The sequence below is a fragment of the Zalophus californianus genome, chromosome 8 (assembly GCF_009762305.2).
Source record: "Zalophus californianus isolate mZalCal1 chromosome 8, mZalCal1.pri.v2, whole genome shotgun sequence".
Taxonomy (NCBI): Eukaryota; Metazoa; Chordata; class Mammalia; order Carnivora; family Otariidae; genus Zalophus; species Zalophus californianus.
The window spans coordinates 31,326,520-31,470,698 of NC_045602.1; the positions used below are offsets into that span (position 1 = coordinate 31,326,520).

The following is a 144,179-nucleotide window of genomic DNA, read 5'->3' on the forward strand; positions in this document are numbered from 1 at the left end:
AGAAGGTTCCTGAGCAGTCTCCTCCCCCAGATACACCAAATGTACAGCTACGTCTGGAGCAATTCTCTCTGAGAGAAATCCAGAAACTAGCTGAATGACTCCTACACACCATGTGACAGAAAATGCCCACATCAAAATGGGTGGGAGAGACTGGGACACACACTCACCATAAACCCCAACCCTGGCACATTGCCATAGAATCAGGGGGATCCTCAACTCCTCGCTTCTCCCCGAGGGAGGAGAGGAAAGGACTTGGACCCCACATCTGGTGCCACAACTTTCAAGGTTCCCACCGGAAAGATGGGCCCCCAGCCACCAATGAAAAGTCAATGGTGCTTGCATTCATGACACCCATAGGATTCTAGAAAACAAAGAAGCGGTTCTTCACAGGCACGTGAGCACTCGCTGAGGTTGTCAGCTCAGAGCCCAGCCCAGAGGGAGCAGGCAGAAAAGCCCATTTCCCAGTCTTTCCCTGCAAGGGGATTGATTGCCTACCGTACAACCGACTATCTGAGGGTCCAGTTTCTAATCTGCACGCATCTCTCACATCTCTCAGGGCCAGCTGCAACCCTCCCTGGAACCCAGGGAAGCCAGTGGGCACTTCCTCCACCTTCTCCCTCCGCTCATCCCAACTGTAGCAACCAGATCACCAGCATCTCTCTGGGATGAGACTGTACACATGCCTGGTGCCCTGCCTTTGTGGCTGCCATTCAGGGATACTGTGTTGTACCATTATAATTTGCTAAGAGAGTTGAACTGAAGGGTTCTCACCAAAAAAGAAAAACAAAAAGGGAATATGTGAGATGCCTGATTTGCTAACTCATCTGATGGTGGGAATCCTCTTGCAATGTATAGCAAAGATCAGATTGTATTTTTCTTTTTTTTTTGGATTTAGGATTTTATTTTATTATTATTATTATTATGTTATGTTAATCACCATACATTACATCATTAGTTTTTGATGTAGTGTGCCACGATTCATTGCGTATAACACCCAGTGCTCCATGCAGTACGTGCCCTCCCTAATACCCATCCCCGGGCTAACCCATCCCCCCTCCCCCCTCCCCTCTAGAACCCTCAGTTTGTTTCTCAGAGTCCATAGTCTCTCATGGTTCGTTTCCCCCTCTGATTCCCCCCCATTCTTCCCTTCCTTCTCCTAATGTCCTCCATACTATTCCTTATGTTCCACGAATAATAATTGGCTTTCTCTGCTGGATTTATTTCACTTAGCAGATTGTATATTTTTTTAAAAGATTGCAGGTCTGTTTATTAATTATACCTCAATAAAGTTGAAAAAATAAAATAAATAAAATAAAAACAAATACAGTTTAAGCTTACTGAAACCTCAACTCTAATTATGTCCTCCACCCCTTTTTCTGTTCATGTTCCGCAGAAGTATCTACTGGCCTGAATTTTTGGATTTGTAATTACCTGGCTTTTCTTTGTAGTTTTTATTGTGGATGATGGTGTACTTAAAACATATATGCATGTTGTTTAGATCTGCAGGTCAACCTTTAGCATGTTTTCCACCAAATCCCAACTGATCTCCTGGCTGATTTTTCCACCTCTTTATTTATCCTATTGCCATTCTACATACTTCTTCTTCTTCTTCTTTTAAGGTTTATTTATTTGAGAGAAAGAGAGAGCGTGTGTGCAAGGGGCAAAGGGAGAGTGAGAGAGATAATCCTCAAACAGAAACCCCCCATGGTGGGGCTCAATCCAAGGACCCTGAGATCATGACAGCTGAAATCAAGAGCTGGACGCTTAACTGACTGAGCCATCCAGGCGCCCTGATTCTATGTACTTCTTTTCTTTAGTCTCTGATCAGGTCACATCAGTGCTCAACAACCTTCAAGGACTGCCCCCTTCTCCTCTGAATCAATTCCCTTCCCAACCTTGATATGCTGAGCTTTGCCAAGTCACGTAATTTCTCTGAGCCTCAGTTTCTTAATCTGTAAAACAGGAATGAAAATAAAATTGCAGAGTTGTTCCAAAGACCCAATGAGCCAATTATGTAAAGTGCAGCCCTGGGGCCTGTAGCCTGTAGGAGTGTGATACACTGGAATTAATTTTTTTATTTTTATTACACCTCCCTGAGCTATTCTTTTTTTTTTTAATGATTATTACTCCTCTCTGAACTTTTCCCCAAGCCATTGTACAGAGCCCTGCACATAGTGAACACTCAGGAAATGGTTGTTGAACGTGAAAGAAACCGGTCTCAGGCAACTCACACACAAGCTGATCATGCCCAGGGTGGGGACGCCTCTATTTATGGGTCAAACTCCAACAGCAGGTTGGTTTTGCCTACTCCGAAAGGAAGGAGAACGTTGACAGTTGCTCTTGCTAAGCAGCATAAATAAGATGTTATGAATCTTTAAAACATTTTCAGTAGCAGTGTGTGGGTATGAGGTTGGGCTGGACTGCTCCCCGAGCTGGCTTTTGTCAAGCCTTAGTTGGCTGCCCTCAGAGCAGAGCTGCCGTGTTGGGGAAGACCGCAAGATTAGCTTCTGCCCCGGCCCAAGGGAGGGAACCCATTCCTCTGATGTGCACAGTTGCCTCAGGGCCTGGAATCCATTCTTTGCTCAGTTGCCAAAGGACTATTTTAGATCCTGTCGAGTTGGCCGGAGTCCCTGGTACACCCATGTCTCTGTGTGTGAACTGCTGTCACTTGCCTCTTCCCCTCGGGATTTTCAAAGAGGTTGGAAGAAATTAATGGCTATAAATGACGGAGGCCCTCTAGTTATGATTTTATTTATGCATAATTTTGACAGGTCGTCTCCTTATTAAGAAATGGGATGTCTTCTATCGTTTGAGGAAAAATTGTTCTCATTAATCTGAGAAGTGGTACTATTCATGTTGCTGGAGTAGAGGACATATAAATCAGTCTTAGCAAAAATACATCCCAAGAGGCCTGTGGTCCCTACAGAACCACTCATCTTTAATTTGGTTTGTTTCCCCAGTAAGTCCTCAGCCCGGCCTCTCCATTAGCACTGCCCTATTTTTAGACTTGCAAGGGAAGGTTACTGTTTGTTCTCGAAGGAGGGCCATATTTTAAAAACTATGCACATACTGGAAAACAGAGAAACTTGCATACACGTGCAATTATTTGAACTTAACTGTGTATGAATGTATTTCTATACATCCTAGCAGCCAAACAGAATCATGTTCTGTGAAGAAAAAAAAAAAGAATAGTGTTCTGTGATAAGAAATGTATATTAACTACTCAAAAAATGATTAAAGTTTATCTGTCTTCTATCTTGAGTAGCACAGAATAACTTACCAACTGTCAATGGTTATGCTAACATTTACTTTAGCAAAGAGATAATTACAAAGGTTGAAAGTTCTATTGAACCCATCAGATTGTCCACACATCAGCCGGGTTTCATCCAAACCAGTTTATAATCTAAAACAGGGAAGTCTTTACTTTAGGCGTAACCAAGGTCATGACCTTTTGTTTTTTTGTTCTTAGGAAGGTTCTGTGTCCTGAGTGACCCCAACCAAGTTTCACTTGTCTCTGAACTTTTGAATGCGGCTCTGCTGCTAATGTCAGCAGGGTGAAGGTAAGAGCGGACTGATGGTTCTAGTTGCAGTTGATACCGGTGGAAAATGTCTCTGTGGAGACAAATAGGGCCTCTCGTGGGTGGGTTACAGCCCAGAGGAGTTGTGAACTACATTTGTATGGCCAATTCCTAGGGTCCTGAAGTAGTCTCCATTTTTGTGTATTTTGCTGGAAAGTCAAGTAACTCACAAAATAACCCTTTTCTCAGAGATCTTACTTTGTGATTTGACATTGAAAATACAGATACATTGGATGGTTTGAAACTTCTTGATGACTTCTGTGAAAAAGCAATCAAATATCACTCAGATGTACCTCAGCATACACAAGCACGTAAATAGTTGCGTGCCCAGCAATATCTTTTTCCCACTGGCGCTCAGCTCTGAGGTGCTTTGTCTTAATTTCAGATAGAACCTCACTGGGCAGTGGCTTCTACCACTGAGGCTTTGCCCTGCCCACACTTGGAATTATTAAGTAAATAATTGCCTATAGCAACTGGACAACTTCCTCTCTAAAAAAAAACATGGTTTTAAAACAATTCTTTTGTGTGCCTACAAATCCTGTGTGAAATAATAACTCATACTCACCCATTCCGTAATCTTCAGCCTCCTTGAAGCCTACCTAGAACACCCACATAGGTTTGCTATGCAAGCACGGGAAGTTTCAGGTTTGAACTCTCATGCTTTCGGCCAAATCTTACTTTCCAGAACGGGCAGGTGGCGGTTCCAACCTTCCCCTTTTCATCCTTGCTCCATTCATCCGTTCACCTGACATTTATCAAGAGGCTCTTGTTTGCTGGATGCCACACTGGGCTTTATCAACCTCAAAACGGAAAAGACTCTCGATGGAGAAAGTGAAAGCAAGTCATTGCCACAGAATCACATCAGGTGCTCGGAGTAGGGACTGACCACCTTGCCTGAAGGATCAAAGAATGTTTCACAAGGCGGTAATATTTGAGCTCAATCCCGCAATAGTTTGCCAAGCAAAAGAGAAGGAGAGAAGGACTTTGAAGTTAAAAAAATATCAGCATGAAAATGCAGGGGTAATATGGGGAGTATTTCGTGGCACAAGATGAGGAGTGACACATACGCACACACATGTATAATCCAATGCCCACTATATGCCAAGCACTGTGCCGAGTGCATTTGTACGCATTATCTCTTTAATTACATGACAACGCAATGAGCTAGGAAATCGTAAATCCCCATTTTACCAATGTTATTGTGGTTACCTTACAGATGAGGCTCCACTTACCCAAGGTCCTAGAGCTCATCAGGTGTCACTAACACCATAGCTTTTGCTCTTAGTGACAGTACAAGCAGGTTCAGACAAGGTCATAAGGGTCCTTCCAAGCCATATAAGGACTTTGGTCTTTATCCTGTTGGCAACCGGCCACCACTGATGCGTTTTCAATAGGGCAACAAAGTCCTGTGGCTAAGTTTCAGAAAGATAATGACACAGCAGGAATGTGGAGGAAGGGGAGGCAGGGAAAGAGTCCCCAGACAGGGAAACCAATTAGGAAGGCATGCCAATGGTCTAGGTAAGGGCTAGTGGAAACTTGAACGAAGGCGGGAATGAGAGAGTGGCAAAGGTGGAGCTGACAGATCATCCCGAAATAAAAGAGAAAGGACAAATGTAGAGTGCTGGGTGGCCAGGGTTACCAGATTCCTTGTTGCAAGCCCCAGAACCTAGGTATTCGATCTGGTTTAAGAAGAAAATGAATTCACTAAATGATAGGAGAGAGCTGATGGAGTCTTTGGGAGGGCCAGAGAATCAGATTTGCAAGTTTTGCAGTTAAGAGGGGCACCTGAATTGCATCAGACTCCTCTCACAGAGACCCTGCTCTCCCGCCACCACTGGCCTTAAGGACTTAGGCATCTAGGTATTGGATTCCTGTTGCTGCCCTAACAAATCGCCATACACGTAGTAGTCCAAGATGACACAGATTTATTCTCTTACAGTTCTGGAAGTCAGAAGTCCAAAGTGGATCTCACTGGGCTTAAATCAAGGTGCCTGCATCCCTTGGCTTATGGCACCATCCTCTATCTTCAAAGCCAGCAGAACAGTACCCTCAAATCTGTCTCTCTGATTTCTGCTTCTATCACTGCATCTCTTCCCTCACTCAGCTTTTGTCATCACATGGCTTTCTCTGACTCTGACCCTCCTGCCTCCCCCTTACAAGGACTCTACAGAGTACATCAGTTCCACCCAGATAACCAAGGATAACTCCCCATCTCAAGGTCCTGAGCTCTATTGCATCTGCCACATGGGTCCCGTATTCATATTCAGGCTCCAAAGATTTGGACGTGGACATCCTTGGAAGGCCATTATCCTGCCTTCCGTAGTAGTTCATCTTTCGATTTCTGGTCTCTACCAGAGGACTTCATAAGCCCTGTCTGTGAAAGGCTGGAAATCACTGCACCTACCCTTACTAGAATGCGTCAGTGCAGTCCTTTTCCCCATCTGTAGCTGGACAATCATGGTCTCATGTGGTTGTATGTGATCAGAGGGGTCTGGATCACATGCCCAAACCTTAGCTGCAGGGGAGGCTTACAAAGCAAGCCTCTAACTTCCTCCTTAGGGATAACCAGGCTCCTAAAAGCAGGTGTTCCAAAGTTGCTGGGTGGTCAAAAATATGGCAGACATCGACTAAGCCCAGTCAGGCCTCAGGCTGTGGCATGGGTCCGGTTGCCAGTATCACACAGAAGAGGAGCATTTGCAAACTGGAACCAGGACAGCAGGGTTGGTGAGGGAGCCTGACACCATGACTCAGGAGTATTTGTAGACTTGGGGTCATACGGATAATCCTGAAAGGCATGTGTGACTGGGGTTTCCTAATGGTGAAGGAAGGGCTTGCACAGGGAAAAGAGATTGGACTTGTGTGTCTCCAAAAGCCTAGGACTACGGATTGATACAGTGGCAGCCTGTCCTGCCTCTCAACCGGCATGCTCCAGAGACAGATGGGTTACCCCAACAGGCAATGGGTTTGCTGCTACTTAAAGTTTTGAGGCAGAAACAAGATGACAAGATATTGGGGCACAAAGAGGGGATTCAAATATCAGATGAGAATTGAGCTAGATGACTTCTAAGTTTTCACCATTTTGTTCTTACCCAATAACCCAGTTATTGGGGGTTACTAAGGGTCAAATCACAGTTTTACATGGAAGTAGTGTTTTTAAGAAGAAAATGTTTGATTTTTAAACTCTTGCCCTTATATTTAATTTTCTGATTCCCGATTCCTCATTTTTTTTTTTTTAACAGTAAGTAACATTTTAAAACAGTATAGCCTGTTCCCACTCTGACTCCAAAGTCTGGTTTTTATCTCAGGCCTGCTGCCGTGTTGGAGGACTTGACGTGCCTTTTGTGTTCTGTAATGTCTTCATCTGAACAACAGGCCTGGAAAGGTTGATCCCCCAGTGCTGATGCCAAACGTTGACTGGATAGAAGTTGATGAATGTACATAGGAACTAAGTGGTTCCAATCTGCTTTCTTTTTCTATGTATGCAATTCCCTGTAGCATTCCTAGGTTGGTAGAGAAGCCCTGGTCAGCTGCCCCAGTTTATCGCCTCCATGGAGAGATGGTGGTGGCAGGCAACGGGCTGAGAGTGAGGGCCATGCTTCTTTCCAAGTGGCTCACGGGGCCACACATGGACACCCACCCACAAAGTGTGTTTTGGAAAGTTACTTCACAAAACTGAATCTAAAGTCGGGAACTGCCCACGTTTCTAAGCTACAAGTCAAGATGTTTTTGCTTGGATTTAACTTAACCTTCTTTTGTCCTAATCCAAACCCCACATTGCTTAATATGCCACAGATTTCCTGAGGGACCGTTAGTAGGAGGCCCTTTTTTTTAAATGGTAAAAGCAACTTCTGTCCATCTTCAAAACACCATAATGGATAGTTTTGCAGATGACATGCTTCAGTTTCTGAATCTGTCATGGACCTAGTGTGCAAAGAGTGGGGTGTGTGTGTGTGTGTGTGTGTGTGTGTGTGTGTGTGTGTGATGGTGATGAGAATAGAGAATGGGGATATAGGAAGCAGCAAAAATTTAAAAAAAATTCTTAGTGCTTTGTTGATCTTCTTCTACCAACCATCACCCCAAGTAACAAAAATTATGTGGTATATCTACAGGCATTTTTTCCCCTTTATTCTTAGAAAGCATTCCTTTTGGATTGCTTTGTTTCAGTCCTGAGCAGGCGGCTGTGCTTCACCAGAACAGAGGAATCTTCATGAGCAGGTGTTGCAATCAAATAAAATTTACAATAAAAGACACTCTGGCAGATAGTCACAATATAGATAATACTTGCCTGCACAGTGATTAGCTAGAAATGCTAAGCAGCGATTCTCATAAATGACTGTAATTAGTAATCCTTTAACACAGCTAAACCAGCTCTCACTGTCTCTTCTTAGCAGGTCTCTAGAATCTATAAATAGAATATAGGAAGCGTTCCTTCGACATTATGTGCAGCCCAATTCTCCCTCAAGAGAGCTCCCTTCCTTTCCTCTTTCTCACCGCCCCCAACACCCTTTCTCCCTCCTCCCTCAACCCATCCCTCTCCTGTGCACAGTCCAGCCCAGAAACGACTTTCACTATCATTTTCTCTCTTTCTCTTTAAAAGAGAAAACAGTTGCATCTCACCCTCCTCCCCTCCACCAAATGCTGGAGTTCCATATGTCTTTGGTGTCCTTGTCAGGGAAAAAGCTGTTTTCCTCCTTCTGTGTAGGGGAAAAACCCAGTTCTACCCTACTAATGTTTCTTCCCTGTGTGTCTCTTTGACTTTAACACAGAGAACATTTCTGGTCACCAAATGTGTGAAGGTTTTTCCCCCCACACCAAACAATTTGTGACATCAGCTGGGTGTCCTGCAATGTAACTCAGTTCTGATACTCTCTACCTACAAATGTGGTTTCTAGCCACATCAGGCTAGACTGGCTTGCTTTTGCTTTTGGGGGAGGAGGAACAGGCCAGAAGAGAGGGCCAGGAGCATCTCCCACCAAAAGGAGGAATGGTAACAACTAGACTGTTTAACCTTTATGACTGCCAACACTTTCAGTATAGTATCTGATATTCAGTCAACGCATATTAATGGAAGGCCCCCTCTCTGCAGTCACCATTCCGGACTTGGGGGATGTAGAGAGGAAAGGGCAAAGTCCCTGACCTAGTGAGGCTTCTATTCTAGCAGAAGAGATAGGCAATAGACAAATAAACATAGAGTAGAAAGCCAGCTAATGCAAGAGATATCTGTCATCCTTTTTTAGCCACCCAGAATCTGAAACTCCATCTTATATCTGGACATTCTGTACTTTATGGAATCCTGGGATGCAGAGCCCATGGCCCACTACATAGAAAGAGAAATCTCCAGATGGTAGTTTGACCAGGCTCCCTTGTAGAATGAGCCAAGACCCATGGTCAAGGCTTGGCCAATCAGACATACCAGCCCATACTTTGGGTCAGGAGCCAGTGATTCAAGGACACGGGGCCGCAGAACATCCTCGCTGGTGGTGGCCGCGTCTGCAGCAGGAGGAAGGTTGCAGTGGGTACAGCAGAGCTGGTGTCTGGTGACATGCCCTTTGGCAGCGGGGCAATAGGGTTCTCACCAAGCGGTGTGGTTTACTCATTGCTCTTGGCTATGAACCACTCAGCCTTCCTATCCGTTCCTTGATCTTCTGTCTGTTAACAAATCCCTCTTCTCCTTCAACTAGCTTTCACCTAAGGACAGGTAACTCTTAACGCAGGGAGTCATAAGTACAGTGACTAAAACAAAGGCAGATGAGGACCTGGAGAGTGATGGGAAGCTATTTTACTTAAGGGGTCAAATGAGCCTCTCTCTGCACTTTTTTTTTTTTTGAAAGATTTTATTTATTTATTTATTTATTTATTTGACAGAGAGAGACACAGCAAGAGAGGGAACACAAGCAGGGAGAGTGGGAGAGGGAGAAGCAGGCTTCCCGCTGAGTAGGGAGCCTGATGCATGTGGGGCAGGGAGCCCAACGCATGCGGGGCAGGGAACCCGATGCATGCGGGGCAGGAAGGCCGATGTGGGGCTCCATCCCAGGACCCTGGAATCGTGACCTGAGCCGAAGGCAGACGCTTAACCAACTGAGCCATCCAGGCAGCCCGCCTCCCTCTGCACTTTTAAGAGCAAAGCCATGCAAAGAACTGGGGAAAGAGAACCCCAGAGAGCAAACAACAGTGCAAAGGTGAGGCAGTAACAAGGCCATGAGTCTGAGGAATGCCAAGAAGGTCAGCGTGGCTAGAACAGAGATACGAGCTGAAGTCAGAAGGCCACACTGGGGCCAGAGCTGGTGAAGCTGGCTAGGCCATGCACGGAGTTTGAATTTTATTCCATGTGTGAGGGAAGCCCCTGAGAGTTTCGAGCAAGGGGTGACATGTTCCGGTAGTTAAAAAGATCAGTCTGTCTGCCCTACAGAGAATTGCCTATAGGAGCACAAGAATGGAAGCAAAAAGACAGAGACTGTTGAGGTGGTCCAGGGGCGAGGTGGTGTGGCTCGGTCTCCTTCAAGCCTAGGGTGTTCGAGGGTGGTGGGGCAAGGTCAGGAAAGGGAGACATTTTGAAGGTGGAGCTGACAGGCTGTGGATTAGATACAGACTATGAAGGAAAGAGAGGAGTCAAGGATGACTGCAAGGTTTTGGGACTGAGCCACTTACTGAGGTGGGGAAGATTATGGGAAAGGCCAGCTGGAGCACAGGGCGGGTGGGAACAAGAGCTCAGCTTTGTGTTCTGTAATGTCATGTGTAATGCGGGGTCTCTTTAATTCTGGATGAGCTATAGTTCCATTTCACCAGTCCCCTGTTGTTCATCATTTGGGTTGTTTCCAGAATTTTCCCCATATCAAAATTCTGTTCTATCAAAGCTTTTTAAAATGAGTATGATTATACTTCTAGAAGTGAAATTTCTGGGTCAAAGGCTGGCTTAGGGTTTTTGATACATATTGTCAAGGTGTCCTCAGGAAAATCACAGCTAGTTACATGCTACCAGCAACACCTAGGTATGCTCGTTCCTTCACATCTTATCAATGCCAACAATATTTTAGAAAAAGGTTATAACTGGACAAGGCATAAATCACATTTTACTGCTCTAATTTCTACTTCTTTGATGGCTAATGAGGCCAAACATTTTTAATAGACTTATGGATTACTTCTTCTTTTGTGAATCATTTGCCCTTTGCAATCTTTAATTGGAATTCTACTTTTTTTCTTTATTTGTAAGAGCTGTTTATATATTAGAGATAGGAAAATTTGATTTGTCATTTACTTGGAAACTGTTTTCCTGATTTGTCATTTGCTTTTAAATGTAGTTTATGTTTAATTTTCAAAATGTACATGTCACATCTCTTTGAGAAGTTGATTCTGAGGTATTTTACATTTGAAACAAATTATGTCATATATGGCACCTTTGTTGTTATATTTTGAATCTTTAAAACTAGTGCAAGGTATTAATATATGCATATTTATTTTCTGACTGACTCTTACCTGATCTCTCTTTCATACTATTTTCTTTTAGTTTCTCTTTGGTTTGCGGTATTGACAATCATATCATCTTACAAATAATAATTTTCATCCTCTTTCGTTCTACCCTCTCCCCTCATTTTATTTAATTGGCTAGAACCTCCTCATCATTGTCAAAACAGCATCAAGATGGCTGCCTCCTTCCATTCTTTCTGACCTTTAACACGAAGGCCCCTGTTTTTTCACTATTGCACATGGTGTCAACTATTGGGTCTACATTAAGGTTCTGTTTCTCATTACAGGTAGTCTTCTAAAAAAGAGAGAGCTCCGCTTTAGATCCAGTTAGTGTGGAACACCTAGTAGGCACCCTGGTGGGACGCAGAGTCAGCAGTTCTCTGTAAGACTCTTGATTCCTCAGGACACAGAGAGAACTGATGGCCGGAAAACTCAGTGTGCTCATCCCAAAGTGAGTGTGGCTGTCGCCCTCAGGACAGGTCTGGGGGACCCGCAGGGAAGAGATGACAAAGAGGAAGTGGATCCAGCAAGGGGACTTCGAGAAAACAGGAAGAAAACCCAGACTGCGATATCCCAGAAGCCGAGAAAAGAAAAAGATTCACAACGACGCTAGGGGATTTCGGGGGATGCTCGTAACCAGCTGGTAAAGGGCCCGAGGCTCAGAGAGCCTGGGCCACTCTGTTTCGGGGCTCGTTTCAGAGGCCCTGACTCCAGAACATGCTTCAGTCTGCACGGGGCAGGCAGCAGGGTGGCCACACACCGTGCCCGCCCCCTTTCTCTCTGAAAAGAGCCTTTGTAACTTCTTTAAGAAGGAAACACCTCCGTCAGGGGAGGAACATTATTTGCTTCCTGTTAGAACAGACTCTTACTTAGGATCAAGTTCCATGCCAGCCCCATGCCCACAGGGAGCAATGAAGGAAAGAGGGGGAAGGGCCCTCTGGGGGGTGGGTGGTTTAGCAGGAAAGGTTCTGGAGAGATCAGAGCAGGGGGTGCTGGAGGCCCCCAAACCCAGCCTCTCTCAACCAGAAATTCTCCCCTTTCCCCCACCAGTCCGAACTCTTGAAAAGCCCGGGAAGTGTCATAAACGCTTAGTGGGCACTTAGTGGGTCGGTTCGTTTGACCCTTAGATGCCTGCCAGCCCTTTCCAGGGAAGGTCAAAGCCAATCAATCTTTCACACCTTCAGCAGCTCTTCACTGAGCACCTACTTTGTGCTGGGCCCTGTGCCAGGCATGAGGACACAGCAGGACAAAAGACAGACTCATGTCATATCCCCCAGGGACCTCCGGGTCTAGTGGGAGGAAATGACCACAGAACCAGCTCTCTAATCACAAATTCTGGAAGGTTCTAGGGAATATTCCCAGGGTGGGGAGTAAGATGGAGACCAGGCAGGGAGTCCTGTGTGAGGAAGTGATAGAATCTGTAAAAGCAAGAAGAATCTGCCCCCTGTGCTTTTAGAAGCCAGCCAGACACTGTTTGGCCTCGGCCAGGATGCTTTATGTCCCCAAAGCCCAGATCAAATAGTGGGGGATGGAGACGGGGCACTTACTCCTGGCAGGAATTGAGAAGCTGAATCTAGCTGCCTGGAGTCCCTGGTGTGGAGGATGTTTCTTTCTAGGGAAAGCAGCTTGAGGCCCAGGAACCAGTGCCAGGAGACACGCAGGGCTCCTGAAGCAGAAATGATAATACCTACCATCATCCACAGATATTTGTGAACCTTTTGTTAAAAGAAGAACAGAGGGGGAGCACCTGGGTGGCTCAGTCGGTTAAGCGTCTGACTCTAGATTTCAGCTCTGGTTGTGATCTCAGCATCATGAGATGGAGGCCCCCATCATGCTCTCTTGTGCACTCTCTCAAATAAATAAAAAAATCGTTTTAAAAAAAAAGGAACAAAGGGTACTATGGTAATTTTATTTGTAATGTTTTGAGGAACCTCCATACTATTTTCCATAATGGCCGCGCTAATTTACATCCCTCCCAGCTGTGCACACGGGTCCCTTTTCTCCACATCCTTGCCAACACCTGCTATCTTTTCTCTTTTTGATAATAGCTACCATGACAGGTGTGAGGTGATATCTTCTTGTGGTTTTTATTTGCATTTCTCTGATGATTAAAGACGCCGAGAATCTGTTAGCGATTTGAATTTCTTCTTTCGAGAAGTGTCTATTTTTTTATATGTCAAAGATGTTTCAATAAGCTATTAAACACACACACACACACACACACACACACACACAAACAGGAGAAGAGCAGAGGGAATGTCTATGCCTCTTTGAAAGTCAAGGGAGAAATCCCACATAGGCTTCTGTAGGGCTATGATCTTGTCTGCAGCTGAAGTAGACCCCTGCTTAGACTGTACCCCACAAACGTGCATCCCACAGACACACACACCTGCAGCCTCCACACATGGGCACATGCACACCTGCAGATGGGAAAGACAGTGAAAATGGGGAGGAAAGTATAAGCTACACCAATGAACTGATATCCTTTGGATTCAGGGTTCTTTTATTTAATTTTCTGGATAGCTGAATATTAACCTAAACATTCCATTTATGGTTGAAAATACCTTAGTCCCTCATCTTCCATGAATCTAATACACCGAAGGTTACTAAGTTGTTCATCGACCAATAAGGAAATCGAAGACTCAAGTCTTTTATTCTGAATTTCAGTGTCACTGTGTGAAGATTGTGCCTATAGGAGGTTGGGTTGAAGGCATGGAAAACATCAATGAAGGCTTATTTGGATATTGGACGTGATCATTCTCAAGGCGTTTACTGGCTTCTATCCAGGCAACTGTCCTGTGAATTAAGTAAGAACTATTTCCGTTTTCAAGATGAGGAAATTTATGTCCCAAAATGTTAACATGCCTGAGAGTCATATAATTAAATTGTCTTGTTTTGTTTTTCATCTTGACCACTGTATTCCTCTGTACTGTCTTCAGCACTCTGGAAGTCATATAAATATATACACATTTATATATATATATTTTAACTGCATTCATACTTATCTTAATATTCATGTCTCCCCAAAATTATGGTGCAGAAAATAAAATCTGACAAGTAACTCTAAGTTTATTGTTTGTCTGGATAATTAAATTTTAGTATATTTTGTTTTAATCCTGTTAATGAAATTTTGCAAGTAGCCAAGGAGATTTCCTCTAGAGTCCCAAATTAAACACACATGGATCACATATACATCTAGCTCAGTTACATGGCAGTTCCAAATTCTTAATTTTAACCTTTCGTTGGAATGAAAATCTTCCTTTTTTTTTTAATATGTCTTTCAGGTTTTGTTTGTTGTTTTGTTTTAATGGCTAAGGGGGGGTTGTGTATGGCCACATCTTGGTCTCGTTTGACAACCATCAGCGCCATCTACTGTCAAGAAATAAAATCACAAAGCATTGCAACAACTTGTCCACGAAAATTAGGGGTCAATGTAGTACGGGAAAGACAATTTTGTACCCGTGGTGACTTAACTAATATAAATTCTGGTACACACATTTTTATTTTAGATCATGAATTCCTTAAGCAGCTTATAGAAAGAACCAGATGAAATTAAAATATAATTATTTATGTAATGCTTAAGAGGACTAACTTTGGAAGAGGAAAAAAATGGGCTCTCAGCTAAACCACTTAGTAGATATATGGCTACCTTTACCCTCAGATTTTCATCTATAAAATATGGATAATTATAAGGTCCTTCTGTTGATAAAGTGATGTATGTAAACTTACCCCAGAGCTAGCAGAAGGAGGTATCTTTGTTCTATGACATTTATGAGCACATGCTAAGTATCAGATTGTGCGAGGAATTCTTCACAGCAATTCCATGAGAGGGAGAGCTTCTGAGATAGCGGACACCATACCCAGGATTATACAGCTAAGTGAGAACCAGGTTTAAACCCAATTTTTCGTCTGGTTCTAAAGCTGTTCTCATACCTGTCAACTCACAAAACATGGCTCTGAATTCCCTTCTGGTATATTTCTGTGGAGGTTCACTCTAGGGGCCAGAATGTATTGATACGGGCCCCATGCTTTGGGGTCTGATGCATGTATTTCATCGCATAGATGTGCCAAGTTCACCTGACTGTGCTATACATACGTATATTTAAGAAACTAATTTCAGGGGCGCCTGGGTGGCTCAGATGGTTGGTTAATCGTCTGCCTTCGGCTCAGGTCATGATCCCAGGGTCCTGGTATTGAGCCCCACATCTGGTTCCCTGCTCAGTGGGGGCACCTGGTATCGAGCCCCGCATCCGGTCCCCTGCTCAGTCTTCTTCTCCCTCTCCCTCTGCCTCTTCCCTTGCTTGTGCTCTCTTTGTCTCTCTTTCTCTCAAATGAATAAATAAAATCTTTTAAAAAAGAAAGAAATTTCAGGAAGACTCTTAGAGAGTTTGACACGTAACCCTGACCATAACACAGGGTGAAAAGGATGATAAGCATGCAGGTGCACGTGTCCCTGTAGCAACAGACCTCTCAGTTACTATTATCTTACTGTGTTACCAAAGTTTTTTTTTACTGAACCTCCTTCTTCCTGGGATAAAATTCCTCAAGGGCAGAACTCACACTTGTTAAATGAACGAATGGGTGGATGAAAAATGGTAACACATTATTTCTCCTAGGACAAAGAGATGATGCCTCCACAAGGTCTTTGAGGACAGAGCCCTTACGTTCTACCCCCTCCGGCAACAGCGACCATTCATTTAGTTTATCGGCTTGAACTGAGTTGTCCTTACTGACAAACCACAGTAAAGTGCCATTCCCCCTTTTTGATAACGAAGTCCAGAGAGACTTTCTTTTAATTCGAATGTCATCTGTAGGGAAAGTGAGAGGATTTTACTGAGATTCCAACATACCAACAATTAGAAACTGATAAAATGCATATATGAATCACAAAATGGTGTTGCTAAAGTTGTTTTTAAACCTAAGGGTGTTCTGCCACTCGTGTGTTAAAAAAAGAAGTAACCTACCACCCAGAAACGCTTTGAGGACTGAGTGAGCTGACACGTGCAGAGCATCTGGGACAGTGCTTACTCGCTTTATCCTTTCACCTACAAGTGCATTTCCTGAGCTCCTACTATGCGCCTGATGGATGGTGTTTGGGGCACTGCTGGTAGAAAGTAAACAAAACAGATAAAGTCCTCCCCTCACGAAGCTGACATGTGAGTTGGGAAGAAGGGGGCAGGGGGCGGGGAGGAAGGCAAGCAGGGATTCTGACTAATAAGCAAATGAATAGCGCTATGGAACAAAGCCAAGGGGACAGGAAACGGGCGTGCTGGGAGGGGTTGCTTCAGGTAGAACAGCCATGTAAGGGCCTCTCAGAGCTGTGACACTTGAGCCAAGAGCTGATGAAGTGAGAGTGCAGCACAATGATATCTGGGGAAAAGCATTTCAGAGAGGACAGGAAGATGAAGGCTCCCCTGGGATGGAAGTATGCCTGGCTCAGTAAATACCAGGAGGCTTGTTCCTTCACACCTCTGCTTCCACACCTGAGCCCTTTGGTTTTCCTGATGTGGCTCCTGTGATGCCATTGATTGAAGGTGCATTAAGTATTGGCCACGTCTGTGTAGGGACACCATCGACACAGACCTGGCCCTCGCGGTGTAGCCTCCAAGGCTATAGAGAAAAGTGGCCAATGTGAAGCTCTCTGTGGCAAGACCCTTCCTGCTTCATGACTATGTGATGTTGTAAAGGATGACTGGGCTTCCAGGCTAGACCTCAGGACCCTACTTAACATCTAAAGTGGATGAAATGTGGGGCATTTGTAATAGAATCCAGTGGAAAACAACTCTGTTAGCAGCGCATAACACAATGTTCTAAATTCCATTTCAGCTCTGACGGTCTATAATTCTATGATATATAAAAAGAGCAAAGGGAAAATTCATTACCTGTACTAAGGGTTGAGTGAGTCTTTGTGGGTTGACCTGGAGACCCACAAACACTTAAAACATTCTCTCTACAGAAAAAGGAGTCCTGGGTTTCAAATGCTAGGCTTACAGACATTCCACACACAGACCATTCATGAATCGGAGACTCCCCCCCACGGGGTGGGTGAGAGTGTCCCTGGTGGCAATGGGCAGGAAGAGGTTCAAGAACAAAGCCCAGAACCACGGTAGCTGCAGCATTAGGGGGAAACACTCCTTATGACAGAGACCCCAGATATAGAGTCCTCAGAGGGCAGCCAGCCACAGTGTGACGTGGTCACTGGTGTCACCACGGAAGACCGGCAAAACGGGGTCTGCAGAGTACATGGCAAAAACTCTGGCCAACTGACGGGGCTCTGTACAGAAGTCTAAAAATGATACTGTGCTTTTCTCTCTACGTTCTGGGGGTACGTGTCCTTTTTCCCTGGGCAGCCTGAGGTATCATCTGTCTCTAGGATTAAGATTGTTACAGCAGAAACGCAAAGTGGGAAAAACATCTGATATTTTGAATAATAGCTTTAGTTACTCAAAATAGGATTTTGTAGCAACACACTAAGCTTAAAACCCAGGCTTAATTCAGAGAGAGAGAGAAAGTTGTTCCACATTCTTTTATCTCCTTCTTTGACATATGAAAACCCGTATAGACCATAAAAGTCCACATAGGAAATAAAAAAGAGGTGAAAGTCTTTCTCTCTAGACCCAGGCACCGGTAGAAAAGGGGAAGAAGCTGATCGATTAGGTTAGACAAGCTGCTTCATCCTCGCTTGGTACCAAGAAACTGGCACCAGTGACGGTGAATCAGTTCGCTGCTTTATTCATCAGGAAAATCTTCAAAATCCTTCAAAATTTGGCTGAACTACACAATGTGCTTACTGATATAGTAAAAATGGAATGACATTGAGGCCAGTATGTTCAGTCCAAATCATTGTCTTTATTATGTTTTTCTATGGAGGCTGATCCATACCAAAAACAACTGTTTCTTGATGAGGCATGATGGCAGTCGAGGGGAAAAACTCTTATCGACTCCGGAATGTTTGAAATGTGCCAGGAGCTCGTAATGTTTCTGCAAGGTAAGAAACCACATTAGTTAGTCCCAGCTTTTGTAGATGTGAACTGGACAACCAACTTGCTTATTTGTTTGACATCTTCAATATTTTTAACAATCGTCGCACTTCCATGCAAAGAAGGAAGACAGCAAGTTCTTCAAGGTTAGATAGGATCAAAGGGCACATGCACAAGTTAGGAGATTTGGATCACAGTTTCTTCCTACTGTGGTGACAATAATTATAAGTGAGGTAGATGATGATCCTGATATGGCCCACCAAAGAAAAGTTAACACACATTATGTGTTCGGTAGAATGTTTTGAATTTTTCTACTGAGAAGAGGCTCACACATAGGAAATCCATGGATACAGACTCCATTTCTGTCATCAGAGAGCTTTTAATTATTCCACAGTTATGAAGAAAGAAAATACTAGAATTTTTTCATTTTTAATTAAATGTATTCATATTTAATATTCAAGGTATCAGTAGAAGGTAAATATAATTCATAAATAAATACACATATACTGGGGATATGGGCTCCAACAGTTTTTGCTGATTGGGATGTACATTCCATAACGTTTGGAGCCCACTGGATTACAAGATAAAAATATCAGGATATTTTAGCTTGATGCAATTAAAGATTTGATTTCTTTACTTCCCCCTTGTACTGATTCCTTGTGGTTATGTCCTGCCACAGATGTGTATCTATATAGAAAGAGAATGTTGAAGATACGGACCCAATATTTCTAGACCAGTGAGTGACCATGATTTCTTACGCTGAGGTAGTGAAGTGCTTTCTGATTATGATTTAGTTTGCCATGTAGCTTAATGACAGGGGCAATAGGTAAAGAGTCCAGTCCATTGAAAACCCAGTTGCTGACATTTTGCTGTTTACTTCAGTCTCCTGAAGCTAGTCTCCAACCTGTGTTAGTTAATCTCTCAGAGCTGGAGGAATCAAGCCTTCCTTGTGGGGATCCTGGAATCCTGTCCATGAGAGATCCTGCATGATCTGCCAGCCCCCCAAAGGCCGCCTTTTAAACGGGTGGTTTCCAAACTGTGCTCCCAGGGCCCTGCCCTCCCCCAATATTCTCCATCCTACCCCCCCTCCCCCCACACACACACACATAGACCGTTCTGCCTTAATCTATTGCATATTTTCAGCTTTGGCATAAGGTTTGCTCCTAAGAAAAGTTGGAAAACTACTACTGCCTTACCCACCTGCTATCATTTGTAACTGCTCTCAGTGCTGAGTTCCCTGGTTTCACCTAATTTCACCTGTAAATCTACAGACACATCTTTTCTTCAAGGAGCATGTCTTTACCAGGCTCCATTTGTTTGTCTTCATTTCAGACTGGGGCTCCCTGCTGTGGGTGCTCCTGGCCGAATGCTCCTCCCCTCTCCGGGCTCAGCTCCTTAGGAATTCCTGGAAGCCCTCAGACAGCACCGCTGTCTCCTCCCACCTGTAGCCTCCCTAAAGCCAGAGGCTCTCTGGTCCTCCAAAGCTCCTGTAGTATCTAGCCCACTCTACCCAGTAGCTGCTTCACGAACTTGTTGTGTTGCTGTGAATTACTGATGAAGGAACAAGAAGAAGTGTTAGGAAATCAAATCAAAGGCACCAGTAACAAGACTTCAGCTGATTAGATAAAGGGTTGTCCCAGCATAGCATCTGTTTCCTGGTTGCCACAGAAACCAGGCGCTCTGCAGTCTTCCATGTTTTTGAAGCCCAGAAGATTGAGGACAATTGGCTGGAGAGAATGTAGCAAAGAGACCATTGCTGGGAAAGTGACCTGGCCTAGTCACTCAGTTTGCTCATGGGTGAAGCCAGGGGGATGGACTAGATGATGTCTTAATCCCTGGACTGGTATTCAGCCTGTGTGTCCCTGTAAGATATTCCAGGCCTTAATTGAAATACTTTCCTACTGGTGGGTAGATGGCTGCTCGCATACTTCCCTGAAGGGCTCCCCTGCCACCTCACTCTCCAGACACTTCTGTCCTTTCTCATTCCTCCCGGATCTCCCAGATAGGGCAACAAAGGGCTAAAGCCTGACTCAGCAGGGGACTGCCAGACCCAACCCAACCCTGTAGACTTGGTAAGTCCCTGACATGCCCACCCTGCTCAGGCCCCCACCATAATCGGCAATCCAGCCTCCTTGAGTCCACAATGGAATATGGGGGTGGCCCTCTTTGGAGGGTTTGGCTGGATGGGAAGATGAAGAGTTGCTGAGGCCCGAAATTACCCAGCTGGCTGCGCAGACTGTGTCTCCATCTCTGCACCCGTGTGCTGCTCAGGCAAGGCCTGCGAAAGCAGGAAAAGGCACGATCCACAGGGACAGGCTTGCAGTCAGCAGCCGAGGAGAGGCGAACACATCTGAGCTGGACGATCCATGGCTCAGTGGATGTTCCTCTCTGAGGGCTGAGTTTAAGCTGCTCGCTCACATGTCTTTAGTTGACCCAGGCCGTGGCCAATGCATCTCAAACTCAAGGCTACGATTGGAGATAAAGGTAAGGTTTGTATCAAAATTCAAGCTGCAGGAAGGGATTTGAAGCTCAAGTCCACAGAAATGTACCTGAAGACTCAGAGAATTAACTAGATCCACTTTTCCTTGCTTTTACATTCTCTTTGGTACTTGTACTGAAGGCTGAACCCTGACTTGATATCTTAGTGTTGGGGTACAATGCTTTGCAGTCTGCACAGGACTCTCATGGGCACAACTGTATTCACTTCTCACAACAACCACACACTGGGCAGTAATAATTATTACTCACTTTACAAACAAGGAAACCAAAGAATCTCAGAGAGCTGCAATAACCTGCCCGCACTCCTTCTGAAGTCAGACCCTCAGACTTTAAATCCAATGTTTCCTATTATATTATGTTGTTTCTTAAAGTCCTTTGAACAAAGACAGGGCCCTCTTAGGGGGAAGCAGCCCTGTGAAGCTTAGTGATGTCTGTTCATTTCTTTCTCTCTTTTTTAAGATTTTTATTTACTTATTTGTCAAAGAAAGAGAGAGAACAAGCACAAGCAGGGGGAGTAGCAGGCAGAGGGAGAAGCAGACTCCCTGCTGAGCAGGGAACCCGGTATGGGACTCGAACCCAGGACCCTAGGATCATGACCTAAGCCAAAAGCAGATGCTTAACCCACTGGGCCACCCAGGCATCCCTGTCTGTTTCTTTCTGAGACAGCTAGATGAGGTGGAATTTGCAAAGAAATGTAAGACAGAGTCTCAGGCGCTTGCTGTCTTGTCGGTAAAATGATACATAGACGCATGAAACGCCTAATAAAACACACAGGAACCCATCCTTCTTTTGTTGTTAAGAACTTACTGATTTCTCAATGGGTAAGTACAGTTCATTGCAATGTTGCCTTTTCTTTTTTTTTTTTTTTTAAGATTTTATTTATTTATTCATGAGAGAGTGAGAGAGAGGCAGAGGGAGAAGCAGGCTCCCAAGGAGCAGGGAGCCCGATGCGGGGCTCGATCCCAGGACCCTGGGATCATGACCTGAGCCGAAGGCAGACGCCTAACCATCTGTTGCCTTTTCAACAGCAAGGGAAATAAACACAAAACCCAGCAGTAGAAATTCACTCGTTGGATGTGTACCCTTGAGCAAGAAGAAAGAAGAAGAGGACAGTTTTAGTTCACGGGGAAGATTTCCCAGGAGTCGGAAAGAATGCAGAAGAACAGCGCACTCTGATGGAAGCCTGCTGGGAGAGGCGACAAATTCGGGCGACACAATTTTGCTCAGCCTGCTAAGGGAAGGAATGAGGAGAAGCCTTCAGACATTCTCACATTTGTCCTCGCTTGTCTGGGTTTTCTGTGTGGATTTTCTTCTGTGGAGGAAGAAACTGAATAACTTTTCATGTAGTTACCTGGTTTTATGACTGCTTTGCCTGCCATATGTGTCAGGAGGTGAAGACATTTCTGTTCTTTCCGTGGCTGGCAGGTGAATTCCTCTTCACGGGAGGCCCATCCTCGTTGGGGAAATACTCAATGGGGCCACTCAGAGCAGATCAGTCTGGGGCGGGTTTGGGGGGACTGGTGCTGAGGCCACAAGGCCACTGGGGATGGGCGGGCAGTGCAAGGAGAAGGGGTTGTCTGCTCCCCATGGAGGGAGGGAGGTGGAGTTAGGAAATGGGTGAGCAGGAGGAGACGAGAAGATATGGGAGATGTCACGGTGTGGGGTGTGGCATCCGATGACCCCTTTGACTCCTCCCTGACACTATTAACTTCTAGAGATAATTGAATAGAAGGACTAGTTACAGAAGCCTCCAAGGGTCTGAGTTTCCAGGTTGAGAAGGAGATAAAACAGAGCACCATTTGTGAATGTAGGAGCTCAGCCTAAATCCCCAAAGCACAGGTGGTCCTAGCTGACAGCTGGGTTCCATAGTTCATCCCTTTAAGACATTTTTTTTTTAAATATCTAAACCAGTACACATTGTATGTTTTGCTAGTGTTCAAATTTGGGGTGAGCTGGTACCAGGTATCTTTTTGGTTCTCCTCAACTCAAGGCACCATGATTCTTTTTATGCTCTAAATTGCCATTTCTGAAACTCTGGTCTTTGAAGGCCCTCCAGGCGGTCTGTGGTTGCCCAAATGCAATGAGTAGGTTTTGTTCGAAGAGTATGTTCTGCTAGAGATTTGAACTCTCCATAAAAAAGGGTACAGAAATAGATATTTGATGATTATAACCACAAAGACGGTCACATGCTAAGCAGACACTTCAAATGGCATGGTTGTGGTGGTGGTGGGGTGCGTGTGTGTGTGCGTGTGTGTGTGTGTGTTCCGTGGTTGCAAGCAGAAGTTTTGAGGTGGGTGGTCCAAGGGATTCTTGCAGTGTGGTTCAGAGTCTAAAATCTCACTTGGGATGAAGTGAAGCCAAACACTTACAAGACACCAAGAAATCAAACCACTTTGTTTGAGAATCTTTAAAATCGGGATTTGAAACTGATACTTCAACTGAGAAAATATCTTGACCCTAAACCGTTGCAATTTCATTTCTGACCATAATGGAGGGATATCTTGGCCACATAACCCTCGTATCCAATTTTATTTCTAGTAGTACAAGTAGCTACTCTGCTTTGAAGTTTAGTGCTGAGCCATATTTTAGGGGATGGTTTGGGAAGATACTGGTTAGGAAATCCATCCTCAGAAAAGGTCTTTTCAAAACCTTCATTAATCTTTATCATCATCCCTATCTTCTAACTTGATTTAAAAAAAAAAAAAATAGTATGCTACCCATGGGCTCAAAACGCTGGCAAGACTGCAGACCATTCAGATAGCAAGAACTGGGGGCAGTAGAGTTTTCTTTAATCCCCAGATCATAAAAAGCAGACAAGGGTGATGAAAGAAAAAACACGGAGGACACCTTCAACAAAACGAGGTGAAAAGGAATTCCCAGGATTCCATAGGTTCAGGATATGGCTGGGTGTGCCAAAACGTGAGACAGCAGCAAGCCTGAGAGAGGACAGAAAAATTGGAAAGATCTATGAGCCAGAGGATCTATAAATTACCAGACTAACTCAGCCCTGAAAGAAGAGAGCCATGCTAGGAGAACCTCGGTGAGCAAATTGAAAATCATCCAGTAAAAAAGGCCCTGGTCAGTAAGATGGCAGCTGGGCTGTGTGGCTGTGGTGGCCTGGATCACAACCCCGTGGACACACCCATGTTCTAGTCCCTGGAACCTGTGAATGTGTTTCCTTACGTGGCAAGAGGGACTTAGTAACTGTAATTAAGTTAAGGATCTTGAGATGGGGAGGTTATCCCAGGCTATCCAGGTGGGCGCAATATAATCACAAGGGTCCTTATAGGAGGAAGGCAGAGGGATCATAGTCAGAAAGGCGATATGACAACAGAAACAGAGGTTGGAGCGACACATTTTAAAGATGGAGGAAGGGACCACAAGCCAAGAAAGCAGGTCACCTCTGGAGGCTGGAAAATGTAAAGAAGTAGACTCTCCCTCAGAGTCTCTAGAGGGAGTGGGGCACCCCCAATACCCCGATTTTAACCATGTGGAACGTATTTTGGATTTCTGACCTCAAGAATTGCAATCTACTAAGTTGGCATTTTTAGCCACCGAGTTTAGCAGTAATAGAAAACTAATACAGTAGAAACCACATCTCCCAGAATCCCCTTTCCTGTGTGTCACAGTTAGAAGCTGGCCAAAAGACAAACTCGGACAAGATGTGGGAAGTGGGAGTAAGCAAAGCAAGAACCATTTCTCTCCGACAGTCTTTGTGATAAGGTGCCCTGTAGGGTCCATCCAGGTCGGCCTCTCTCCCCTGTGCTAGGTGTCTAGCTCCTCCAGATGACAGGAAGAGCCACGGCAGCCCCAGGCCCCCCATCATATGCTTGGCTGCGAACCCACAGAAGCCATAGCTACACGGAGGCAAGAGCTTCCTAGAGATCCCCCCTACAAGTTTCCCTTCGTAGTCCTACTTCAGCATGTACATCTGGCTTTTCGGATTCTGTTGCATTCTCCTACGTATCCCGTAAGACCAGAGCCTTGAGAGGACTAGTTCAATAATGCTGGTGTTTCTCTAAGTGATTCTACCATTTGCTCTGCGATGAATGGATTTTTCTATTGTCCCACAACCTCAACAACACTTAATACGGGCTGATTCATTTTGAACAATCCATAAGCTATGTGCTGATATCTCCTTGTGGCTTTACTTTGCATTTCTCTGATAACTAATGAGGTTGGGCATCTTTCCGTATTTTTAGCGGCCTTCTGGATCCCCTTGTTTCTGAAGCACGTCTGACTTTTGCCCATTTTTCTACCAGGTTGTCTCCCCTTTCCTTACTGATTCATGATTCTTTGTATAGTCTGGATATTAGCTTTATCAGTCTTCTGTATTGCAAACATCTTATCCCAGGATGTGGCTTGCCTTTTCACTATCTTTAAAAGATTTATCAGTCTTTTTTGTGTGTGTGTGTGGTTAGTGCTTATTATGCATGCTAAAACCCAGCAATTCTACTTCTGGATGTATGCCCTAGAAAAACTCTTGCACAATTCTCCAGGTACAGGAATATTCACAGAAATGTAGAGGGAGAAACCTAGAAGCTCTGTAAGTGTCCATCGAAAGGAGTTGGGGGGTGGCTGGCTGGCTCAGTCAGTAGAGCATGTGACTCTTGATCTGCGGGTGGTGAGTTTAAGCCCCACACTAGGGGTAGGGTTTACTTGAACAAAAACAAGAGAGAGAGAGGCAAGGAATCCAGGTGGGCATGTCCCTACACAGTAATGAACTACGAACCCATGTGTCCATATAGATTTGTCTCAAAAGCCTACAGTTAACTGAAAAAAAAAAATTTCTTTTATTAAAAATTTAAAATCAGCCCATTATTATTTGGGGATTAAAAAGAATACCAGAAACCCAGAGGTGTTAAGCTCTAAAGAGAAGGAAGGGGGCGATTCCTACAAACCTCAGGATCATGGTTACCTCTGGAGGGAGGGGATGCGAGGTGAGACCCGCACTCAGGGGCTTCTAAGGGGCTGGCGACACTCTACGTTTCAACCTAGCAGGTGTGGGCACAGCTCTTCCCTTTATTCTTCTTCGTTGAAATGAACATATGTTTTAGATAGTCATTGTTACGCGATCTATTTTCCCAATAAAACATTTGAACGGGTAGATTCTCCGACAATCATATTTGTCGTCCTGGGTTAAGGTCGCTGAAGACAAGAGAAGATTCAGAATAGTTTAGAATGCCAGCTGTGGAGCTGTCTCATCAGAGTCAGGCGGCCTGGGGTTAAAACTACAGTCTGCCACCCCCCCCCCCGCCCCCCCCCGCTACTGAATCAGAATGTCCCGCGAAGGTTTGGGAGCACCCAGTCCCCCACCGTACTCAGCCTTAGGAGTGGCTCCTTACTGCCCTCTCGTGGCCAGTTTTCCCACCCAAACTGAGCACAGTAAACCAGCCCAGATGGGCAAGGGTGCAAACTCTGTCTTGGGATCAGTGGTCTGTCCAGGCTTGGTGGCAGCTCTAAGGACTTGTACAATTGAACTAGATGCCAAAACACAGTATCTGGGGCCCACCAGCTTGTCTAGTATTTCTTTCTGAAGTCCTAGTGCTCTAGCCCGGCTTACTTGCCTATAACGTAATCCATGCTCCTCCTCACAGAGATGATCTCATGGACCCAAAGACTCCTCCTACCTGCTCCAGACCCTCTTGAGGCTTGGTTCTCCCTGCCCGTGGAGATGCCCAACTCTGTATCCTGCCTCCCCACCTGGACTCACCATCTGCACACGCCTGCCCAAATTACTGGGTCTCCTTTTCTGCCTGAACAAACATCTGGTCTAACTAGACCCCTCCCTGATCCTGGGCTCTCCTGCACCCTTCTCTCCTGCCTTGGCTTCCACAAGGCCAGAGCTATTAAGAGGGAAAGAATCAAAAGCCACAGAGAAATGCAGCCCTGAGGCAGATGAATGCTCTGAGGCTGCTTGAACTCGGTGTCTTGCTACTTCGTCTTCCCCACCCTTCTCTTCCTCAATCGGTCTGAGTTTCTGATTCCTGACGTGAAGCTTGGAACGGGCAGGTTCGTTCAGAAACATCATAGAATTGGTGTCGCTCAAAGGAAGAGCCTGGACCAGACCCCAGGGGCAGAATCCAAGGGTGTAGAGTCCCCGCTCACTTTGCCCCATCTCTGTCCCCAGATTAGACCCCTTTAGGATCCTGAGTTTTCTGTACATGCTTATCGACCCCTCTTGAGTGAATAAGTTCTTGCTTCATCCCCAGGAGCTAATAACCTGCCCAATGGAAGGTGGTGTAATATAATAATTAAAAATGAATTTAGAATAGGAATTGGATTGTAATCTCTGCCTGCTTATATGCTTGGTAGTCTTAGGACATTGTTTTAACATTTCTAAACCTCGATTTCCTCCCCTGTATAATGAGGATAATAATATTTAACTCGAAGTTTGTTGTGATTATCGAATGAGACAGCATGAAAAAAAATGCTTATCACATTTCGTACACATGGAAGTACTTAAAAAATATATTTGTTATTATTTATTATGAAGTCCAGGCCTGTTAAGACTCAATGGGCTGTATTTTAGGGGCAGAGTCGTTTGGAGCCCTCGGAAGCATCCGTTGCCCAAAGGCTCCTCTTGGAACAGCCTGGAAGAGGGTCCAGTGTGACTCCATCCTTCCTGTTTTCTCCAAACCCCATCAGGGCCCTGGCCCAGGAGCCGGATTCGAACCCTCAGCCCAGGGATCACCTGCTCTTCCTGTCTGTTAGTCAGGTAGGCCACAACCCTGCTCCATCGGGAGAGGGAGCCCTCTTTCTGTGTGCTCTCCCTCTGGACTGCTCCTTCCCCTTCTGGCCTTCGCCTCACCAACACTTTGACCAGATACAGTTTTTCCCACATCCATCTGTTGTCACTCAGAGTCTGGGGACTAAGGCTTCCGGGTCCAGAGAACACTGTGCTTCCTAATCCGGTGTCACATCGTTACAAGCTTTGGATGCAACAGTTGACTCCCTCAAAGCAGCTCTTCAAAGCACCCCAGGGGAAGAAAACAAACAAACAAAAAAGCAAAAAACATGTGATGTGCTTGATAACGCTCAGCTGTGAAGCCCTCTGCGTGCGCCCACGTCAGCACGCCTAGCCGACCTCCGCTCCGACCCTCCACCCCGCCTTGCTCACTCAGTGCTCTCTTCCTCCTGCCCTCCCAGCCAAATCTCTGGGGTGAGGAGCACGGAGCCTCCCTGGGCTGCTCCTACTTGAAGGTGGCAGTCCAGGCCTGTGAGATGGCCCATTCCTAGGGATGACGGAATTGACCAGAATGCACACCCGAAGCAGCCTCCACCTGGCTCACTGGGGATATTTCCTTAAGTCATCCCTCTGTTCTCTAGGACACAGAGCCTGGCGTGTTATTGAGAACACCGTGAGCACACTCGCCTCGCTTCTAACCACAAAATAAACTCCTTGTTCGTTGTTAGACCTAGAGGACACCAGAACCCTCATAGCAACTATGTGACCTGAGTTATGGGTCCAACTCTGCACTTACCGGCTAGATGACCCTGCTAAGTTATTTTCCCCTCTCTGGGTTCATCTGACAGATGAAGGGGGTGGGCTGGTTGGTCTCAGAGGCCTCTTCCAGCTCTGATGGGTCACTAGCAGGTTCACCAAGGCACAAGATAGTCACACCTGCTCTTTCTGGAGCACTGTCCTTCCAAGAAGCTCCAGGCATTCGGACGGAGGGGTCTGTCCACTTTGGTCCTCCATACAACTTCAAGGCTAGGTCCTTGACTCATCAATGACATCGATCCTTTAAGGTGACTTGCTTGAAGCCACAAAGTAAATCAATGTCAGAGGCAGAACAGCCTCTCAGCTCTCCCTCCCAGCTTTACTCCATCAAGCCAGCCCAAGACAATAACAGGCCCTGCCAGTACCACCCTCAGAAAAATTCCTCCTAGCTCTACATCCATGCAAAAACTTCTTTCTAACTTAAATTTTAACCTTCAGGATGGTGTGTTACTTAACATAGATGATCATCATGCAAAACTCTTCCTTTAACCTGCATGAAAGAATATTTAGAAATTGTGAAACTATATCCATCAGCTTTTTCTTTACATGCTTTGTCCTTTAAAACACAAGAACTTCAGTTTCAATACACAGCCCCCACGCCACTCAGGGCCTGGCGGGTGCTGATTCGTGGGGAGACTCGGTATTTGTTTCAGAAGCTGAATGCTTTATAGGCACAGCTCCCTGGCACAAAACCCCACACTGACTCAGCAGAGGATTGAATCCCCACAGACCAGTCAGGCTCCCAGGAGGAAAATCACTGAAAGCAAACATTTTTTTCCCCCAGGGCAACATTATCTTATCTCTGACTTTGTTCCCTTATCTAAGAGGAGAGGATCGAATTCTTCCTGCTTTCCCAGAGCCCTGTTTGCGCTGTTGGAAGCAAGGCTGATTTCTAATTTCCCTCTATGATAATTGCAACTGGCACGAAACTGTGTTAAGGGAAAGTAGGGATTTGGAAAATCTCATGGTCAGGAAGTCTCTCTTTAGATATCTGTGCTTTATTGTGTCACCATTATTTTTATGAATAGGCTGGCTTGTCCCAGAAAGTTCTGCGACCTCACCCAGGTAGGAGAGTGGGCAAGAGTTTCTGAAACCCCTAGGGATGGAGGTGGGGAGCAGAGCGCTGGGAGGGCCAGAGAACAGAAAAAGCTTATGGTTGGGACCCAAAAGAAACAAAATGCTAGACCTTGAAACCAAAGGCCAGGGACACCAGCAGCTGAAGGCAGAGCCTGAACCCAAGGACGGAGTGGAGGTCGGGGTTGGAGCTGGGGGCGGGGGGGTGGGGGTGCGGAAACAAGCTCTCTGGCATGAGAAGCGAATGGCCACACTGGCAAGGTGCCAGGATGATACATGAGCCTCCCCAAGAGCTTAGCGCACCCTCAGGGAGAAGGAGAGAAGGGGCATCAGGGTGGAAGATTCCCAGACTTAAAATCTAGAAGTAGCTGAGTTACCTTGAGTAGGTGATTTTGGTCTCTTCCATTGCATTGCTAGCCAGGATGAAAAGATCCTCCACTGAGTTCAGTTACAGATTAGTAGAGCAAGTTGACATTTCTGCATGTTTGAATCTTACAACTGAAAGTCTTATCTGCTCTACTAGCAATATGTTGTTTTACTAAAGGATGTCATCTCTATAAGAATGCACTGACTCCCTAACTCCCACAGTTTGTGAAGGTAAAAGCCAGAATCTTTTTTTTCTTTTTTTAAAGTGCCATTAGACATGGAGCACCTCCTCAAATGTTTCATGTCCAACCGGAAATTTGTTTATACGTATACAAAGGAAAAACAGTAAAAGCTGGTTTTGTATGAATACAGATGTGATTTATACAAAACACAGCTCCTTCTTGATCTGCTATATTTTTAGACCTCTGTTAATTATGTTTTTGGCAACATAATATGTTGGAACACATTCTCCTTTTCCACACAGTCATTGCTCCTTCAAGTGCGAAAGCACGTGAGCAGGAGAGCAGGCTCATGATCAGGCGCCCTGTTCCCTAAAGTGAGTTAACTGGCCAGTATTACTCTCAGGAGATAGGAAATATCTGGGCCTGAGCTATTCTAATACGAAGCCAGGTTTAGAAATCTGACTCACTTGTATTGAAACATCTAAATAGAGACGCCAGATCTGTTCATGAAGCACTTTTGTGGGTGTTTGCTCACCCACAGGTTTCTTTGCACAATAGCCTTCCTATTCTGGCTGTTTGACAGAGTCTACCTGCTACAGCAGAGGTGCAAATGACAGTTACTTGTTTTTCTAAAACAGCTCCCTTTCACGATGGCATGGGTATGAGCAGCTGTGGCCATGGAGACATAAGGAATATCTGCGGGAAATTTTCCTTAATCATAAAAAGAAAGAGATGCAGGAGGATAGCCTTCTTCTTCCCTCCGGCCTTTAGAAGCCCTTGTGAGAGGGTATGATTCCTGGAGCTGTGGCAGCCGTCTTGCAACGTGAGGATGCAGGCCTAGGATGAAAGTCAATATGCTGTGGGTTGCAGCCTGGAAATATGGGAAGTGTCTGGCTCCTAATGATACTGTTGAGACGCTGACTCAGTTAGGCCTACAGACTTTTTGAGATGTGAGATAAGAAAAACCTTAAACGTTTAAGACATGTCAAGTTGGTTTTCTATTACTTGCAGCCAAGCAAGACATTAAAAGTCATAGGAAAGAGAACTAATTTCCATAAGCTGTGAAAATAGAATAAAAATATTTTAGTCTGTGCTCTAATTTTCCTGCTGTGATTCTCTGGGTTTAGTGTTAGAGTCTTCTTCCCCTTCCGCTCCATCCCATCCTCCAGAGGTAAATGCTTCATTCTCTCTGGGGGTCCACAAGCCCGACTCCCAGCTCCCCTGTCCTCTCAGTACCAAACCCCTCAGTGCCTTGCCTCCCATTCTGGATCTGTTCCTGCTAGGGGTTTCTCCGGCGCTCTGTTTGCAGTGCTTTTAGATGGCTCTTGCATAGTACCACGACAAACCAAATAAATGACTTCCTTATTATCCTGGATATTTGGATATTGTAAACACACATGAGCACAGAGTGGAGAGCTTCTCTACTATTTTTTGTGACCCCATCACCACCTAGATTTTCATTCTTTGTTTTCTTCTTCCTTCCACAACTCTTAAAGATATTCCCTGTGTATTCCCTTTAATGATCTAATTGATGATCTCAAAAAGTAGTCTAATAAGTGCCTTAAGCCATAGTGTACAGGATAAACAAAAAGTATCAAGAGGCATAGTCCCTTTGAGTTGGAATCCTGAGAATGGTAACCAATGTGGGCCATTTTTTATCCTTTCTTATCTTTGTGCTCTCTCTCTCTTTCTCTTTTTCTCACTCACAGGAGAAAGTGCAAGAAGAACCTCTAATGAAGCACTCGATTTCCCAAATCTGAATTTCATTTGGTTTCTTTTGCATAAAATACCAAAAATGAATAAAGAACAGATTTAACAGTGGTTCCTCCAGTATAAGGCTGCCTGACCTCATTTTTACTTTAGAAATTCAGCAGATCACCATCCCTACTTCTACAAGCAAAGTTTCTCAAAGGGTGGTCCATGCGACATCAAGTCAGAATAATATTTTGAAATGCAAATTCCTGGGCCCCATCTCAGAGCTAAGAATCTGAAGTCTTGGTGGTCGGAGAATCTATTAAAGAAGCAAGCAACCCAGATGATGTATATGCACATAAATATCCCAATCTTTCAGTTTACCATTTTAATTATAAATGCTACCTAAAAGATTTAGTGGGCTTTGCAAAGCAGAAACCAGTGACAGTAAACCTTGTTGAAGTATACGTATATTTAGAAAGAATTATAAACACTGGATAGTATAATCCTGATGAGAAAAGTAGGTTGATAAACAGAGTTAGCTTTAGGCAAAATTTAGGTCTTTGAGGTGAGGTCAAAAAATTCCATTTAATTTTGGAAACTTGAGTTCTCCTTTCTCAGCTTCCCTCCAATTCCATATTCCATGACCAAATGGGCCTTTCTCTTCTGTAACCTACCTTACCTGGCATTAACCAATTAAAAAAAAATTTTTTTAAACAATCACGTAGGCTGGTTACATATGTGTAAACTTGTCAAAACTTCAGGTTGAAAAGTAAAGAATTCAGATGCCAAGGCATTTTAATTTACCCATCAATCTATTTATTCATTCAAGATATATATTAGCGAATGTCAAGTTTTGAGGGTAGAAAATGAATAAGACATGGCCCATGGTTTTAAGAAAAATTATCTAAACTTAGAAATTAAGAACTCACATCACATTCTTTTGATGTTTGGGCATTGCTTAACAAGACTGCCCGCGGAGTATTTAATTCTTTAGAAAAATGTACGCGTGTTTGACTGGCTACTCACTGTTAATTAAGGGCTTAGATTCCATGATGTGACATGTAACTTCCAGACCTACCGGCACCTGGTGAGGGCGGGAGGGGGGCGTGAATATATTAAACATCTTACAACAAATAATTCTCTAGTGCCAAAAGTCAAAGTCGGCGGGACTGAAGTTGGAAAACCCTGTTCCAAAGAGCCTCAAAGGCAATAATTTGGGAAATCAGGAGACCTTTGTCCCCTTCGTGAGAGCAGTTTGAGTGGTTTCTGCCCTGGGCTGATAAATGGTTGGGGAAGCAGGAAGTGAAGACTTTCAGTGGGAAATTTTCTCTTAGAGTTTCTGGTAGTGTCTGGTGTGAGATAAGGGAGAAACACCAGAGGGGAGGCAGGGTTAAGAAGCTTTCTTAGGAAGGATAATCGGTGGAAGTATTTAAAAATATTTGGATCAATTGAAATTTTCATTTTTCCTTTAGACATTTGATGCCTTTGAAGCCCTAACCTAAGCCACAGTGGCAATGATAGCATGTTGTTGAAAGATCCTTACAGTTTTTACACGTTAAAAAGGGTAGAAAATAATGCTACTTATTTTTGGTCATGTCTTCACAACCGCAAATATTTAGCAAAAGAAAAGAATAGAAGTGCCTTTATGTTGAAAGTTGGATTCTCATAATTAATTATTTTTTTGAAATTACTGTCGCTCTGTAAAGTTGTATTGCATTTTTCTATGTGAATATCTACATGATTAAAATTAGTTTAACAGTCTTTCATTTATTAAATACAGACACCGCTTGAGTTATACTTCTTATACCATGAGTGACTAGCCAGTCATTACGTCTAGAAGGAAAGTTCCTCCTAGTGTCCTTCTGTTTGAGAAATGTGAGTTTTCCATTACAGAGAGAGAGAGAGAGAGAGAGAAAGAGAGTGTAAATGTCATTACAGTTGGAATTGTCTTTATTATTATTTATTTATTTATTTATTTTATTTTTTTAAGGAGCATGGAACAGTTGTTTTTTCTCAGTTGAGAAATCAAAGAGCCCTGTGGCTAAACGGATAGTTCTTTCCTTGCTAGAAAACTCAGCAGAGGCTGTGGTTGGAGGTAAGATGAATTTTTTTTTTTTTTAATTAGTTGGTAAGCAGATGCCATAGCTGGGAGATGGGGTCTCTCTTTTCATTGGACAGCTATTAGCTGCTGCAACCAGCAGGCACAAGTCCACTTTTTTTTTCCCCTAAGCGGAAACAGCTAAGGCCGTAGCTATAGATGGGTGATATCCTGAAATCAACAGTTCTGAGAATCCAGCTGAAACCATATAGTATGTTTTCGTATAGATTATGAAGCATTTTATGGGATTACCTAGAAAACAAACCACAATTTATAGCATGATTTTCATAAGATATATTCCAGGTTCCAAACAAACTATAATTATTTTGGATCCTAATACCTATGGGTTAGTCACTTGCTTTATGAGGCAAGCTTTCTTCTAAAATCATTACAGTGGTGAGTTTCAATTTCCTTCTTTTTCTAGATTCACTTTTCTATGTGTCTTAAGTATGATGATGGGAGTATAATTTTTATAAAATGGAAAAGGTTTTAACAATGGTTGGTGAATTAATGTGTCTCTATTGGGACGCAAGAGTGGATTCTTCCTATAGATTTATTTGCATACAAGAGGCTGTCTCGACTGAACAATTTTTTGAAAGAGATCTGCTGCTAAGTAGAAAATAACTTGTCTTTCTATAGTCTGAGGATAGTGGGTCTGGGAAACTGCTAACCTAAATTTTCTCCAGCAGAACCTTGTACAAAATTGACTTACTACCCAAGTTCAAAATGAAATCTTTTGTTCTACTTATGTATAATTGAAACTATCCCGGTATTTTAACTAATTTGTACATACATGTATTGTAACAATATTTTGCCTAACTGATGAACATTTGACTTTATTTTGAACCTGCCACAAGGAAACTGACCTTGGCTTGTGAAGTTGACATACAAATCATCAAGAATGTCCCTGAACATTTTCTCTCAAGATGAAGAAAACATGCAGAAGGGAGGGGCAAGATTCCTCTTTACTGTGAATCTGTTGAGTTCCATTTTCGAGTGTATCCAAGGGCTGTGCTTTGAACAGGCTGCCTACAGGAAACCAGAGTAAGAATGTGACTTAGAAAGCCTTCTGCAATTACTGAAGAAATTTCATTCCTATCTTCAAGTGTCCCAGAAAAACTGCTGATCATCAAGCAAGGTTGGTATCAATCAGGCAAAGTATATGCCTTTCTGAAAATGACTGTTTCTTCACTGAACAAAAACTTAATTTTTCTAGCCAAACAGGAAGTTTCTAATAAGAATTCCATATTTCAATTATGTCATCATATTTTTAATAAATGGTTTCAACATTGGATTGCTAAGTAGTATTACATAAATATTGTTGCTAATTTTTCTTTCCTATGTAGTTTTCTAAGATACCATTTAAGTTTTATTCGGCACAGGAATACTGGATCAACTATTTTATTGTATTTAAGTGATTAATAGTTTATTCACTAATTACTTAGTCTTGTGGAAACAGTTAATAAACTTACTTCTATGCCTTTTCCAAAGAAAGCATTTTTCCCTCAGAGGGTCCAATTTAGTCATAGTAATTTCAGAGTAATTTCATAATTTGGGGGGTAATTTTCTTGTGTTCTGGGGGTCCCCTAGAAGTAAAAATGCCCCCCAAACACCCCACTTGCATTAGACACAGTGTTATTTTTCCTCTTTTCCCCACGTCTATTCCTAGCCTAACCTGAACATGCTAGATCCACCATAATTCTGTATGTACCCTGTGGCTTACAGATAATGGTTAACCCCTCGAGAGATGCTCCCCATGGGGTAGAGTGCTCTGACCTGGATATTCAGGCCCTCTTGTAAGAGGAGCAGTGAAGGCTGAACCCCATTATTAACTGACTTGGGAGATGCAGACAGGACAATATCACCTGCAGACTTCTGGGATGTGCTTATGAGAGGTGTTCTGATGAGCCTCCTTCGAATGTTCTATCAGGCATCAGGATGGCCGGCCTCACAGGGTGTGGTTGAGAGGAAAGGCTTGTAGTCAAGGCTAGGTTTGATTATTGCTTCTAAAACTGACTATGTGACTGGGGCCAAGTTTCTTCACCTCGGCAAGCCTCCGCTTCCTTACCCGAAACATTACTTGTCTCACTGGACTGCTGGGACAATGGAATAAGATGATTCACATCTGAAGAAGGAAGCAGGAATGGAGTGAGTGTAAGACGCAATCAGTACTTTTGCCATGGCCATTGTTCCTGTTGGCTCTCCTCTGGTCTCCAGGTCTGATCTGGGAAACTTGGAGCTTCAGTCATGCTGACTGGCTCCTCCATGTTGCTCTTTGTGCAGCCAGCCATGGACCTCTCTCCCTCTTCATGGTGGGTGTGTTCTTAATTTTAAAATAATGTCTTCAGTTATTTAGCAACAAAATACTTCCTTGACCCCGGCCTGGAGAAGAAGGTAGGTGTTGCTGTTTTGAGGTAGGAGTTGGTGGTGACATGGTGGCACTTATTATATTTACAGCTCAACCTACAGTTCACAGAAATTCAGGTTGTAAATTAGAAGACTCCAAGAGCAAAAATATAATAGATTAGAATGTAAATGGCACTGTCTGACCATCACCAATTCCTGAGCCTTAAAGTAAAATCCAGATCAAATTTCTAAGACAAAAGAAGAGTATAGCTTCTCAAGCGAAATGGAGGCAAAACCCTTGATTGCCTTCTAACTAAACAGTTTCTTCACCCTTAATGGTCTGTTCCCTGAGTAAGTTGATAGGTGATAAAAAGATCTGGAAATAATTATACAAGGAAATATAAGAATAGTTAACTATAGAGTAGATTGATAACTGTTACAGGACTAAAACCAATTGGTCATTCAATTGCTTCCTGGAAACAAAACCACTTAGATAAAACCCAAGAAATAAAAAAATAAAACAAAACAAAAAAACCCCTGATAAACCCATAACACACGCTTTACCACAGGAAGGACTACGAAGTTCTTAATGCTTTTCTCTTGACTATACATATCACTTTCAAAAATTTTTTTTTCAAAATATTTATTTAACACTGAATGTGTGCACTGCGCCAGGCACTGGGGATACCAAGATAGATACTTCCTTGCCTTGAAGAGGGTCCCAATCTCAAGGACCCGATAGTCACTGACGAAGTAGTAATAACACAGTGTACAAGAGAGAGGTGTCTGCAAGGCAGCAGGGAGGGGTTTTGTGTTTGTTCAATCCTTATCTTTCCACAAAAGTTTTGATGGGGGCATGGATGGATACATATTTTGGGGAGGAGAAAAATGTACAGAGCAGCTTCTCAAGGGAAACAGGTTAAACTGGATGAATTGGTTTTGACAAGCGGTAAACAGTAGGGCATTCCAGGCACAGACAGCATCCTGAAGAGCACACAGAGATGGAAAATCTGTGGCTTATGGAAAGATGATAAGGCAGTTTGGCTATAGCTGAAGTATAGGATGATGCCTGGTAGGGAAAAGCTGGAGAAGCAGGTGAGGGCAAACTGTGAAGGGCCAGATCATTGTAGCACTGTGCTAGTTGTGACGGAGAAAAGTGTCTTAATCAGTTCCAGCTGCTATAACAAATTACCATAGGCTGGGCGGCTTAAATGACACTTATTTCTCACAGCCCTGGAGGCTGGAAATCCAAGATCATGGTGCCAGGGTGGTTGGGTTCTGGTAAGTGTCCCTTTCCAGGTTGCAGACAGCTGGCTTCTCAATGTATCCTCACATGGGGTAGAAAAAGACAGCTCTGGCCTCTTAGTCTTCTTTTAAGAGCAAGAATCCTATTCACAGGGCTCCAACCTTGTAACCAAATTATCTGCCAAAGGCCCCGCCTCCAAATCGAATCACTTTGGGGATTAGGGTTTAAATATATGAACTTTGGAGGAACACAAACATTTGTCTATGGCAAACAGAAACTTTGAAACTCCTAACGGTTGCTTCCCACACCCCCCTTTAGTAGTTCCTTTGACGCTACACTCGAGTAAGGGTGGGGGAGTCATTTCTTCTTTTTTAGGTTATCCCTACAACAGTACCTGGCAAGGATTGCTCCTCTCTGGGCTGTTTAGTTTTAACTTTACCAAACGTCAATGGCTACCACTATCTCAGTTTCTACCTCTCAGATAATTTTTACTGAGCAAGGAAAAGAATCAACGATACTGGAGGCAGGGAGAGGGACCAGTGTTATGTAGGCTACAGGAGTCCGGCTATTTTACCCTACTTCCTGGACTTGAAGAACAAGTCAGTACCAGCTGCCATCTTCCTTCTGGAGCAAAGAGTTGGTAAGGCCTTGTTCTCAGCTCACACTCCCTATTTTTATTGAGGGTCTCTTCTGTGCTGTGCACTGAGGACATAGCAGTGAACAACTCAGTGGGCTGCTTCTGGAAAAGCTTAAATCGCAAGGTGCTTTAAGCTTCTTTTAAGTATTATAGAAGAGACAGTATCCAAATCGTATTTGTATCCAAATCTTATTTAAAAAAACAAAAACAAAAACCCCTACGATCACCCTGCATAACAGGTTTATAGTATATTGTATTCTGGTTAAACAAAACAAATATTAGTATTATATGGTAATATCCTTGCAAACCATAAAATGAGAGTCGAAGTGGTTTTTGGAATGGAGTGCTCTTCTACCTAGTTTGAAATCTTAGAAGTGTTAGCCTGCTGTCTTCCAAAATATAACTTTGTTTTAATAAAATGACTGTCGCTATGGCTAGGCTTAATTCTTTAATGCAGCTTGCTTAAAACTCAAAAACCACCTTATAGTCTCAAGGATCCTAGAGAATCCCCATCAGTAAATAGAATTGTATAGATGATAAAATAAGCTTTTTAATTTCTCATAAAGATTTTTTTTTATATATATAAATAGGTGTGATCCGTTTTTAATTCCATTCAGTACGTTGGTGGGTGATTTAGTAATCAAGACTAAGTTCTCTGCAAGCCTAAATTTAAAGCTCCAAGTGGGGGCAATACAGAGAGGAGTGTGTTGTTTTTGTTTGGCAGAGTTTGTTTTCATCGTACAACCCACAGAAAGTGAAGTTGGGTAAAATCTCTTATGTTAGGGATCTGAGAAGCCTGTGGTTTTCAGCTAAAGGCAACTCAGAATGGTGGGGGTATGAAGAGGTTAGGGATTTGTCATTAAAACGTGAGTTAAGGTTAAGAAACGTGGTTTCGGACACGATTAGTTATTAGTGTAAGAAGCCTGCGCCACCCTGTAGTGCAGATCAAACTTCAAGGCTGTGCCTAGGAGGGGGAACAAAGAAGGGTATACAGGGCGAGGGGTGAGTCTGGGCGCGGGAAAGAGCCAGGACCGGGGCCCCGGGGGAGACGGGCTTGAAGGGACGGCGGCATCCCGGCAACAATATGCGGTGCGGGCCGAGGCGCCGGCGGAGCGCATTCGCCTTCTGGAAGAGGTGCGCTGGGCGCCGGCCCGGGTAAGTCGAACCCCCCGCGGGAAGAGGCGGGAGCCGTAGGGCGAGCGGCCGCGAGCTCCTCCCCCGGCGCCTCCGCTCTCTGGGTCAGGACACGGCGGGCCGCGGGGCCGGACGTGGGGACCCGCGGGCTCCGGGCTGCTGTTCGCCCTCTGCCGCTCCGCTCCCGTCCGCCCGGCAGCAGGTCCCGGGTCCCCGCTCTCCGACCGCGGAGAGGCCCGCGCGGCGAGCTCAGGTGCGTGCGGAGGTGGGCAGTGGGCGGCTCGGCGGGCGGAGGCCCGACGCGCCCAGGGTGCGGAGGGCTGAGGCGGCACTTCCGGCGACCGCCGCGGCACTTCCGGCGACCGCCGCGGCACTTCCGGGTCTCGCGGGGTGGCCGCCGCCGACTCTGCGGGGCATCCTTCCGCCGGCGGGCGCCGCGTTGCGCCCTCCGGCTGGCAGAATCGGCTGGCGGTGGCTTTCCCCTGCCGGGGCAGCCCTGTCGAGCAGGCGTCTGGAAGCTTCGGTCCTGGAGCTCGCAGGTGTTTGCACTTAGGCCGCCCGTCGTGGGTGCGTGGGGAGCTGACGGTGTGCTGCCGCGGCCCGGCGGGCCCCTGCAGACCGGAGGAGTTGCAGCCGGAGACACTGGGTCGCCTCATAGCCTCCCCTCCTGGGTCTTACCTTTCAGCCTCCGGCAAACATTTGTGTTGTGTTGTGTTTTGCTCTGACTCCGATCCTCTACCTATTTTACTACAAAAGGAAGGCCAGATTTTCAGTGCCACAAACATTTGCAAATAAGCCAAACATCAGCGAGCCCTGGGTTTAAAAGAAATTATTAAACAGGGAAAATAGAACCTGATGAAATAGTATTTGAATTCACTTAGAAAGTATTAGGTTATCCAGGTCGCTGTGAGGAATCTGCCAATTCATGGTCTCAGAGGTAATCCTTTGGGAAACAAACCTCAGGCCTTGAGTGTAACCCATGATGTTCCTTTCCCCTTCTTGCAAAATTTTTCATGCATCTTCCAAGTACCAGAGTTACATTTTTATGTGCTTCCCCCTAAGATTCTGCTGATGAGTTAAATGAATATATATTGCTAGATACTGCTGAAAACATTGTAATTTGATAAAGCACAATTTCCATTTCTAAAAATTAATTTTAATGTAGAAATTTCTTTAGCGTTAACATTTTGGTGACTTATTACTTCAGTAGGATTCTTGGTTCTCATCTGCAAATAATTATGTATTAACCATTAATTTCAGATGCCAATATTTTTTATTAAAATAATGTCTCATTTTCTATCATTACTAGCACCTTACAAACGAAACTTGTAAGGGGAATAATACTTAACATTTGAATAGTCAATACATTTTTAAATTACTGTGTTTTTATACTAAAGTATAGTGTACACTAGTTTGATAATTAAACATAGAGAAGTTACATAAAAATGTAATATAACCTTTGAAATTATACTGCAGGTAAGCAAGTATTCTGATTTATTACTTTGCTAGCTACTTTTTTTTTTAAGATTTATGTATTTTTAGAGAGAGAGAGTGAGTGCAGGGGACAGGGGCAGAGGGGAGAGGGAGAGTCTTAATTAATTAAGACTCCAAGGTCAGTCTGAGGAGGGGCTCGATCTCACCACCCTGAGCTCATGACCTGAGCGGAAACCAAGAGTCTGGCACCTAACCAACTGTGCCACCCAGGTGCCCCTGCTAGTTACTATTTTTAATGAGTGGCATTTTTCAGATTGGCGGTTTAGAAGCAGGTGTATTTTATACTGATACAAAATTGAAGCATAGCTTGCTCTATTAGTCTCTGATAGTGGCTATTTAAAAGCAATACCTGCCACTGATTGATTCTAGTTTTTCCCCCAGTTGATTTTTATAGTTCTGAAATCCTGAACATCTCTGCGCAGTTCAGCATCCTCCTTCATAGCCTTAGGGATGCTTTCCGAATCTTCCTCATGCAGCAGTACATCCAGGAGTTGTCAGGGTAACAGTTTTCCTGTCCTAGTCAGATGGCCCCTGGGTAAATGACTTGACAGCTGGATGCCTGTTTGCTTATCCGCCATAGAGATAATACTAGGACCTGCCTCCAAGAGATCATTTGGAATTGGTATAATTCCTAAAGAAAAGGTTAAACAAAAATTCATGCTCCCGGCCACCTATTTAAACCTGGGGCAGTCTCAGGGATAAGATCGCCTTCCTAGGTAGACTTTGACTTCCATTTATTTACTTGATTAAATGAAAATAATTTCAAACTAGGCTATGTTTTTTCATGTAAAGTTCAAGGAAGGCCCAGCAGGAATGAGCCAAGAAAGCAATCAGAATAGGAAGATTTCTTTTAATAGACGTCTGGATCAGCATATGAACATTCTGCATTCATCGTTTTATTGACAAAAAGCCAAGAAGATGAAGTTTGATGCATGGTTATTAGATGTAATGCAAATGGAAGTCATGGGCACATAATGACTTTTCTTAATATCTGTTGCCTTTTTGCAATAATCTTTCAAAATAATTTAGTTTGGTGATAAATTTTTTTAATCAGTATACAGCTAATAATAATTACCCACAACTTCAGCTGAATTGATCCCAATCTACTGCTGGCCTGTCTCCTGTTTGGGATAGGAGAGGACGAATGGTTAGACTTACAGTTCCGTTCTACCAATTAGGTAAAAATGCTTTTTGCTTAAAAAAAATTAATTCCAGGCAAACTTCCCTGAGGTCAGGCAGGCCAGATTAAGCACACAGCCTTTCTCCTAGAATCTTTGGCTTTAGAAGAAGGGATTCTTACTCTCTTGGATATAATACTCACCAACATCTGAGGTAATTTCTGGAAAGTTACTATTTTAAAATCATTCATCCTTCTCTTTTACACTGAGACCTGTAATGAAATGGAGCATCCAAATAGGATCCTCCCTGCATTCAATGCATATCCTCTAAATATATTACTTAAGGAATCTGAGAAGACATTCTCTTAGGCAAACTTCTTGGAAATAATCTTATTCACTCTCCCATGTGGCACCATTTGAAGCACCACTTTTAGTTGCTCATTTAGAGTATAAGAAACAATGGCTTGCTCAAGTATGTGGGATCATGGGATATAGACCATAGGAAGGTACGTTTCAGGTATACAACTGAATTCAGAATTCCCATCTTTCCAGTGCTCCTTCCCCTGTTCTCACGCTCAGCTGTTTATTTTGTTTCCTAGTTCACTTGGAACAATGAAGCAACCACAGAGAACTTTCATAAGCTCCCACTGTCACATCTACCCACCTTCCTGAATCTGCTCACATAATCTGCCTTTTCTTTCATTCCTATGAATGAACAGTTTGTGTTTCCATCAAAGGTCAACGTCTGTGCCTGTGTACTGCAGACCATCCGTCCCTCTGCCTTCTCAAGTTTACTGCTGCAGTGATTTTCTGATCTTTTACTTCATCATTTTATCTTCCTTTTTAAAAAAAATTGGATCTTGTCCATGCCCAAATAGAAATGCTATTATTTCTCCATCTTTTTGGCACCATTTTCCAATATAGTCATGACATCATTTCTTCTCTCCTTCCTTGCTGTTTGCCCGTTTGTTCTTTTTTCTCCCTCTTCTGACTTCTTTTGGACTAGTTGAATATCTTTACTATTACATTTTTATCTCCACTCTTGACTTATTATTTATACCTTTATGGAGTTTTTTAAACTGTTCTTGTTTGTTTAGTGTTTGCCCTTGGATTTACAACCGTACATCTTTAACTTACTATTATGACACTGCATTATAATCCAAGACCCTTAAAACAGGAGGTCCTATTTTATCCCCTCCCATACTTTGGGCTATTGTTGTCCTCAGTTTTTACTTCTACATATGTTATAAACGCCATAATTGGTTAATACCATTTTTGCTATAATAAGTGAATGTTTTATAAAGGAATCTTAAAGTGAGAAAATTGACTTTAATATTCACTCTCATATTTGCCATTACTGATGTAATTCATCTTCTGTGTAGATTTAGGTTTCTATCTGTTATCATTTTCCTTCTACCTGAAGAACCTCTGTTAGCATTTCTTGTAGTGTGTGTCTGATGGCAATGAATTCTCTCAACTTTTCTTTGTCAAAAAAGTATTTGTTTGGGATGCCTAGGTGGCTCAGTCGTTAAGCGTCTGCCTTGGATTCAGGTCATGATCCCGGGGTCCTGGGATCGAGTCCGGCATTGGCCCCTTGCTCAGCCGGGAGTCTGCTTCTCCCTCCGCCTGCTTGTGCACTCTCTCTCTCTCTGACAAATAAATAAATAAAATCTTTAAAAAAAAATAACCACTTTAAAAAGTTTTTGTTTTACCCTCATTTTTGGAAAATATTTCACTGGGTATAGAAATGTAAGTTGACAGTTTCTTCCAGTACTTTTAAAGATGACACTCCATTGGTTTTTTTTTTTTTGCCTGAATAGTTTCTAAGGTGATTCACTGAGACAACGTGTGTTGTAATCTCATCCTTTTTTATCTGTAAACATGATGTCATTTTTCCCCACTGACTACTTTTAAGATTCCTTCTTTATCACTGGTTTTCAGTGTTTTTGTCTAATTTGGAAATTTTTTGGCCATTTTTCTTTCAAATACTTTGTATACCCCTTTTTCGTCCCTTTAACTTGAACTATATATGTTTTAGACTGCTCGATATTGCCATAGGCTGTGCTTGGCTTTTCATTTTTTTGTTTCTTAGTCTTAATATGTGTGTGTGGTGTATGTATATACACATAGTTTTTAATTTTTAAAAATTTTTTAAATTTAAAAATTTTTAAATTTTTTCATTTCTGTGTTTCATTTTATATGGTGTCTTAGTCCATTGGAGCTGTTGTAACAAAATACCATAGACTGAGTGGCAACAGAAGATTTATTACAGAACAACAGAAATTTATATCTCACATTTCTAAACCCAGGAAATCCAGGATCAAGGCACTGGCAGATTCATTGTCTTATGAAGGCCAATTGGTTCATAGATGGCACCCTCTCCTTATAACTTTACAAGGTGGAAGGGTGGAGGGGTATCTGGGGGTTCTGTTTTATGAGTGCCCTAATCTCATTTATGAAGACTGCCTCCTGAAGTCCCCACCTCCTAACAGTATTACCGTGGGAATTAAGATCTCAACATATGGATCTAGAGAGGACACAAACATTTAGTCTTTAGTAGATGGTTTCTGTTGCTTTGTCTTTAGGTTTGCTGACTTTTTTCTCCACAATGCTTTTTCTTCTATTAATCTCATTCAATAAAATTTTATTTCAGATATTTTATTTTTCATCTCCAGAAGTTCTATTTGGTTCTGCTTAATACCTTCTATTTCTCTCATCATGTTTATGTGTTTCTTTAACATATTTTTAATATTTATATTAAATAGTGAACATATTTGTAATAGTTGTTTTAACATCTGTCTGCTAATTACATCATCTCTGTCATTTTCCTGCTTCTTTATGTATTGAGTAATTTTTGATTGGATGATCAACACTGCAATTTTATGTCATTGCGTTCTGAACTTTTTCAATTCCTTTAAAGAGTTTTGGACTTTCTCTTGGATGCAGTTAAATTATTTGTGAATTAGTTTGATCCTTTGGAGGCTCGTTTTTAATCTGTTTTAGAGTAAGTCTAAATAGATCTTAACTCTAGGGTTAATTAGGCCTCATTTCCAAGGCATTACCCCTCTGAGATCTCTACTGAAAGCCTCAGATATTTGGTAAACACTCTCTACTCTGGCTGGGGGGAATTTGTATAATCTTTAGGAATAGTTAGGTTGATAGATTCCTGGAAATTGTTCATTTGCCTGTCCTGATGGGGTTTGACTATGCATGTTCAGACTGGTGTTTGCAAAGTACTGGATATTGATGGGAAGATAATTTGGGGAACTTCAAAGTGTGTAAAGAAGCCGCACTATATTTTATTCTAAACACAGAAGTTTATTACAGTACTAACATACTTACTGCCATTTTAAAGTCTTGGAAGGAAAAGGACTTTATATTATTATAAATATATTTACATTATATTATTATATTTTATATACTTATTTATATAATATATATTTGTATATAATATATGTTTATTTAATAATATATTATGAATTATATTATATTATACTATTGTTTTCCATTAATGGTCTTCTGATTTTAAGAACAGAGATAAACAATAAAACTTGTGAAGATGGGATATACCAAAGAAAAATTATGGTGCATTTAGTCAGAGTAGCTGAGTTTATGTGGAATTAGGCAGGCTAACGCTTGAGCCTTGAACGTAAAACAGTGAAAGTTCAGATGGAAAGAAGAGTCAAAGAAAGGACATTTTTGCTACTTTAAAAAAGAGGAAAACTTGAAAGAAAATAAAAATATTAAGTCCTCAGGCAGAAATAGAAATGTAAAGAGCAGAGGCCTTCTGGGTCAAAAGAAGAAAGGAGATGAAGCCTGCATGTGTTAGCATTTTTGCTCTGCATGCTGAAAAAAAAAGAGATGAGGTGGGTTATAAACTTGCCAGAGCTCCTGATATATTTTATATTCCAAATCCTTGGGCTTTTAAAATGTTTATTACTCTAAGTATATGTGTGAACTGGGTACTAAGAAAAAGCTCCTTGGACTTCCTTAAAGATTGGGTAAGACTCAGAAATCAGCATACTAATTTTATACAGATAAAGGGTGCAAACACAGTTAAGCACAACTTGAATTCTCAAATAGCTTTTTTTTTTCAGAAATCTATAATGATGCTTTTACCACTATACATCATACTCTTTAAAAATTCAGATCAGTCATGTAGAATACAAATTCTGAATTAAAATTGAAACTTTACACTGGACTTCAGTGATATCCTTAAAGTAAATCTTTCGATGGGGCCACATACAATTTAGGGGTAAATATATTATACTTATTATTATTTATAAATTTTAGTTTATGATTTATCGTGTGTGTGTGTGTGTGTCTGTGATGTAGACTTGACTTCTCTTGATTGAGAAAGCTTTAATATTTTTGTCTTGGGCGAAGACAGAAACTACATTCATTTACATTTATGCTTTCAATTTTAGAAACAAAACCCAAGAAATGCCTCATTCCGCAAACAAAGAACTGATACTTGGCATCATGGTGGGAACTACTGGAATCAGCTTGCTTCTTTTGTGGTACCACAAGGTTCGTAAATCAAGGACAACATTGAATTTACCTAACTTTCTTTCCATGGGTAGTAAGTTTGATTCCGTGACTTTTCAAGATGAAATGTGTAATGGCCAAGGAACAGCCGCGATCTTTCAAGGAAGGCAGCTTCAGATATTGGAGAAGTTAAACGAATTACTGACAAATATGGAAGAACTCAAAGAGGAAATCAGAGTTCTTAAAGAAACCATTCCAAAGCTGGAGGGATATATACAAGGTGAACTTGGAGGGAGGATAACTGTACATAAGATAAGTCCTCAGCACAGAGGTAGAAAAAGAAGGCTTGCCACAGTTCAAAGTTCTGGAACAAGCAATAGTTCAGAGGAAGCAGAAAGTGAAGGAGGGTAAGTTTCTTGATGATGTTTCCCATGCTGAATTGATTATTTATTTCATTTTTGCTATTATTTAGGTACTTTCATTATGCATTTCCAGTTATGTATTTTGCTACAAATAAGATTAAAAAAAGAAATGATTTTTTGGCTTACATCATAATTAAAACTATATTCAATAGTGGTCTGTATTTAAGATAGTTTAGACTGCAATGACAAAAAGAATTTAAGTGACTTACTAGCACCAGGTACCATCATGTGAGTAATAAAAAAGTCATTCATTGTTTGCCAAAATGTGTAACCTATTTTTATATGTGGCAATGGTGTCACCCCTTATATAAGAACTGTACAAGAAGTGCTCTCAGCTAGAACTTTCTGTGATGACGGAAAAGGTCTAAATCTATGCAGCCAATACGGTAGCCATTAGCCACCTTAGCCATTAAGCACCTGAAATGTAGCTAGTGCAAATGAGAAACTGAATTCTTAATCTTATTTAATTGTAATTAATTTAAATAGCCATGGGACTGGTGGCTTATGGAATTGGGTAGTGAAGACCTAAAAAGATTTGAGAAGGTACAAGTGATTCAGTTTCATCCTCACCATCCTCAGTGGTAAACCTTTGAATTCTAAAACCAAGAACATAAAAAATATTCTTTTAGAAGAAAAACAAATGATTTATGAGTTTAAAAAAAACCTGTGCCCAGCTAGTGTTTCTGAGGTGTAAAATAGGCAAGTAAATAAAGAATCACTAGAGGTTCTTTAGGGCAGGGACACTGTGTTTATCTTGTTATATTCTTAACACCTTGCTCTTGTACCTAGCACAGAGTAGATGCCAATAAATATTTCACGAATGAGTGAGTGCTCTGCTAAATCACCATGGAATTGGGAGAAGAGAGGGGAAGGGAGAAGAGAGGAAACAAAGGGTAGGGATAAAAGTGTGATTTCATAGATAAAGAAATGTAAATGGTGGATCAAGTCTTTGATATCATGCTAGGACTGGAATTACTTAGCATTTTTATATGTGAACTGGAGACATAACTCTATGAAAAATCTTTCAGATAGGGAAGAGCCACAAGTGGTAGATCTAGATAACAGGAAGGTTTTAAACATTTGTGTTCCTGAACAACGACAAGTTGTAGACTGATTTTAAAATTGGCAGTAGAGTGTTTAAAAGGAATTGAAAAGAGTTCTAAATATTCCAGAACTGTAACTCTGAAAAGGCCCTGTAAATTATTAAGGGTATAGAGAACAACAGCTTTGTACTCCAATGAGGACAAAGATCCCAACACAACATTGTACATCGATGAGTTATTGAAGACCAGCAATGGTTATCATACCTTTATGTAAATCTAGGGCATTTCCTCATGAGGAATCCTGTGTGCAACTTTGGCAAGCACATCTTCAAAAGGACATAATGGAGCTAAGGACTAGCCAGAGAAGATCCCCTGACTGGGAGGAGAGATGGCAGTCCTGGTAAAGGAGTGGAGGCCAAAAGGCTGAATATGCCCTTCATCTAAAAAGACCCAGGTTAGATTGAGCACAGGCTTGTTCAAGAACTTCTAAAATTCTAGGAAGAGAGGCACCTTTCATAAGTTTACGATAAGTTTGGGACAGTCAGAGAAAGACAATTATCATATGGTTTCACTCATATGTGGAATATAGGAAATAGCTCAGAGGACAATCGGGGAAGGGAGGGAAAACTGAACGGGAAGAAATCAGAGGGGGAGACAAATGATGAGAGACTCTTAATTACAGGAAACAAACTGAGGGTTGCTGGAGGGGAGGCGGGTAGAGGGAAGGGGTAACTGGGTGATGGGCATTAAGGAGACCACGTGATGTGATGAGCACTGGGTGTTATACACAACTGATGAATTATTGAATACTACATCTGAAACTAATGATGTACTATATGTTGGCTAATTGAAATTAAAATTAAAAAAAAGATAAGTTTGGACAAATGAAAACAAGGTAACTGTGGTACTTAATTAACTTCAAGTAATGGTTATAGGCATACATTGTTTATGTGAGTTCAAGAAGGATTTGTGAAATTTATAAATAACAGTCACAGATGGCTAATAAAAACTTTTAAGATTGATGTCAGGTAAGATATTTCCCCTTCTTGCTGTATCCTGGGTGCCTTTGTTAGCAATAGAATACTAGGATAGAGGCAAGGGAGCCCTAATGACTTGGACTAGATTACGGTGAATGGCCCTTAATACAGCAGAGGGAAACTTTTTCCTATTTAGCTATACTTCAATAAAATAAACAAAACAAGCAAACAGATACTTAATGTGGATTTTTTTTGAGAGAGGAAGAAGATACAGAAAGATTTAATACCTCTTTCTAAATAAAAAAACCTAGAGACAAACTTTTTAAATAAATAATGTACTTTTTAAAAACAAGGTCTCTATAAAGTATATTTGTGTAAATTTTAGATTGCCTCTCCTGATAAACCTCCCAGGCAACAGAAATGACTGGTCATGGTAAGATACAGTCCTAGCCCCATTAACATATTTAAGTTGAGATGTATACATCTTAGTGTCCTTGACAGCAAAATTAAAACATCAAATGATAATTGCATGTTCCATATATAAAGTTTATCTTTTACCAAAGGTTCCTGGAGCTTTTGACTTCTTTTAGTAAAAAAGGTGCCAGTCACAATTTGCTGACACTGTTCTTTCTACGCAAGAAGAGGGAAGAAACGAATTATATCCTTAAGTGGTATCAAAACCTTGAGTGGGTAGATCAGTAGAACGCATTTTCTGCCAACAGTACCTTCTGCATGCCTGTCTTAGTACACAGCATCCTTGTGGATATAGGGATTTATGCCTTTTTTGGACTTAGCTAATTTCATCTACTTCATTGTGGAGGTGATGGTGCCAGAGGCTCAAATTCTCATAATGTGGCCATCAGAGGGCCTGTCAAATTTTTTCCTTTTCCTTCTTAGCACTAGTGTGAACATCTTGGAAGGCATCTGTGCTTCTTGGTAATATTATGTTTCGACGGATTTTGTTTTTGTCCCTGCTCCAAGACTTGGAGTCAGCCACTGCCTTGGCAGCATTGGTTCCTTTCAGGGAAAAATAGTACTAGACAGTAGCAGCTGGGTGTGCAGACACGTACTGTTTGTAGGCAGGATGATACCAGAGCTTGTTTGGGCCCATTTAGGGTCAGGGTAAAGAAAAATAGTTTTAAATATTTTCCACATCATGAGTTCACATTGGTGTTTTCAGCTTAAACAGAAGTCCTTCCTTATTTCTGAAAACTTTTTAGCTCATTTTCCTTTTCAAGCTGCTCACTGCTCTTTTTTCTGCCAACCTTTATCTGTATTGCTCTATCGAACCGTGGGTTTAAAAAGTTATTTAAATCACAATGTTATGTGGAGGTGCCTCAAAAAATTAAAAATAGAGCTACCCTATGACCCAGCAATTGCACTCCTGGGTATTTACCCCAAAGACACAGATGTAGTGAAAAGAAGGGCCATATGCACCCCAATGTTCATAGCAGCAATGTCTGCAATAGCCAAACTGTGGAAAGAGCCGAGATGCCCTTCAACGATGAATGGACAAAGAAGATGTGGTCCATATATACAATGGAATGTCACTCAGCCATCAGAAAGGATGAATACCCAACTTTTACATCAACATGGATGGGACTGGAGGAGATTATGCTAAGTGAAATAAGTCCAGCAGAGAAAGTCAATTATCATATGGTTTCACTTATTCGTGGAACATAAGGAATAGTATGGAGGACATTAGGAGAAGGAAGGGAAAAATGAAGGGGGGGGCAATCGGAGGGAGAGATGAACCAGGAGAGACTATGGACTCTGAGAAACAAACTGAGGGTTCTAGAGGGGAGGGGGGTGGGGGGATGGGTTAGCCCGGTGATGGGTATTAAGGAGGGCACGTACTGCATGGAGCACTGGGTGTTACATGAAAACAATGAAGCGTGGGTCACCACCACATCAAAAACTAATGATGTATTGTATGGTGACTAACATAACATAATAAAATAAAAGTTGAAAAAAAATTTTTAAAAATCACAATGTTATGTAAAGCTTTAGAAAGCTCTCTTTCAAAAGGTCGTCTTGTTCCACTTTAGATTAAAGTAATATCCCATAATAAATTCATAGTTCTTCATTTTAAGTGAGCTTTATGAAGAATAGATGTGTTTCAGGAAGGCTGGGTGGTTCAGTCCGTTAAGCGGCTGCCTTCGGCTCAGGTCATGATCTTGGGGTCCTGGGATCAAGCCCCGCATCGGGCTCCCTGCTCTGCGGGGACCCTGCTTCTCCCTCTCCCTTTGCCCCTCTCCCTGGCTCGTGCTCACTCTCTCTTTCTCTCAAATAAATAAAATCTTTAAAAAAAAAAAAGGACTAGATGTGTTTCATTATTAGATAAATCAGGGTTGTATAGAAATCCTACAGGCCTTCTTTCTTTTTTTCTTGATGTAGGTATTTTCCTTTTAGTGTTAAGTTCATATGATAGCTTCAGATAGTATCAACAGACACACAATTATTTGAAAAGAAAAACCCCACAAATCTACCCCCAAAAGAATACCAAGCCATAATACATGCCACAATACCTAGTACCTTAGATATTACTCTACAAATAGAGGATGGTGATGCCAGCAAGGCCACAGACAGAAACAGGCTTTTTGAGATTTTATTTAAAACTACTTAAATTTTAAATTTTCAGGGCACCTGATGGCACAGTCAGTTAAGCATCCAACTCTTGATTTCAGCTCAGCTTATGATCTTGGGGTTGTGAGATCGAGCCTTGCCTTGGGCTCTACGCTCAGCAGGGAGTCTGCTTGGGATTCTCTCTCTCCCTCTCCTTCTGCCCCTCCCCTGCTCGCTCACTTTTGCTCTCTCTCAAATAAATAAATAAATCCTTTAAAAAATCCTTAAATTTTCATTTCATGAGCCAAAATATAGTCTTTGCCTTTTGTTCATTTGCATTTTTTATTCTTACTATTATTTACTTCTGCCAAGTCAGTTTTACTGTTGGACTTCAATTTCTCAAGGCTTTGAAAGACAAATTCAGATATTCATGATGTGGTACTTCTGTATTCTTTCATGTTGTAGAAGAGCACATTTGCCACACAAAAAATTGTTTTCTGTTTATGATTTTTAAAAATAAAACCTTACCACATAAATGAAATTCTTTTTGTAGTCCTTTCTCTTGGAGGTAACCATTATCTTAAAGTTGGCACAGATTCTTCCTTTGAAAGTTTGAATGTTTCTCCTATATGTGTATGATTATATCAACAATGAATAAATGGTGCTTGGTTCTTAAAATTTACATAAAAGGCATTATATGGTATACAACATTTTGTAACTTGCTTTTGCATCAAATGTTTCTTTAAGATTTTTCCAGATTGACGTATATAAATTTATTTCATTCTTTTCTGTTGCTATTTTGCATTCCATTGTATGAAATGCCTTAATTTATTTCCCTATAGATGGATGTTTATTTAGGTCACCATCTTTTGGTTCTTCTAAACAATGCTTTATTGAACACCTTTATATTTTTTAGGCACATGTGGAATAATTTCAAAGTTTATACTTAGAAGTGGATGCTGAGTTATAGACCAAATATAGTGTTATGATATATTACTAAACTATTCCTCAGAGTGTGCCAGTATATGAGAATTCTTATTTTCCCATACAAATTTATATAGTTAGACTTTTTAATTTTAGGCAAACTGATGGAGATGAAGTAGTAACTAATCATTATTTCAGTTTGTATTTCCCCCGAACACTAGTAAGATTGGGCATCTCATCATAGTTTATTTGTATTTTGGTCTTCTCATCTATGAATTTCTTTTAAAAATGAAATAATAAAGGAAGGTAACACTAAGAGTTGGTGTCCTCTTTATTGATTCTCTGAGAGGGTCCACTCTATGCCAGGCACTGTGTAAGCTCTCCAGGTACATTAGGAAACAAAACAAAGTCTTCCAAGTCAAATACAGATTTTTTTAAACAATGTAACAGAATGTTAAAGAGAGATACTGTGTTCTAATTTTAACCAGAGTCTCAAAGGCCAAGAACAGAGTGACAAGGTCCAGGTCCCCTTGCATTCTAGACCCTCCTGGGCAGGACTTGCCAAAAGATGGAAGCCATTGCCAGAGTGAGCATTCACCCACCAGTAGCCTGTGAAAGGAAGCAGCTGAAGGGCTGAGAGAAGCATTTCTTCAGGGAAAGTCGTTCCTGTGCTGGGCATCCCACCAGTATGTGTATGATGCTGAATGCTGTAGGAACGGATGGCATTGCTCAGGCAGAATGTGTCGCACGGGAAGAGCGACAAGGTAGAGTGCAGAGCCTCTTGGCACCAGTACCGAGGGAGTGGGCAGAAGTGGGGTACCATGCCTTTGGTGTTCTATCTAAAAAGTCATTGCCAGACCCAAATTTATCTAGGTTTTCTCCTGTGGTGTCATCTCCGAGTTTTATAGTTTTGCATTTTATATTTAGGTCTGTGTTCCATTTTGAGTTAATGTCTGTGAAGCGTAGAAGGTCTGCATGACTGACCACTCTTTGTCTCAGCCATATGTCAGGATTGTGGGGAGAAACCCTGAGGAATGAGGTGATGTTCCCCTCCAGGACCAACAGCACATTTAGCAGATTTGCTTACTGCTTGGGGTAAGTGTAGTGGGTTCCCTAAGCTCAGCGTTCCTTTCTTTGTAACACAAATCAGTGCAAATGCAGGAGTCTCCAGGCCCTCTGTGTTGCCCTTGTGGGACCTGGAGTCTGGGAGAACCAGCACAAATATGCCAGTGATTATACTGTTGGATTTGCTGTGCGTAATAAAGTCCTCTTCTTCTGACCCAAGAACCATTTGTGAGACATTAACTGATTAAGGTATTAGCTTATATGTAGGGTAAAATTAGATCACCAAACTGACAATTATATGATGAAAATGAGAGAGCATTAGGCCTTCGAAAACTAATTTGTTCAGAGGTTTCCCAAAGAAGATTGTTAGGAATGGAACAAAATCAGAAGGTAGTAGCAGGGTATTCAGGATATCGAGAAGTAAAAAAGTTTATATTTGAGGCAGTGTTTTATGTCATTACTGGCTTGACAAACATACCTATTATATGATAGGGCTTCAAGTTGGTTTGGAAAAGGAGAGGACAATATTTCTTTTCTGATACCTCTATTACCCTTGTCTTTAAATGGATATAAGTTGTTTCAAAGAGTTAGAAACAGTAACAGAGCAGATCTCTGTAATCTGTGCATCTGGCCCACATGATCAGATGGCATGCTTTACTGCCAACATAGACAAAGCTTATCTCATTCTGGGGGGCAATGATGTTGGCTATTTAGGTTTGTTGGTTTGGTTTTTTTCCTTCTCCATATATCTTTGGACCAAAGTCTGTAATGGTGACTTTTCCATATCACTGGAGGGTATAAAAACCCAGGGTGAAGAGTGTTCATGTGAAAGTAGAATGAATTAGTAAGCCAGGGATGTGTAGGGCGGCCAGTGAGAGAGACAGTCCCAAGCAAAAGATCGTGCAGGTATTATATATGTTACTGCCTTCATGCTGTTTTCTTGTCCCTTGATTTATTGGCTGACACCTTGAACACGGTGAAGTTACAATACACATTACCCCTTCACAAGAATTGCAGCTTTTCAGAAAGGCAAGCCACAGAACAATTTCATCCGAACCTGATGTCATAAGATTCTAGAGTCTGCTGTCATCACATTCTGTGTTATTGCCATGTTAATTCCACACGCAGCTTAAGTGTTCAGTCTTCTGACCTGTTCCACCTACACAGGGCATTTTATGGCTTAAGGATGATGGCTTAGGAAGGAAGGGAGAGATTTACTTTGGATTAAATTCAATATGGGAAAATGCTTAAGGTAAGCCTTTAAAAAGAAAAGAAAAACCCCCACTGGTCCATATATTTCATGTGCTAAAGAACATTGACATGTTCATGAACCCAGCTTTAACACTTCCTTTAGTTTCCCATAATAACTAAGTATGAGGACTAGCTGGATGTTTATCTGAAGTATTCTCTCCAGAGCAGTCTTACTTCATCCATGGTTAATATTTTAAAATATATTAGTCAACAGGGCATACATTTATTCTACTTGTCTCCTTTAAATATAGTAGTTCAAGAGCCTCAAACAGATACTATGATTTACTATTTTTAAAAGAGGAAGCCTCCTCCTTTCCTTCAGGGGATATTTTCGTTCTTGTGCCTTGTAATATGTTTCCCCTGGTCTGTCTTTCTGCCTGTTTCCCTGAGTCTTTCATCTGATCTTCCCAAGGTTTAATAGATTGGGCAGGTACTGTGTAGGTAGAGATAATCTTTCAGACTCGGGCATTTTGGGAGGATACATCTATGTGACCATTAATTCCGGTGCCATAATTTTCTCATTCCCTATTGTTTCCATATTGATAAAGTGGGTATTACTCTCCAGGAGGCTTGGCAGGTCTCCACCTCTGCTCCTTATTTTTTTTCCTCATTTGACACTTTTCTCACTCTAGCCGCAGCAAACAGGACCAGAGCGTGCAACCAGATTATCCTGCAGTTCCAGTTACTTCGGACCCCCTGCAGCATGGAGCCTCTTCTTTCACTCATCGAACTCTATCTCTTGATCCTAAAAGAGCTCATCTGTCTGAAATATGTAATGTCAGTTCACGTAGTGAAAGTAAAAATTTACCTTCTTCATCAAATTTATCTACTCACTCATATTTCTCAGGAAGAAGACATTATTTACTTGCTAAACTTCAGAAAAGCTGTATTTTCCCCAACCATCAACACAGTAGAGCTAACTTTGATTCTCAAGAACAAAGAATCTTCAGTGATTTAAAATCAGACCATCTTGGCCTTAGATTCCAAAGTTTTTTCTCTGCCCCTAAACTAAGTGTAATTTCCTGTTATGAGAAAGCTAGTTTTTTTGATCTTCAATCAAGTGGTCGTAGCATCTGTATTCATCATAATACAGATGAAATTGAAATGGTTTGTGAAAACTCAAGTATTACTGGTGCTGAAAAATATCTAAGCTCTTGTTCTCCTGAATATAACATTACACATTTTATGAGTTTTGGAACAAAAGCTAATCCTTCAACCTATCCACACACCGTTGGTGGAAACACCTGTCAACACAGCACAGCAACCTTGGTTTCTCTTGCAGCTGTTCTTTCCTATACCTGTCAACAAAACGAAACTGCAACTGATATTGAAGAAAGAGGCCAATCAAGGAAAGTTTCCCTTCATCCTGTTCTCAAAGTCACCATACAGATCATTCTCCACCTGTGGTTCAGCAGCATCCCTCTCAAAGAGTAACTTCCCCTGTTTTCTGTAATGTTGGATTTTCACTTTATAAAAAAATGCTTGTCACTTTATCCCACCTCAGAAGGACATTGCTTTAGATTCCTTTGAAGATGAAAACATTGTTATTCCATCTTATGATGAAGACACATCTTCATCCAATGCAATTCATAAAATAAGGTCACCTCAGACTTTCCACTCTCTTAGAAGGGTAGCTCAAAGCAGAAAATTTTTCCACCAGGCACACTGTAGAAATCACGGCTCAGCTCTCCTAGAAGTCTCCCATCTCACTAAGCTTCACTGTCTTTTCAGAAAAAAAGACCTCCACATTGCAGTCTAAATTTAACTTTAATTGCTATGTTTTTTTGGAAAGATGGCTTATTGACATTATTGGAATTGGAAGTCAAAGGTTGTTAATCTTTTTCAGGCTTTTAACAGATTGACTACTGACATGTTGACCAGTCTCAGATTTCTGGATGATTATTGTAATATTTCTGTGGTCTGAAAAATACCATCAAGCATTGATATATAAGTCTTCTAGATGTATGACATTCTCTGAGAGTTTTAACATCTTCTTTTATCCTACTCTAGTCATTACAAACAGTATTCCTACCTATGTCACCTATAGAGGTATACGCAGCAATTTACAAATTTTCATTTGTATCAGCCTTGTTAGCTTCATTTCTCACGCCAGATAGCCTGGGGACAGATGATATTTTTACTAATACAAGGATCAAATTATAAGTAAAAAGTATTGTAATAGAAATATATAGAATATATTGAAAACAGGTATTTTAACTAAATAATTTTAATACACATTTGTGTGTGCATGTCTGAGACTTCAGAGAACTCTGAGATCAGAGGTAATAAATGCATATATTAGTCTTTATTTTTCAAAGTGAATATTTTTTAGATTTTTTCCAAAATTTTCACTTAAAAATTTTTAAATAAAAATTTTATTTTAGAGCGCCTGGGCGGCTAGTTGGTTAAGCGACTGCCTTTGGCTCAGGTCATGATCCCAGAGTCCTGGGATCAAGTCCCACATTGGGCTCCTGGCTCAGTGCATAGCATGAGCTATGCTATTTCTCTCTCTCTCTCTCTCTCAAATAAATAAATCTTTTAAAAATTTTTTATTTTAAAAAGTATCTCCCAAAACTTTATTTTTGAGTATCTTTCAATTTTTTCCCACTATATTAAACTCTATAGATATATTTATCAGAGTAACTAATGAATGAAAAAATGCATATAGACAACTAAAAATACTTAAGTTAGAATATAGTTAGTCTTTGTAGAGGAAAGAAATTGGCATTATGTTCAATTATTTATCATGATAAAATGCCTCCTAAACCTGTATCATTGGGCTAAGATATTACCTTCACTTTTGTGTTTTTCTCCAAGTTTTAGCATGTATCTTAAAAAAATTTTTTTTCTACTTCATTTTTTTAACTTGTGGTAAAATATACATCACATAAAATTTACTGTCTTAACCATTTTTAAGTTTAGTGACATTAAGTACATTCATATTGTTTTGCAACCATTATCACCATTTTTCTCCAGAACTTTTTTCCTCTTCCAAACTGAATTCTGGACCCATTAAAATCACTCCACACTCCCCCCATTCCCCCCAGCCTCTGGCAGCCACTTTTCTACTTTCGGTCTGTGTGAATTTGATTCCTCTAGGCACCTTAAAGAAGTGGAATTATGTCTTTTTGTAATGGCTGTTTCACTCAACATAACGTTCTCAAGGTTCATCTATGTGTCATAGCATGTGTCAGAGTTTCTTTTTTAAGGTTGAACAGTGTATGTATAGACCACATTTTACTTATTTATTCTTCTGTTCATGGACACTTTTGTTGCTTCTACCTTTTAGCTATTGTGAATAATGCATGAACATGGGTGTACAAATATCTCTTCAAGACCCTGTTTTTTATTCTTTTGATTGTATATCCAGAAATGGAATTACTGAATCATATGGCAATTCTATTTTTTAATTTTTTTTGAGGTACTGCCTTATTTTTTCCATAGCAGCTGCACTATTTTATGTTCCTCCAAGAGTTCATAAGGTTTCTAGTTTCTCCACATCAATGCCAACATTTGTTCTTTTCTGTTTTTTGACAGTAACCATCCCAGTTGGTACAAGGTGGTTTCCCATTGTGGTTTGCATTTCCCTAATGTTTAGTGACACTGAGCATTTTTTCATGTGCTTATTGGCCTTTTGTATATCTTCCTTGGAAAAATGTCTATTCTTTGCCCATTTTTTAACTGGGTTGTTTGCTTTTTGTTGTTGAGTTGTAGGAGTTCTTTATATATCTCAGGTATTAACCCTTTACCAGATATATGATTTACAAATCTTTTCTCCCATCATGTGGGCTGCCTTTCACTCTATTATGTCCTTTGATGCACAAAATTTCATTTTAATTTTGATGTCTAATTTATCTATTTTAATTTTGGTGTCTAGTTTATCTATTTTTCTTCTGTTGCCTGTGCTTTTGTTGTCATACCCAAGAAATCATTACCAAACACAATGTCATGAAGCTTTTCCCCTATGCTTTATTCTAAGAGTTATAGTCTTAGGTTTTACATTTAGTAAATAATGCATTTTGAGTTCATTTTTAATTTTTGCATAGAGAGAGTCCAATGTCATTCTTTTGCTTATGAATATTCAGTTTTCCAGTGCCATTTGTTGAAGAGACTACCCTTTCTCCATTGATTGGTCTTGGCACCCCTGTCAGAAATCATTTGACCATATATATGAAAGTTTATTTGTGGGCTTTCTATTCTATTCCATTGATGTGTATGTCTGACTTTATGTCAGTCCACATTATTTTGATTACTGTAGCTTTGTAATAAGTTTTAAAATCAGGAAGTGTGAGACCTCCAACTTTATTCTTTTTTCAAGGTTGTTTTGTCTATTCAGGGTCCCTTGAGATTCCACATGAATTTTAAGATGGATTTTTCTATCTTTACAAAAAAAAAATCCCTCTTTAAGAGTGATTGTACTGACTCTATCAATTGTTTTGGGCAGTATTGACACCTTAACAATATTAGTCTCCAAATCTATGGCATGGAGTTTCCGATTGTGTCTTCTTTAATTTTTTTCAGCAATGTTTTATAGTTTTCAGTATACAAATCTTTCATCTCCTCTGTTAAGTTTACTTCTAAGTATTTTATTCTTTTTGATGTTATTATAGTCATTTTTTTATTTGCTTTTTAAATTGCTTCTTGTTAATGTATAGAAACACATCTGATTTTTGCAAATTGATTTATATTCTGAAACTTTGCTGAATTTGTTTATTCTTACAGTGTGTGTGTGTGTGTGTGTGTGTGTGTGTGTGTGTGTGTGTGTAAAATCTTTAGGATTTTCTACATTTAAGATCATGTCATCTGCTAAGAGATAATTTTATTTCTTCCTTTCTGATTTAGGTGTCTTTTATTTCTTTTTCTTGCCTAATTGCTCTGGCTAGGACTCCTAGTACTGTACTGAATAGTAGTGGCAAAAGCAGGCACTCTTGTCTCGTCCCTGATGTGAGAGGAAAAGCTTTCAGTCTTTCATCATTGAGTATGATGTTAGCTATGGGCTTCTCATATATGGCCTATATTATGTTGAGGTAGTTTCCTTCTATTGCTAGTTTTTTACATATTTTTTTTTAAGTAGGCTCCACACCCAGCATGGAGCCCAACATGGAGCTTGAACGCACAACCCTGAGATCAAGACCCAAACTGAGACCAAGAGTCAGATGCTCAATCTACTGAGCCATGCAGGGACCCCAGTTTTTTTACACATTTTCATCATGAAAGGGTGTTGAATATTGTCAAGTGCTTTTTTCTGCACCAACTGAGATGGTCATTTGGTTTTTTTCCACCCTTAATTCTGTTAATGGTGTATCACATTGATTTTCATATGTTGGACCATCCTTGCATTCCCGCTTGGCCATGGTGTATAATTGCTTTCAAATCCTGTTTGCTAGTATTTCTTTCAGGGTTTTTGTATCAATATTTATTAAAGATGTTGGTCTACTTTTCTCTTCTTATAGTGTATTTGTACAGCTTTGGGATCAGGGTAATAATGACCTAATAGAATGAGTTGGGAAATGTTCCTTTCTCTTCAGTTTTTTGGGGAGTTTGAGGAATACTGGTTAATTCCTTAAATGTTTGGTGGAATTCACCAGTGAAGCCATGTGGTCCTCGGCTTTCTTTTGTTAGGAGGTTTTTGATTACTGATTTAGTCTCCTTACTAGTTAGATCTGTTCAGTTTTTCTGTTTCTTCCTAATTCAGTCTTGGTAGGTTGTATGTTTCTAGGAATTTGTTCATTTCATCTTGGTTATCCAATTTGTTGGCATATTATCCTTCATTGTACTCTCATAACCCTTTTTATTCCTGTAAAATGGATAGTGATATTCCTCTTTCATTTCTGTTTTTAATTATTTGATTTTCTGTCCTTTTTTCTTAGTCTAGCTAAAGGTTTGTCAATTTTGTTGATCTTTTTGAAGAACCAACTCTTGGTTTCATTGATTTTCTTTCTTTTTTTTTTAATTTTATATTTTCACTTCTGCTTTAATCTTTTTATTTCCTTTCTTTTGCTAGCTTTGGGTTTAGTTTGCTATTCTTTTTCTAGTTTCTTAAACTATAAATTTAAGTTGTTGATTTGATATCTTTTTAAAGATAGCATTTATAACTATAAATTCTCCTTTACCACTGCTTTCACTGCATCCTGTACATTTTGGTATACTCTGTTTTGCTTTCTTTTGATTCAAAATATTTTCTAATTTCCCTTGTGATTTATTCTTTGACTCATTTGTTGTTTAAGTGTGTTATTTAATTTCCACATATTTATGATTTTCTAGTTTTCCTTCTGCCATTGATTTATACTTTCATTTCATTGAAGTCAGAAAAGATGCTTTGTGTGATTTTAATCCTTTAAAATTCATAAGACTTGTTTTGTGATGTAATATATAATGTATGCTGGGGAATGTTCCATGTTCACTTGAGAAGAATGTGTATTCTTCTATTGTTGAGTGGAGTATTCTGTATATGTTAAGTCAAATTGGTCTATAATGATATTCAAGTCCTCTGTTTGCTTATTGATCTTCTATCTGGTTGTTCTATCCATTGCTAAAGTGAGATATTGAAGTCTCCTACTATTATTATGTTACTGTTTGTTTCTCCCTTCAATTCTGTCAATGTTGGCTTCAAATATTTAGAACCTTTAATGTTTAGTGCATATATGTTTATTATAGTTAACATACTCATGGTGAATTGAATCTTTTATAATTATATAATGTCCTTCTTTGTCTCTTGTAAGTTTTTGACTTAAAATCATTTTGTTTGAGGCTGGTATAGCCAACGTTATTATTTAGATGAAGCATCTTTTTCATCTTTTTACTTTCAATTCAGATGTGTCTTCAGTTCTAAAGTGAATCTCTTATAGATAACATAGAGGTCATCCTGATTTTTTAAATTTATTCTACCAACCTGTGCTTTTTTGATTGGAGAATTTAATCCGTTTACATTTAAATAATTAGTAATTTAAATGAGTTACCAAATAATTACTAATTTGTTTTGTTAAAGATTTATTTGTTTATTTGAGAGAGAGAAAGTATGACTGGGGAAAGGGACAGAGGAAAAGAATCTCTAGCAGAACGTCCCCACCCCCTGCCACGGAGCGTGGAGCCCCACATGGGGCTGGATCTTACAACCCTGAGATCATGACCTGAGCTGAAATCAAGAGTCAGATGCTTAACTGACTGAGCCATGCAGGCACCCCCAAATAATTACTAATTTAAATTTATTAATAGAGAATAACTCACTATTGCCATTTTACTATTTGTTTTCTGTATGTCTTATGGATTTTTGGCCTTCATTTCCTCTGTTACTGCCTTCCTTTGTATTTACTTGATTTTTTGTAATGACATATTTTGGTTTACTTCTCAGTTCCTTTGGTGTGTATTCTGTAGATATTTTCTTTGTGTTTACCATGGGCATTGCATATAACATCCTAAAGCTATAGCAATGTATTTTAAACTGATACCAGCATAACTTCAATTGCATGCAAAAACTTCTCCTTTAACAGCTCCACCCATCATTTAGTTATTGATGTCACAAATTATATCTTTATATATTATGCAGCCATAAACAGATTTATCATTATTTTTTGCTTTTCTCTTTTAATACTGTAAAAGAATAAAAAGTGGAGTTATGAACCAGAATTACAATAATGCTGGTATTTATATTTATCCATGTATTTTGCTATGTCAGAAAACTTTATATTTTCATATGGCTTCAAGTTGCTGCTAATGTCCTTTCATTTCAACTTGAAGGACTCTATCATTTCTTGTGGAACTGATCTAGAAGTAAAGAACCCCCTCAGCTTTTGTTTATCTGGGAATGTCTTAATTTCTCCCTTATTTTTGAAGGACAGTTTTTGCTGGATATAGAATTCTTGGTTGACAGTTTTTTTTTTCTTTCAGCACTTCAAATATATTATCCCACTGCCTTCAGGCCAGAAGATTTCTGCTGAGAAATCCATTGATAATCCTACGGGAGATCCCTTATATGTAATGAATAGTTATTCTCTTGCTGCCTTCAAGATTTTTAAGATTTGCTTTTAAGTTTCTACAGTTTGAGGATGTGTCTTAGTGTGGATTTCTTTGAATTTATCCTAGTTGGAATTCACTGAGCTTCTTACATTTGTATATCCACATCTTTCCTCAAATTTGGGGAGTTTTTGGTCATTATTCCCCAAAATAAGCTCTCTATCCCTTTCTCTCTTCTTCTGGTATTCTAATAATATGTATATTGGTCTGGTTTATGTTATTCCACAAAGTTTCTTAGGCTCTGTTCACTTTTCTTCATTTCTTTTTTTTTTTTAACTTTTTAGATTCAAGAATTTAAAATAATCTGTCTTCAAATTCGCTGATCCTTTATTCTGCTTGTTTGAGTATGTTGTTGATTCCCTCTAGTGAATTTTCCAAGTTACTTATTTTTTCAGCTCCAAAATTTGTTTGATTTTAAAAAATAATTTCTAGCTCTTTGTTGGTATTCTCATTTTGTTCATATATTCTTTTCCTGATTTCCTTTTGTTCTCTCTACCATGTTTTCCTATAGCTCTTTGAGTACACTTACAACAATTTTTGTTTTAAAATTGTTGTAAGTCTACAGCCTGTATTTCTTTAGAGTCAGGTTCTGGAAATGTATTTTGTTTATTTAAATAGTCCATTTTACCCTGTTTCTTTGTATGGTTTGTGATCTTTTGTTGCACATTTTGGGGTGGCTGGGTGGCTCAGTCGGTTAAGTGTCTGACTCTTGATCTCAGCTCAGCTCTTGATTTTGGGGTCATGAGGTCAAGCCCCACATTGAGCTCCATGCTGCGCATGGAGTCTACCTAAAAAAAAGAAAAGAAAATTACATACTTGAAAAAACAGCCATATATCCTCCCTTTGTAGACTGGCTCCATGCAGCGGAAGACCCTCACTAATTAGCCCAGTGTGAGGGCTTAAGGACTTCTCAGGTCTTTTCTAGGCATTAGTTTTCCCTGGGCCCGTGTGTGTGTGTTTTCCCCTAATTATCCCATATAGCTGACTGTTTTTAAATATCTTAATTTCAGTGAGTCTTACTGCTGTTCTTAGATGTCTCATTGTATTCCTCTCCCCATAATCTCTTGCACTAAGGCACCCAGGAGTTTGCAGTCCCCCTCTAATTCTCACATGCCACAGTGCCTGCCACTGCTTTCAGTGACCTTCAACCTGATATCCAAACGATACCTTCATTTCTGTCTGAGCTCTGAGGCAAGTAAAGCAGAAAACAGTCTCTCAGGAAGCTATTAGACATGCCAGAACATTGCAAATAAGATCCACTCTTTCTCTTCTGTCCCAAGGGAGGAGCTGGGAATTGCAAACTTCTCATCAATACTATAATGCCAGGGAGGGGTGAGGCAAGGGTGAACAAAAACAGCATGAAGTTTCCTACCATTTTGAGTATGGTTTTTTCTTGATTTGGCATTCACTTGGTTGCTGCAAATCCTTGACTAGCTTCTAAATCTCCCATGAAGCTGTTTCATTCTCTCTATTGTCCATCTAGTGTTTCCATGTAGGAATGAGGGCCTATAGCTTCCTCTCCACCATCTTGCTGACATCAGTCTCTCTTGGCATGTATGTTTTGAAAAGAAGAAAAAAAAAGTTGGGGGAAGTGAGGTATTGGATAAGGCCGAGCAAAAGGAACTGAATCAGGGTGCCTGATACGGCGAGATGGCGCAGTACTGTAACCAGACATGTTTTTGCCTAGTCTGATGGAACTCACCATGGATTGACTTTTGTAAATACACTACTTTATTTTCGTAGAAAATAATGTCATTTTCTCTTTAAATAGTGCAATGATACCTTCAGAGATGCTATTGTTGCTATTGAAGCAAGTAATTGATTATGCAGAAGAAATGAAGGGATAGGGGAAATGGCATAGTTCTTATTCAAATTGGGGGCAGAAAATAGGGCCAGAAAAGTACATGAAGTTGCAAATGTTTGTAAGTAAATTTGACATTTTAGGGTGAATCTCTCCAGACCTGCTAAAAGAGTGTTGGAAAATTCTATTTGACATCAGATAATCTATGAATTGCCTTTTTTTTTTTTTTGGCCCCTGTACAAATCTCAGCTTCAACCCAAAATTAATACATATGTTTGATTTTCCCATGCCTATTTAGATATGCCCTATTTATAAAATTTGCTTTTAAAACTTTCTTATAATTTTTGATAAATGTCCAGTTATAAGTAGAAGATTCCTGTCCAAAGTAGGAAAACAGTTTCCCCACACTTGAGTGTTTCTAAATGTGGGGAAGAGACTAACTTAATGTTCTCTTTTGTTTTATTGGCCAGTTTGTCTACTGTTAATGTCAGTACCACTCTGACTTCTTATAGCTTTATCCTTTATGCTATAGTCCTGATAGCTATTATTTATAAGTGTCTTTGCTCTTCTTGTACTTGCCCTTCCATATTAATTTTAGAGTCAGGTAAGTTCCATAGGAAAAACCATTGTGGTTTTGGCTGGAATTGCATTAAAGTGTAGTTAAATTTGGGGCCATGTGAAATTGGTTTAATGTTAAGTTTTTCTATCCATGGATATAGTATCTTTGTCCATTTATTTAGGTATTCTTTAATGTCCTCAAAGAATATTTTTAAATTTTCTATAAAAAGATAAAATAAAAAACACAAAACTATGTGGAATTTTTTCCCTAGGTACTGTGTATTTTTCCTGTAAATGTTACATTTTATGAAATTACATTCTCTAGGGTTGCCTGGGTGGCTCAGTCAGTTAAGCATCTGCCTTCGGCTCAGGTCATGATTGCAGGGTCCTTGGATCGAGTCTCACGTCAGGCTCCCTGCTTGGCAGGGAGCCTGCTTCTCCCTCTACTGCTGATCCTTTTGTGATCGCTCTCTCTCTCTGACAAATAAATAAATAAAACCTTTAAAAAAAGAAAAAAAAAGAAATTACATTCTCTAACTTGTTTTATAGATATAAGGACATGATTGATTTTCAAAAACTGATCCTAAGTATTGATTAGCTTTATTTACTTATCTGTAAATTTTGATAGGATTTTTATTCTATTGCATAAACTTCAAATAAAAATAGTTCTATTTCTTCTTTCCCAATTCTTATAATTTTTGTTTTCTTTTAATATTGTGCTAACCTGTAGTACATTGTTGAATAGAAGCAACAATATTGAACATCCCTTTCTATTTCTTATTTTAAGGAGAATGCTTCTAATTTTTCATCATTAAGTGTGAAATGTATAATAGTTTTGGCATATAACCTTGTGTTCAGAAATCCCCTTCTACTCCTTGTTCATGGGTTTGCTATTTCTTTGTCCTAAAATGGAGCTGAATTTATTGAGAAAAAAATCTGTAATCACTGAAATGATCATGTATTGTTCTCATTCTATCTGTTGTGCTAAAGAAATGTTCTCATGTTAAACTGTGCTTGTAATTCCTGGGAGAAATCCAGTTTGGTTATGATGCATTCTTTCATGTTTGTTATAATTTTTTGAAATTTTTGATGTCTTTGATATCTTTGGTTGATATTTTTACATCTATATTTATGTGTAAAATTGGTCTATATTTCTTATACTATCCTTATTTGATTTTGGTGTCAGTTTTACCAGCTTCAAAACATGAGCTGAGGGGTGTTCCCTGTATTTGAATTTCTTGGAAGAATTTGGGTAAATCTGATTCTTTGGATATTTGGTAGAGCCTGAGAGAAATGATCTGTCTCTCGATCTCTGTCTCTCTCTCTGTGTGTGTGTGTGTGTGTGTGTGTGTGTGTGTGTGTGTGTGTTGAAATAGATATACACATTCTGGTTTAATTTATTTAATGTCTATAGGAATATTCACATTTTTGTTCTTTTTTCTTATAAAAATAAAATCTTTATTGATATATTCTTCATATGCTGTATAATTCACCCCTTTAAAGTGTACAATTTGGTGGGGTTTAGTGTATTCACAGAATTAGTTGTATAGCCATCACCGCTATCTAATTTCCAAACACTTTCATCACTCAAAAAAAAGCCGTGTACCCTGTATCCACTCATTCTCTATCTCTCCTCATCCCCAGGCCCTGTCAACCATTATTCTTACTTTCTGTTTCCATGGCTTTGCTTATCCTGTACATTTCACGAAGTGGAATCTTAAAATATGTGGCCTCTCACTAAGCATAATATGTTCAAGGTCCATTCATGTTGTATCATCCAACAGTACTTCATTCCTTTGTGTTACCAAATAACATCCCATTGTCGACTCATTTTGGTTACCCATTCATCAGATGAAGAGCATTTGGATTATTTTCATTCTTTGGCTATTATGAATAAAGTTTCTATGTACATTCCTATACAGGTTTTTGTGTGGACATAGGTTTTTCAGTTCTCTTGGATGTGTACTTAGAAGTGTAATTGCTGAGTCATATGATAACTCTATGTCAAGCATTTTGAGGAACTACTGAATTGTTTTCCAAACTTAATGCACCATTTTATCCCATTAGCAATGCAGGAGGGTTCCAGTTTTTCCACATCTTTGTCAACAGTTGTTATTGTCTCTTTTATTTTAGCCATCCTAGAAGGTGTGAAGTGATAATTCATTGTGGTTTTGATTTGCATTTCACTAATGACTAATATTGAGCATCTCTTCATGTGTTCTTTGGCCATTTGTTATCATCTTTTGATGAGATATCTATTTACTCCTTTTTCCATTTTTAAATTGAATTATTTGTCTTTTTATTATTGAATTGTAAATCCATCTGTATACTTGTTAGATATACGTCAGTATATTTGTCAGTATACTTGTTAGATATATGTCAGTATATTTGATTTGTAAGTATTTTCTTCCATTTTTGAATTATCTTTTCATTTTCTTGAAGAAAATTTCCTTTAAGCACAAAAGTTTAAAATTTTGTAAAATCTATTTTATCTATTTTTTCTTTTGTCACCTGTGCTAGACCATTGCCTAGTCCATGATCACAAATATATTTACTCCTGTGTTTTCTTCTAAGAGTTTTATAATTTTAGCTCTTACATTTAGGTTTTTGATCCATTTTGAGTTAATGTTTATATATGGTGTGAGGTAAAGGTCCAACTTCATTCTTCTGCATGTGGATATCTATTTGGCCCAGTACCATTTGTTGAAAATAAAATTGTATCCTCCACTAAGTTGTCTTGGTATTCTTGTCAAAACAAATTGACCATAAACATAAAGGTTTATTTCTGGACTCTAAATTCTTAATAGGTCCTTAATCCCTATTCCATGTCTATCATCCTTATGCCAGTATTGTCTTGACTACTGTGGCTTTATAGTAAATTTTGAAATCTGGAAGTGTGAATTCTCTAACTTTATTCCTCTTTTACAACATTATTTTGGCTGTATTGCATCCCTTGCATTTCTACATGAGATTTAGGATCAGCTTGTCAATTTTGGGGGGAAAATGTTGTCAGCAGAGATTTAATAGAAATTACTTTGAATCTGTAGATAAATTGGGGGAATCCTGCCATCATAACAACTAAATCTTCTGATTCATGAGCATGAGACTTCATGTACTTAGATCCTATTCTTTAATTTCAGCAATGTTTGATAGTTTACAGTATATAAGTCTTGCACATATTTTGTTAAATTCAATCCTAAGAATTTTATTCTTTTTTTTTTTAAGATTTTATTTATTTATTTGACAGAGACACAGCGAGAGAGGGAACACAAGTAGGGGAAGTAGGAGAAGCAGGCTTCCTGCGGAGCAGGGAGCCTGATGTGGGGCTCGATCCCAGGACCCTCGGATCATGACCTGAGCCGAAGGCAGATGCTTAACGACTGAGCCACCCAGGCGTCCCGAATTTTATTCTTTTTTAAAAAGAGTATTTATTTATTAGAGAAAGGGAAAAAGGGAGAGAGATAGAGAAGGCATGCACATGAGTGGGGAGAGGGGCAGAGGGAGAGTATCTCAAGTAGACTCCCTGTTGAGCGCAGAACCTGACCTGGGGCTTGATCTCACCACCCATGAGATCATGACCTGAGCCAAAATCATGAGTCTGACACCCAACTGACTGAGCCAACCACGTGCCCCAGAATTTTATTTTTTTTAATAATATTATAAGTGAAATTGTTTTCTTCTTTTCATTTTTGTATTGTTCATTGCTAGATGTATAGAAATACAATTTACTTTTATAAGTTGATCTTGTATTTTGCAATCTTGTTGAACTTGTTTATTAGTTCTAATAGCTTTTTATGGATTTATTAGGATTTTATATGAACAAGATGATGTCAAATGTGATTAGAGATAACTTTACTTCTTTCCAATCTGGGCACTTTTTATTTCATTTTCTGGACGAATTGATTGGTTTCTCCTTGAGCAGTTTTAGCCAATTATTATTTTTCTAGGTGGTTGTCTTTCATTTCAAAGTTTAAATTTATTATAAAATTGTTCATCGTAGTCTGTTATTTAAATCTATGTTCTATCTTTAGTAACAATGGTTCTTTGTTTCATTCCTGATGCTGTTTATAATGACTTCTGCTTTTCTTTCCTACATTCTTTTATGTATGAGATATATCTTTTTAAAATTCTTTTTAAACTTTATGAAATACAGAATACATGTGGAAAAGCATACAAATAACAAGTATACAGATGGATTTTCAAACTGAATACAGTGGTAAAGTCAGCACCCAGATTTAGAGACAGAATATTATTAGTACCTCAGATATTCCCAACATGCCGTCATCCAGTCACTCCCTGGCACCAAGAGGATAACCCATCTTGATTTCCAAATGCATACATTAGTTAAAATTATGTTTCTACTTTATCTAAGTGAAATAACACACTACATACTCCTTTGTGTCTAGCTTCTCTCAGTTGATATTAGCTTGTGATACTCATCCATTTTGTTGTGTGTGGTTGAAGGCCATTTATCCTCACTACTAACTACTCTTCCACTGTGTTAATATACCACAATATGTAAGCTTCCTATTCCTTTTTTTTTTTTAATTTTATTATGTTATGTTAGTCACCATACAACACATCATTAGTTTTTGGTGTGGAAGCTTCCTATTCCTAATAGGCATTTGGTACTTTCCCGTTATGGACTATTATGATTGGATAAACATATGTAGACATTTCTTTTGGGTATATACCTGGGAGCGAAATGACTAGATCTGTAGAGTATGTGTATGCCAGCTTAGGATATATTGCCAAACATATTTCCAAAGTGGTTGTTCTAATTTATGCTCCCATTGGCTATATATAAGAGCTCCGTTGGCTCCAAATCCTCAAAAACTTTTGGTATTTTTTGTCTTTTCATTTTAGCCATTCTAGTGGGCACGTAGATGGAAATGTTTCAATTATTTTTAAATTTGGAGGTTTTCTCACCTACTTTTTAGTGGTGATTTCTAACTTAGTTGCATTGTGAACAGAGAATATGTTCTACACAACAGATTGCTACCATTTGTGGCTTGCTTTGTGGCCTTGTATATGTGGCTGTTTTCATAGATATGTCATAGATATGACATTGTTTTCCAGGGGCTCAATGTCTAGTTCTGTATATGTTAGTTGGATTTGAGCTTGTTAATTTTGGCATTTAAATTGTATCCTTTTTCTTATACTTTATCAATTACTTAGAATGTTGTATTAAAAATCTCCCGTTCTGATAGTAGATTCAATTTCTCTTTGTATATGTTAATTTATGTTTTCTGTGTATCTGAGACTTGTGTTTTTAGACGCATAGAAGTCTAAAACTGCTCTTTCTTTATCATAAATTAAACCATTTAGTGTTGGTGTCCCTCTTTAAATTTAATGCTTTTTGCTCTAAAGAATATTATGTTTGATATTAAACTAGTTACTTCCTTTTGGTTATCATTTTCTTATTCTATCTCAGGTACCTAGAATTGGATTAAAAACTACTTTTAGCTCTTACAAACTCTAAGGACTGGTCCATGCATGTGCCACTTTTATTCATTTAGCTAGTTATTATGAATAATGTAAAAGCATCCATGAAACTACCTCCTAAAACAGAGAAAGGACCTAGACAATATTCCTCATCAAACCATTTGGCTCCCATGCCTTCCCTCATCTGAAGGTAACGGTTACCTTAAATGTATAATCTATATTGTTCATTCCTTCCTTTTTTAATAATATCATTTTATTACAGGTGTGTGTATATTCCTTAAGATGCACATTTAATTTTGATTGTTTTTATGGAAAGGGGATTGTGTTGTATATAGTTTTAAGAGCTTATTTTTCTGCTTAATAATAAGTTTGTTAAGATTCCTTCATATTTTGCACATCACTGTATTTCTTTCATTTTGACTGTTGTATAATATTCAATCACTCTTTGGTGGGCATTTGGGTTGTTTCCTGGTTTTTGCTATTTGAAAGTACTACTGTCTCTATTATACATATCTTTTTTTGCACATATGCAAGAGACCAGGTTACTGGGTCCTAGGGTATGTGAAAGTTCACTATTAAAAGATAACTCCAAAGTGCTTTCCCAACTGGGTTCACCAGTTTGGATTCACATCAGATCCTGTCAATTAACTTCATCCCCAGCATTTGGTATTGTCAGACTTTTCATGTAATATCTCTCTGTGGTCTTTATTTGTATTTCTCTAATTGCTAGTGAACATTGAACATCTTTTCTTATGTTTATTGACTATATGTATTTTCTCATTTGAGAAAGTCTATTTATATCTCTCAAGCATATTTCTATTGAGTTCACTGCGTCTTTTGTTATCTAATTTTAGGAAAGCTTTTATGTGTTCTTGATGTCAATGTTCTCCATGTGGGTGTGTTGCAAAACATCCATTCCTGGTTTTTAATTTGTGTTTATATTTTTGAAATTGTCTTTTGATTAGCAGCAGTTTTTCATTTTAATATAGCTAAACTGATTAGTCATTCATAATTAATCATTTATAGTTAATGCTTTCCTATCTTGGTTAAGAAAATTTTTTGCTCCTGAATGCCTGGGTGGCTCAGCCTGTTAAGCGTCTGCCTCTGGCTCAGGTCATGATCCCAGGGTCCTCGGATTGAGTCCCACATTGGGCTTCTTGGTCCGCAGGGAGCCTGCTTCTCCCTCTGCCTGCCATTCCCCCTGTTTGTGCTCTATCTCTTTCTGACAAAAAAAAAAAAAAATAGAATCTTAAAAAAAAAAAGAAAAAAAATTTTTGCTCCAAAGACTGAAAGATATTCACCTATAGTTTCTACTTAGAGTTTAGAAAATTATTTTTAACACTTAATTCCTTTTATCATCCAGAGTTATTTTTATAATATTATATGGTAGAGATTCAATTTCATTGTTTTCCATAGGAATAACCATTTTTTTTCCTGGCCATTCCGTTACTTTCCCAGTGATCCGACAGGCCAACTCCATCATGCACCACAGCTCCATAAATATATGGATCTGCTTCTGGCCTTTTATTTCATCAGTCGCTTATCTGTTCTTGTATTCATAGCATACTGGCTTGTATTTTAAAAGAATCACTCTGCCTATTATCATATAACTTTCAAGAGATTTGATCATTATTTATTATTTCTGAATTTTAGGTATATTACAGCTAATACTGACACAGAAGAACAGAGTTTTCCAGTCCCTAAGGCATTTAACACACACATAGAGGAATTAAATTTAGATGTCCTTCTTCAGAAGGCTGATAATTTACGTATGAATGAATGTAGCAAGATGGAGAGTTTTGAACTACTTTGTGATCACAAAGAAAAGGTAAGAGATATGAGACAATAATGTTTGTATAGTTTTAATTTTTAATTTAATCTGCTCTCCTATTCATGTTATGACTGTAACATTGCGTTACATACAGTTTATATAAGCTAAATGGTTGATGCAAATTTTTCTATAATCTAACCGAAACTTTTAAAAAGTAAATTATAAGAGTTTATTAGGCTCTAAGATCATGAAAATGAGAACCAGAGGTATGATTATACACATCTATTTTTATTTGATTATTAATTTGCCATATTTGGTATGTACTTTATAACAAAGAATAAGACCTACTCCTGTTGGGGCAGGAAAAGCTACATTTTAAGTTTTCTGTTTTAGAGTTATTAAAATAACAGCCATCAGTTTCAGTGTGTTTCTACTAATGGTCATTTTTCAACATTTAACGTTGGGCTGAATTGAGAAAGCCCATCCCTCCCACTACTACCACTAAAGAGAAAGAAAGAAAGAAGGAAAGAGAGGAAGGGAAGATGGGGAAGGAAGGAGGGAAGGAAGGAGGGAGGGAGGGAGGGAAGGAAGGGAAGGAGGGAAGGGAGGGAGGAAGGAAAGGAGGGAGGGGAGGAAGGGAGGGAGGGAAGAAGGGAGGGAGGGAAGGAAGGAAGGGAGGGGGGAGGGAAGGAAGGGAGGGAGGGAGGGAGGGAGGGAGAAATTTCTCTGTATCCCAATGAGCAATAAATCTTTCTTTCCTATGAGCAATTTAAGTCTTAAATCCTTTGTCTGAGGATTTAGCAACTCCAAACATAAAGATTATGATTATATTTGTAGGTAAAAAATGTGACTGCTCTTTTGAGTATATGTGATCTGTAATGCTCGCTGAGGCATTATAATGAAGGTAGGTAACTTAGAAAGGAAAATAAAAAGAGGATACTATAATCCAGGGAAAACTCACAGATTCTGGCACCTATCAGTTCTCTCTTCTATGTTGGTGTAGAGCTAATGTCTGGGTAACACTCCTTAGTTTTAAGATCTAAATGTAACACTATATTAAATCACATTTTGTAGCCACAAATATTTGAATTTAAAATGTATGCACATGAATAGATTCAGTCATCCATAAATATCAGTTCACCTGCCTAATTTTTTAAAAGTTGCAGTGGAAAACATTTATAGTCTGGTCAAGTTGCTGAGTCAATCTAATATATAGTTCTATCTTTTCTTTTCAGTTTAGAGATGAAATAGAGTTTATTTGGCGGTTAGCTCGTGCTTATGGAGACATGTATGAGCTATCTACTAACGTACAAGAAAAGAAACATTATGCTAATATCGGTAAGTATTTTGTAAAGATTCATTATCCTCAAGTGACAATCTATCCTCAAGTGACAATCATTATCTATAATAACCCATTAATGAATTTTAATTAAAGTTAAAGTATCTTAGCTAAAACCAATATGTTTAATCTATTTTAATATATCCTAGTACTGAAAAATATACACAGTCTAAGGACAGAAAGGGTTTTTTAGGACTAAAGTATATATTCTTTAAAAATGAGCATATTAGAATAAGCAACTGAAAAACTCAAATTTCAGATATTAAAGTTTATAAAATCACAGACAAAACATTCAGAGGTAATATTTGAAAAGCAAAAGAGGCAGAGGATAGTTGTCTTCAGCACAATTAAAATAACCCTCCCTGATTCCTGTAAGGTAGAACTTCAGGTGCCACAGAGAAATAGCTACTCAGGGTTCAATGCTTTTTTTCAAAATTCATCTTGATAAAAGAAGATTAGCCTTGGGTCAATCCTCGTTTAGGTTTATTATACTGTCCTCTATACTTTTTTGCATATTTTTGAAATTTTCCATAGTAACAACAAAAGAATAACAGCCGGAATGTCAAATCTTTTATATATATCTCACCTTGACTCTCACTGAATACCAAAACCCTTTCTTGCAAAAATCCCCGTAGCTGCCATTTCTCTGAGCTTCAGCATAGTAACCTGACATCAAAACTTCTTTAATTCTTCTTTTGTTCCAAACCTCCTCTTTTCCAAGCTTTCTTTCTCTAAGATAGCATAAGGAAGAAACAGCAAAACATAATGATACCACAGATCTCATTCCAGTCTCGTTCACTGTCATTTTTATTTCCAAGAAGGTAGTATCTCCAAACTCCTTGTAATTACATTCCTTCCACTTGTAGATTTCCTCGCCCAGTGACTTTTGCACAAAGAGAAAAAACTGATTTATGTTCATATCTACTGAGAAAAATCACAGGATATCTATGTAAACTGTTTCAACATTCATCCATATTACTTTTTATTTCCCATAGGCACCTGCCCTGCCCTGGGCATTAGAGCTCTTCCTGTGTGTGATAGGAGGTAGAAATGATAGCAAAATCACATATTCTCAGCCTCTACATGAGCCGATGGCTTTGTGGGGAAGCAGTATTATTGAAATAACCATACATATAAAGAAACAGACGGAAATCCATTGTGAGGAAAGGAGAATGCGGGACGTTAAGGGTGATGACAGCAAGGATTTGATGGCAGGGGCTGGGGGCTGATGCAGAGAAGGCTTTCCTGGGGGAATTAAGAGTCTCATAGAGGTGAAATTACTGGGGATCTCTATTTTTAAATGGAGTAGAAGTGTAATTGAGTTAACATATGAGGTGGTAAAAATGGAAAAAGAAATAGGTTGGAGGAAATTGGGGGACAAAAATGGAGCGTAGATTGGAATAGGATCTATTTAAAAAAGAGAGAAACGTTTATGACGTCAAGAAAAAGGAGTGAAAGCCTCAGAGGCATTCATTCATATATTGAAATATATTAAAAAAGAATTCTTTTCCTCTCCATTTAAGAAATATTTATTTGAAATTACCGTGTCCAGGAACAATGTTAAAATGAGGGGTGGAGGGAAGGAGAGAAGGGAGAGAGGAGGGAGGTGAATGTGATTAAGACGATTCTACACCAAGGAACTTGCTAGAAAGATCAACATAGAGACCTCCCATCATACCTCAGGGTTCCGGTAGTAAGTGCTTGGGAAAGGTGATGACAAAAATAGGTTCAAGCTGAGACCAGCGTTGGAGGACACTGGAACTCGGCGTGAGGGAGGAGGAAGTGCAGAATATTATTCCCCATAATAGCATATTTAAAATTCTTAAAAAAAAAAAAAAGCGGAGGTGGGGGTGGCGCCTGGGTAGGGGTGGGGGTGGCGCCTGGGTGGCTCAGTCGGTTAAGCTTCTGCCTTCGGCTCAGGTCATGATCCCAGGGTCCTGGAATTGAGCCCCACATGGGGCTCCCTGCTCAGCAGGGAGCCTGCTTCTCCCTCTCCCTCTGCCTGCCGCTCTGCCTACTTGTGCTTTCTCTCTGTCAAATAAATAAATAAAATCTTAAAAAAAATAAAAATAAAAAATAAAATTGTTATGCCAGGGGAAGATGTGATCGCTGAGGAGTGCAGAATTCTTTCAGGGTACTCACGCTAGGGTGGAGCATTATGCAGCAAATCTTTCAAAGTACTCTGATCTTAATTTGTATTCCAAATAAAATATGAATCCTATATCTAAAGGAACATTATTATACTTTCCAGAATTAAATGATCAATACAAGTGCCTCAAATAGACCACAAAGTACAATGTTGTAAAGGAAATAGCTTTCCTTTCAGACTTCTGGTGCATCAGTGAGGCTGTATGCTACCCAGCTCCCTTTTATAGTCTCAGGGTCTTTTATAGACTCTCTATTTTAGGCTCAAGAGCGTGCACCCAAAGCTATTTTTGTTCATTTGGCCAAGTAGCTAAAATATTGATTTTGTTTCTAATATTTAAATGTATATTTAAAATTATGTTTTTCAATCATTTATTTAAAGATTACTCTTTTAATATATGTCTATGATATAATGTCAGTTAGTATTAAAACACTTCACTTTTTTTTGTTATCTTACTAATAGGCTCTATGAGCTAATTTATTAATTTATTTTTATATCTTATTTTAGTATGTTAATCACCATACATTACATCATTAGTTTTTTTTTTTTTAAAGATTTTATTTATTTATTTGAGAGAGAGAGAGAATGAGAGATACAGAGCACGAGAAGGAAGAGGGTCAGAGGGAGAAGCAGACTCCCCGCTGAGCGGGGAGCCCGATGCGGGACTCGATCCTGGGACTCCAGGATCATGACCTGAGCCGAAGGCAGTCGCTTAACCAACTGAGCCACCCAGGCGCCCAAATCATTAGTTTTTGATCGTAGTGTTCCATGATTCATTGTTTGCATATAACACCCAGTACTCCATTCAATATGTGCCCTCTTTAATACCCATCACCAGGCTAACCCATCCCCCCACCCCCCTCCCCTCTAGAACCCTCAGTTTGTTTCTCAGAGTCCATAGTCTCTCATGGTTCATCTCCCCCTCTGATTCCCCTGCTTCATTTTTCCCTTCCTAATATCTTTTTTTTTTAACATGTAATGTATTATTTGTTTCAGAGGTACAGGTCTGTGATTCATCAGTCTTACACAATTCACAGGGCTCACCATAGCACATACCCTCCCCAATGTCTATCACCCAGCCACCCCATCCCTCCCACCTCCCACCACTCCAGCAACCTTCAGTTTGTTTCCTGAGATTAAGAATTCCTCATATCAGTGAAATCATATGATACATGTCTTTCTCTGATTGACTTCTTTGCTCTTAGCATAATACCTTCTCATTCCATCCACATCATTGCAAACGGCAAGATTTCAGGGTTTTTTGATGGCTGCATAATATTCCATTGTGTGTGTGTGTGTGTGTGTGTGTGTGTGTGTGTGTGTGTGTGTGTATATATATGTATATATATATATATATATATATCACATCTTCTTTATCCATTCATCTGTTGATGGACATCTTGACCCTTTCCATAGGTTGGATATTGTGGACATTACTGCTGTAAACATTGGGGTGCACGTACCCCTTCAGATCACTACATTTGTATCTTTGGGGTAAATACCCAGTAGAGCAATTGCCGGGTCGTAGGGTAGCTCTATTTTCAACTTTTTGAGGAACCTCCATATTGTTTTCCAGAGTGGCTGCACCAGCTTGCATTCCCACCAACAGTGTAGGAGGGTTCCCCTTTCTCCGCATCCTCGCCAACATCTGTCATTTCCTGACTTGTTAATTTTAGCCATTCTGACTGGTGTGAGGTGGTATCTCATTGAGGTTTTGATTTAGATTTCCCTGATGCCGAGCGATGTTAATCACTTTTTCATGTGTCTGTTGGCCATTTGGATGTCTTCTTTGCAGAAATGTGTGTTCCTATCTTCTGCCCATTTCTTGATTGGATTATTTGTTCTTTGGGTGTTGAGTTCGATAAGTTCTTTATAGATTTTGGATACTAGCCCTTTATCTGATATGTCATTTGCAAATATCTTCTCCCATTCTGTTGGTTGTCTTTTGGTTTTGTGGACTGTTTCCTTTGCTGTGCAAAAGCTTTTTATCTTGATGAAGTCCCAGTAGTTCATTTTTGCCCTTGCTTCCCTTGCCTTTGGTGATATGTCTAGGAAGAAGTTGCTGCGGCTGAGGTCGAAGAGGTTGCTGCCTGTGTTCTCCTCAAGGATTTAGATGGATTCCTGTCTCACGTTTAGGTGTTTCATCCATTTTGAGTCTATTCTTGTGTGTGGTGTAAGGAAATGGTCCATTTTCATTCTTCTGCATGTGACTGTCCAATTTTCCCAACACCATTTGTTGAAGAGACTGTCTTTTTTCCATTGGACATTCTTTCCTGCTTTGTCGAAGATTAGTTGACCATAGAGTTGAGGGTCCATTTCTGGGCTCTCTATTCTGTTCCATTGATCTATGTGTCTGTTTTTGTGCCAGTACCATACTGTTTTGATGATTACAGCTTGGTAATAGAGCTTGAAGTCCGGAATTGTGATGCCACAAGCTTTGCTTTGCTTTTCTTTTTCAACATTCCTCTGGCTATTTGGGGTCTTTTCTGGTTCCATACAAACTTTAGGATTATTTGTTCCATTTCTTTGAAAAAAGTGGATGGTATTTTGATGGGGATTGCATTAAATGTGTAGATTGCTCTAGGTAGCATTGACATCTTCATGATATTTGTTCTTCCAATCCATGAGCATGGAATGTTTTTCCATTTCTTTGTGTCTTCCCCAATTTCTTTCATGAGTATTCTATAGTTTCTGAGTACAGATTCTTTGCCTCTTTGGTTAGCTTTATTCCTAGGTATCTTATGGTTTGGGGTGCAATTGTAAATGGAATTGACTCTTTAATTTCTCTTTCTTCTGTCTTGTTGTTGGTGTATAGAAGTGCAAGTGATTTCTGTGCATTGATTTGATATCCTACCATTTTACTGAATTTCTGTATGAGTTCTAGCAGTTTTGGGGTGGAGTCTTTTGGGTTTTCCACATAAAGTATCATATCGTCTGCAAAGAGTGAGATTTTGACTTCTCCTTTGCAGATTCAGATGCCTTTTATTTCCTTTTGTTGTCCGGTTGCTGAGGCTAGGACTTCTAGTACTATGTTGAATAGCAGTGGTGATAGTGGACATCCCTGCTGTGTTCCTGACCTTAGGGGGAAAGCTCTCAGTTTTTCCCCACTGAGAGTGATATTCACTGTGGATTTTTCATAGATGGCTTTTATGATATTGAGGTATGTACCCTCTATCCCTACACTGTGAAGAGTTTTAATCAAGAAAGGATGCTGTACTTTGTCAAATGCTTTTTCTGCATCTATTGAGAGGATCATATGGTCCTTCTTCTTTCTTTTATTAATGTATCACATTGATTGATTTGTGGATGTTGAACCAACCTTGCAGCCCAGGAATAAATCTCACTTGGTCATGGTGAATAATCCTTTTAATGTACTGTTGTATCCTATTGGCTAGTATTTTGGTGAGAATTTTCACATCCATGTTCATCAGGGATATTGGTCTGTAATTCTCCTTTTTGATGGGGTCTTTGTCTGGTTTGGGGATCAAGGTAATTCTGACCTCATAAAATGAGTTTGGAAGTTTTCCTTCCATTTCTATTTTTTGGAACAGTTTCAGAAGAATAGGTATTAATTCTTCTTTAAATGTTTGGTAGAATTCCCCTGGGAAGCCATCTGGCCCTGGGTTCTTGTTTATTGGGAGATTTCTGATGACTGCTTCAATTTCCTTAGTGGTTATGGGTCTGTTCAGGTTTTCTGTTTCTTCCTGGTTCAGTTTTGGCAGTTTATACATCTCTAGGAATGCATCCGTTTCTTCCAGATTATCTAATTGGCTGGCATATAGTTGCTCATAATATGTTCTTATAATTGTTTGTATTTCTTTGGTGTTGGTTGTGATCTCTCCTCTTTCATTCATGATTTTATTTATTTGGGTCGTTTCTCTTTTCTTTTTGATAAGTCTGGCCAGGGTTTTATCAATCTTGTTAATTCTTTCAAAGAACCAGCTCCTACTTGTGTTGATCTGTTCTACTGTTCTTTTGGTTTCTATTTCATTGATTTCTGCTCTGATCTTTATTATTTCTCTTCTCCTGCTGGGTTTAGGCTTTATTTGCTGTTCTTTCTCCAGCTCCTTTAGGTGTAGGGTTAGATTGTGTATTTGAGAGCTTTCTTGTTTCTTGAGAAAGGCTTGTATTGCTATATACTTTCCTCTCAGGACCGCCTTTGCTGCATCCCAAAGATTTTGAACAGTTGTGTTTTCATTTTCATTTGTTTCCGTGAATTTTTTTAATTTTTCTTGAATTTCCTGGTTGGCCCATTCATTCTTTAGTAGGATGCTCTTTAGCCTCCATGTATTTGAGTTCTTTCTGACTTTCCTCTTGTGCTTGAGTTCTAGTTTCAAAGCATTGTGGTCCGAAAATATGCAGGGAATGATTCCAATCTTTTGGTACCGGTTGAGACCTGATTTGTGACCTAGGGTGTGATCTATTCTGAAGAATGTTCCATGGGCACTAGAGAAGAATGTGTATTCTCTTGCTTTGGGACGGAATGTTCTGAATATATCTGTGAAGTCCATTTGGTCCAGTGTGTCATTTAAAGCCTTTATTTCCTTGTTGATCTTTTGCTTAGATGATCTGTCCATTTCAGTGAGGGGGGTGTTAAGGTCCCCTACTATTATTGTATTGTTGTTCGTGTGTTTCTTTGATTTTGTTATTAATTGGCTTGTATAATTGGCTGCTCCCATGTTAAGGGCATAGATATTTACAATTGTTAGATCTTCTTGTTGGATAGACCCTTTAAGTATGATGTAGTGTCCTTCCTCATCTCTTATTACAGTCTTTGTTTTAAAATCTAATTTGTCTGATATAAAGATTCCCACCCCATCTTTCTTTTGATGTCCATTAGCATGGTAAATTGTTTTCCACACCCTCACTTTCAATCTGGAGGTGTCTTTGGGTCTAAAATGAGTCTCTTGCAGACAGCATATCAATGGGTCTTCTTTTTTTATCCAATCTGATACCCTGTGTCTTTTTGGAGGGCAGTATGAATTTAGTGCCATAAAACATTTCATTTTTTAATTTTTTCCAGTTTAGGTAGATTTCTACACAGGATGGTTCTCTTAATGGATAGAGCTATAAAATACAGAGTGTTCCACCATAACAAATTCACAAATAGAATGGTTTTAGAATAAAAGATCCTTATTTATAAAGATTATCTCAACCACTTATTTAGAAGAGCATTTTGCAGATCACTGGATATTCTCTTCAAGGCAACAACAACAAAAACATGGAGCAGGGTAAAAGGAGATGGTATAAGACAAAGCAGCCCCTTTTTGAAAAGGATGTTCAGAATGTTGTTCAGTTTTGTTGCAAGCATTTTGACTTTTCAGGCCAATAGACAAAGCTCTATCCAAAGTAATTATGACCTTATGAAAAGTTATCCTAAAACTAAAGGAAATGATTTGGGATGATTATTTATGTACAGAGCCTGTTCATTGTTGTGCATGCTTAGGTAGGCACTTCTCTGGGAAGCCTTCCCTTTAGATGGACTTAGTTACTCTGTTCTCTGCCTTGCTCTCTCTTTCTTCATCTTGCTTTTAGTTTTTGCATGCATTTTGTTTGCTTCTATACCTGCTTTCTACTGAAATGTGAACCCTTGGAAGTCAAAAACTGTATCTTAATTTGACTTTTTATTCCCAGAGGTTATGATGTGGCACTTAGACGGCACGCAGTAAATGTTGGTTAATTACAGAACAGTCTTTATTAAAGCTTTGAAATAATGATTGAATGACTTTTCCTGCACTTGGTTACATGACTTAATCCAGTGAGCTTAAAACTTGAGCATACAGCAGAATCTCTAGAGGCTAGTTAAAACAGATTGTTTAGCCCAGACTTTGTTAGGGAATGGGTCTCCCCTGTAGCTCCATATTTGCTTTTCTAACAAGTTCCCAGGTGATGCTTCTGGTTTTGGGACCATATTTTGGGAACCACTGACTTAATTCAATAATTCAGCTCCCACCAACTCGCATGAAGGTACTAAATGTAAGAACATTTGTCTTTCAGGGAAGACATTAGGGGAAAGAGCGATCACTACAGCACCCACAAATGGACATTGTCATCTGTGGTAAGTACATAGAACTTATGCAGTCTTTTTAAATTCTCATATACCTCTGTATAAGTTACAATTGATTTTTAAGATATTACTGACTCATTTTACCTGTCACATTCACTGAAAAATATATTTAGTAGATAGCACAGTAACTGTTCTTATTCTTATGTATTTTGTGGTATGTACATTTTAAATATATTCAAAGTAAACTTTCACTGAAAATTTCGTAAGTGAATCTACCAAGTGCAGCGCCTTTGAACATGATAAATACTAATTAAATATAATTTAATGTTTGGAAACAAATACTGAAGTGATATCATGTTCCTAAATGAAATGTTGGAAGAATGCTTCAAAGAATAAAAGCATGTCACTCATTTCTTATACCTTAATGAGTCCATGTGTACAAATTCTACAGGTCAAAGAGAAGCCACTTTTAATATAAGAAATATAAGAAAGCTCAAACAAAGGGAATTTAATTCGTGGGGTAGGTGAATACCCTTGGGGAAACAAAATTATTCTTGAATATGTTTTGTTTTGGATCCTTTGTATGTTTAAAATTATAAAAACACAAATAAGAAGAAATATATTGTTTTAAATTAACACTCTGTGGTTGCGTTTTTTTAAAAGATTTTATTTATTTATTTAAGAGAAAGAGAGCATGAGCAGGGTGAGGGGCAGAGGGAGAAGCAGACTGCCCGCTGAGCAGGAAGCCCAGTGCAGGGATCATCACAACCTGAGCCAAAAGCAGACACTTAACCAACCGAGCCACCCAGGCGCCCCTGTGGTTGCATTTTTATAACATCTTTTAGTTCCTTACAGCAATACTGGTACTTTAGGTGCTAGGAAGATAATAATAAGTTAATTTGTGACCCTTCTCTCAGACCTAGGCTTCCAGAAATCTACCTCTATTCGGGATTATTTTTATTCTTCTTGAGCACTTTTAGGCAAAAGTCTCTCTCAAAATGGCTCCCTTTCTGCAAGTCCGCGTTTGCCCCACAGGAAATTCATTTTCATTCCACCAGCTAACTCTGAAATGCAAACCATTTTCCCAAAGCAGACCTGTTTCTTTACTCTGCCACCAGCAGGGGGAGCTCCACTCACACGCTCATCTTAAAGCTTCTCTGGTTCAGAGTCAAGGAACATTTTTTATGTCCCCTAAGGGACACGGGCCAAAACAAACCAAGTCTTTTGATCTGCCCTCACTTGGCTTAAGATGAGGTGCAAGCCTCCCTCCTGCACCCTCCCATGAAAAGGTGGGAGGTAGAACCCACAGTCCCCTAACAATGCTATCCACAGGAATCCTTTACTTTCCCTTCTGTAGCCTGGAGAAGGGTGAAGGGCTGAGCCTGGCAGAACCTGTGAATCATTTCCTTAGCATGTCATGCACTGTCAATGGAGCATCTTGCTTTAGAAACTGGAGCACCTAAAAAAGTATTGTTCTATGCCCTTGGTACCTCTGCCACAACTCTAGGAGAAAGACAGTTTTGCAGTTAAATCCTGGTACATATCTTTAAGATCCCTTTCCCAGTATGCAAGGGTCTTGGCTATTATTTCTATAGCCAAATATACCTTCTAATCTAATTTGCACATTAGTATCAATAAATTAACATATGTATGCATTAAGATACTTCTGTTCTTCCACTTTTAGTCGTAACTAATGAATTTGTACTGATAAGCCACTCGCTCTTCATCTCCTTTGATACTGGAGGTGTTTGGGAGCTGGTTGGCCAGGGTTAGATGCAGAAAGAACCCCAAAGCCCTACTCTTAACCTGAGCTCCTGTGCATCCTCCCCCTCCCGCTGCACTGCTCCTCCTCTGTTGTCCTCTTTCTTCTCCCACACATAGATCTGCATCCCTGAAGAATCACGTTTAAAATGTACAGTGGAGGGGCGTCTGGGTGGCTCAGTCGTTAAGCTTCTGCCTTCCCCTCCGGTCATGATCGCAGGGTCCTGGGATCGAGCCCCGCATCGGGCTCCCTGCTCCGCTGGAAGCCTGCTTCTCCCTCTCCCATTCCCCCTGCTTGTGTTCCCTCTCTCACTGTGTCTCTCTCTGTCAAAAAAATAAATAAAATCTTTAAAAAATAAAATGTACAGTGGATTTCAATCCTTAGTCTGAGGGCATTTATCTGTGTAAGCTTCAAGTTTTCATAGAGGAACAATGTTGTGTCTTCTCTGGGGGGCTTCATAAGTACCTTGAAATCTATCTTGTAAGAAGAAATTATACATAACTCTGCCTTAGTAGGCTACCCAGTCTGTCGTACGCTAGTCTGGCTTCTTTTGTTCATCTTCTTTCACTTTTTGTGGTGAATGGATTGCCCTGTTTATAACTATGGTATTTGACTCCAACTTTAAATCTTATACACACACACACACACACACACACACACACACACACACACACACAGAGTAATGATCCAATTGTGTTGCACATGATTTCTTATTCAGTATCAGTTTTAAATTAAAAAAGAATGTTAAAATCTATTCAGTTGATAAAATTTAATAAATTCAAATGTCAATTTTATCTTAGTTCTTAGAATGTATTATAATGTATGTAGTGATTACAAGAGTTTTCATTCAGTTCCATAGTGGAGGTTTAGGGTAATGATAAAAGAGAAATTAAAACTTTGACTTTGAGAGGCAGTGGTTAAAATTTAGCTTAACTGATTCCATGATTAATTGTAGTAAAATATCATTAAAAAGTCTTTTTCAGGATGTTAAGACATTTTCTCATTCATTCAGCATAAATGACAAACTACAGCCCAGGGCCAACTGCCTATTTTTGTAAATAGTTTGATTGGTGCCCAGCCACACCTGTGCATTTGTGCATAACAATGAGGTTGAATAGTTGCAACCTTGACTATCTGACCCCAAAGCCTAAAATGTTTGCTACAAATTCTGTTGTTTTTGTTGTACCCAGCCTAAAATACTTCTAGAACCAAGAGAGTAAAGTCACTGTGGATTTACAGTTTGTTAGCACAATAGGCCTGACCTTAATTACAAATAATGTCTTACATATTTGTTGTGCTCTACTGTTCACAAATTATATCCACATGACTTACAGCACATGAGTCACAGAACAACCTGTTTCCATTTTATAGATAAGGTAGTGTGTCTAGGGAGTGTGTGGGGGGAATATGCTGACTAGTATGCAAGAGTCACACAATAAATAGAAAAACAAAAACCAGACCTTTTATTCTTACTCAGTATTTTTCTATTACATTATTTTTCTACTGCTTTCTCACAGTATAAATAGCATTTGTGCTGAATCAGAAGTATGCAGGGAAACTGATGGGTTTATTTTAGTAGTTGTTAAAACAAGAATGTTGGTCATTTATTAAAGATATATTCAATATCGGGACGCCTGGGTGGCTCAGTCGTTAAGCCTCTGCCTTCGGCTCAGGTCATGATCCCAGGGTCCTGGAATCGAGTCCCACATCGGGCTCCCTGCTCGGCAGGAAGCCTGCTTCTCCCTCTCCCACTCCCCCTGCTTGTGTTCCCGCTCTCGTTGTCTCTCTCTGTCAAATAAATAAAATCTTAAAAAAAAAAAAGATATATTCAATATCAATGCAAAGAACATTGCAATTTTTGTCAAAGCCTCTATGGTGAGAATGACCTCTAGGTGAAGGTAATAGACCGTATTGTGAATTAACGTTCTTCAGAGTTCCCATCAACTTGAGATGGTTCACAAAATAAAATTTTAAATTACGTGTTTAAAGATGAACAGCATAAAAGAACAAAAACCCACAGACACACAGAGACATAAGTGGAACTGATTGCCAGAAAAGAAGTGATGATCCTTTGAGAAAAAGTGGTCAGATGAATTTTGAACTTAGGGTATGTAGGAAGATAGACAATATTTTAGACTTTAAAGAAACAGACTTAAAGGAGTGCCTGGGTGGCTCAGTTGGTTAAGCATCCGATTCTTGATCTCAGCTCAGAGAAAAAAAAAAGAAAGAAAGAAACAGACTTCAAAAAAGATTATGAAAAGCATTAAGACTGATTATTTATAAGGGAAATACTCATATTTCATATGATGGTATTCATAAGTCCTAGGGGTTTTTTTCCCCTTTTGTCCTCACTCAGAGTAGCTTGAAGAGAGTTTGCTGACAGAGCAGTGTCCATGTCTAATGCTGCGCACGAAGTCATTCTGATGCTGACGTTTAGCATCAGTAGATGATGGATCCCACCGCTCTAGAGCAGCGAACAAACGTTCTTTTATTTTGATTCCAGCACAGATATTTGGGTTGTTCTATAAATCTCTGGATTAGAAAGTTCAAATAGATCTGACAGATTTTTCTAAAAATGTGACATGATTTGTTTTTTTATTTCTTTGCCAGCATGTAGAGTAGGGAAATTGAGCGAGTATATCTGGACTTAAGCAAGGCATTCATGTACGTTTACCAATAACATTCTTGTGGACAAGATGTAAAAATGTGGGCAAGCCTCTGGGTTAGCCACATAGAGAGAAGGGTTCAAGCCTCAGCTATTCAACAGAATAACTGTTGGCAACATCATTGTCAAGCTGGAGGTGATTCTGGGGTTTCAGGTCTGTATCTTAGACACTAGAGTGTTCCGTGATTTTGTCAGTGGGTAAATATATAATAGATACGTTTATAAAAGTTGCAAGTAACAGAGAACTAAGAGGAAGAGGATGTATGACGAATGACAATAGTAATTCAAAAGATTTTCACATGTGTGAATTAATAGGGGTAAATGTGGAAGGAGGGATGGAGAGAAAAGTGTCAACATTTAACTTAGGGAAAAACAGACAAGAATTTGAATAAAGCATGGAGTTTAGTTAATAATAATATATCAATATTGGTACATTGTAAAAATTATGTATCAGTATTGTTTGACAGTGTCGGTACCTTTGTGATAAATGTACTCTAGTAATGTAAGATGTAAAGAGTAGAGAAAACCCAATATGGGTATATGGGAACTCTCTGTACCATCTTTGCAATCTCAGACTATTTTAAAATAAAAGCTTATTTTTTTAAAAAGCGACCTAAGGATGTAAGTCCAAATGCGTCGGAAAATGATAATGCCCATAAACAAAAATGGGAGAAGTTGGGGAAGTAGTTGCATGGAATTTTGCTCTACTTTCTGGAACTCCCCGGGAGGAATGATAGAACAAGATGACAGAGAGCATTTCAAAAGAACATGGTGAGGCTGGAGGTGACAATAGCAGCTTTACAAGGAAACTCATGAGTCTTTTTCCAGTAATCTTTTCCTACATGCTCGATCTCTGGTGGGTGCAGAGATGTATGTGTAATGTAGTCTGATTATGGAATTTGTGAGTAGTAGTATCTCTTAATCTAGTTAAGTTCTCAGATCAATTTTGATAGGCTGATTTAGTCACCATTCATGTTTCTACTGTAGCAGATTTGGTTAATTATATAGAAACTGAAAATTCAGAGGTCAAACAAGTCATAACTGAAAAGTGACTATTTTATTGGTTGCCGTAAGTTGTGTGAATTATGTGATCTTTTGTGTTCAGGAAGGGTCTTACTGTTCCAAATTAAGAAAATCGTTGACTTCATTTTTGTGCTTGAAAGATGCTTATCCACAGAAATGATTGAGATAAATATCCAAAATTACATCTTTCATTTCAGTCATGATAATGCAAGTAAAAATTAATACTTACTCTTGAAATATTTAGGTAAATGAATATTTTGCCTCAGACAGAAACACTCTGAAATACTCTGGAGATTTTGCACCGATAGAAACATTCTGGATATAAAAAGTAATATATCCCCAGATTTTGGAGAGAGCAAATTGCTGAACAAATATTGCACCCAATTTATGTTAGATAATTATTGATGTAACTTTTGTATTCCCAGTGGGGGAAAAAAAATAAACAATTAATGGGATGCGCTATTCTAGTATGCAGTGTTTCCAAGGAAGGATTGAAGGTCATGAGGAATTTTTTGGAAAAGTGTATTCTGAAATTACCTTTGACATTGTTTTAGTCATGATATTTATTTTTGTTTTCTAATGACATTAAGGGAGGCTGTGAAATTTTTCTTTTTCTTTTTATTAAGGAGGAACAGGGATATGATGATACAATATATTTTTCAATTTATTACTTGTGTGACTAGACTTTTTCAGAGAGCCTCTTTGTGACTTTGCTGTTGATGATGGTGATAGCAGAAGCTCATATTTCTTGGAACTCACTATGTGCCGGGTAGTAGTCTAAACAATTATGTGTTTTGGGTGTTTTGCCCTCACGACATACATATGAGATAGTTGGTGTTAGTCTCCCCAGTTATAGGTGAGGAAACTGGCTTCATGTTCATGTGAGGTATTTTTTATTTTTAGGGCACTTGCATCTATATGACTACTTCTCTCAAATATTAATGAATGCTTTAGAGATATTTTTAAAATGTTACATTTGGGGGCACCTGGGTGGCTCAGTCATTAAGCGTCTGCCTTCGGCTCAGGTCATGATCCCAGGGTCCTGGGATCGAGCCCAGCATCGGGCTCCCTGCTCGGCGGGAAGCCTGCTTCTCCCTCTTCCACTCCCCTTGCTTGTGTTCCCTCTCTCACTGTCTCTGTCTCAGTCAAATAAATAAATAAAATCTTTTAAAAAAATAAAATAAAATATTACATTTGGTGGTATTTGATTAAAAGTTCACACGCTATCCACTGTTTTTACCCTTTTCAGGTATGCGGTTTTGTGTGGCTATGTATCTGAGTTTGAGGGCTTACAAAACAAAATCAACTATGGACATCGCTTCAAGGTATTTCTTGATATTAAAAATATTTTAATGTAGCTATATGTTCCCTTAAAAGATATAAATCAAATTATTCAACGAATTAATCTTAAGGAATTTATCTTTTTTATTTAAATGAAGTGACAGTTTTTTCATCGTACTGCGCAAAAAAGAATGAAACTATTTGGGAGATTGAGGATTATTATTATTCTGGATCTTGAAAGAAGTCACATAGTAGATGAGTATTACTTTTTCAAAGACTGAGGATTAGTCTTTTGGTCGAACTCACCAATATCATCAACATGACTGGGACTAATTAGTTAACATTTCTTGCATATTGATTTAGTGGGAGGAATAGAATCCAATCTAAGGCTTAAACTTAACATGATAAGTGAATAAAATAAATAATGTACAGGTACATCATTTATAATGTGCCTCTAGCTTTGATAGCTCAATATAAATGGTCAGAGTTTGTCTTCCAGCTCCCTATAACCATCATAATAATGTCAGGGGAGTAGATTCCTCCACCACCTAGCTCTGTTATTCTTTCCCCCATTATATCCCCATCATTTGATATTTGCAAACATGCTTCCTAATAGTAAGTATTAGCTAGGCAAGGAATGGGAAGACAAAAATGTCACTTGGATGTTTTCTATTTTTATAGTGACATTTGGCTTTAAATTATCCATAGTTTAATTAAATCATAGTCACAGTCTGGTTCTAGTTGTGAGCAGTCATTCCTGATAATTGAATTATTGGTAAGACTTACTCGTATTAATGATAGGGATTGAGGAGGAGAACCAAACAACACTGTAAAGCCCCTTTGAACTTACTAGGCACACTTCCATGCAACACCGCCTGAAATCTGAGTGATGGTATTTGTTTTGGATTTTTTTTTCAGGAACATCTAGATAAAGCAATCCAATTTTTACCTGAAGAACCCTTTTTGTATTACCTCAAAGGAAGATACTGTTATACTGTAAGTTGAATGTTTTGATCTATAAATCTTATTTAAATATACTATGATTATGGGATATATTTCCAGTGACTTATTCTTTAAGTGTTTTACCTAGTGCCTACTGTAAGGAAAATGATAAAATCAGTACATATTTTATGAGTTTATGATTGATTTGTTTATATACTGTGTTACATACAGTATATGATTATACACACACACACACACACACACACACACACACACACACAAATCTGTATTTTTCCCCTGACCACTCTGTTTCCCCTGGCAGCAATCACATGTCCCCTTTGTGCTCTCAGTTGGTGATCAGCCACCTACCCACATGTGTACTACTCTTTGTCTTGTGAGAGGACTTTTTCAATTATCAGTGTGTTGAGCATAAATTATGTGCCCACTGTTCTTGTCTTCAAAGAACTGAATTTAGAAAGGCACATGAAACATACAGAAATAAATCAAGGCAGCTAGCGAGTCTAAGATCCAGTGTCTTAAATGACATTAGTTTATAGAGAATTAACAGAATGTGAAAATCTACCTTAAGAGATGCATGAAAAATTATGCTGAAGAGAAATGCTATTTCTGAATGAGAAAATTAGCATAAGCAAAAGAAGAAGCTTTTTAATGGAGGTTTGAGGATTAGGAATGGAGAAGGAAGCTCTTTTATTGAACACCTGCTATGTATCAAATGTGTGTCAAATCCTTAAAACATCCCTGTAAGCAGTTTTTATTATGCCAGTTTTAAATATTAAGAATCTGAGTCTTCATTAAGGTAGAAGACCCCTCAGGCTTCAAAACCATTGACCCAACCTCACATGAGTCTGGGGCTTAAATATACATTGTTTAGGCTTAAAAGAAAAAATCTGAAAAGACCACATCTATATGGAGGTTAAATAACATGCTACTAAACAGTGAATGGATCAACCAAGAAATCAAAGAAGAAATAAAAAAATACATGGAGACAAATGAAAATGAAAACACAATGATCCAAAATCTTTGAGACGCAGCAAAATTGATTCTAAGAGGAAGTGTATAGCAACACAGGCCTACCTCCAGAAGCAAGAAAACTCTCAAACAACTGAAGCTTACACCTAAAAGAGCTAGAAAAAGAAGAACAAAACCCAAATACAGCAGAAGGAAGGAAATAATGATTAGAGCAGAAATAAAGGATATTGAGACTAAAAAAAAAAATAGAATGGATCAATGAAATCATGGATTGTTTCTTTGAACAGATAAACAAAATTGATAAATCTCTAGCCAGACTCATCCAAAAAAAAAAAAAAAAGGACTCAAATAAACAAAATCAGAAACAAAAAGAGGAGAAATAACAGCTGACCCCACAGAAAGACAAAGAATTATAAGAGAATATTGTGAAAAATTATATGCCAACAAACTGGACAACCTAGAAGAGATGGATAAATTCCTAGAAACATAAAACTTACCAAAACTGAAACAGGAAGAAATAGAAAATTTGAACAGACCAATTACCAGCAATGAAATTGAATCAGTAATCAAAAAACTCCCAACAAAAAGTCCAGATGTCTTCACAGGTGAATTCTATCATATATTTAAAGAAGAGCTAATACCTGTTCTTCTCAAACTTTTCTAAAAAATAGCACAGGAAGGAAAACTTCCCAGTTCGTTCTAATAGGTCAGCATTATCCTGATTCCAAAACCAGTTAAAGACACAACAACAAAAAAGAACTACAGGCCAATATCCTTGATGAACATAGATGCAAAAATCCTCAACAAAATATTAGCAAGGGTAATCCAACAATACATTCAAAAAATCATTCACCATGATCAATGGAATTTATTCCCGGAATGCAAGGTGGTTCAGTATTTGCAAATCAATCAGTGTGATACATCACATTATAAAGAGAAAGGATAAAAACCATATGATCATTTCAATAGATGCAGTAAAAGCGTTTGACAGAGTACAACATCCATTCATGATAAAAACCCTCAACAAAGTTGGTTTAGAGGGAGCATACCTCAACATAATAAAGGCCTTATATGAAAAATCCACAGCTAATGTTTTATACTCAATGGTGAAAAACAGAGCTTTTCCCCTAAGATCAGGAACAAGACAGGGATGCCCATTCTCACTACCTTTATTCAACATAGTACTGTAAGTCCTAGTCACAGCAATCAGATAAGGGGAAGAAAGAAAAGACTTCCAAATTGGTAAGGAAGAAGTAAAAAATTTCACTATTCACAGATGAGATGATACTATATATAGAAAACCCTAAGGACTCCACCAAAAAACTACTAAAACTCATAAATGAGTTGTATCACAGGATACAAAATTGTATCACAGGATACAAAATCCCCATGTACAGAAATCTGTTGCATTTCTAAAAAACAGAAAGAGAAATTAAGAAAACAATCCCATTTATAATCATAAAAATAATAAAATACCTAAGAATAAACTTAACCAAAGAGGTAAAAAGACCTGTACTCTGAAAACTATAAAAAATTGATGAAAGAAATTAAAGATGACCCAAAGAAATAGGAAGACATTCCATGCTTATAGATTGAAAGAACAAATACTGTCAAACTGTCTATACTACCCAAAGCAACCTATAGACTTAATGCAATCCCTAGCAAAGCACCAACAGTATTTTTCACAAAACTAGAACAAACAATCCTAAAATTTGTATGGAACCACCCAAATAGCCAAAGCAATCTTGAAAAAGGAAAACAAAATTGGCAGTATCACAATTCCAGGTTTCAAGTTATATTACAAAGCTGTATTAATCAAAACAGTATGTTACTCACACAAAAAATAGATGCGTAGATCAATAGAACAGAATAGAAAGCCCAGAAGCAAACCCACAGTTACTTGGTCAATTAATCTTCGACAAAGGAGACAAGAATATACAATGGGAAAAAGATAGTCTCTTCAACAAATGATATTGGGAAAACTGAACAGCTATATGCAAAAGAATGAAACTGGACCACTTTCTTACATCATATACCACAAAAACTCAAAATGGACTAAAGACCTAAATGTGAGGCCTGAAACCATAAAAATCCTAGCGGGGAGCACAGATAGTAATTTCTCTGACATTGGTCATAACAATATCTTTCTAGATGTGTCTCCTGAGGCAAAGAAAACAGAAGCAAAAATAAACTATTGGGTCTACATCAAAATAAAAAGTTTCTGCATAGGGAAGGAAACAACCAACAAAACTAAAAGACAATCTACTGAATGGGGAAGGTATTTGCAAATAACATATCCAATAAAGGGTTCATGTCTAAAATACATAAAGAACTGATACAACCCAACACTCAAAACCAAATAATCCAATTTAAAATGAGCAGAAGACATGAACAGACATGTCTCCAAAGAAGAAATACAGATGGCCAGGGGCGCCTGGGTGGCTCAGTCATTAAGCATCTGCCTTCGGCTCAGGTAATGGTCCCGGAGCCCTGGGATCAAGCCCCACATTGGGCTCCCTGTGCGGTGAGGAGCCTGCTTCTCCCTCTCCCACTCCCCCTGCTTGTGCTCCTGTTCTCACTATCTCTCTGTCAAATAAGTAAATAAAATCTTAAAAAAAAGAAGAAGAAATACAGATGGACAACAGACACATTTGGAAAGATGCTCAACATCACTCATCATCAGGGAAATACAAATCAAAATCACAATGAGATATCTCATCTCTCATTGTGAGATATCTCACATCTATTAGAATGGCTAAAATCAAAAACACAAGAAATAACAAGTGTTGGCGAGGATGTAGAGAAGTAGGTGCCCTCATGCGCTATTGGTGGGAATGCAAACTGGTGCAGACACTGTGAAGATAGTACAGAGGTTCCTCAAAAAATTAAAAATAGAACTACCCTATGATCCAGTAATTGCACTACTAAGTACCCAAAGAATACAAAAACTTTAATTCAAAGGGATACATGCACCTCAATGTTTATTGTAGTGTATTTTCAATAGCCAAATTATGGAAGCTACCTAAGTGTCCATCAATAGATGAATAAAGAAGTGGTATATTATATCACATAATGGAATATTTTTCAACCATAAAAAAGAATGAAATTTTGCTATTTGCAGCAACATGGATGGACCTAGACTATAATGCTAAGTGAAATAAATCAAAGACAAATACCATATGATTTCACTCATAGGTGGAATTTAAGAAACAAAACAAAACAAATGAACAAGGGAACTAAAAAGAGACAAACCAAAAAGCAGACTCTTAACTACAGAGAATAAATAGATAGTTTTCAGAGGTGAGGTGGGTGAATTAGATGGAGGGGATGAAGAGTACACTTCTCTTGTAGGGCACTAAGTAATATATGGAATTGTTGAGTCACTATATCGTACACCTGAAAAGAATAAAACACTGTATGTTAACTATACTGGTATTAAAATGGGGGAAAAGGAAGCAAAAAAATAAATGATAATATGAAATTTAATTTTGGTGGTTGCTGGTTAAAAAAATTTTCTCCTGGATTGTAAATATGTATACTGGGCCCTCACTCTATACTCCCTCTGGGTTAAGGATCCTTCTTCTGTTTACACTTCTGAGATGCTGTGTTCTGGGTAAGGTTGGCAGGAAGGAAGCAAAGTTGGGGTCTCCTCCACTCTGTGCAAAGAAACTGTGCAAAGAAATACTGTGTTGTCATCTCAGAATCTTGAATCACATAAACAAACAGGATCAGTATTATTCCCCATCCCTTTCTGTGATTGAACACAAATCTTATCATGAGTATTTCAAATTGATTTGGTAATCAGTGCTTTTAGAGCTCATAGTTTGTTAGAACTATAAAAAAGGGAAGGTAAAATATTAATACCATAAAGATGATCTCTGTCATGTATGTTATATATGGATATGTTTATATTTATATATTCTATGCATATACATACATATACACCTACACACACACACGTCTAATTGAGGAGAGATGATTCTTTCAAAAGGTGATGTCGCCTCCATGTTTGCAGGTCTCGAAACTGAGCTGGATTGAGAAAAAAATGGCTGCTACTCTGTTTGGAAAAATACCATCCTCAACTGTAGAAGAAGCTTTGCAAAATTTCCTTAAGGTATATTTTGTCTCTCTGTTATTTTAGTATCTAACTGGCTACTACCTGCACCAATCCCTCCTACCCTTCTCCGTGTGTAGATCTCGAACGGAAGCCCTGGGTTGAATCCTAGTTTTGGCGTGTCCAGACTGCTTCCCAGAGCAACTGGTTATGCCCTAGCTCCTAGGTGCACAGCCCTTGCTACCAAATCCAAGAGCAGCCCTCCAGGTCGTGTGAGTATGTGCAAAAGCATTCATGCCCTGATTATTAGACTTGTTCCCCAATACTCCCAATTAGCCTAATATAGAAGCAGTTTGATCTTGAAGAACTAAAAGATAGCAAAAGGGAGAGTTATATTTTATTTTTTTTTAAGATTTTTATCTATTTGACAGAGAAGAGACAGCAAGAAAGGAAACACAAGCAGGGGGAGTGGGAGAGGGAGAAGCAGGCTTCCCACAGAGGAGGGAGCCCGATGCGGGGCTCAATCCCAGGACCCTGGGATCATGACCTGAGCCCAAGGCAGCCGCTTAACGACTGAGCCACCCAGGCACCCCGGGAAAGTTATATTTTAAAAGCCATTCCATAAGTTGCAGATGGTTCTATGGAACATGGGGCATCAGACCAAACCAGTATTTTCATTCCTGTCTTAAAATGTATAATTGCTAGGCTAATAAAACTCTAAACAGTAATAATGTGTATGTGCATATAATCAACTTCCTGGTGGGCTAATCCCTTTATCTTTCTCTGGAAGCAATTATAGAAACTTATAGACACTAAGATGTCTTTTCTGTAATGCTATAGACAAAATCAGGCTCTAAACTGTATTGTCCAACATATTATACATGCTCATACTTTTTTGTTGTATCTTAGGGTTTGATTTTGTAGAACTGAGAGGGAATTTAAAGAACATATATTCTAAGAGTGGAAATAGGTTTCATTGCACTTTCCATTTCTGAACGATTGAATGGTTAGTGGCTACCTACAATGCCCTGTGGAAAAAATAATTGTTCTGAGATCAAGCATGAGCCCAATGGAAAAGATTGCACGGTATAAAAGCACAGGGGCCAGACATGTCTTATTTTTTATTTAACGTGATCTTTTTTATTTTATAAAAAGGAAATCAAGACCTCAGGAACTTAATTTTTTCTAGTGTCACACAACAGCAGACCGAAGATATGCAAGTAGTCTAAGACTGTATCATCACCATTTCTTCACCTTTTATCTACCACTGAGAATTAGTTCTTTTATTTTACATTTTATAAGAATATAGATCATGGTATATTTAAGATAGTTCATAGATGGTGCTAAGCTAATTATGAAAAATGTCGTTTGGACTTGAAACTCATTTCTTCATAGTATCAGAGTTATAAATGGGAGCTCAGGTTTTCAGGATGTTACACAGAAGTTCAGAAGCACAGAAGGTGCTAATGTACCTGAAATATTAGCCAGATAAAATAAACAATTATCAGAGGCCCAATATTGTAGAGGTAAGGATCGCAACCGCTAGAACCAGACCACCTGGTTAAATCTCAGTTCTACTGCTTACCAACTGATTAATGTTGGACAAGTTTCTTTTTTTTTTTTTTATTTTATTTTATTATGTTATGTTAATAACACCCGGTGCTCCATTCAGTACATGCCCTCCTTAATACCCATCACCAGGCTAACCCATCCCCCCACCCCCACCCCTCTAAAACCCTCGTTTATTTCTCAGAATCCATAGTCTCTCATAGTTCGTCTCCCCCTCTGGTTTCCCCCCCTTCATTTTTCCCTTCCTACTATCTTCTTTTTTTTTTTTTTTAAACATATAATGTATCATTTGTTTCAGAGGTACAGGTCTGTGATTCTTCAGTCTTTACACAATTCACAGCGCTCACCATAGCACATACCCTCCCCAATGTCCATCACCCAGCCACCCCATCCCTCCCATCCCCCCACCAATCTAGTAACCCAGTTTGTTTCCTGAGATTAAGAATTCCTCATATTAGTGAGATCATATGATACTTGTCTTTCTCTGATTGACTTGTTTTGCTTAGCATAACACCCTCTAGTTCCGTCCACGTCATTGCAAATGGCAAGATTTCGGGGCTTTTTGATGGCTGCATAATATTCCATTGTATATATATACCACATCTTCTTTATCCATTCATCTGTTGATGGACATCTTGACCCTTTCCATAGGTTGGATATTGTGGACATTACTGCTGTAAACATTGGGGTGCACGTACCCCTTCAGATCACTACATTTGTATCTTTGGGGTAAATACCCAGTAGAGCAATTGCCGGGTCGTAGGGTAGCTCTATTTTCAACTTTTTGAGGAACCTCCATATTGTTTTCCAGAGTGGCTGCACCAGCTTGCATTCCCACCAACAGTGTAGGAGGGTTCCCCTTTCTCCGCATCCTCGCCAACATCTGTCATTTCCTGACTTGTTAATTTTAGCCATTCTGACTGGTGTGAGGTGGTATCTCATTGAGGTTTTGATTTAGATTTCCCTGATGCCGAGCGATGTTAATCACTTTTTCATGTGTCTGTTGGCCATTTGGATGTCTTCTTTGCAGAAATGTGTGTTCCTATCTTCTGCCCATTTCTTGATTGGATTATTTGTTCTTTGGGTGTTGAGTTCGATAAGTTCTTTATAGATTTTGGATACTAGCCCTTTATCTGATATGTCATTTGCAAATATCTTCTCCCATTCTGTTGGTTGTCTTTTGGTTTTGTGGACTGTTTCCTTTGCTGTGCAAAAGCTTTTTATCTTGATGAAGTCCCAGTAGTTCATTTTTGCCCTTGCTTCCCTTGCCTTTGGTGATATGTCTAGGAAGAAGTTGCTGCGGCTGAGGTCGAAGAGGTTGCTGCCTGTGTTCTCCTCAAGGATTTAGATGGATTCCTGTCTCACGTTTAGGTGTTTCATCCATTTTGAGTCTATTCTTGTGTGTGGTGTAAGGAAATGGTCCATTTTCATTCTTCTGCATGTGACTGTCCAATTTTCCCAACACCATTTGTTGAAGAGACTGTCTTTTTTCCATTGGACATTCTTTCCTGCTTTGTCGAAGATTAGTTGACCATAGAGTTGAGGGTCCATTTCTGGGCTCTCTATTCTGTTCCATTGATCTATGTGTCTGTTTTTGTGCCAGTACCATACTGTTTTGATGATTACAGCTTGGTAATAGAGCTTGAAGTCCGGAATTGTGATGCCACAAGCTTTGCTTTGCTTTTCTTTTTCAACATTCCTCTGGCTATTTGGGGTCTTTTCTGGTTCCATACAAACTTTAGGATTATTTGTTCCATTTCTTTGAAAAAAGTGGATGGTATTTTGATGGGGATTGCATTAAATGTGTAGATTGCTCTAGGTAGCATTGACATCTTCATGATATTTGTTCTTCCAATCCATGAGCATGGAATGTTTTTCCATTTCTTTGTGTCTTCCCCAATTTCTTTCATGAGTATTCTATAGTTTCTGAGTACAGATTCTTTGCCTCTTTGGTTAGCTTTATTCCTAGGTATCTTATGGTTTGGGGTGCAATTGTAAATGGGATTGACTCTAATTTCTCTTTCTTCTGTCTTGTTGTTGGTGTATAGAAATGCAACTGATTTCTGTGCATTGATTTGATATCCTGCCACTTTACTGAATTTCTGTATGAATTCTAGCAGTTTTGGGGTGGAGTCTTTTGGGTTTTCCACATAAAGTATCATATCGTCTGCAAAGAGTGAGAGTTTGACTTCTCCTTTGCCGATTCAGATGCCTTTTGTTTCTTTTTCTTGTCTGATTGCTGAGGCTAGGACTTCTAATACTATGTTGAATAGCAGTGGTGATAGTGGACATCCCTGCCGTGTTCCTGACCTTAGAGGGAAAGCTCTCAGTTTTTCCCCACTGAGAGTGATATTCACTGTGGATTTTTCATAGATGGCTTTTATGATATTGAGGTATGTACCCTCTATCCCTACACTGTGAAGAGTTTTAATCAAGAAAGGATGCTGTACTTTGTCAAATGCTTTTTCTGCATCTATTGAGAGGATCATATGGTCCTTCTTCTTTCTTTTATTAATGTATCACATTGATTGATTTGTGGATGTTGAACCAACCTTGCAGCCCAGGAATAAATCTCACTTGGTCATGGTGAATAATCCTTTTAATGTACTGTTGTATCCTATTGGCTAGTATTTTGGTGAGAATTTTCACATCCATGTTCATCAGGGATATTGGTCTGTAATTCTCCTTTTTGATGGGGTCTTTGTCTGGTTTGGGGATCAAGGTAATTCTGGCCTCATAAAATGAGTTTGGAAGTTTTCCTTCCATTTCTATTTTTTGGAACAGTTTCAGAAGAATAGGTATTAATTCTTCTTTAAATGTTTGGTAGAATTCCCCTGGGAAGCCATCTGGCCCTGGGCTCTTGTTTATTGGGAGATTTTTGATGACTGCTTCAATTTCCTTAGTGGTTAGGGTCTGTTCAGGTTTTCTGTTTCTTCCTGGTTCAGTTTTGGCAGTTTATACATCTCTAGGAATGCATCCGTTTCTTCCAGATTATCTAATTGGCTGGCATATAGTTGCTCATAATATGTTCTTATAATTGTTTGTATTTCTTTGGTGTTTGGTTGTGATCTCTCCTCTTTCATTCATGATTTTATTTATTTGGGTCGTTTCTCTTTTCTTTTTGATAAGTCTGGCCAGGGTTTTATCAATCTTGTTAATTCTTTCAAAGAACCAGCTCCTACTTGTGTTGATCTGTTCTACTGTTCTTTTGGTTTCTATTTCATTGATTTCTGCTCTGATCTTTATTATTTCTCTTCTCCTGCTGGGTTTAGGCTTTATTTGCTGTTCTTTCTCCAGCTCCTTTAGGTGTAGGGTTAGATTGTGTATTTGAGAGCTTTCTTGTTTCTTGAGAAAGGCTTGTATTGCTATATACTTTCCTCTCAGGACCGCCTTTGCTGCATCCCAAAGATTTTGAACAGTTGTGTTTTCATTTTCATTTGTTTCCGTGAATTTTTTTAATTTTTCTTGAATTTCCTGGTTGACCCATTCATTCTTTAGTAGGATGCTCTTTAGCCTCCATGTATTTGAGTTCTTTCCGACTTTCCTCTTGTGCTTGAGTTCTAGTTTCAAAGCATTGTGGTCCGAAAATATGCAGGGAATGATTCCAATCTTTTGGTACCGGTCGAGACCTGATTTGTGACCTAGGGTGTGATCTATTCTGAAGAATGTTCCATGGGCACTAGAGAAGAATGTGTATTCTCTTGCTTTGGGATGGAATGTTCTGAATACATCTGTGAAGTCCATTTGGTCCAGTGTGTCATTTAAAGCCTTTATTTCCTTGTTGATCTTTTGCTTAGATGATCTGTCCATTTCAGTGAGGGGGGGTGTTAAAGCATTGGACAAGTTTCTTAACCTCTCTCTCAATTTAATCAATGACATGGAGATAATAGTACCTGACTCATAGTGTTGTCAAGATTCAATAAGTTAATACAAGGAAATTGCTTAGTGAGTGCCCAGCACCTGGTAAGCTCAGTAAAAGCTCACAGAATTTTAACTCCATTAAATTGTAAACACGCTGGCAAACCATCTTGGGGACCTCATCATTCAGTCATAACTTAGATTCTGTCTGAAAATGCATTTTGTGGTGTTTGTTGAGGGAGTGTGAAGGCATCAAGAAAGCCTCCCCCTGTACTGGCTGCCACAGCTAAGAGTCCTGAGGAGCCCAGGGTGCTAAAGGTGAAGGCTGGGGAGTATGTAAGAAAACTGGGAGGTGGAGGGGAAGGAACTTGGCTCCCACACCCAAGGGGAGTCTGCAACCCTTGGTCCCAGCTGGAGGTTGTGGTTTTGGACCTCAGACTCCTGTCCCCAACTCTTTCCCTCCAAAGAGGGCTCACAGGGGCCAGGAATGTGTCCCCAGGCCATCCAGCTCAGTTCTGTAGTGATCCGGAGCACTGGCTTTAGAATCAGTTTGAGACCTGAGCCTTTTCCTGTCTATATGACCTAGCCATGTTTCTTTATTTCTCCTAATCCTAAATTCTTCATCTGTAAAGCAGGCATAATAATACCTACTTTATATGGTTTTTGTGAAGATACATAAAATAATACATGTAATTTTCTTAGCCCAGAGCCTAGCACATTAAGTACTCTAACTAAAAGTAAATGTTAGCTGCTATTATTTTGCTCTTATAACTGGTGAAATCTGATCCTCCACAGCATCACAGCATCTAGGGAGGTGGTTTTAGACCAGGAGTCATCTGTGAATCCCCTGTGGGAATTCTTTCAAACTATTGCATGCTTCCCACCTCATCCAAAATTCTGGCATGATTCCCTCCAGCAGTGGTTCTCAACTTTGGGTATTCATTAGCATCATCTGGAGAGCTTTAAAAAAATGCCAGCCCTGGCCACCACCCAGACTAATTATTTCAGAATCTTTGAATATATTAAGGTATAGTTTATATACAATAAAATGCACCCATTTTAAGTATACAGTTCACTGAAGTTGGACAAATTTATATACTCATGTAAGAGTTTTTAAGATATAGAACATTCCAGCACCCTCAAGAGTTATCTTTGCCCCTTTGCTGTCAATTTCCTTCCCTCTGCCCCCGGCAACCACTGATCTGCTTTCTGTCACTATAGATTAGTTTAGCGTATTCTATAATTTTGTATAAATGGAATCATAGAGCTTGTATTTTATGTCTATCTGGCTTCCTTTGCTCAATGCAGTGTTTTGAGATTCACTCATTTTATTGGTGTATCAGCAGTTCCTTTTTATTGCCTAGTAATATTCCATTTCGTGGCTCTACCACAGTCTGCTTATGCATTTGCCTATTGGTAGACATTAGAGTTGTGTCCAGTGGGCTCTTGGGGCTATTATGAATAAAGCTTCTATGGACATTCATATGCAAGCTTTTATGTAGACATGTTGTAAATTTTCTTTGGTAAGTTACCTGGGAATGGACTTGGGTCATAAGGGAAGTATTTTAAAAGCTTGATCAGCATTTTTAAAGCTCTCAAAGCTCTTCCTGTGCAGCCCATGGCATGGTTGAGAGCCCAGTGCCTTGAGTGTGTGTAGTAGGATAAGAGTTGTAGCAATGTTGGGGGATCGGTGGCCCTGGTGTCCCCCTGCTGTTTGCAACATATGATCCCAGGATCCCCCTTAGTGGTTTTACCACCTGCAGAGCCTTCATCTGTGTCCTGATATGATGGAGGGCTGCTGCTTGAGGTTATGAGATGTTCTTATAATAATCCTAGTTTATTCAGTAATGTTTATTAAGCACATACCTGGTAACACAGTGTCAAATGTAGGGAATAGAGAAATGATCAACACAGCTCCTGCCTCCAGGGAACTTGTACAGCCAGGACCAAGTTAACAACTACAATATTCTCCACCTTGTATTATTATAGAGTGTTCTAAGAGCCTAGCTAGAAACTGCTGCCTAACTAGAACATCCTACTGAGCAACACTACCTTCCTTGTAATTCAAGTAAGGCCTTTGGTTTAAAAAGTCAGAATCTGCTTCATTTTAGGAAGTTGGTATTATTAGTAGCCTATGTTCCTTTGGCCTTCTTTTTTTTAACCATGAAAACAAAAGGAGATGTTCTAATTTATAGTTATTATAGTTAATTAAACATAAGTGCTAAGGTGTGTATGCAGAATTAAAATGCCAACTTTAAAAAAATAAGAGGCTGCTTGTGCTCATATGTTGGAGCAAGTTTTCCAGACAGGATCTGAAAAGAGCTGGGCAACTGTTGGACATAGAAGAAGGTACAATTGAACAAAGTTTAATTGAGGTCTTCCTTATTAGAGTGATTTGAGAAATGCACTTAGTAGACTCAAAGAGTTAAGATGGAAATAACTGGACAAGAGAGAAGCAACAGAACCAGAATCCATCAGCACTGTGGATGGCTCTCTAGGCTTTTCAAGGCTCTGGCTAGGACTGGACTTGACAATGTCCTTCCATTTGTTGACAGCCTTACAGTCTCAGTAACAGGTTCTTGGCCAGATCCACACACCGTTCATCTATTTGGTCCTAAAGAGTTACACCCAGTCTGGCTCCCCAGCCCAAGAGACTTTCTTCTCCTCCTCCTAGGACCCTTGCCTTTGGATTTTATAGAGAGTAAATGTCCTTTACCAACGATGTGCACTCCTCAGCACAGGAGTGCCTAGGTCTTAGATTTCCCTCCATTAGTATCCGTCTTTAAAATGTATGTATCCTTTTACTCAGCAATTCAATTTCTAGGAATCTCTTCTATAGACATAATCACACATGTGCAGAAGCATATAGGAGCAAATATATTCATCAGCCATTATTAGTAAGAGTAAAAAAATGTCTAATAGAGAATTCTTAATTTAATTATGGCATATGTGCAGTATGAAATATCGCTCTTAAGAACAATGAGGTAGATCTGTGTATGCTAACACAAAAATGTATCTGTGATATGTTGTGGGAAAAAAGTGTTGGACCAATAATGTAGAAATGGTCCCATATTAATTTTTTTTTCAAAACCGAATTTTTTTTATTTGTGTGTACTTGTTATAGGTCTGGTGGGATGCATGTCAAACTGTTGATAGTGCTTACCCTGAGAATGAGATTAGAACAAAGAAACTTACACTTTTTATTTTTGGAAATGTCCGTATTATTTGTATCTTGTAAAATAGGCATATCTTTGTAAATTTTTTAAAATAACCTTCTTCTCTTGGGTTCTGCATCTCTCTGGGTTGGATTCCAGGGTCAGACTGGGAGCTTATATTTGCATAGGCCCTTACAACTGCAGAAGATGTCTCTGACTGAAGACTGACTTAGGTTCTAAGAAGTGCTTTCTAGTAGCAATGCCAGAAGCCTGAAAAAAATTCTTATTCACCAGAGATATGAAAGGGAACTGATGTGTAAGAGTTTAGTAGATGAGGAGTAAAGTGCCTGCATAATACCCACTTATTAAAATCTGCAAATAGGTCTGCTACTTGGACTGGTTGTTTCACGGGTCAGTATTTGCTTTAAAAACACTTGATGCAATGGACTTCGGATATGATTCAATTCACAGGATGTGTTGAAATCCTAAGAAATCAAATATTAATGCAGTGGAGGCTGCTTGTCATGGGATACCAGTCAACGTCTCCTCATTTCCTAAATAGATTGTGAATTGGATAGGACTTGTCCTGGGAGACTGTATCACCAATTGTTTTTGTTCTTGAAAGGAAAAAAAGAGAAAGGATAGGTTGTATAAAGGAATCACAAAATCTCAAAGCATCGCATTGTTTCATAAGCTTTATGAACATAATAACAACTTGATTTTAATGGATAATCTCAAAAGCTCTATTTCCACTCAGGGGATACTTGAAGTGATAAAATGATTCTGATGTAACACAACCTAAATTTTTAGGACAATTTGGTTAGTATTTGATTTATTGAAATATGTCCTCTTTATTGGTGATGGTGGTGGTTGTTTTAATATTGTCCCATTATTCTCTTTTTTGTTTTCTCTTAAAATCAGGTTGAAGAACTACACCCTGGTTTTTCTAAGTCCAATTACTTGTTCTTGGCCAAGGTGAGGAAGACCACTGTTTTGGGTTTTTTTTTTTATATTTTATTTATTGAGGCGCCTGGGTGGCTCAGATGGTGGAGCACCTACCTTCGGTTCAGGTCGTGATATCCAGGTCTTGGGATTGAGCCCCAAGTCAGGCTCCCAGCTTAGCGGGGAGCCTGCTTCTCCCTCTCCTTCTGCCTCTCCCCCTGCTTGTATGCTCCCTCTGTCTCTCTCTCAAATGAATAAATAAAATCTTTAAAAATATATATTTTTTATTTATTTGTTTATTGAGAGAAAGAGAGAGAGAGTGCAAGCGGAGTGAGGGGCAGAGGGAGAGAGAGAATCTCAAGCCGACTCTGCACTGAGCGGGGAGCCCGACTTGGGGCCCAATCCCATGACCCTGAGATCATGATTTGAGCCAAAACCAAGAGTCAGATGGTTAACCAACTGAGCCACCCAGGCGCCCCAGGAAGACCACTCTTTTAAGATCACTTTGAGTCCATTACATAAAAATGTGCTTGCCTTTCATATTGACTATTTTTCATTTCTAGTGTTACATCGATCTTGAACAAACAGATGATGCTATGAAGTTTTGTAATTTGGCCGTGTTGCTTCCTTGTGTTACCAAAGAGGTAAGTCCCAACAGTGACAATGAGGGCTGTTATTTTATTAGTCCTTTTCTGGCTTCAAAGATAGCTTAGAAACATCTGGATTTTTCTTCCATACTAAAACTTTGGATTTAACATGTAGTATGAAGTTTTTAAAATTGCTGCAGGTAACCCTTCACCAGCAGACTCCCTATATCTTTCAGGGACACACAAATCATGGGCTAGCAGTTAAAACATCCTAATGCCTGTTAAGGGATTAGGCTAAGCCCCACTGGGGGAAGGAAGGAGGACAGCCTAATTCTGGGGAGCCGATGACGATGAAGCTGTGATAGGCAGCAGACAAGTAGGCAAGCTGCCCACCTTGGAGCGAGAGGATTGTCCACATGGCTGCCATCTTCAGGCCTAGCTCACAGCAGGGGAGGGCTCTCCTCTAGCAGGAAGAAGATTAAAAATAACGTATTAGCATTTTCTCAGTCTTTGAACACCTACCACTAATGAAGAAGAAACTATCGTATTGCTTCTTGCCCTTTTGTTCACTAATTCAGGGTTCTGGATGTACTCTGTTTTAGGAATTTCAGAGTTAACAGTCCAGCCTGTGTTCCTGTGAGCCATATATTGGTACTGTGGGAACAAAAGAAAATTAATAAATGTTTTCCTTCTCCCTTCTCATACCACCAAACATTATCATCCTCTGAATCACAGCTAAAAGAAATGCCTCAAGGGGCACCTAGGTGGCTCAGTCGGTTAAGCCTCCGACTCTTGATCTCAGCTCAGGTCTTGATCTCAGGGTCGTGAGTTCAAGCCCCACGTTGGGCTCTGCACTGGGTATGGAGTCTACATTTAAAAAAAAGAAAAAGAAAACAAATGCTGCCTCAGAAATAAGCATCCCTCTTCTTCTCTGTTGGAGCCACACTGGCTCTGATGTTTGTGATCTCAAATATAAGCATGTAAGGCATGCCCACAGCCCTCTATAGCCTAGAATAGAAGTTATATATCCAAATAACTATAGCTCAGGGTGGAGAGCCTGAAGTGCTAAGAGAGGTACAAATAATTGGTTATGGAAATAGTGAAGATGGAAATTATTTTCACCTAGAAGAGATCAAGTAGCATCAGAGGTGGGTTTTGATGACGTGGAGGTGTGAGTGAAGCACACCACAGATCATGAACAAAGGCACGGGGGTGGAAAAGCGAAGATTTGTGTGCTTGGAGGGAAGGGGGTGTTCAGGACAGTCATGGGAAATATGGATGATGGGGAAGGGGAACAAGACCTTCCTGGAGCTTCAGGGTTCGGGGAGGCCCGCGTCTATAGACAGGGCTGGCCAGCCTCCCCCGGGCCTTCCCAGCAACTGCCGGCAGTAGGTCTCGGATGGCTTCTAGGTTCGGGCTTTCCTATGAGGTCGGTTGTCCTTCTCCCTCAGGTTCCTCGGTGGGTTCTGTTGGTCAGTTCTGAGCACAATAACACGGGCTCAGTAGCGGCACTTCCCCACAGAAGACACTTGATGTAATTTTGGGGGCAGAAAAACAGATTTTGTCCCTCTGGCTGCCTGCTCCATGTCGGTGATGGGGACCCTACCATCTTTCCCATCTCTCCTGAATGATGTCACTTAGGTTACATGCTGTCATCTTAAACTGAGTGTCTATGCCTTCTTATTAGAATTTACGATTAGACTGCAGTATGATAATGAAGTCTAATACCTGGTGTGACATGCAAATATTCGTGCATGAAATTTAGAGCTCTCGTACAAGGGCTAAATATCGATGACCCCCAAGGTTTGGCCCTTGGTCCCGCAGTCTCCCCTCTCCTCTCACCTTCCCTCCTCCCTACCCCACAAGCCTGTTGTCCGTGACGTCAAATGCTATCTCCCTGCCAGGAGTCCTCAAATTTGTATCTCTAGACCTCCCTTCTGAGCTCTAGACCTGATTGTCCACCTTCCCATGTGCCATCTCTACCTGGATGTTTTGCAGACATCTCAAACTTAACTTGTCATCAGGCCTTTGGATCTGTTCCTCTCCATCTTCTCATCTACTAAACAGCACGTTCATTCATCAGTTAGGAACGCTGGGAATCATCCTTGACCCCTCCTTCTACCTCAGCCCCCACCCCAGACACCCACCCAGCCCCCAAGTTCTCAGGATTCCTCTTCTAAAACATGCCATGAGCCACCCAACAGCCCTCTCGTTCCACTGCCACCACTCCAAACAGGAAACCACCCGAGTTCACCCAAACTGCGCTGTGGGAGCCTCCCGCTGGTCCCACCACTTTCTTCCTCCCTCCGGGTCATTCTTGGCTCTACATAGCAGCCGAGGCAACAGATTAAACAAACCTCAATCTGTTCCTTCCGTACTTGGAAGTCCTAAATGTGTAGCATGTCCTTCACGGCTCTGATGCATGTTCTCCACTCTCCTCACCTCTGCACCATGCTCTTCCCTGCCTCACACCGTCGGGCCCTGTTGTTGCCTCTTCCGGAAACACTCCCACCCAAACCCTCCACCCCCTTCACCACCTTTATTCCCACTTACCCTTTAAGCCTCACCACAAATGTCATTTCCTTAGGAAAGACTTCCTTGATGCTCCCAGGCAAGAAAGTACTTTGTGCTTTTCCTTCAAGTCATTGAGCAGGGCTGTGGTTGCCTTGTTATGTGTGTGATTGTTCCACAAGAGTCTCGGCTAGGTGGGTCTCGTCCACACCTCTATTCCTAGTGCCAGGTGCCATGCCTGGCATATAATAAGCACTCGTGAGTCCTGGTAGGAAGAATCAGAAGACTAATAGCATGCAAATAAAACTGCTAGTGCTAATAGTGCTAATAAGTAGGACTGGACATGAATGTAACTAAGAGAGCTGGGCCCTATGGAAATACTTATATAATAAGCAAAATAGCATTAATAAATATTTCCCATGTTACTTTTTTTTTTTCCCAGTGATGTTTCCATTTGTATTTTCTAGGTTTGGTTTTGTTTTGTTTTTTTCAAGGAGTTAAATGTACTGTCAGGAATATCTCCATTTCTTTTTCAATTAGCAAATAAGCTGAGGAGAGTTATCTGTAGTACCCCTTATCCCTGTAAGGTTTTCCTGATGGAAATATACCCCATTAGTGATTCTGCTGACCTGTCTATTAATTTCCAAAATGTCCAGCAGAGCCACTCATTACAGTGATGGCCACCGGGCCATCAGCGTGCTCTCCCTCACGTGAACTTGCCTGACCTGTGTGCTGCTTTCTCGTGGTGCTTGTAACCGCTTCCTGGCCATGTAGTCACTTGTGACCTGTCTTCCGTCCCTTTCAGGGAGCACTAACTCATCACACTGCACTCAGTATTGGGAATGTCAGCCCTTGGGCTCTGGGGCCCAGATTCATGCATGTGAGCAGCTTTACATTCCCGGAACTTGAAACTACAGTATTTTATTATTCATGTGGACTTTTCTTGACCCCAGGGAGGTAATAGGTCCTGAGAAACATTCCATTTAAAAAAAACGGGATTTCTATGTCTAAGGCAGTGTGAGAATGCTTGATGAATGAAGTCATGACCACACAGCAGCCTAGGAGTTCTTTGCCTGGAGGAAGGGTCCAAGTGACTGACCTGGACTATGCTGCAAATGCGCCGTGCGCGAAGCAGCATATAGTATTGTGTGTTACAACGAGGGGTGCGCTAGTCTGGTAAAGGAACAGACTGTTTTTAAACGGCTGTAATATTTTGAAGTGACATTAATTGCTCTTGTAAGACAAAGTCTTATAGGACAGTAAATAAGATATATGAGAAACAACTCCAGGAAGAAGAGGACACCGGAAGCGCTCAAAATAAAGACAACTGTGTCCTGGCTCACAAGTTCTTGGAAGTTACCTGTTGTTTAAAATCCTGGGCTGTATCTCCATGCTGTTACATAGATTAAGAATCATCCCTCTTATTAGTCACCACTCTTAGCAATAAAATCCTAAGCCTGCTTTTAATTTTCTGTCTTAATTAAGACCTCATATTTGATTTTCTTCATTAAGAGATTGGTTTTTCAGATAAGTTTAGATAAAATAGAATTAGTCTACAGATGTTCACCCTGCTTTCCTGTTATGGGAACACAACAGCTCAGAGTGATGAGTGGGTTACTTACTGAAACCCAGCAATGTTGTTCAGCATCCCATTTTTTAGCAATTCTGATTTACCTGTTTATTTCTGGTTTGGATTTATTTCTTATAGATTAATTCGTCTGTGCCATCGATGCCTGGAGAATTCATTCTTCCTGGTACATTTAAAAAGTAATAAGGCCACTAAAGGATGGACAGACTTTTCTCACTCTCTGTGAACAGACATTTTCATGAGCTGCCGGCCAGGGGTGCTACTCTGTTTACAACCCCCTATTTCTACTCTTTTGGGTCTTCTCTTATATTGATTGGCATTCCAAAACATATTATTTGTTAAGCTTTCTTGATATGTAATGGCCTTGGTTGTATTTTTTAAGTTGATCTTTAAAAACACCTTAAAGAAATTTCTTAGACCTCCTTTTAATAATTTTCTTAAAATAACTGATGACACAGCATCGGTTTGGAATCAGTCATTCTTAAGCAGTACCCAGTCTAGTCAAGTTGATGTTTGATAATCATTAGCCAAATGCCAGGAGTATAACAATGTATAGGTAAATCTCTCTCTTACTTATCCAAAGTCTTCAGCAAAGTATTGATATATTTTCCCATATGTGCTTCTTTCTTGTGGCACTTGTAATCTCTTCCTGGCATGATAGTTATTTGTGACATGTCTTCTGTCCCTTTCAGGGAGCTCTAAGCTCATCACACTGCACTTGTTATTGAGAGTATCAGCCCTTGGGCTCTGGGGCCTAGATTCATGCATGTAAACAACTTTACATTCCCGGAATTTGAAACTACAGTGTTTTACGGAGAGAAAGTGTGCTGTCTAAGCAGAAAGGTTTGGATAGTTTGAATCTGGGGAAGAAAGGAATAACCTGAACTCAGAACCATAACCCAAGTCCTCAGAAGATGACATTTACACAAATATGGCCAATATATTGAGTGCTTGAAACATAATGAAGACTTCAGAATTAATCAGATAGCTGTGCAGTTGACATGCTGTGAAGGAAGAAACTTATATGCAGGCGAGTATCACACCATGTGAGTATAACTCATGTGGCAAAGTCTTCAACTGGAGATTATCACTGAAGGGTCAGCATAGAATTCATATGTAGAAAAATGAATTGATGGATGGATGTAGGCAGACATTTAGCAGCCTCTTCTCTCCTCCTTAGTAGCAGAGATTTCACACTGGAGAGGAGCTCTTTTGAATATAATGAGAATGGGGAAATAGCCACAGCTCAACTGACTCAGTCTGTGGTAGTGGAGAGAATCCCTACAAATGTAACGAATGTGGCAAACTCTTCAGCCAGAAAGCTAACTTTTGTTTATTTGAGAGAATTCACACAGAAGAACCCTTTGCCTGTAATCAGTGTGGAAATGCCTCCAGTAACAACTTATCCTTTAAACAGCATGAGTGAATTCACACTGCAGAGAAACTATATGAATGTCATCTATGTGGTAAAGCCCTTAGCTGATGATCTAACCTTAGCCATCATGAGAACACACACTGGAGAGAAACCCTATACATTAATGAATGTAGAAGAACCTTCAGCCTCAGCTTTAACCTTTACACAAGAGTTCCCACAGGGGAGGCACCCTACAGCCTTCAGCCAAAGCTCAAGCCTTGGAAGGCACAGAACACTGAGCAAAACAAGAAGGAGAACAGCAAGTCTTTACTAGGAGGAGGAAGCCATTTGAGAAATACCAGATAATTCTAGTTAGAGAAGCAATCCAATGAAATAAATAGGAGAAACCCTTTCGTCACAGAGTAACATTCCAGGACATGTGAGGTTTCTCACTGTATTAAACACTCTCAGTGTCATGAATGAAGGAAAGTCTTCAGTGACCAGGCATACCTTAGTCAGCCTTCAAGTTCTCACACTGGGGAGTCCCTCAGGCTTCAAGTCCAAGTAGAAATGCCTGTATCTGCAGCTTATTTAAGAAAACTCAGACTGGAGAACAAAACTATCAAGAACCCTTAGAATACAATTCAACATATAATTTAGACTTTTGGCAAATGACATGGCACTGAAAATAATGTAGTGTAAAAATGCAGAACTGTAATGCATTCTTGGAAATGTAGAATGCAGAATTTGGTAAAATGTAATAGGCAGTAAGATCATCCCTCCTGAGTGGATTAATAAAAGTTGTTGATTAAAAATCTGATACATTGGTCTTTGTCTTCAAAAAATCATGAAACGTTATGCTGAGTAATCAGGCCATTTTCCCTTTGTTACGTCACTGCTGAAAGTTGATCAGTTTCTGTTCTTTATGCAGCTCCAAAAGTATTTGCAAAGACTGTTCAATCAGAAAACAACTTTTAATGTGACTGAAAAATGTAGAACACAAAATAATGTGTTCTAATGATTATATTAGTGTTGAAATATGTATCTACATGGCAAAGGTGAATGGAAACATGGACAAATAAACACACACTATGTGATTCAGATATCTCAGGTGATACTGATGTGAGTGGTATACATGCCCTACTTTATAAGACACTAAAAACAAACAAGGGCTTGAAATTGAAAAATATGCCTAAAAGCATTGAATCAAATGTATAATATGGCTGAAATGTTGAGTTCTAGAGGGAGAAAAGAGGTTGAAAGCCTTGTATACTTTTTTCTTAAAGGCAAGGGGAAACTCTTACAGGGTCTTAAGCAACAAGTAACACAATGAGATTTGGGGGAGGGCACACTAGCTACCGTGTGGAGACTGACGTGGCTTGGAGGGGAGAATTGGAAGAAGGAGTACCATTTAGGTAACTCCTGCAATAACACAGACATGAGCCAGTGACCCGGACTAAGATGATGGCAGTGAGGAGAGCACAGATTTAACAGATTTGTGGGTGGTAGTCTCTACAAGACTTAGACATTGAATTTCCAGGAGATAAAGGACTCAAGAATGAGATCTCGGTTTCCGGCTTTAGAAACTGACCAGGATAGAGGGAGGTACCCTTTAAGGATCCAGGGAACGTTGGAGAACCAGATTTGGTAGAGAAGGTGAGTTCAGTTATGGACCTTTTGGGTTTGTGTCTGTGAGGTTTTCCAATCCATAAAGTGACTGTATATTTGTCAAATAACTGATGTCTGAAGCCACAAGATGGCAGAGACCACCCAGTAAAGTGAGAGTATTCGAAAGCCAGCGGGGCAAGAATCAACTCTGAGAAACCCCAACAGAAGGGAAGGGGAGGAGGAAAAGGAAGCTCCAGTGATATGGAAAGAAGTGGCCACAGGAGACGGGGCCTCAGAAGCCAAAGGATGGTGGGAGCGGTCACCTTGGTCAGATACTCTGCAGGAGTCAGGACGGAGTGAGCTGAACTGAATGATGTCTCTGTTCTTGGTGATCTTCACCCAGACTGTTGTAGTGGAGCGAGAGAAGCAGAGACCGTGCAGAGCAGCAGAGGTGAGAAAATGCAGTCAGCGCCACGTCGGCGCCCTTCCAGGAATTTGGTGGGGAAGAGAGGAGAGAGATCAGGTGGCAGTTAAAGTGGTGCTGGAGTTGAAAAATCATGTTTTTTTTAGCTGGGAAATAGGGGAGCATATTTAAATGATGAGAAGGGGCCAGCAAAGAAGGCAGGGTTCAGGAAAGACTGGGGAGAGAGGAGATAATTGATAGAATAAGGTCCTGAGGAAGTCAGAAAGGGATCTAGAGCATGCCATAGTCCTCTTTTTTTTTTTTGTCGTGGGCTCGATAGAAAACTCGATGGGTTTGTAGACTTGTGGGTTCGTAGAGAATCAGGGCAGGTGCCACAGAGGGAGAAAGGGTTTTGATCTTTTGCTAAGAGGGTAGTTGGATGTAGAACCTAATGTGGGTAGAAAGTAAGTCAAAGCAGGAGAAAGCTGATAGAGAACAATAAGGAAAAAATCACTTAATAGACCCGTAGAAGTTGAAGAATTGGTGTGATTGGATAACTGACCCGAAAAGGTAGGCAGTTGTGTTCAGGGAGCAGGCTGCCTGTGTCAGAGGTGGAGCAGTTCCAGGTCATGACACAGCCCAGGGTGTGCTCGCGGGGCGGGGGGGGGGGGTGCGGAAGGACATCGGAGCCGAGGAGACCAGCCCCTGGGACGTTGGGACCCACAGGCCATGGGGACAAGGGTGTCTCCAGCAGTGACGGCAGACGGTGTGGAGAGAGACCCAGGTGCCGAAATCATAAAAAAATAAACGTAAAAGGAGAGTGATCAGGAGTTTAACAGCTAGAAGAAACGGTAGAGAGCCATTATCTTCTACCATTGGCTCCGACCCCTCCACCAGTAATAGCCCCCATCCTCTCCTCTTCCCCCCAAAATATATTCTCTCAGCAGATGCATTACCAGTTATGCAAAAGTGACTTCAAAAGAAGTCTACTAGCAGGAGTGCTAGGGAGCTCTGTAGAAACGTCTGAGAAAAAGGGGGAAAGTGGGAGGTTGAGTCGAGGAGAATTCAAAGGAGGGCAGTATTGGGGGGAATACCAACGAGGATTGATCGTGTAAAGGGTGTTTATTTTGGATGATAACAGAGGAAAGCATAATTGGAGGTGGTGGTTTTAGCTGGCTTTTTGGGCTAAAAAGCTCTGCCAGTGCCCTCTGTGCATAAAAACATAAATAAATAGAATGCTTGGATGGAAGCCCTGGGAAAGAGGTGAAATGGGAGGCATGTGGTGTGAGTATGTGAGTGTGAGTGTGTGGGTGTGCACATTTGCTGCCAGTTGAATTGGGGTGGAGGTTAGATGAACTCTTCTTTGTGGTGCGTGAGTATAAATATTGCTATACTGTGATCTTAATTTTGAATCTTTCATTATGGCTTATGCATTTTCATTACTTTAGGCATCTAATTGAAATAACTCTCTCATTGATGTCATTATTCTGTAAGAAATTGATTCCTAGAAATTGATTGATGGGAAATGTAACTGTACATTCTAGCATCAAGCCACTAATAGTAGGCATCATCCATCTCGGGACTTCTAGGTGCCAGGCACTCAGCTGGCCATGGGGTTACAAAGACAAACGTGGATTACAGCTTATTTTTTATAAGTTCTTTTAAATAACACATTAGTACCCTAAATTCATTAATCACATTTTCTCACAACCTTCAAAAAATATTGATTTGATAGAAGTAGACATCCTACTGACCAGACACTACATTATGATTAAAACTATTGAAGAACTTCCAGGTTTAAAAAAAAAAAATCTAATAGCTACTTCCAAATATTACTTTGTTCATTTTTCCTCATCTGTTTATTTTCATTTGTTGCATCCCTTAAATTCTTTCTGATTAGGTGCTTAATACATATTTGGGGTTTTTTTTAAGATTTTATTTATTTGAGAGAAAGAGCATGAGCAGGTGGGAAAGGCAGAGGGAGAAAGATTCCCTGCTGAGCGTGGAGTCCGATGGAAGACTCCATCCCAGGACCCGAGATCATGACCTGAGCTTAACCAACTGAGCCACCCAGGCACCTCTCAATAAATGTTTGTTAAATGCAAAAGTGTAGAGGAGTACCCTGCCATCTGAATTTATCGCCACAGTTTCTAACCACCACACTTGTTTTAAAGAAATTACGATACACGTGCAGTACTAGAGAAAAAAATTACATGGTTTTTCATCTTAAACTACTTGATAAAGTCAATAATGAAAGGTACATTTGCTAGTCTGGATCATGCAGTGGAATCTCAGATTTCTTCAAATCCTGCTGCTAGGGCTGGGACTTCTTCCACATGGTACAGTTGAAGAAGAAAATAGTGTTCACCATTAACACGCTAGTGAGATCAAGCGTGTCTGCTTACACGAAAGGCTCTCTTCTCCCTGTCTTCCCACCACTCTAGACCTGGTGAGGGAAACCTTGGAAATAGCTCTCCACATGGCACGTATTTTCAGAGATCTGAATCATGCCTGAATCTAAGAAATCTGTAATTTCTTTGTAATGGTCCTTCAGAAAGTATCGCCTCACTCCACCGAAGATTGCTTCAAAGTACCCAGAGTCGCAGGATCAATGTGTGAAATTTCATTGTGTACTTGTTTTTTCTTTATAGGATAAAGATGCACAGAAAGAAGTGAAAAAAATAAGCACTTCCTTGAAGAGGTAAATAAAAGAACTTACTCTTCAACAAATCAGATGTGGTCTACTAAACTTTAAACTAATCCAAGTTGTGTTTTTTTAATTATCTTTTTTTCTTTTTTGATGTAAGGGTAGTATGCTCAGATTTGAAGGCAAAACCACGTTTCTGCAGAATGCATTCCAATAGTAGCACAACAAAACTGATCATGTTGTTGGGAGAAATCAAGTTCCCATAATGTCAGTACAAAATTATCTTTAAACATGTATGATTTATATTTTTTCTATCAATAAACTATAGTCTTCAGAGTATTTCTTTAAAGAAAATATTTAAATCAATTCAATAAAGTGAACTCTAATGTTTTATTGCTGCTTCAATGGAGACTTTACAAAACAAAATTTCATTAATGTGGATAAAAAATGGGAAAAATGGGCAAAGGTCATGAACAAGTTGTTGACAGAAGAGGAAAAACGAAAGAGTAAACACATGGTAACTAGTCATCGGAAATGTGAATAAAATTACAGTAAGATACTGTTTTGTCATCAAATTAGCAAGGATTGTTTTCTTCCAAGAGATGTTCAGTGCTGGTAATGATACCACAAGTTGGAACATTCTCAACCACAGCTGGTGAAAGGGTATTTTGACACAAACATCTGGTAAAATGTATCCTAAGCCTCAAAAATGTATTAATTCTTGAATCTTGTAATGTCATTTCAGGGGAATAGTCCCAAGGAGAAAAGGACAATTATTTATGCACAAATGTTTATAACAGCATTGTTTATTATAGCAGAACACTATGTCCAACAATAAAAAAGCAGTTAACCATATTAGAATCTAACCATATTAGAATATAACTACAACAGGATATTATTTTGACACTGAAAAAATTACCGAAATTGTGCAATGCACAAGGCATCTTAAGTGCAAGTACAAAGCAAAATAGTGTATACATATCATCTCAGGTATATGAAAATGTGTGCAGAAAAACATCAATTGGAAAGACACTAATCTGGTAGCAGTTCATATTCTGTGGAGTTGCGTTTTATTTCTTCTATTTCCCAGTTTTTAATAAACAAAGGATTTTTTTCATTGCACTTAGCTAGCAGTGATCTGTAAAGATTCCTCACTACACTTTAACCAGCCTCATCCTGGAAATCAGATCAAAACTTGAAATTCCTGCTTGCTATCCCAAATATATGCATACATTTATACACTCAAGATTTCAAGCCCTGACCTAGAGATGCCATTTAATCAAGCTGAGCGAGTTCCTCTCTCTTTTACACCGACCCATGGAGATACCTGAATCGGTTCGACTGATTCTTGCCCAAACTCTGACACCTGGTCTAATGTTGACAGCGCTGGCTGGAAGGGACAGGAGTCTGGCAGGTTCCTGCACAGATACGCGGTGTCCACAGGCTATATAGGATGCCTCTGGCTCTCTCTGAACTGCTCCAAGAATGTGCCAGTTGAGACAGGTGATTGTCACTAACAGCAAATGAGAGAATCAACCCCGTTGTGGGAGCAGCTCATTCTGGCAGAGAGCAGTGCAAAGACTTCTGCTAGGAATTATGAGGGACATCTAACCGATCTCCGTTTGTTTTAACAAAATTCCTCTTTGGTCCCTGGAGTCAATATGTTACAATGGGAGTGTAACACTCCTAAAAGTTACTTGAACCTTTAAAGCATTCGGAATTGCTGACACATTTGACAATTTCTCCAGTAGGATGTTAGCAGAGGAAATCTCCCTCCCTGTCATGGTTATATTGGGTCCCCTTCAAATGATCATTGAAGCCCGGCTGTCTAGGTCACAAGGGAACACAGTCTCCACATTAAATCTGCCCCCTTTTAAAAGCTGAGTATTTTTCTCAGATGGCAGCACTATTTGTAGATTGGTATACTTACTCCAGTGAATTTCCCATGAAGTGAGTCATGTGAACTGACTGTAGCTTGCTTTCTATGGTTACTTCACTCACCATTTGTGCTGTTGACCTGGGAGAAGACCATATGTCTCCAGAGCACTTCCGAAATGATCCTGAGGGGTCCCTAAGGCCAAGCTAGTGGTGCGCCATCCACCGCAAGCAAAATACACAAACTCCTAACCTTTCAAGAGACTTGACGCACAGCTTTGAAAAGGGGAGGTTCTGATCCAGAACTTCAAATATATTCAATTTCAGAAGACAATAAACTGCATGTTAAAATTTCTTATAAAACGTTAAAGAAATCAGCGTTCTGCTAAAATTTTAGCAATCATCCTATCCATGTAATTTGCAAGCTTAGTTATCTTTCTTACTAAATAACGAATGACCTTCGCCGGAACATGAAAAACTCCATTGTGCCTAACAGTGGTCCAAAAGCTTTTCATTTGATAATATGGGTATAATTTTGAATTATAAAAAGCAGTGTTAACAGCTGGATGGGACCGTGGAGACAGTCTTCTAGACCAGCCTTCTCATTTTCCCCAGGACACAGTCTAAGCTCTGATGCGTAAACCACATGGAAGGGGTCAGGGAGCTGGGGACTGGCCGAGCCAGGACTGGGTTCCAACTCAGAATCTCGTGCCTTCTGCCCTCTTCTCTGAGCCCAGGGCTTTTTACGTTTAACTGATTGAAGCCCAGCATGTCTGTCGTAGATTAGGGGCTCCGGGAACGGTAATACTGCATGGCATTAACCTGTGGTTCTGCCTGTTTTAAGTGCTTTACCTACATCAACTCATTTAAATCTCACCGTGGCCCGAGAAGAAGGAACTTTTGGTATCACTCTATTTCCAGACAGGGCAGCTAAAGCAGGAGACACTAAATGCCATACGGAGCACAGCGTGAGATTTGAACTTGAGCAGTCTGCTCCGGTCCGTGCTGGAGTCTGAACCGCCGTGCAACCCTGCCAGCAAAGGGGCGGTCAAGGGGATGTGGGGGTAAAAGAAGGTGGAGGGAGAGAAGGGGTCAAGGGACAGGAAAGGAAGAAAGGGTTTATTAAGAAAGGAATGGTAGAGAAAGATGGTAAGGAAAAAAGAAGAGAGCAAAGGCAAAGAAAAATCTTTCCTTGTATTTTTTGGATATTGATAGCCGTTTTCTGGTTTCACATATATTTCCAACAACCCGTTGTGTATCTCAACTTATATTAAGTCTGTTTTCATATTCCCCCCATCTTTCCCAAGATAAGGAAGGAAGAAAAAAGGAGGTGGTGAAACCTTTCAACGACTCGCTCCCCTCGATCTGTGGGGTGGGAAAGCCTCAGTAGAGACTTTATGACCTATTGTTGGGCAGTTAACAAGAATATTTCATTTCACAGTTAAAGACAAGGTCACCTTTTAGAACCAAGTATCATTAATATCTTGATGCTCCATGACTTTTTGCAGCTCCCAAACCAGGATTTTGCTCTAGGTGCCCGAAGTCACATCATAAGTTCTAAAAATAGCTTTATTGGGGTGTAATTGGCATACCAAAATGCATATATTTAAGGTGGATAACTTGATGTGTTTTGAGATATATATTATATACCATATATATATATTATATACCATATATATATATGGTATATACATATATTATATACCATATATATATATGGTGTGTGTGTGTATATATATATATATATACACATATATATATATATATATATATATATATATATCCCTGAAACCATCACAAGATAATGGACATTTCCATCACCCCAAAAGTTTCCTCACACCCTTTTGCAACCCCTCCCTTCTGACTCCCTGTATCTCCTGTCCCCAAACAACCCCTGACCTGCCTTCTTGTCACCATAGATTGCGTTTTCTGGACTGTTATATAATTGGGATTGTACATTATGTTTTCTCTTTTTTTGTCTGATTTTTTTCACTCAACAAAATTATTTTGAGATTCGTTCATCTCATTGTGTATCCTAAGAGTTTATTCCTTTTTATTGCTGGGGTTATTTTATTACACGGATATACCAGAGTTTTTTCTGTCCCTTCACCTGTTGATGAACATTTGGGGAGTTTCCAGTACTTGATTATTACAAAAAAATCTATGAATATTCATATAAATTCTTTAAATGGACATATGCTTTCATTTCTCTTGGATAAATACATAGGAGTAGAATGGCTGAACCATGTGATCTATGTTTAGCATTTTATTTTTTTATTTTTTAGCTCTCATTTTATTTTTTACTTTTTTATAATTTTTTTTATTGTGTTATGTTAGTCACCATACTGTACATCATTAGTTTTTGATGTAGTGTTCCACGATTCATTGTTTTCTTTTAGCACCTCGTGCTCCATGCAGTACGTGCCCTCCTTAATAACCCATCACCGGGCTCACACGTCGCCCCACCGCCCTCCCCTCTAAAACCCTCAGTTTGATTCCTGGAGTCCATGGTCTCTCATGGTTCATCTCTCCCTCTGATTGCCCCCCCTTCTTTTTTCCCTTCCTTCTCCTAATGTCCTCCATACTATTCCTTATGTTCCACAAATAAGTGAAACCATATGATAATTGACTTTCTCTGCTGGACTTATTTCACTTAGTGTAATCTCCTCCAGTTCCATCCATGTCAATGCAAAGGGTGGGTATTCATCCTTTCTGATGGCTGAGTAATATTCCGTTGCATATATGGACCACATCTTCTTTATCCATTCATCTGTTGAAAGGCATCTCGACTCCTTCCACAATTTGACTATTGCGGACATTGCTGCTATGAACATTGAGGTGCAGGTGACCCTTCTTTTCTGCATCTGTATCTTTGGGGTAAATACCCAGTAGTGCAATTACCGGGTCATAGGGTAGCTCTATTTTTAACGTCTTGAGGAACCTCCATATAGTTTTTCAGAGTGGCTGCACCAACTTGCATTCCCACCAACAGTGTAAGGGGGTTCCCCTTTCTCCACATCCTCTTTGACCTTGTCAATTTGTTGTTTCTTGCCTTGTCAATTTTTGCCGTTCTAACCAGTGTAAGGTGGTATCTCCGTGTGGCTTTGATTTTAATTTCCCTGATGGCTAAATGATGTTTAGCATTCTAAAAAACAGTCAAACTGTTTTCCAAAGTGGTTAGCCCATTTTATATTCCTACCAGCTATGAGTGAGAGTTCCACTTCCTGCACCTTCTTAACAGCACTTGGTATTGTCATTCTCCAAAATTTTAGCTACTGCTCTATGTGTAGAGATATCTAATTGGGGTTTTAGTTTGCATTTCCCTAATGGCAAATTACATTGAGCATTTTTTCATGTGCTTATTTGCCACTCGTATATCTTTGGTGAAGTATCTATTCAAAATTTTTATCCATTATCTTAATTGAGATACTTGTTTTCTTTTTTATTGAATTTTGAGAGTTCTTTATATATTCTGTATGATAGAAGTCCTTTATTAGATAGGTAATTTGCCAGTGTTTTCTGTCGGTGGCTTTTAATTTCCCTAACAGTGTCTTTGACAGGACAAGCTTTTCATTTTGATGAATCAATTTATACTTTCATGTATATTGTTTTTGGTGGTGTATCTAAAGATCCTTGCTTAATCTGAGGTCATAAAAATTTTCTCCTATATTTTCTTCTAAAAATTTTATACTTGGGGTTTTACATTTAAGCCTGTGGTCCATTCTGGGTTAATTTTTGTATATGGCATGAGGTAGGGATTGAATTTCTTTCATTGTGTATGTGGATACACAATTGTTTCTAGCACCATCTGTTGAAAAGACTTGTTCCCCCACTGAGTTGCCTTTGCACCTTTGTAAAAAATCAGTTTTCCATATATGTATGTAGTTTCTATTTTGTTCCATTGATCTATTCATCAGTATTACTGCCAACACCACACTGTTGATTACTGTACTTTTATATTATCTTGAAATCAGATATTGTTATTCCTTCAGCTTTGTTTCTTCTCAAACTTGATTTGGCTATTCTAGCTTCTTTGCATTTCCATCTGATTTTTAGAATCAATTTTTTAATTTCTAAAAAAAAATCTAGCTAGAATTTTGATTGGCATTTTGTTGACCAATTTGTCTCCTCAACTCAAGGAGATTGTCGGACTCCTCTCAGGCTCCCCTTCTGTGCATTGTTGCCTGGAAACTCTCTCAAGGCAGTAACCCCAGGGAATTGTAGGGGTCACCTTGTTTGTTACAGTCTCTCAGGAATTACTGTCCTTTCTTTCCCACTGTCCAGTATCTTGAAAACCATTGATTCATACATTTCGTCCATGTTTTGGATTTTGAAGAATAGAAATTGTAACTTCAGGGAGTTGTCATTCTGGAGCACTTTCTAATCCTCTAAACCATTATTTTGTATACAACAAGCTCAAACATATTAAATTGCTTTTTAAAACAAGTTTCTATAATGTTCAAATGTATCCATTCTATAATATAAAATAAGTTGAACAATTGTACTATGAAATTAATTATTTATTTAGACTTTGGTTACAACTCAGATAAATTCTTTTTAAACAGTATTCTTAAGCTTTGGCAAATAAAGTTTGCATATGAAGAATTAAATTATTCCTTTCTTCCTTCTTCAATACTTTACATTTACACAACCCAGCAAATTTAAATTTGGGAAATTTGACTGGGGAAAAGACTCTGCTAAAAATTATAAGTAGAAACAGCATTAGGAATTATTAATGTCACTTAGCTGTGCTGTTCACAGAGCCCTAAGTGGGCAGCCACTTCCTGTCAGGTAGACTAGTCGCACCGTGGTGTGTATGAAATTCATCTGGAGCCCAAAGTTGGCTGTCCTAATTTTTGAAAGGTCCCAGTCAGGGGCACCTGGGTGGCTCAGTCGGTTAAGTGTTCAACTCTTGATTTCGGCTCGGGTCATGATCTCAGGGTCCTGCAATTGAGCCCCGCGTTGCGGACATCTCTCTCCCCACTCCAGGCCTGGCTCAAGTGACAGAAGGTCCACCATAAAACCTTCCTGATCCACATAACTAGATGTGCTCTCTCCTTCCTCAAAATAGCAAGGCACTTTTTGTGTCCTTTGTGAGCCTGACCAGCCCTCAGATCTTCAGCGATGCTAGGACAAGGACCAGGTATTAGTCACTTTTGTATTGCCTGTCTAGCGGTATGCACTCGCTTAACATGTGTTCAACTAAATCAGACAACTCAAGAAACACAAAAGCACTTCACAGCTCCTACAGTTCCTAAAAGAGAAAATTAAGGGTCATTTCTACCCTCGGAGATGATGTGGGAGCGAGCAGAGGGAAGGAGGGCAGAGCAGGGCAGGAAATGGAGCCACTTTGCAGCTCAGGGGCTAGGCCAGAGGCAGTAAGCTCGAGGCAATGCCAAGACCAGCCCTTGACTTCAAATTCCTAGTACTCTCTTTCTCCCCTAAAAACAACACAGACACGTGGACGTTCCATTTTATTTTTTACTACCACCTGCATTGAATGGAATATGGACCATATACTAGACTTAATCATTGTGGCATTTCTAGGACCCAGTTGTTGTTTTTTTCTTTTTGAAATTTTAATTCATATTCCATTTCCAGGCTTTAGTTTGTAGTCTCTTGGTTTAGTAATAAAGTAACTCCTGCCGTCCCCCAGTGTGGAACTTAAAACGATCTAGAGAGGTGACAGAGGACCGTTCCTGACAACCTAGTGACAGTGAGCACTGCTCTTGGAAGGACACCTAGCCCTTGGGCTTGCTGCTAACAGATTGGAAAATTTTAAAGTGAGATGATTTTTATTGCTTTAGGGACCAGTCCTACTGCATGTTACATCTAGTGATAGCACATATACTATGTTTATAACATTGTAAAAGTTGTCTTTTAAATGCAAAAAAAAAATCTCTGCTTTATAGTCATATCAAACTTTCACTTTTTCAAAGTGTTAGCACCAGATGTAACACTCCAGTGCAAACTTTTTACTTGCTGAGATTGGGAAGGACATGGTGCCATCTTAACTTGACTGTGAAGAAACTGGAATGCAGTTAGATTTGCTGGAGGTCACATACCTAGCTCATGAGAGAGTGGAGCCTGGACCCAGGTGCCCTGAGTCCCAGCCCTGGCATGTGCAGTGAGGGAGGAAATCATATTCAGATCCATACAATCAGCCTTAAACCATTTTAGATTTAATGTACTTAGGAACTCTTTCTTTTTCCTTTGTTTTTATTTACCTAAAAAGTGCCTATAGCAGTCTCTTTTATTTGTAAAAACAAAGACTTCTTGAAGTTCCTGTAATTGTTAACTTAGCCAACGACACACAAGTATCTCCCACAGTGGGGGAAATGGTTCATTGGAAAGGAAAACAGTAATTAAGATGGACTTTGGGTAGGGAGTCCAGTGTCCATAGAATATAAATTCATGGGAATGTCCTGGAAAGGTGCCTTACTCTATTTAGGGAACAATTTACATACATCTGGTTGTGGTAATTTCTCTACAAGATGCTGCTCACAGTCATACTTTGTTTCCGGTTTAATTTCAGTGTAATTATGTGAATCATCACTGTTCCATAACTATAATTTACATTTCAGAACAGACTTAGTGGAGATTATGATCTATCTCACAGTTGCAAATCTCCCCTCCCCAAATCTAGACTGTTCCAATGTGGCTCACTGAGTTGGCTGAGAAGCTTGGGAGTGAGAGGAAGTTTATTTGGATTTTCCCAAACTCAGCCATGTATTATGAACGCCCGGTATCTTTACAAAGAGGATAACTTGCTGGGGGCGCAGAAGCAAAAGCCGCCCATCTCCTTCTGACCTCCTACTGTGTCTCAGACCGGAAATGCTCTCCGAGCAGGGACCCTCTTCAAGATGCACAAGGCCCACAAAGCATGCTCTTCCGAACCACAGTTAGCTAGACTCCCAACTTAAGTTTCTTGTCCAAGGGAGGAGCCAGTGAACTGAGTTGGGTCTCAAAAGCAGCATCCAACCAAGCAGACTGTGCACCGTGCCTGCCAGGCTCTGACTCAGCCTCCACCCTTGAACAGCACTGTAGCAGATGTGGGGCCGAGCTGCTCACTGTCCATCACCCCCAGGCATTTCTCACAATGAGTGTGATCTCTCACTGGTGCCCCTGTCCTGAAAGCCCATTCATCAGAGGAGGGGCCGCCTTCTCTTCTTACGTCAGCTTTGTTGAGGTCTACATTACATACAACCAAATGCGTTCATTTTAAGTGTCAAGTGTGATGCATCGGGACAAATTTATACACCAGTTTAAGCCCTACCACATTCGAGATATAAAACAGGTGCATCTCTCCAGAAAGTTCCCTCGGGTCCCTTCCCACTCCATCTCCAGCCCGCACCCCAGTCTCAGGCAACCGCAACCACTTTCTGGCGCCATCGATTAATTGTTTTTGAGAATATCACATAAATGGAATCATACCTTCTCTGAGCACCTTTTTGAGATCCATCCATGTTATCGGGTGTATCAAATTGTTCATCCCATTGTGTGGCTGTGTAATACTGCATAACCCGAATGTCATAAATTGTTTATCAGTTCACCTCTTTGGGGTTGTTTGCAGTTTGGGGCTATTATGAATGAAGCTGATGTGAACATTCATACACTAGTCTTTCAAGGACATGTTTTTATTTGGAAGGAGGAGGCAAAAGCCTAGGCATGAAGTTGTCACATGTTCGATTTATGAAAAACTGCCACACTGCTTTTCCAACGGCAGCGCCATTTGGCATTCTCCTCAGAAATGAATGAGAGTTCCAGTTGTTGCACATCCTCACCAACACTTGGCACAGTCAGCCTGTCTTTAATTTTAGCCATTCTAACGGAAGTGTGGTGGCATTGCATTGTGGTTTTAATTTGCACTTCGCTAATGACTGAGCATCTTTTCATGGGCTCCTTGGGTATCTTTCTTCCTTGACTCTCTCTGACTAAAGGATGGCACTAAACTCAATAATCCTATAGCCAAAAACATCCTTCTCACCTGCTGGTAGGTTTCACTTTTTCCTTCTTGCCTTAACACTGGCAGCACATAAGGAAGCTGACAGGAGCTCTGATTTGCCTCCCGTCCCAGGATGAGGTCATCAAAACAGACCTTCAGAAGCCCCACGGAAATAAAGGTGAGCAGCTAGATTGAGCCTATGACATTGGAATAATGTTGGGAGAAGGAAGATGAATCATATGTCCCTCTTCCCCGCTTTGCTCCACTATACTTACAGGAACCCCCACTGATACAATCCCAACAACCAGTCATGAGTTTTCTGACCTCTTGCAACACAGTCCATACTTCTTATTTTGTTATTCAATTCTGTATTTTTTTTAAGATTTTATTTATTTATTTGAGAGAGAGCGAAAGCGAGAGAGAGCACAGAGGGAGAAGGAGAAGCAGACTCACTGCTGAGCAGAGCACCTGATGCGGGGCTCGATCCCAGGACCCAGCTCAGGTCATGAGCTGAAGTCAGATGCTTAACTGACTGAGCCACCCAGGTGCCCCACAATTCTGTATTTCTTTGAATTGTTATTGACTCCATATGCACATGTATTCACTCCTTAAACAGATTACAAAGCACTCCATTTTATCTTACTTTTGTGTTCCCATGGTGCTCAATGAGTACTTTGAATTAAATTTGCAATTTTCAACATATATGTTTATTTTAAATATATACACATATATAAACATGTATGTATATGTATATATTTAGAGAAACAGAGGAAAAGGGAAAGAGAGAGAGAAAAGGGAGAGAGGGAGGGAGGGAGAGACATGGAGGGAAGGAATAAGACTGAGCTTGAACTTACTCTAGATTATAGAGTACTCATTCTATCTGGACCCAAACTTGTCATCTCCAGGAGTTTACAAGATTCCTCCCCCAACTCCCTACTCTTGTTGACAATGTAAAACAAACCACAGTTAGCCTGGGAATTATCTTTATGGAATAAATCAGCATATTGTTTTGAGTTTTTGCACTGCATGTATTAATTTAAAAAGAACACGTCTTGGTTCAGTAAAAATTTGCAGAAAGCCAGACATCTTATAAAAAGAATTTGTTGTTTCAGATGTTTATCCCTCCAGCCATCTTTTTTCTTTTTTATGACTACAAAGAACACTTGTGTTTCTTTACTTGTCAGAATCATCTACTCAAGAAGACTTCTGGCAGTGGCCCCGACAGGAAATCTCACTGTGCTGAAGCAATGAGTCTTTATGAGGTCTGGTTCCTTCCCATCCTTTGAGTGGTCTGCCCATAGGTATGTCACCACCTTGCCTCTGCCAGAAAGAGCGTCTTTCAACCAGGACACTCTGTTTGTCCAAGGCATGCTTCAGAGTAGCAGGACCCAGGCTACACAGGCCCACCCTCCATCCCTCCTCTGTCATATTACGGTGCCTCCACGATGGGGGTTGTGGCTGGGGAAACCCAGCATATTGCTGCTTCCCTGAAACTGTCTGATGTAGAGGAAGACATTCAGAGGGCCATAGAAATCAGACTGTTTCAGAGGTGAGCTAAGGCCTTCCAATGATTGATGCTTAGTTAGCCAATCTTCCATCAACTAATAAGATAACCAGTATCCATAATGATGAACCTAAAGCATTCAAGATCCTCAAGTGCCTTCTGCATTTAAAAAAAAAGCTAAATTATATGTGGTAAATGTTAATATTTTAATATAAGTAATTTTATTACAATCTTGTAAGCCCATTGGTGTCCAAGTTTTTTTGATTGCATGCTTGATTCAATCAGTTTTTAAAAGTTGGCATCCCCCAACATATTTACATTCATTTATTTATAAATTACAAATATTAAAACTCTATTAAAATGTTCAGGATAAAACATACACACATATAGAACTTTTCAAAGTATAGGATTGCCTCCTTTCTTGATTAAAAAAGAAATTCTTTAAAAAAAGAAATAAAAAGATACTTTCTTAAAATGATAAAATATTTATCTGAGTCTATCATGCTACTAACACAGAATTTAGAAACATTTGTACAGAAGTCAGGGACAACACAAGGATGATATTATCATTACTATTATTTAATATTATTCTGGAGGCACTAGCTCTAATTTTTGAAGATTTTATTTATTGGGGCTCCTGAGTGGCTCAGTCGGTTAAGCAGCTGCCTTTGGCTTGGGTCATGATCCCAGGGTCCTGGGATGGAGCCCCATATTGGGCTCCCTGCTCAGTGGGGGGTCTGCTTCTCCCTCTGTCCCTCCCTCCCCCAGCTTGGTCTCTCTGTCTCTCTCTCTCTCTCTCTCTCTCTCCCCCCCCACTCTCTCTCAAATAAATAAATAAAATCTTTTTTTTAAGATTTTTTTAAATTAATTTATTTAGAGAACATGAGCAGGGGATGGGCAGAGGCAGAGAGACAGAGAATCTCAAGCAGACTCCAGGCTGAGTACAGAGCCCCATGCGGGGCTTGATCTCACCACCCCAAGATCATGACCTAAGCAGAAATCAAGAGTTGGACACTTAGCCAACTGAGCCACCCAGGCACCCTGGTACTAGCTCTAATTTAAAAAGATAAGTAAATTACAGAGTCCATTCGGAAGTAATATATTAACAGAGTATAATAAATATCTTATTTATGTAGGTAAATCAACCAGTATACACAAAAACCTGAGACAAATAGCTGCAAAACTATTGTCAAACATAAGAGAGTTTACTAAGACAGTGCAGTGTGTAGAGATCAACAGCCATCCCAAATACAAATAGCCAGGTCGAAGATGTAATGGAAGGTGAGATTTTATCTACCACAACCACAAGACTGAGTCAAATCTCTAGGAGTAAACATAAGAACCGTGCCTGATACACAGCAGAAACCTAAGGGCCTCAGGGTGTGAACAAGTAGAAAGACCTACTATATTTTGACTAAGAAGACAGCATCCTGAAGTTCCCAAAGCTTCCTCAGTTAATCTACATATTTAGCGTAATTCCCATTAAAATGCCAACAAGATTTTTTTCGTGTCCTAAGATTCAAATAGAAAAACAACAGCAAGAATAGTTGTGGAGACTCTGAAAAAGTCAAGGAAGGAAGGGCAAGCATGCCAACCTGATAAGAAAAAATGTAGTATGAAGCTCTAAGAATTAAAGCAGTATTGTGAGTGAATAGCTGAACTGATCAGTGAAGCAGAATAGAGAGGCTGTAAGAACACCCAGATACACATGCCAGTTTAACAGAGGATCAAGGGGACACGTAAAATAGTTTATGCAGTAAAGGAGCCCTTGGAAGAAAAAGAGGGTGGGAAAGATGGACGAGACTGTAAACTTGTTTCCCAGCAGGAGGCAGTGGCATCCTGAGACCCGTCCCCCGGCAGCACGGTTGTTCACTCTGGGCATTGCCCATGTCATAGGGATCCTCTCATGCCAAGCGCAAAGGACTCGGTAACTGCTCCCTGAGGTCCGGACACTCGTTAGCCCTGAATACCACAGCGAGGTATCGTGGACAAGTGGAGAAAGAGCCTCGCTGGGTGCACACCCAGGGGACCCTTGTTGACGGGCCCAGCTTGAGGATTAAAGAAAGAGGTGCCTGTGATGGAGAATTGTGGAGATCTCATCACAGAGAGATTGAGGTGTCAGCCAGGAGCATCCATCACCTGCAGGACGGTCTTACCAGAAGGCTTACTAGGAGCACGGCTCAGTGTGCTCAGCAAGCCAAGTATGTGTTGTTGGGGATACTTCTTCCAGCTGTGCCCAGCTCATAGGCTTCCCCCAAGAAGGGCACGAAATGACAAATGTGAGTACACTTTGCAAACTCTGGTCAGAGGGAAGTGTTCCCTTTGTGCTGAGCCTTCCTTGTAACAAGCACGCCCCTCACCGTTGTCACCTTTCATGTCCCAAGGAGCCATGGCCTTTGTAGACTCAGCAAGAATCCAGATAGCCTCCCTCCAAAGGAAGGTTGGGAGCCATGGAATAATCAGCACCCTGTCCAAAGGCAGGGCCCTGGGAGGAGCGTTCCCCCCCTGCCCCCCAGGAGCGTCCTGCTTCATTTGCCTTCATCTTGGCAGGTAGCGAGGCATCTTGAGGAACTTGATGAAAGACACAGAGCTCCAGCCTGAGCAGGGGAGCAGCAAGACTTTCCTGGACGCGGAGCCAACATCAGAGCTCTCTTCTTCTGTGCTGACATGTGTAACTCTTTAGCCAGTCTGATAACACATACAGAGACAGACTCTCAGCTTCCTGCAGGGAAATATTAGAGCCAGGATGTTCTGGACTGAGCTGGCAGATATGCCAAAATCCACGGTACTGATGGCCACAGCCAGCTCGGGGATCCTGGTGGCTTCATGATCTCTTTCCAGAGAGAGGGTAGGAAAGGGGGTGCAGAGCAAAGAATATGGGGAAATGTGCCGTTTTATCCCTGGAGTTCATTTATTTTCCATAAATTGAGGCTTCCACAGAAAGGTGGCACGATATAAAAGAGAAACAAGTACTGCATTTCAGAATCAGATTCAGGTCCAAACCCGCTCTTGCTCCATGCATAAAGTTGCACCAGTGACTTAAGCTCCATGAGCCTTCATTTCCTCATCCCTAAAACGGTGCTAAAAATTCCTAAGATGCAAGATTTTGGGAGAAAGATTGAGTAAACGCAAATAAAATAATTGGCATAGGGACATGGAGAGGATTTCTCAGCTTCCCTCCTGCGGGGACAGAGCCTCTGCGAGCTATTCACAGCTTCCCAAGATGTTTCCACGTTGCTTTTTATCCCCATAACCCTGTCGTGTCCCTGACGTTGCCCATACGTAAGAATGCGGTAAGTGCTTGTTGTTTAGTGAGTATCTGCAGAGACAGGCCCGGCAAGGAGCTCACAGCCCAGAAGCCCAGAGGAAGGGCCCGGCGGCATCCACGGACTCCATGCAAGTCCTGGGGGAAGACAGCCCGTTGCTGCCAAGACCGTGCTGCGCACACACTCCTCCCTGGGGAATCCATGTCGGTGTCCTTGACTTAACTGGGTCTCAAAATGAGTTCAGAATCCTGGTGAGTCTTTCCTGGACCCACATATTTTGCTCGATCGCCTGTTTAGGTTCCCATTGGCTGCTGAGAGCTTGAAAGTAACTCAAGGCAGGAAACTCACAAATGGCTCACGGAAGACACTGCCTGAAATGCTTTACCCACTCTAGCTCTTGTCCTTCTCCCCCACAAGGTCATTATGCCCATTTTATTTATTTTGTGATAAAACACAGGCTCCCCAAGGCTAAATAACAGACCTCCCGCGGGCCTGAGCTAGGAGTCACATCCAATGCAGCCAGAAAGAGAGGTGAGGGAATGAGAGTTTCAAGAAAAGATTAAATGCCTTCAGTCCCTTGTCTCATCTGTCTTCTCCCTCATTCCCTTCTTTGTTTCCATTCCCCACCCCCCGCCCCACCACCCCCCACCCCCCGCAGTTAGACCACGGAAGGCACTTACTGGTGACGCTGAGCGAGCGGAAATCTCCCGATCCCCGATCCCCGAGGGAGGCCTTCAGGGACTTTCCACGGAGGGCCTCAGCCTGGCCTCGCGGGGAGCCCTGCGCGGAGGCGGCCTGGTCCCCGGGGTGGGCAGGGAGACTGTGGGCAAGGCCGCCGCTAGCTGCCAGTCTCTCGGCACCAGGCACTTTGGCCTTCCTTCCCTTGGGGTGTTTTTGGTTTTTCCCAACAATCACATAAGCCGAGTGTTCTGTGTAACCGGTTCAAGTTATCTTGGTACAGGCGGGAAGGAGCCAAGGAGAAAACTGATACTCCGTGTTGTGTAAGCTGTTTTCTGGGAAATTCAGCACTGTCTCCTGCGTGGCTCAGGGCTACAGCCCCTTGTCTGCAGCCCCCGCAGCGGGGCCGTCCGTGTCTGGACCTGCGCATTCGGCGGCGTGGTCGGTGGCTTCCTTCCATCTTCCTGAGCTGTGGTGCAAGCACACACCTTCAGTCTTTGTACCCACAGCTTCTAGAATGAAACCTGCCACACAGCAGGCACCTGGTAAAAGTCTTTTGAAATCAAAAGGGAGCGTGGGTTGATGACACTGGGGGCTTCTTGGAACCCCACAGGGTTGAGACTAATAGGTAGATCCCGGACAAGTAGAGGCAGGGACTTTGGTCTCACCAGACCCGATTCTGAAATCTGTATCTGAGGACCGTGCATCATGTCTCAGCATCACCCATGCCAGCCCTGCCCTGAGAAGTTCTGCCCCTCTCAGCACCAGGAGAGTCAAGGCCGGTGTTTCGGGTTCGGGTATGTCCCCTAGAAGCCAAGCAGGGTTTTTTTGCACCCAACCTTGATTTGAAATGTTTAAATGATGATGAAAATACAGTTGTGATTTTTTTTAAGCAATGGTTAAAAGCCAGATGCTATTCAACATTCCATATATATACATAATTCATATATATATATATATATATATATATATATATATATATATATATATATATATTTTAAAGCATATGATCATCCTAGAAAACTCAGTCTTCATTTTAGGATTGTCCTTTAGGATTTTAGTCATTTGGGCTTGTTCTCATTTTACAAGTGCAAAAACTATTGTCCAGAGAGGCTAACGAACTTGTCTAAGGTCATAAAACTAGTGAGTCACAAAATGTGATTCTAATTCAGAACTGTCTGGTTCCTAAATCCATAGATCGGCCATGGCGTCGATGGCAGGTGACATTCAGTCTGTAAAGTTTTTCCTGAGCATCCCCAGGCACTCCTGTTTTTTCACTTCTTCCTTGGAAGCCGTGACTTCCTTTACTTGAGGGGCACGGCCCCTCCTATGTCACCCCCCTGCCCCTCTGCTAGGTCATTTCTGTGTTGATGGAAACATTCCCCCTCCCTTTCACTCCTCTTGTTACCAGAAGGCCCTGCCTCCACTCACAGAGGAATTAGGTTTGCAGACAGATGAGGGAAGACCCCTCTTCCTCCCTTGCCACAAACGCACCCATTGTCTGAGGCTGGACCGTGTGTTTCCTGAGGGGTCAGGAAGGACAGCAGGGAAGGATGCCGGGCTGGCCCTGCCCTCCCCAGGCCCTAATGGCTCCTGTTTCACCCCGTGGCCCTGGATGCCAAGGATCAGGCCTTACTGTGAGGATTCAGTGAGACAAGGAATGGGAACATGCCCAGCACCACGTCCGACAAACCCACAGCAAGCCCTTCTCACCCCTTGCCCACTTCCCGGGAGCCCCTCCTCTCCTCAGGCTGTCCCCCGCCCCACCATGCTGCCAGGGGGCTCCCTGCACTTCCAGCACAATCCACAGGTGTGTCCCAGGCAGGTGTAGACCCTTGCCCTCTGGCACCCAGCGGACCAGCAGCAATCAGCATGTTCAAGTTGGGGGAGGGCCACTGTGGGCTTCGAGGACAGAGAAATTCCAGAAGGCAGGTTGTGGAAAGACTGAGGACGTAATTTTTCTTCACATGTGAGTGGTTTGTACTCGAGCGAGCGTGTGTGCGTGTGTGTGTGCCTCCGAGGGAGGAATTTAAATTTGAGATCTTATCCCTCCATTTTACACAGGAGGGGGTAGCTACTTAAAGAGGTTAACTTGCACAAATTCACGCATTTCTACAAACTGACAGAGACTAGATTTGAACCCAAAGTTTGATGAAAGCGCTTAGCCCCACCTTACGTGGATTCCATGTCCCTGGCCCAGCATCTCCATGTGCATCCCATGTTCTGCTGTCTTCTCAGGGACTTTACCCCTACAACAGGCTCCTTTCTGTCCTGCTTCATCCTCTCCTCTGCCTGTAGGACCGCTGTGGTCAGCATACACACCTGCCTAAGCATTACCTACTTCAACAAACTATGTCCCTTGACCGTACATCTCCTTCCACACGTCCCTACTTACAGCCCCAATTTCTCTGATTCCCCTCTCATGTTTGTGAAAAGGCAAGCAACAGCACCAGTCCATTACATTGTTTTCAGATCTCAGAGGTTCTCGTGGAGTCTTTAAAAGCCCATAGGCCTCTGCCCTGGCTGACTGGGATGTAATCTAGTCTTTAACTGGGCAGAACAGATGCCCTGGATATCCCACCATGGTTCAGTTTCTAAGAGAGCTCCTGGTCACCTCATTATGAACTTGGAACCAAGAGAAAACATGACCCTGCATGAAGGCCACGTGTATTTCTTAAAGTAAGATCAGAGGACCATTCACTCCATGGCTCTGAGTGATGACCATAACCTCCTCATCTACTGTATTGGTATAATAACATGTTGTTCTATTGAATTATTGTGATTTGTGTTGTTATCTGTAAGATCTATGTAGACAAAAAAAACCAGGCTGTCAATGTAAAAAGACCTTAAAAAGTTAGGACCACTCTGGGGCGCCTGGGTGGCTCAGTCGTTAAGCATCTGCCTTCGGCTCAGGTCGTGATCCCAGGGTCCTGGGATCGAGCCCCATGGCAGGCTCCCTGCTCCACGGGAAGCCTGCTTCTCCCTCTCCTGCTCCCCCTGCTTGTGTTCCCTCTCTCGCTGTGTCTCTCTCTGTCAAATAAATAAATAAAATCTTAAAAAAAAAAAAGTTAGGACCACTCTGAGAGCAAGCTGCTCCTCGAAAGACATGAGTTTAAAAAACTGAAATCAGTTCTTATTTAATTTTGGAAGATTATGCCTAGGATTGTTATTTATGGTTTCCCCCAACATGCTTAATAGAAGCATCTTAATTTGAAGTCAAATAGCAATTCTTAATCTGAGTCTAGCTTCCTGGCTGTGAGAGAGATTCGCCCAACTTCAAAACTCAAGTTGGACACCCCACCCCACCCACCACTGTGGCTGATGCCTAAGTATCAGAGGCATATGAGGGGGGGGAAGCAGCACCCAAACAAGGCTCATGGGTAATCTTGTGCTTTTGTGAATCTTCCACCTGGAAGAATTACCTGGAAAATATCGTAAAGGGCTCATTATTTTTAGGGGCCAGAATCGGAGATGGAGAGAGGGAGAGCAAGGTAGAACGTGGCCTCGTGGGGCTGGTTGTGCCCCGGGGAGTGAGCCTCTTCAGGAAAGACATCCCCAAGCCTGGTGACAAGGATTAAGATGTCCTTCAGGGCATGAAACCTCATTAGCTCAGGCTTCACCAATCTGGAATTTATGTAATTAGACCAAGTCTGGTTTGATGTTTATCTTTGAGTTGCCAACCCCTTTCTTCAAGGTCATGCAGAGTCATAGCAAAACCAAATTGCCAGGGGAGTGTTGAAGATATAGTCGACCCCCGGCAGTCAGGTGGGATGTGTCTGGAGGTGTTTGTGAATGGCAACAGAGTTTTACATGCCCTCTGTACAATGCAGTCAAGTGGAAATGGAAATTCTGAGTGACCTTCATATTCTTAATGATTCTCCATAGGCATTGATGAACCCGCCTAAGGACTCTTCTTTGATGACTTCTCTGTCTTTTTATTTTCATCACCAGCAGTTGTTGTTTGTCCTGGGGACATGTTCTACAAACTTTTTTTCTTAATCAGTTCCCAAGAATTACAGGACCCTGAGGTCAAGTAGAAAATGTTAATGCTATTTTGACATGAGCAGGTGGGCAGTGGACTAGGTTCACCAGCTAATGGATTCACTCCCATCCTCTGGCCTTGCTGGCCATGGCATTCAAATCTGTGCCTCCGAAAAATCACTGTATGGAACGGACCCTCAGTCACTAACTCCACGACTGCCAAATCCATAAATGTCAAGGCTCTTTGTAGTACAAAGCACTGGTTCTCAATCCCAGTTGTGTATTTTAATTACTGTGAGATTGAAAGTCATTTGTTCGTAAAAATAAAGTCCAACAAGTACAAATAATAATGTCTCTTAAAAATAAATGGCTCGGTTAAGCAATTGACTCTTGATTTTTGGCTCAAGTCATGATCTCAAGGCTGTGAGATCGAGTCCCACATTGGGCTCCAAGCTGAGCGTGGATCCTGCTTGGGATTCTCTCTCTCCCTCTGCTCCTCCCTGGCATGCTCTAAATAAATAAACAAACAAACAAATAAATAAAGCAGTTGATTTAAAATTATTCCTATAATAATATAACTTTCTCACTTGAATCATGATATGCTTTTTTGAGTGAGAGAATGAATAGTGCTTTCCAAATACAATTGCCAGAGACGAACAGTCCATCTTACCTAAGACCAAACACCCACAGGTGGCTGTTACTGGCGTATTGTTAACAGCTGGATATCTCAGCACTATTAGCTAAAATGTCCTGGGCCGTGTGGGAGGTTTCATGGGAATGCCAAGTGCATACACAATGTTGACCCCATGTGCCAGAGCAGGAGAATGCTTCAGCAACTCTGTTGAAGAGAGTAGAAGCTGTTTCCAGGGGCCCCAAGACGAGCTATTTATTTATCCACAGACGCATGAAAAATCAAATTAAAAGTCAGTCTCATCTCATCCCTGCAATGGTTCCCAAATAGCATGTTACTAAGTATACAAATGAGCCCCCACTCTTTCTGGATTATCACTACCCCCAAGCACGTCAGATTCATTCATCCGGCAGGTATTTACTGAGCGCGTACAAGGGGCCAACACCGTTGCAAGCACTGGAGACCCAGCAGGGAACCAGGCAGACCACCAGGCCCTTCCATACCTCAGCGCCTATCCAGGATCTTTTCAGCCCCCTTTCCCAGGATCTTGTCTCTCTGGTCAACCCTAAGCATCTTTCGAGGCCCAGCTCACATGGAACCTCCTCGGCAGAGCCAGTCCCAACCCTCATCTCCCCACGTTCCTTAGGGGAATTGGGTCTTTTCTGATCTTTACTCCCCCACCCCGGCACTTCATCCAGAACTGTTGCTGCATCCATCCCACTGTGTTCGGGGTGCTCGAGTGTGTCTCCTTGAACAGAGAATAAACACCACTGAATCAGGAAATGTGTTTGTTTTTATAGTAGTTTTCTCTTATAACAAAATCTAACAGTGCTTAACAATTCTTAGAAGCATAAGTTGTGGGGTGCCTGGGTGGATCAGTCGTTGAGCATCTGCCTTCAGCTCAGGTTGTGATCCCAGGGTCCTGGGATCGAGCCCCCCATTGAGCTCCCTGCTCCGCAGGAAGCCTGCTTCTCCCTCTCCCACTCCCCCTGCTTGTGTTCCCTCTCCGGCTGTGTCTCTCTGTCAAATAAATTAATTTAATTTAATTTTAAAAAGATCTTAAAGAAAAAGCGTAGGTTGGATGTGAATAAATGATCTGAATGGACATAAAATTATACTTGATTTACTCCGCTCTACACGGAAGATCCTATGAGAGTTGCTCAAAAACACGCTTCAGAGTGTCGCCTGTGACCATATATGAGGAAGAATTTCGTTTATTTGATTGGCTCAATTATCTCAGGCTATGCGTAATAATTGTGAAGGGCACTCTTTCAGATGATATAAACCTACAGAAACCAAATCGTTCGGGGAAGAGGAAAATAATTAAGCAAGAACTTCAAGTCCTGAAGCCACGATCGTTTTTTTTTTGTTTTGTTTTGTTTTTTATTTTGTTTCAGTAATGTTACCACACTGCGTGGGTCTGAATATTGCCTGAACGTAACTGCTGTGTTCTCTAGTCTGTCATTCAATGCCTACATTTTCAAACAATCTGGAATATTGCCTTGGTAAAAAAAATACCTGTCACCCATTTCTGCTCCCGAATGACCTCATGTGGGGTGTTGACTTTGTGGGCTCATGTCTACCTGTGAAGCAACCTCAGCCTCCCAGAGCCGAGCCGGAGCCCAGGACAATTCAAGACAGAGGGGAAAATGGTGTGCGGGAAAGTGTTCTGTCAACCATAACGTGCCTGAGGACCATGAGGACGTTATTATCAATATTTGCAGGTGCCTCCAGAAGGGGATGGTACAGACCAGGACTGGCAGGCACCCTTCTTCTGTTAGGGCCAGAGAGTAAATATTGTCAGCTTTTCGGGCCTTGTGGCCCATGTCACAACTTCTCAACTCTGCCTCTGGGGAAGGAAAGCAATCATAGACAAAAAGCAAATAAATGGATGTCGTTGGGTCCCGGCATAACTTAATTTACGCATACAGAATTTTGAGTTTCATGAAATGTTCATGTGTCCCGAAATACTATTCTTCTTTTGATATTTGCCAGCCATTAAAAAATGTAGAAACCAGTCATAGCTCACAAGCTGGGAAAAAATAAGCCATGGGCCGGATTTGGTCCGTGGGCTGCGGTTTGCTGACCTCTGGTGCAAACCACAGAAGGTGGCATCTATCTAGATGGCTGGTGGTCCACGGAGCCCCTGAGGTGGTCCCAGCAGTGTCAGAAGAAGCACTCCGCAAGTATTCAAACCGTAGTAGCGGCCTCGGAGAGCTAGAGCAGCTCTTCCAAATTTAATTGATTTCTGTGGAAATAACTGTGCTCCTCACATGCCCTCTTCCTTTGTCCTGAGTTTATTTTCCCGCTGGGAGTATGGGGTCCTCCACCTGTGAGTGAGGTCCGGGCTAATACGAGTCAGCACCTACGGGCTCAGGGGAGAGGGTAAATGAGCCCAGGCGGAGAATCTCAGATATCCGAAAAATCACATTCAATCACTCATCGACCTGCAGTAGAGCTCTTTAGGTCAAGACTTCAAGCTTCGTCCCGCAAGGGGAAGCGGCATTAGGAGAAGAGTCTCCCTGCATTGGCACTCCCAGGCAGAGGGGAAGCATCAGAGAAGGAACCATTCAAGTGTTGTCAGTCCCAGCCCTGTGCAAGCAAAGGACGTCAGCACCAGAAGTCTTTGTTTCCGGGGGACTCATTGTCCCAGGGCAAAGGTGAGGGAGAGGTAAAAGCAGAACCCCAAAGCCATGGGAACTGTCACTGTTAATCTCCTGGTGCGGAGCTAACTTTCCTATCAGGTTATGACTGTATACACGTCCTCTCCTCTAGTTATCTCAAGGTGTTGAGTGTCCTGTGCTTTCACACTGAAGTAATGGGCAGTTTTCTGTTTCAGATCCACCTCCTCCAAGAAGTCGTCCTTGATTTCTTACCCAAATTGAAAAATATAAATCTCTCCTTCCTTTGAATTCCTGCAGTCCTTTATCTGTATCTACCTCAAGGCTTTTGATACATATCTTTTCATATTATATTTATCTTCAGACCCACTTGCTGAAAGAAGCAAGTTCTCTGAATTCAACCCATGCAGTGTGCATTTCTTATCATGGTGCCTTACTCCAAGTAGACACTAAATAGATAGCTACCACTTGGATAAAAGAAAAAAAATCAAATACATTGACAAACTGATTCATCTATGGCAGTGCTGTCCAATAGAACTTTCTGCTATGATGGAAGTGTGTTATATCTGTGCTGTCCGCAGCGGTAGCCACTAGCCACATGTGGCCACGGAGCACCTGAAATATGGCTGGTATATCTGAGGAGCTGAACTGTAACTTTTTCAATCTTAGTTACTTTAGATTTAAATAGGCACATGTGACTAATGGCTATCTTATTGGACAGCACAGGTCTATACGACAACAATTAACTAACTGTGTGTGTGTGTGTGTGTGTGAATGGATTATTTCAGGCAGTGATCACATCACACAGATGTTGTGTAGAAAACCTAGCAGGATGATTGGATATTCTACTTCCCAAGCAACATAAAGATGTCCATTCTTACATTCTGTGGAGTGAGGTCCATTAGAGACAGACAATAAACCGTAAACAAGATGGAAAGGTTAGGTTTGTTATATTAGCAGGAAATATGTGCTATGAAATAGAAAAAAAGAAACACAGAAGACATAGAGTAAGATAAGGTGAACTGAGAGTGTCTGGCCGGTGGTCAAAGGAGGTAGGCTTCATCAAGAAGGTGAGGTCTGGGGCACCTGGTGGCTCAGTCGGTTAAGGGTCTGCCTTCGGCTCAGGTCATGATCCCGGGGTCCTGCGATCGAGCCCCGCATCACGCTCCCTGCTCGGTGGGGAGCCTGCTTCTCCCTCTGCCCACCGCTCCCCCTGCTTGTGTTCTCACTCACACTCTCTCTCTCTCTCTGACAGATAAATAAATAAAATCTTTAAAAAAAAAAAAAGTGTGAGGTCTGAGCTTGGACTAGAGCGGGGGGGCCGGAGGAGCAGGTTGGGCAAAGAAAGTGATAAAGGAGCTGAACTCCACAGAGCCCAGTGGCAGCTCTGGATCATGGACTGAACCCCCTGCCACATGGTCACAGAGAAAATGAGCTTGGTGGGGCCCTGAGGAGGGAGGATGGTTTTTGGTGGGTTTCGTTAACAAAGCCTTGATAGGTATTTCCAGAACCATCTCGTGAAGTTAAAAAAGAAAACCAAGTGGCAAGCAGGCTTGCTCCACTTTTTACCGCAATGAGTTTCTGGAAACCACGCTGGAAAACACAACAGTAAAAAACCAACCTTATTCTTCCACCTCTTTGTCCAGCCTGTGTTTCCCCACTTTTTCCCTCAATATCAATGCCAAGTGCTGGGAAAGCAGCGTGCCAACTGGATTTGCTCGGAGGCTATGGAAACTGCAGAAGCAGAGTCTGAAGCTAAAATGATGATTGCTGAGAAAGGGAGTAGGAGAGCCGAAGTGCCCCATGGCCCCCTGAAGTGGGGCAGCAGTGAAATGTGGGGGTCGGGGGGTGGTGAGCACCCGAGGAGGCGTCAGAAGGCCCAGCACAGAGCCTGCCAGCCCCAAGGGAACTGTGTAACACTCTCAGAGCTGGGTGTGACCCTCGCTCTGGTGTCCCAGCGCCTGAACAACAGCCAGAGCTGAGTGATAACAACAGCAAAGCAAGGCCCACAAAGACAGCCTCGCCAGACCCGCGCTACGATACCGGGGATGTGAGACCGGGGACACAGTAACCCCAGGCTGCTTGCTCTTCTCCGCAAGCCCACGGAAATCAGGGTGGAAATCCTTTTCAATCAGACACAATAAAAGTTTCATTCAACGGCCGGAGATAGAGTCTGTGAAATATTCCAGAAAAAGATCCCTTAAGTGCTCCAAAGATTTGAAATCCTCTGCTGCTCGTAAAGTTGCAGAATCTGCAGGCCATTTTAACTTGTACTTTTCAAAGCACCGTTGTCAAGTACGTTAGCGCCAACATCCTTATGTACACAGAGGGCCGACTCGCTGGTGATTCTCCAGGAGTTGCTTCAGTGCTCCCCGGGGAACAGGATCGGGAAGGAGTTTGGGAGTCAGAGGCAGGAAACGGTCTGGACCGTTCCGATGCCATGCGGCAAAACCAAAAGCCAAAGCTGATTAAGGGCTTGCCTACAACATCTGTCATTGGTCATGCTGAAGTGATTTTATTTCAGACTGTGGCCTGTGACTCATTAGTGACCATAGAATCAATTTAAGAGTTGTAACCAGCTTTTTTTTTTTTTTGTAACTAATTTATTGTCTGAAAACTCAGTGCAGGTTATTTCCTTCCCATAGGGTGGGAGGGGGAGGGCGCTTGTGCTTAATTCTACTCCTTGCCACCTCCTTCCAAAAGGCTACTCCTTCTAGACTCCCCCAACACGCGCACACACGCACACACACACACTCCACGCTGTTTCATTGTCTTTACAGCACCAGGGCACTTACTACTAACTGAAGTCTTCTTTCTTTTCTCTCTCCATGTCCACTCCACTAGAATATCAGCTCCAAGAGCTCAGAGCCAGGTATCTTCCTCACTGTTCTATCACCAGTGCCCAGAACAGTGCCTGCCACACAGTAGGTGCTCAGTTCACACTCACAGCATTGCATTTAAATTGCACCAAGTGGCAGGTTCCAACTCACGACTTTTAGCTGCTGTTGTTCATTGCAAATGCTGGTGTCCTACTTTCCGGTTCTGCTCTGAGGGCCTGCTACCACCCTTTCCCCTCAGCCTACAAGGACTCAACACAGGTGACGCTGGTTCACACAGCTGGACTTGACCTTCTTTGTTCAGTGCTTCTCTGTCTTCCAGCAGCTTCTGTCCTATCTACCAACCTCCATTCAGCTTCACTGAAGCTCATTTGCACCAACTCTCCTTCAAAACTATTTTTCAGCCTATTTTAATGTATAGTTTTATAAATTTTAACACACGTATAGATCTGTTTAACTATATTGCCACAGTCAGAAACCCCCCAAAACTCCACCATGTTCTGTAGTCACAGCCTCCGTCCACCCCTAACCCTTGGCAACCAGGGATCCACTCTCCATCACTTTAGTCTTTTTGAGAAAATCACAAAACTGGATTCATACAGTATGTAACCCTTGGAGGATGGCTTCTTGACTCACTGGTGTTTCCTCGAGATTCCTCTACGCTGGTGCATAAATCGGCTGAGTTCATTGCTTTTTTATTGCTGGGTGTCACCCCTCTGCATGGATGTACTAAGGTTTGTGTAGCCAATCACCTGTGAAGCACACTTAGGTTGTTTCCAGTTTGGGGTGATTATGAATAAAGCTGCTATAAATATTAATATAAAGCTTTTATGTGAGTGAATTTTCATTTCCCTAGGATAAATATCTAGGAGTGGGATTGCTGCATCACACTGGACCATTTTGCACTCCCCACCAGCAATGTTTGAAAGCTCTAGCATCTTCACCTTATCTCTAGCACTTATTATGATGAGGTGTTTGTTTTTTAATTTAGCCTCTATCAAAGGTTTGTGGTGGTATCTCATTACGGTATATTTTTAATGAAAAAAATAAAGTAGATTTGAAAACAGATCACATCACAGAAAACAATGGTGAATACAATGCTTTTAAAGATTTTACTTATTTATTTGACATGGAGACAGAGAGAGAGCGCACAAGCAGGGGGAGCGGCAGGCAGAGGCAGAGGGAGAAGCAGGCTCCCCGCCGAGCAGGGAGCCCGATGCGGGGCTGGATCCCAGGACACGGGGATCCTGACCTGAGCCAAAAGCAGACGCTTAACCAACAGAGCCACCCAGGTGCCCTGGTAAATGTTATTTTTATATAAGTATGTAAGTACACAGTCACACACATAGGTAATACTAAGTCATAATGCAAAATATATTTTATACTGCAGATTATGGTAAAAAATGTCTGAAAGCCACTGTTATACCACAGAAGGAAGACCCAGGATTGGCATTTCTGCTTGCTTCAGAGTGAGTTAGAACCTCAAAACCTTAACTAAGCTCAACATGATGGCAGGGAGAAGAAACCGAGGTCAGACTTGAAGGGCACGGATTGAGAATGCAGTCGGGAAAGATGGTGTCATCAGCGCTGAGAAGCAGGTTTAACAGAACTCACTCCTTTGTTCATTCTTAACTGTATATGCAAACCATCATTCAGTAACAAGTTGTTGGCACCTGGGGCCTGTTTTAATGATTGTACCATCGAAGAGAGATGTGCTAGATCTACAGATTTATCTACAGGACGTATTGAAAAATGAGGGTAGACAGCTCTTAAAAAAAAAAAAAAAAGTCTATTTAATGCATTATACCTCCCTAAACGGTATACTGCATGTATAAAATAATGAGGTCATTTCCATGTGTTGTTGGGGACATAGGTGTAGACGGACCGTCTCACGGCTGACAGGAGTGTGTCTGGTTGCATCCTGGAGAACATGCTTACCGTCCCCAAATCACGTAGACACAAACCTGCTGACCTGACAGTTCTGATGGCGGGTATGTTGTCTATTAAAAACTTCTCACAGGTCCACAAGGGAACATGTACAAAAATGTTCCTTGAAGCATTATTTGGGGACACATGAAATCGGAGGCCATTTGGGTGCCCATTCCCAAGACCTGGATAGAGAAAATGCGGATGAATGCCCGGAAGCACGAGGCAGTGGGCAGAAGCCACGGGGTCGGACAGTACTGAAGGTATCGTACGAGGAGAAGACTAAGCGGCAGGACGAGATATAGAAAGCACTTGCATACATTAAAACCACACGTATAAAAAACAATAATGCAAATTTTGCTGGAACACATGCAAACAAAAAGTACCCATGAAGCACCGAGAAAAACAAAAATAGGCAGGTAGGAATAAAAAACAGAATTAAACATTTTTAAGAGAGCCTAGATTTTCCAGGCTGGTGGAGTGACTCTTAGCTCTGACCTGAAGGGATCTTAGTGGCTGCTGGGTTTGTGCTGTTATATTGTGCAATTTGTACAATATTGTGTTGTTTATTTAGTATAATACTTACTTAGCTAGTTAGTTGATTTAGCCTATCACCTAGAGGGATCTCAAGTCATCTGATACTAGTTCCAGTAGCTCCAGGAAGCTGTTTTCAAAGGCAGGCTTCCCGTCAACATGCCAGTCTCCTTCATGCCTTGGTTTTGTACTCTCTCTGGTGGATGTTGTGTGTTTACCCTACTCAAGTTCGCTGAGAGCAGGAAATGTTCTGACTGGTCACATGAGCCAATATCCAGGGTGGTGTCCCCCTATCAGAGAGAATTCTTGAATTAGGCCACTTCACAGGCAACTGGTCCTACCTATGAATGGCCTTTGGCTCAGGCAAGGATCCTTAGCCCAAACAGATTGTAGAAATTTTAGCATTATAAAACAAAGCATGACCTTTCTTTCTTTCTTTCTTTCCTTTTTCTTTCCTTTTCTTCCTTCCTTCCCTTTTCCTTTCTTTTCTTTCTTCTTTCTTTTTCTTTCTTTTCTTCTTTCTTTCTTTCTTTCTTTCTTCTTTCTCTTCCTCTCCTTCCCTCCCTGCCTCCCTCCCTTCTTCTCTTTCTTTTTAATAAGGAAGTTTAAGGATGCTTTTCTCAGAAGAGAGGAGTGTTGTGAGTCTACCTGGCACTTCACAATGTCAGTCACACCCTGACTTCCGTGTGGAATGTGCCCTATACAGAGGAGATGCATGGCTGTGAAACCCAAGGATCAGAGGGACTGAAACAGACAGACTAGACTGTCCCCCTGACACAGCCGGGTTGGAAGGTGACACTACAGCATGAGGACAACAGGTTTTGGACTTATGTCTGGGGACCATCCAGACACTGCCAAATACTCAGTGTAGGACACGCTTCATTACTGCCCCGCACACAGACTTCTTGCGCGGTTATGCTTAGCGTGGTGATTCAAAGAATACGTGCTCCATGTATTCTGGTTGCGCGTCTTCCACTCATACCTGCCTCGCGTTGGGAAGTGTCAGTGTAGACCACACAGCTTGTGTGTGAGCATCAGCAGCTCCAGGCATCAGTGGTCGTTTGCCTGTAGCTTGCCCAAACCTATTGAAAACCAGATTTTCTCCAATCTTTCCCATTAAAAGTAATTGCTTCTGAATGTATTCTTTTTCTTCCCTTCTCTTGAGAATTATAGCTAGTAGGTCAGAACTGGAGAGCAGGGAGCGTGTGAGTCACTGAGGCGAAGGGAGGGAGTGTCAACAGCCCAACTTTTGCAGAAAAATGGACTGGCTTCAAGGTCAGAGAAATAACCTCTATGCGTTTGCAGCAATCGTGCCTGTCTTCTGTCTAAAGCTCCATCCATTTCCCACCCTGCACTCCAGCCTTATATTTTAGTGGATTGATTGGGGAGAATTCAACTCTGCTTGACATTTTTGCAAACGCCTGATGCCACTTAGAATTTTGTTAAAATTTCTCCTGTGGAAAAATGTATTTCACTCGTCCTAAAACTCTATGACCATTCCGAAGATCCTGTGTTAGCCCATTTGGAGAACAAGTGGGTTTTCTCTTAAACCAATTTATAGCCATACCTTTTAGTTGCTGCAATGACGTTGTCAAGCCAAGGCATCAATAACACTGTGTGCACTTTCACTTCCCAATTTCTTTTTCTGTTTTCACGGTAATGGGAGCTTCGGTCTGGAAGAAATGAGAGCCCTTGGCACTGCACACCCTGTCATCTGTGCGGGTGGGGAGGAGAGAGCCTGGAGAGTCCCAGCAGAGGCCCTGGGAAGTCACATCTTTCACCCAGTAGAAAGGTCAGCAGGAAATATTTCCACAGAGTATGTGACAGAATGCTCTCCTCCATTCTATTTTTATTGGACATGAATTACATTTATTAGTTAAGGCACATGTACCTTAAAAATGAATGAACGAATGTGTATCAACCAAATTGAAAACAAAAGCTTTCAAAACACACACACACACGCGTGTGCACACGCGCACATATAAAAGCTTTCGTGACAAAAGGAAACAAAATGAATGAATGAAATACTAAAGGAAAGGACTGGCGTGCTGCTGAGGGGTGAGAGTGCATCCTGCATTTTTTAGATGAAGCAAAAATAAAAGGTCAGAGTCTTAAAAGTCTCAGTCTAGTCAATCTTTCAAAATTAAAAATCAACTCCCACTTTGCTAGGTGTTTGCCACTGAAATTTAACTTCTGTGTTGGTTCTCATAAA

At 40.6% G+C, this 144,179-nt stretch overlaps 1 protein-coding gene across 9 annotated transcripts; it reads left to right on the plus strand.

Annotated features, from left to right (window-relative positions):
* Positions 1-34,366: 34,366 nt before the first annotated feature.
* On the plus strand, positions 34,367-114,508 carry RMDN2 (regulator of microtubule dynamics 2). 9 transcript variants are annotated; one of them, XM_027622472.1, is made up of 13 exons: positions 34,367-34,578; positions 45,843-46,310; positions 71,621-71,795; positions 72,974-73,076; positions 81,221-81,281; positions 87,930-88,005; positions 88,880-88,957; positions 93,909-94,007; positions 94,088-94,219; positions 103,451-103,504; positions 104,035-104,115; positions 114,174-114,223; positions 114,330-114,508. In XM_027622472.1, the coding sequence occupies exons 2-13, from the start codon at positions 45,859-45,861 to the stop codon at positions 114,433-114,435; spliced, it is 1,467 nt and encodes a 488-aa protein (XP_027478273.1). In that variant the 5' UTR covers positions 34,367-34,578; positions 45,843-45,858; the 3' UTR covers positions 114,436-114,508. The 9 variants fall into 9 exon arrangements, with proteins under 9 accessions (XP_027478273.1, XP_027478276.1, XP_027478275.1 ...); XM_027622475.1 differs by lacking the exon at positions 34,367-34,578 and adding an exon at positions 35,612-35,752; XM_027622474.1 differs by lacking the exon at positions 34,367-34,578 and adding an exon at positions 37,371-37,672.
* The last annotated feature ends 29,671 nt before the right edge of the window (positions 114,509-144,179 follow it).

Excerpts from the sequence above, each read along its gene's own strand:
- RMDN2 (XM_027622468.1), top strand. Across the intron at positions 88,958-93,908 it reads AAGGAAGATACTGTTATACT|GTCTCGAAACTGAGCTGGAT; the intron begins GTAAGTTGAATG and ends CCATGTTTGCAG. Across the intron at positions 104,116-114,173 it reads TTCCTTGTGTTACCAAAGAG|GATAAAGATGCACAGAAAGA; the intron begins GTAAGTCCCAAC and ends TTTTCTTTATAG.